The 144179-nt window shown below is 41.2% G+C and overlaps 5 protein-coding genes and 1 non-coding gene across 11 annotated transcripts; 4 read left to right on the top strand and 2 right to left on the bottom strand.

The window, feature by feature from the left end:
• Nucleotides 1-27142: 27142 nt before the first annotated feature.
• Nucleotides 27143-29375, bottom strand: LOC133463561 (serine/threonine-protein kinase pim-1-like). The gene is made up of 7 exons (XM_061745156.1): nt 29108-29375; nt 28380-28420; nt 28203-28250; nt 27870-28091; nt 27588-27765; nt 27335-27508; nt 27143-27243 (listed from the first exon to the last, which is right to left on the bottom strand). Exons 1-7 carry the CDS (start codon nt 29373-29375, stop codon nt 27143-27145), a joined length of 1032 nt encoding a protein of 343 aa, XP_061601140.1.
• Nucleotides 29376-34950: 5575 nt separating this feature from the next.
• Nucleotides 34951-39124, top strand: ciao2b (cytosolic iron-sulfur assembly component 2B). Its single transcript, XM_061745864.1, has 5 exons — nt 34951-35198; nt 36324-36403; nt 38252-38377; nt 38529-38574; nt 38705-39124. The coding sequence occupies exons 1-5, from the start codon at nt 35072-35074 to the stop codon at nt 38803-38805; spliced, it is 480 nt and encodes a 159-aa protein (XP_061601848.1). The 5' UTR covers nt 34951-35071; the 3' UTR covers nt 38806-39124.
• Nucleotides 39125-42313: 3189 nt separating this feature from the next.
• wipf1b (WAS/WASL interacting protein family, member 1b) lies at nt 42314-81722 on the top strand. 5 transcript variants are annotated; one of them, XM_061745209.1, is made up of 10 exons: nt 42320-42413; nt 50975-51087; nt 70414-70513; nt 70739-70868; nt 72054-72242; nt 72324-73038; nt 74799-74899; nt 75021-75245; nt 77222-77335; nt 80347-81722. In XM_061745209.1, exons 3-10 carry the CDS (start codon nt 70454-70456, stop codon nt 80397-80399), a joined length of 1587 nt encoding a protein of 528 aa, XP_061601193.1. In that variant the 5' UTR covers nt 42320-42413; nt 50975-51087; nt 70414-70453; the 3' UTR covers nt 80400-81722. The 5 variants fall into 5 exon arrangements, with proteins under 5 accessions (XP_061601197.1, XP_061601193.1, XP_061601194.1 ...); XM_061745210.1 differs by having other exon boundaries at nt 42360-42445; XM_061745211.1 differs by lacking the exon at nt 42320-42413 and adding an exon at nt 50766-50825.
• Nucleotides 81723-82903: 1181 nt separating this feature from the next.
• On the top strand, nt 82904-82985 carry trnas-cga (transfer RNA serine (anticodon CGA)). The gene has a single exon. It is a non-coding gene; the product is annotated as a tRNA-Ser (tRNA).
• Nucleotides 82986-83342: 357 nt separating this feature from the next.
• gpr155b (G protein-coupled receptor 155b) lies at nt 83343-96744 on the top strand. 2 transcript variants are annotated; one of them, XM_061744746.1, is made up of 20 exons: nt 83343-83479; nt 84032-84228; nt 84334-84481; nt 84630-84759; nt 84851-85029; nt 85763-85915; nt 86007-86074; nt 86169-86340; nt 88042-88197; nt 88388-88471; nt 88635-88758; nt 88849-88933; nt 89089-89176; nt 90207-90429; nt 90572-90649; nt 91282-91436; nt 91873-91968; nt 92816-92880; nt 92950-93087; nt 94108-94303. In XM_061744746.1, the coding sequence occupies exons 2-20, from the start codon at nt 84074-84076 to the stop codon at nt 94154-94156; spliced, it is 2346 nt and encodes a 781-aa protein (XP_061600730.1). In that variant the 5' UTR covers nt 83343-83479; nt 84032-84073; the 3' UTR covers nt 94157-94303. The 2 variants fall into 2 exon arrangements, with proteins under 2 accessions (XP_061600730.1, XP_061600729.1); XM_061744745.1 differs by having other exon boundaries at nt 83374-83479; nt 84030-84228; nt 94166-96744.
• LOC133463285 (transmembrane protein 41A-B-like) lies at nt 96482-107003 on the bottom strand. Its single transcript, XM_061744747.1, has 5 exons — nt 106487-107003; nt 102357-102507; nt 102114-102275; nt 100019-100157; nt 96482-99178 (listed from the first exon to the last, which is right to left on the bottom strand). The coding sequence occupies exons 1-5, from the start codon at nt 106669-106671 to the stop codon at nt 98943-98945; spliced, it is 873 nt and encodes a 290-aa protein (XP_061600731.1). The 5' UTR covers nt 106672-107003; the 3' UTR covers nt 96482-98942.
• Nucleotides 107004-144179: the final 37176 nt, after the last annotated feature.

Here is a 144179-nt window from a genome sequence, read left to right on the forward strand (position 1 = left end):
AAGCAGTAAACACGAGTCTGTACGCAGGACGCCGTCTACAGGTCTCTTTACCGTTATCATTAACGCGGCACACGGACTCTCAGATCATCAGGAGCTTTAATTAGGTATTTTTGGTCATTCAAAGTAAGCATCTGCGATTTTGTGAAATTTCTGCAGTCTTTGTATCCTGTAGTTTTACGTCTCCAGCCACATTTTTCATCCGTCCATTTTTCTCAGCAGTGGTACCTGTCATTAACGAGACAAGCTCAGCGAGTCAGGTATGATGATTATGGGTTGATGGTACATTCCTCATGCAGGGTCACACTGCACCAGTGACAGCATAAACACCAAATGACAACGTTCACGTCTCTCCGAGATGACGCCTGATATTACAAACCTATAGATAGCCTTAAAAAATGTTCCTACAGCCCCTGCCGGTGGATTTATTCAGCAAGAGGTGACAGTTTGTTGCAAAATATAAACCAGCCACAAGTTTATGTCTCTGAAAAGTTGCTGCTGTCACGGTTCAGGAACATCACCAGACACATACAATAACTAGGTTGTTTAAACGTAATTATGGTTTAAATTATCTTCATTGCTTTCTTCATTCAGGCATGTAGGGAGCAGCTGACGGACTGTGTGTGATGTCTGCAGCTTTAGCTCCTCGCTGGGCTGTTTGGATCTGGTGCCTTCTAATTAATGATCTGGTGACTGTCGAGTCGGGGGGGAGAGCAGGCACGAGCAGCGCAGGCATCGCCTCGCCAGATTGGCTTCCCCCCCGGTTTCCACATGCTTGTGTCAAAACCTGACCCAGTCCAGCTTTCTTTATTTACAGCGTTTGTCTTTGCATCTGTTTAGAAACAATGTCGACCTTTGCAAACATTTTCCCTCCAGACCTGATGCGAGGAAAAAGCACAGACTCATGTTTCTCATTGAAAAGCTGCAGTCGCTCCACTTTCTTTATCAGGAAAATGTCAACAGTGTGCAGCGATTGTATCAGAGTCAGCACGGTTGAATAAACGGCGCTGCAGGAGGAGGATTGCAGATGATCACTAGCTGTGCAGCCATGTTGGACCTTATCGCTACGTAGGTGTGGAGTTAAAGAGGATAAATGTGTCCTTTTCACTGCGGGAGGTGATAACAGACAGCCTGAGGCCTGAGAATGCAGCAGGTCTACAAAAGTTTTGTAGCCAAATACAAGACTGTCTCAGAAAATTGGAATATTGTGATAAAGTCCTTTATTTTCTGTAATGCAAAAATGTCATACATTCTGGATTCATTACAAATCAACTGAAATATTGCAAGCCTTTTATTATTTTAATATTGCTGATCATGGCTTACAGCTTAAGAAAACTCAAATATCCTATCTCAAAAAATTAGAATATTCCGGGAATCTTAATCTTAAACTGTAAACCATAATCAGCAATATTACAATAATAAAAGGCTTGCAATATTTCAGTTGATTTGTAATGAATCCAGAATGTATGACATTTTTGTTTTTTTAATTGCATTACAGAAAATAAAGAACTTTATCACAATATTCAAATTTTCTGAGACAGTCCTGTACACTCAGGCATTCACATGTATTAATTGTAGAAGAACCCTACCAAACACAACATTCAGGTAACCAGCTGGAGCTGTCTTTAAGAACTCTGATAAATAGTAAATGGACATTATTCATGTGATTTTACACTAAATGCTCTGATTTCTGCACAGATTTATTCTTCTATTGAGTCTACTCAGTACAGTTTTCAATCATACTAAGCCACATTGCTTTGTGGAGTTCAGTGTCTTGCCCAATGATTCATTGACATATGGACAGCAAGGCCAGGAATCAAACCACCAACTTTCTCCTCATCCAGAATAATTCTCAGCTCCAACCTCCTTGGATGATGAACAACACCAGTGAGGCTTATTAAATTGTCATTGTGATGTTTTTCTTCATCAAAAACTTGGGTTGAGGTAAATCAAATACTGTAATCTTGAAGAAATCTCAATTTGAATAATAAAAATTATGTAAATAATGGAAGCACTTGTTTGTAGATGCTCGCGTGTGAGACACATCTTTAAATAGCTCCAGCTGAAGCGTCTAACAACACAACTTGTTTTTTTTCTTCCTCCTTTCCAAGCGCTGTCAGTTTATTTCAGCTGAAATTCCCGCTACGGAGCTGAAAATCATCTCAGGTCACTATTCCAAGCAAACTAGTTACGCTCATGACAAGTCCAACTCCATCTTTCCTCCAGCCTGTAGTCCAGGGTGACGTGGAGCAATCCCTTCTGTAAAAACCAAGCACAGCTGCTAAAAGTCCAGTGTGTGTGGGAATGTCATGATTTCTCTTTAGGTCCAGGTTATGATGAAAAAAGTTATTAAATTCCTGAATTTGAATCATGTGTATCTGTATTTGTCAGCCCTGGGTTTGGTGCCGCCTCGGTTTCTTTGTTATGACAAAATGATCCATTCAGTTTGTGTGTGAGCCTGTCCATTTCTCTGCTGGGTGGTCTTTGCTTTGCAGTGGGGACTAAAGTCCACGTTATGAAAGAAAACGATGACACATCTGCTCCAAATCTCACACACACACAAACTTCAAACCACAAATTCCCAAATCCCTGGTGTTCACTTGTCTGCTGGATATAAGTCCTGCTTAGCCCCCTTCTTTGCTCTCTTCTGCCTCTTTGTCTTTTTTGGCAAAAAAGAAGAAATACAGCCATGTGTTTGAGGAGGGGAGCTCTTTCTTTGGCTCAATCTTTACTGTTTAAAAAGAAAACATCCCCTGCTTTTGTGCACGCTTCAGAGGTTGAATCTGACTTCAACCCAGATAACATTTATCCATCTGAGTGTTTGAATGCAGGAACTCTCAAAGTGGAGCAAAGAATATATTTACACTGTGTTCACATCAGTCCGGCTGTCTCCGGCTCGTCTCTTTCCCCTCTAGCTGTTGTTGTTTTTCATTTTCAAATAGTCAGTTAACAGGATTTAAATAAAACAGTAAGAACAGGAGAAGAAAAGAGTCATTTTTGGTCTCCACTTTCCAAGATTTAACTGTTACAGTTAAGTTTCACTTTTAGCTTCTTTAGCTAAATATTCTCTTTGTTTTAGTCTGAGTTGCTCATGCTCAAAAGCGCCACCCTGCAGTCAGAAGATGTTTAATAGGTTTTAAGAGATATTCATTACCCCTTTAATCAAACCGTGACTGAAATGAGTATATAATAAAAACTATCCTCACAAATGAAACCCCCCCCCCCAAAAAAAGTGTTACGTACACAGGAAAAGTGCTTTAGCACCAGTTCTCCTTCTGCAGCGATAAACGACAAACTGGCTGCATAAATAATGAACGCAGATAGGAAACATAATTTCATGGTGCTTGCTTATCAAGAAGGTCGGGGGGGGGGACACCTGACTCTCAAGCGTCTTTCCTTTATTTAAATCGGCTTTATTTAATCTGCTATTATTATTATTATTGGTTATGGTTACACATTAAAACCACGAGGGTTGGATGGACAGCATGGGAAGGTATGTCATGAAGGAGAAGTTGTCACGGTCTGAGGTTGAGTGGGTGTGTCTGGCTCCTTCCCCCCTACCTGACAACACCTGCAATCACTCTGCTGCAATCATGTCCACAGCATTTAAGCCTCAGTCACTCTTCAGTCCATGCCAGATTGTCTTGTGTTCTCCGAGCCTTCAGCCGTCTTTCAAGCCAAGTGAGTTTTCCAAGTTTTTGACCCATTGACCTTTTGATCTTTTTCTGCCCCCAGACCACGTTTTTGCCTAAGCCCTTGCCGGTACCTCTGCCTTCGCTGACTTTGACCTTTGCCTGCCCCTCGTCAGATTTTTGCCTGATCCTTGCCTGCTCTGATTACTCCAATAAATCTTTTGAACCGTTTTCCTTTTGTGTCTTTTGTGCATTTGTGTCTTTTTTGCCTTTTGTGCATTTGTGTCCATTCCTCGTGTTTCTGACAGAACTATAACATGCATATTCGTCTTAAAGAAAGTTGGGTCTACATTTTTCATGTTACCATGGTGATGCATCCTTCCACAGCTGTCCCTCCACATCCAAAAGGGATGCTTGGCAGATACCGTCAAAGTTCAAAATTGAAATAGCTGGAGGCCTCCAAGACCTGACAGTCACACATGTTACAAAAGCAACGCCAAGGCCAAGAGGGTCTGCAAAATGCAGATGAATGGAAATGCTCCTGGACGGGGATCGTGCTAGTGGCTCGCACCCAAATATTCAAAGGAGACTTTTAAAGAAAAAAAAACTGTCTTGCCACATTATGATGTTGTCCTGGCAACAGATTTTTCTGGTGGTAAAAACTAACTTTGTTTAGATTCTCATGAATTAATGACGATTTAATGAATAAAATAATGAGAAAAAAACTGAGCTGGAAGGAGCAGCTTGTTTGCAGATATACAAAAGCGTGGCGGTTTCCTCCTGCTGAGAACTGCACGAGCACATCCGGACATCGTCTGCTGTCAGCTGTTTCATGAATAAAAACCTGAAGCTGCAAAAGAACATCAACTTTGAACAAATTGCCAACTCAATGTGGCTAAACACTTTTCAGTGCATGATATCCAGATCTGTCAGGTTGACACATCTCTCTGATCAAAGTTGTCAGAATGCAAAGTTTTAGGAAAGCTTTGCAGAAAGTTTGACAAAATTGATATCTGAAAACCAATTAGTGCGAAAGAATACAGGTTAACGAAAAACAGACTTTTACTTTCCATTTAAACACTGGGAGGTTTTTTTTGTTATTATTCATTTTGTTTTATTCTGAATTGATCAAAAATAAACTTCAAGTTCATTTTTGTTACAAAGTTAGGTTACAAATTACTCTTGAAAGACAAAACCATGTAATTGTTGTCTTTTTTTGTTTGTTTTATTTAACAGCAGCTTTACAATAATCAACCTGTTTTATTAAAGTGATGGTGATGCATCATAACCTTCACATAATTAATGTCCTCCTGGACTTGAGAGAGATGTCTGTAAATATGCATCATTTATCTTTGTTGAAGGTTGAACTGTTTTTCTGCAGCTGCTGAAATTAAATCCAGGACCATCATGAATCCCACAAGTTCCAGTTTGCTGAACCCTTAAATCACAGCATCGTCGTGAGGGTTCAGTGCCACACTGGCTTTGCTTGCCACCATTAATTTACCTAATTAATAGTAGTTTGAGCACGCCCTCCATTACGCCACGCTGTATTTTGCAGGAGTGCCAGGTAATATTCAATCATCTAGCTCTTGGCCTGAACAGGGCTCTTAGAAGTAATTAGGAGTTTCTCATTTGGAGAAGGTAAAATTCACAAGTGCAGGAAGCTGCATTGTCCTCGAACCGCGAGCCTGAATACTCTGAATAAAAGCTTTTCAGAGCAGAAGACATCTCTATTTAAAACCTGCTGATGAAGGTGCACTTTATTTAAATGGTTTAAAGAGCCCAAGGACAGAGGAGGTGGTTGTAAGTAACCAAGATTTGTGAGAAAAAAAAATTAGTCAGAGTCAAATTTCCATAAAATGTCATTTTAATTATAAAAATCTGGGCATAGTGGTTAAAAATGCATGTCATAAAAGTCAGAAAATTTAAAACCAAAGATGAATGTTAAAGGTGTTGCTACAGTTTTAAATTTTTTTTGTCTCTTCTCTCCCTCTTGTGTCCTCCACTTGCATCTCTAGAGGAAGGAGCTAGGATGCTTGAAGAGGAGTGAAGATGTGAAAAATTAGGAAATGGGATGAGGGGATGTTTCACTTGTTTCATGAAAGGCTCACATCAAAGTTTGCAACAGTGCCATAACAGTCAAATGTATCAGTTTGACGGGAAAGGCTCAACAACTGTGTCATGTTAGTGTTTTTTCAGGGACACATCGCTATGGCAACCTAAAATAACATCAGCTCCTGTATATAACCGCATAAAGTCTCAGTGATGCTGGTATTACATTTGGGCTAATCACGTCACAGTTCGACTTTTGGAGGTGAAACTGGGCTGCATTCATCATGAAAAGACAAACTTTGTAAGAGTAGACCGCACTTCCTTTTTCAAGTTCAAGTTTGTACAAAAAAGCAAGAATCCTGAGGCTATGGTGGATACAAACCCGTTTTCATTAAGCTGATTAACCTAGGCAGCAGATATAGACACACTCACAATGAAAGACTGAGTTAATCATGCAGAGGATTATGGGAAAACAACATTTCGGCTCTTGTGTGTGAATTCTGGTGATGACTCAAGTCCTTGTTTTAACACCAGACGGAGAAAAGGATCTCAGCATAAACAAGCTGCTGTGAGCGCTTGAAAGTCACACACACAAAATGTGATTTATAGTATGATTGTGGCCTGCAGCATTGAACTAATGCAGGCGCTCCTTTTCTCATTTACAACCTTTCTGAAGTAAAAGAAGGAATTCATCATCACAACTTGGCGGAGACGGATTGTTTTTGTAAACAAATCTCTGAAAATCGTATTAGTTTCTGGAAAGTTAGCAGTTTGTTTTCTTTTCAAGATCATTTTTCCAACTCAGGCAAAGAAGATCAGTTCAAATTTAGTGATTTCACATTAAACAAACTTCAGTTCCACTTCAGTTTACCACATTTAAAGAGCACATGTACTATTCTTTGCATATTTCTGACATTTCTCTGCCCCCGCTTAAAGAGATATGGCCAAGGACAATCAGCATAACTGAGACGACGGTCCTATGATTTAACTTTTGTTATCTGAATAATTCCACGGCAAAGTTCTTGAGAGTTTTAGACCTACTTCCTAATTTCATGGCTGACTGTATAAACAATTCAGCTATCTATATATTAACAGCTGTATTACCATGTTGCCAACTTTCATATTGCAGCTCTAAGAGGAACCAGGAACCCCAGCTCTCCAGTGAAGGAGCCTCGTTGCAGGAATGGGTTTGATGATGTGGAGTTTGGATCTTGTCCTCTTGCTCAGCCTGTGGAGGAAACCTGTGGGTCTTCTGGCCACTAAAAGATCAGATGAATACAGGAAGAAATGCCATTTGTTCAACAGAGTGACGTTTCTGGACGAATCTCATTAAGTCAGGAACGTCTCCTTCCCCCCCGTCACTCATCAAGTCAACATTTGACAGAAAATTGGTACTTTTGCTTTGAGAATCCAAAAGAACATATGAATATTCCTCACAGCTTTTAGGGTTAGAGTTATCTTTTTATAAAATTAATCTTAGCTTCTGACAGACTTTCCCTTAAAAAACAAAGAAAGACCTGAAAGACCTTCATCCTAAATGCATCTATCAGAATGTTATTTTCTAACTCATTTTTTATGCATAATTTTCTGAGTATTTTTTTTAAAAAGGATCATATTAAATTTTCATTACTTAAAGGTCATTGTTTCATATTTTAAGATGCAAACCCTCAACAAACTTTCACAACAAACTTTCATCATTCCCTTAATTAACTACATTAAGAAACACCTCCTATAAGCATATTTTGAAGCTTTAAAGACTTTTTTTCCCCTTCATCCATCTGCTGGAGGGCTCTCTCAGCCCAAAACGGCTGGTTTTGCACTATTGGACCCACTAAGCTGCAACTGCAGGTGAGCAGTGAGCGCCAGGTCCAGCCGCTCTGGACTCGCTTACGATACAGGCAGAAATAGATCAATAATCCTCAGTTCTCTCAACATGTATCCTCACAATATCCTTGAAGGAGGCATTCATCTTTGGAGAAGAGATGTTTGGATTTACTGGGAGGCAGTGAAGGACATGGTGAAGGTGGATGGTCAACGTTTTACCACATTCGTTCAAAAGATTTTCAAACCCACTCTGATTGGTCAGCGTGTTAGATGTGTTTCTTACATCAGGCATTACTCTTGTGCTATTCAATCCTCAAAGAACCTGAAGTTGATTCGTGTTGCATCTATTTATGTTGATATATTCTCTGAGGGGAAAAATAAAAGGGTTATAGAGTAGATGGTAAGATTTTGAAACGCTTCAAAGTTGAAAGCAAAACTTGAATGCTTTTACCTTTAGGCAAGGAATGACTGCATCAAACATAAGAATGCAAAAACTTTGAAACATTTCAAAGCACGAGTGTTAAACAAGTGAACAAAGAGGTGTGTTGAGGAAAGAAAAAAAAAGACATTTTAGTGAAAAAGTATCGAACACTCAGCTACGTAGGAGATTATTTGGTCACACCTGGTTTTCTTGTTCATCTTCTTTTCTCTTTTGAACAAATCATAATCACAAGCTGACCCACGTGTTCACAAGATCTGTAATAAAGGCAGTTATTTAACTATTTAATTGGCTATCGCCGGCTTTGTGTTCTTGGGCGAACCTGGACCCCAAATCTCCCACCGCTCATTCACTGTTGCGTGATATTGTGTTTGAGCACTGCAGCGGCTCTGCAGAATGAGCAGGGACTTCCAGCGAGGGCAGAGAGCAGCTAATGAGGCTTTTTTCCTTAATAATGCCCTGCTGCTGAGCATGCAGAATACCACGCTGAAAGGCTTTTCGTTAGGGGTCTCTCAGCCATCAGAGCCGCGTGTAAGGACATCAGCAGCTTCTGTTCTCTGTATTCCCTGCTGAGCCCTCTTCACCATGGCTGTTGTGTTTGCAGAGTTAAAGAGTCTCTGGATGATGTGAATCCCCAGGACACCTTCTCCCCACGGTCCACATTCATGCAAATCCAGCCACTTTGCGTAGCTTTTTCTGGTTGTTCACAAAGCACCTTGAAGAGCATCTTCATATAACGTCCATGGTGATGGCGATAGCTTCAAAACAGGGAGGCAGGTTGGCTCTGATGTGTTGTAGCACCAGTTTCTCAAAGCACTTCATGACCACAGGAGTGTGTGCAGTGTTTTTGTTGACACCCCATCGAGCTGCCGATGTTTCGGAGTAGATTTCCTGGTTTTCCAGCAGGACAAGGAGCTGTCGTCAGGTTCTTTGTCTTTAGCACACACCTTAGCCTTAGCATGTGCTCCTGCAGAGTGAATGGAGGATGGTGGCAGCGGTGAATGTCCAAAAAGCCTTTGGCTTAAAAAACAGCAAAGAACATATTTAGATTAAAGCTGCAAGCAGCGATGAATGGGCCCTCGCACCCTTGTGCACGTTCAGACGTGCTGCAGTGGAAGCACTTGTATGACTTGCATGTAGATTCTTCAGGCCTGGACATTTAGCAGATGACACCAGCCACGACTCTCTATATCAAACCATTCAAAAGTTATGGCAGAAAGTAGGAACTATCAGATATCGACCAATCAGAAGAAGGGGCGGGGCTAATTTGCACCAATTTTGTTCAAGGACTAAAAACTGAGTCCGATGACGCCACACACGTCTTTATGTCAAAGCATTCAAAAGTTATGGCAGAAAGTAGGAACTATCAAATATGGACCAATGAAATGAAGGGTGGGCACGCTTTTTGGCGTCTATCGTTGCCAAGGTAACGCTTTTGACTGAGACAAGTAATGCGCATCGTCGCAGGATGGAGACGCACATTTTTATGTATAACACACCTGGGTGCACGTTACGGTTCGGACCGTATTAACTGCCGTAGAAATGGCATAAATTGCGTCAAAATTACACGATTAATTCAAAATGGCCGACTTCCTGTTCGGTTTCGGCCATGGCGCCAAGAGACTTTTCTTTAAGTTTCGACATGATACAGGTGTGTACCGATTTTCGTGCATGTACGTCAAACTGTATTGTGGAGCTTGAGGCACAACGTTTTCTAAGGGGTGCTGTTGAGCCATTAGGCCACGCCCATTAATGCAAACCATTAGATATTAATTTTTTCGCCAGGCCTGGCTTGCGTGCAAAATTTGGTGACTTTTGGGGCACGTTTAGGGGGGCAAAAAGGCCCTCATTTCGTCGGAAAAATAAAAAGACAGAAAGAAAAAGAAGGAAAATTCCTACAGATACAATAGGGCCTTCGCACTGCTCGGGCCCTAACTCGTGCTCTGATCTGAGGGCGTTGAAGTTCTTCAGACGTTTACAAACCTTGTGTGTCCTGCAGGGTTTCTGATTAGGAAATGTTTGGATGCATTTTTCCATGCTAACTTTGTCAGTACCATTTCTGAAGTCTAAACAGACAAATTAGGTTTAGGTGTTTTGAAATGTAGCATTAAGACAACATAGTTTTGACACAAATAAAAGCTAAAAGGTAAATCTGGTCTGGTCATGGTAAATTGGTAAAAAAATGCACAAACTGGAGAAAAAATAAATTAATGTCTCACTGAAAGAAAAGTATGAAGTTAAACAATTTTGTTCAGTGGTTTATAAGCTATAGTATAAAGTTTCACTTTATTTTTAAAGCCAGACATGTTTATGTTTTCACAACAAGACAAATGGAAAGAGGTAATGAAGTGAAACAAAATGAATTGTCTTTTTCTTGCATGTCAGCTGCTTTTGCACTGTTTCTATGTATTTATCATGAAACGTTGAATATCAAACTCTAAATTTCGAAGCATTTGGCCTTGTCACTTGTCCTACAACCAACATGCGAGGTACCAGTACCGGTTCGTCATCCACCAGATCAGCAGGATGCAGGGTCTCATCAACAGGAGATGAATGTTTTTGTAAACTCAAGCTGCTGTTCACAGTTTTAAACACCTGCTCAGCTCAACGGTGTTTATTGCTGTTGCTGTTATCTTAGAAAATCCTCCACACCACATCAAATCACTAACAATAGGATTATAACTGGAAGATTTACAGCATCATTTCCATGTTGTGGGATTTGCGACTGCTGAAAGCGATGTGAGGTTGTGTTAAAGTTATTATCCGTAAATCAACAAAAGACTGCACAAATACAGAACAGTTATTTGTGAAGCATAACACTCTCCCAGAGGTTTCATTCAGCCAGCGTTATCCTCCCCTTCCTCCTCCTCTTTCTCTCAGTCTTGTTTCAGCCTGAATTGAATTGCTTCCCATTACGGAGAAGAGATTCTTCTCAACTTTTACAGCCTGCAGTCACTCAGGCATATCTTAATAGAGATCTCCCTCTTAGACTGAACAATCTATCGAATCTCATCACTCTCCAAGTGAATGCCACCAGAAAACAAAGGATGCTTAAGATCTAACACGTGCAGCTTGTGAGGGGAAAAAACATGTTTTTGGACAGATCGTTTTTCCACATATTGAAGCCTTGCACATTATGTCTTAAGGTCATCTGGATGGTAAAAACACTGTGCAAACTTTTTAAAACTTAAAATTAAAAATATGTAAAACAAATTCAAACGAATGGAAAGTAAAACCAAACCATGGTTCTCATTGCTTTAAAAACCACAAACACATGAACTAGAAATGTTTACACAAACACTACTTCCTCTATGTTCACACTTCCAGCACAATATTTTGCATATCTGGATTGTATCTAGATTTATTGATTATTATTTTTCTGAACAGCCAAAATCACGCATGAAATATGACTTTTCCAAATCAGATTCAAACCACATGTGGGGGTGGTTTGACCCCTTACTCTAACTATTAACAACAGTAAAGACACAGATTGGGTTTATTACTTGCAATACATTAAAGGGGACCTATTATGGCATCTAATACCTATTTTAAACAGGCCTGGAATGTCTTAAAAACAAACTTTTGATTGTTTTTGCTAAATAAATTAGAAATTCAGCCTCTAAACCATGTCTTTATCTTCCCATTCTCTAACCTCATTATCTATGCAGGATTCTGAGTGGGCGGGGCTATGATAATGAGGCTCTGTGCTGATTGGCTGCCCCAATGACGCGATACACCGCTACGAAAAAATGACGGAAGCTCCGGCCGGCGGACTTAGTTGCGGGCGTGGTTTCACACATCGGAGGCCAACCTATGTAAATCGCTCCCGTTGTTACCTTTACGACAGGAGCAGAATCTGAACGGCTCGTAAAAGCCACATCACACTGGACGGCTCATCCGGGCGGCTGTACAGACACTGCAGAATTTGGTTGCTTTCCTCCTTCTCTGAGTTGGCAGGCTGAGGGGAGACCACTTTATGTTAAAGCAAGAGAAAACGTGTTTTTCATAATAGGTCCCCTTTAAGGTAAACTGTCAGGCATATCAGATTCTGATCATACACGCTGTCACTCCGATTTAGGTTGACAGTGTGACGTTAGTCTAAGAGATGCAAGGACCCACAGCTGGCTGACACTGAGGACACAGTTTAGCAACCAGGACCTCACCTGCAGCTGAATACAAGGCTGCAGTTTATAAATATATTGCTGCTGGATCATCACACTCATAGGCGGCCTTACCTATGTTTCAACCGTTTCAGTTGAAACGGGCCCCGGCCACCAGGGGGCCCCCAACTGACTGACAATAAAATAAATGCTGCAAGGAAGACACAATAATAAATCACTACCCGCCATTAAACTAACCAGCTAACATCCAAGAAAAATGAAACGAACATACCAGAGTGGTGCTGAAAAGCGAAAATTAGCAGATATAAAAAAGAAAGCTGTGAGTAGTCTTCCGAAAATGACTCTTTCTTTGGTCCAGCATCTGCACCAACTACAGCAGCGGCTGCCGCCCACTCTAATAACACCAGCCAAACAACAAATACAGGAGAAGGTGAAAATAAAGACCTTTCTACAGATACAGCTGGTGATAATGATGACCAAACATTATCGTTGGAAGCACGACATGATCATAATCCCACAACTGAGACAGGTGAGGGAGATGCCACACCTTTTTGCTGAATTTTGAAAACAGATCTGTAGAAGGTTGTTTCTCTTTTATTTCCGTTTCTCTGACAGAGAGAGTGCTCTGATCACAGCTGGACAAAAATAACGCGGAGCACTCATTATTTTTGTTGTTAATTTAATTTGAGGGGATTGTAAGGGAAAATAAAGTATCCATTCCTGGTTTCTTGTCCTGGTTATGATTTTAACACTTGGTCACAATGTATCGTTTTATATGGGAAAATATGTGCGTTCTTCGGACGCATGGATGCGTTTACTGCGTTCTTTCAGCTTATAATGCGTCACGGACGCAGGACACATAGCTGGCAAATATAGTAATAAATAGGGCCCCATATTAAATATTGAAACGGGCCCCCTGATGCCAAAGGCCGCCACTGATCACACTCATCATTTCCTTCTCTATCCACACAGCTGTATTGAAGTCTTGCAGAGATTTTTAGTCAAGAGCCCAATATGTTTTCCAAACTCTAAACAAGTGGCTGCCAATGCCTGGTTCAAATTAGCTGCATCTTGATACCTAAACCTTACCAAACCTCACCTTAAAACAAAAATAAAGACAGGAGCTAATGTCAGTTTGAAAGCGCAGGCGTGGATAGGAGAGAATTATTATTTCTTTCTTGACACTTGCACGTACATAGCTCCACCGCTAAACCCCTCTCATACCCAAAGTATAACTCGTTTTGCCTTTTTAAGCTGATTATTATTCATGTTCCAGAATTTAAAAAAAGCAAAGGCTCATGTCAGTTTCTCACATTTTTGTGAAACTGTGTTGGCTGACATTTTTGATTACACTTACCGAGATTAATATAATTGGGTACATGACGAAATTTGGAAAAGTGGAGCAGATAAGACTAATCACTGGTTTCTGAGAGAGATGTCAGCTCAGACCTTTGGTCAAATCATTTTAAAATCTAATTTCTTTTAATTTGTAATGTTTTGTGAACTTTAATCAGGATAGACAGTTTGGAGCTCTTCTTTTTAAGTTTAGTTTTTGTAGAATAAGTCAAACCCTGCTCTATAATTCAGTGTAAATCTGCAACGTGCAGCAGAGTAAATTCTCAGCTTTCACTAAAAAGCTCTTTTACATATGTGGAGTCAGACCCGCATCTAAACCTTGTGTCCAGAATGCAAATGAATTTAAAACACTCAATAAAATAATAATAAAAGACTAGCACTAATGACACATGTTGAAAATGTATAAAAGAAACAAAAAACATTGCCTCTTTAGTATTTATCGATGTTCATGCATTAATTAAGAATTATGTATAATGTAAAAACTAAAAAGAAAGATTTTAAAAAGAAAAACAGAAATGTTTCACTAATGTCTGATTCATAATGATCCTCAGCTGAAAATGGGCTCCTCTGCAGTCGGGTTGTCATGACGACCAATAGCAATTAACAAATTGCAAAAATGGAAAGCAGCTGAGTTTTGACCGCAAACAATTTCACCACAAACTCTCCAGATATCACTGATGATGGAATATAAATTATGCTTCTTTTAAGGGTTTTCTGGTTGTAGTGACCGTTACGGAAAGGAAGGCAGGAAGTGGGAACAGTGAGAAGAAGACGCAGAGCCTGGAGTTGTTTTTGGCCCAGCGGCATCAGGATAGTAGCATCATTTTACGGGGCACCAGCTCAACCAGCACCCCATAAATGATACTTTATTGATCATACAGTCCAGCTCTTTTCTTTGAGTTGTCAGCAATATCGAAGTCGACTGAAATAGATCAAAAGTTGGTCCATAATTGTAAGATTTCTATGTATTACTAGAATAAAGAAACTCAGGGGTTGGTTTTTTATTCCTCTTTCCTTCGAACTGCTACCATCTGAAGTTATGCAGTATTTGGATTTACTCCCGATATAATTTGGAGTTACAATCTTCAGATACCATTAAAGAAAAAAGCCTGTAATGCATCATCAGACGGATGTAATTTTCCTCCAAAATGAAATGTGCTGCACAGTTCCTTCTCAGGCTGTTCTTTACCAAACTGTCAGGCTATTAAAACTCTGAGAGCCCTGATAGATCAAACCACAGAAGTGTTGCCATCCTTGAAAATCAGATCTTTCCAAACAGAAACTCATAAACAGAATAGGTCTCTGCTCTGACAGAAGTTTCCATTACCAGGAAAAATAAAATAAAATACACAAAAAAAAACAAAAGAAAACAGCAAAGATGGACTGATTCCAAGCTGCACTTACTGTAGTTTTGAACCTGTTTTAGTTGTTTTCCATTTAGCAGTCAGACAGTTCCTTCTGTTGATCCAAATATGAATCAGACTGAAAGCAGCTGACGGGCTGCACTGACAGAAAGTAATTACAGTAAAAGGTCAACAGAGACCCAATCTGCTCTAATGACGGGATGGAAAATGTTGTCTGAACCAGAGAGTATTAGACACTGGCAGAGACAGACAAGCGGCTGCTGGCTGTTGCCAAGCTGCTGCAAGCAAGGCAATGGACTTCACATCCTGTTTATTAATGCCGTACACAACTGAGGCACTTGTGAATACAACATGTATTCAAAAAGGCACTTTAAGGTCCAAGTACCTCATAATGACATTAGACATCAATGACTTGGTGTTTAATGGTGGGGCTTTTTGTTTGGCTCCAAAGTACAAGTGTAAGGGTGTTACAGTAAAGTGTGGTGGAAAGCTGGCATGACTGTCAGATGAGAACTGGAGAATGAAACTTGTCCAGGAAAGTTGTCCGTAGTGAATTTATGAAACGCTTCAGGAGCGACAGAACAGAAGAGCTTTGACGGAGATGTCACCGGTTTCTGCAGGAGCTGTCTCAGCCTGACAAATTTACAAGGGTGTATTTGATAGTTTTCGGCGCCCCGTGCCCGAGGTGATGTGATGCAATTGAACCAATCAGAAAGTGTATTGTAGGTGTGCACATGGCAGCTTAAGAAAACTCAAATATCCTGTCTCAAAGAATTTGAATATTCTGTGAATCTTAATCTTAAACTGTAAGCCATGATCAGCAATATTAAAATAATAAAAGGCTTGCAATATTTCAGTTGATTTGTAATGAATCCAGAATGTATGACATTTTTGTTTTTTTAATTGCAATACAGAAAATAAAGGACTTCATCACGATATTCTAATTTTCTGAGACAGTCCTGTATATTGTTCTCCTGGTCAAGATGTGAGATGTCCACTTTCTTCAAGAGATCTTTTTAGCAGATGCATTGCAATTTTTGAGCTTTTATTTTGGTGACAAGAGTAAAAAGTTTTAGTGTCTTTTTAATATCATGTTGTGTCCTGAAGAGGTTTTTTTTTTTTTTTGTGAAAGTAAGTGTTTTACTTTGGCCAGGTCATCTAACTCAGCAATATGGTGCAGGTAATCAATAACCAGAAACTACTTTGCCACACATCTCCCCGATAAGATACAAATGCATGCATTTCAACTTATAATTATACTTTGAAAATAAATACTGCACTCGGGCTATTTTCTAAGGTGATGTAAATTCAGATTAATATTTACTTTTCAAAATAAAATATGTTTAAATCCCTTTTTGTTTTGTTTTTAAAATAATTTTAATTTCAATATTAATAATTTCTGTTTCAATATTTTTGGAGAACTGTTTGTTTCTGAATCTGCTTTAGTTCCACTTATGTTTGAAAAGTGCAACATAAATAAAACTGAAGTGGGGGAAAAAAACAGATGTAGATGTAAACAGTTTAAGGTTTGATCTTGTCAGTGAGAGATTTGCTGAACAGTTACCTGATTTTGCGCCCGTGTGTGAGCTGCAGTCAATATGAAATCCCTTCTCCCCCCGACACTTTCATATGTCACCGCCTGCACCTACTCCACCAAAATCCTATCATCCTTTTAATGATCAAGTCGGCCTCTGAGGCCCCGACTTCTCCCTCATCCCTCCAAAGATGGCAGCTGCATTCATCATATGCGCTCTTATATAGATTTGAGTGAAACAGAGAAAAACAATCTTTACTGGTTAGCTGCTGACTCAGCTAAAGTGTCGGTCTGGTCGTACGTCCACCTGTTTCTGTGATCCATCGCTGCAGTTTGTGCTTCTGGATAATAAACAGACGTCTAGCAGCTGACGTCTCATTCAGACCGTGCTGGGGTTTTTTTCTTTAATCAAATGAACATTTTTCTTCAGTTTACTTTACTTCAGTGGTTCTTGTTTATTCGTTTTGAGTGACCATAGCTGTGGATTCAATCATCCTTTCTTCTCATCGGTTATCCAGGATGAGGAGGCAGATATTTGGGGTGTTTTGAAGCTGAAATGGGAAAAGCGGTGCCTTGCGATGGACTGGTGCGTCGTCTGGGTCCACTCCTGCCTCTCACCCACAGAGGGCTGAGAGAGACGCCAGCACGTCCACATGACCCTGAGTAAGAGCAGGAGCAGACAATGGATGAATGGATAGAAAACTGATTTATTCAAAGTCTTTGTAATTGCAGCTGGGCTCATCTGTCTATCAGGATTATTCTTGCAGTGTTTCTGCACATTGACTCTGGTCTGTTTCGTGGACATGAAACAGTCGTCACACAACTGTTTGTATAAACAGAAAGAAAATCCAGCCATGAGGTGAAAAGAAGGGTCATAATGCATATTAGGTGACACATGAGTTTGATATTTGAAAAAGTATAATGAAAGAGAAATTAACTATTTTTTTCTGAAGGGAGCTGGACCAGGTTCTGCCACTGATGTCAGGTTATTCTGAGGTTTATTTTGTCACTTCCACGCGAATTAATCCACTTTTAACAGACAGGACACACTGCACAAAGCCATCTCTTTTTTCCAGGTGAATAATCCCAAACTGTGCACACACAGTTATTTTTTTTTTATAAATCTTTTTATTTGTATTTTTAGGCAATAACAGAATGGTAAAAAAAAAAAAAAATCAAAACCAACCCTATCAAATATGCCATATTTTAAACCCCAACCCACCCACAATTGCATGGCTGTACAAAATAATATATAAATGTGTAGAGAAAGAAAAACAAAAAACCTACAGTACAATAATACAAAAACAGATTGTACGCAGATTGTAGCCTGACATTGTAGCCTGACATGTGAACAGGGCTACACACAGTTATTTTATTTGGTTTGTGAAGCCCTTCATTGCTTTGTCAAGCTCCTATACTCTATTTTTATTTTATTAAAATACAAATAATACAAATAATCCTCTTGGCCAAATACGGTGACCGCTGAGAATTTAGCCAAATTCATTAAGGCCGCGTTCAGACTGCAGGCAAATCTGATATATATCTGATTCCTTCTCATATCCGATTTTCAGGGCTGACTGTCCACACTGTTTTTAGCAAGTGTCCATATCGGATATGGCTCTGTTCAGACTGCGCCACACATTGACTGATCTGACGGGTTGCCATAGCAACGACGTCGGAGCGGAGGCGTCACCCAGCGCGTGTATTGTGTGAAGTCATGTATTTCTTTTAGGCCTATATATATAAAAAATCCCAAAATATCTGTACCGTTTCTGATTGGGTCGGCACTGCGCATCATTTTTAGACATAACAATGAACGCATACCGCAAAAGTTGTGTCTCGGCGGAGGGACCCGGCGTCCCAGCAAAATGAGAAACAGAGAAAGGTGTTCAGAACAAAACCACCAGCAAACTAACAAATCAACCAACAAAGCTCAGAGTTAACAAAACGAACCAGCAATTAATAACTGGCAGCCCCACTCTTTAACCTGTCCTCCTAGGAGGAGAGGGGCTGACGAGCTGCAGGTTCAGGCTCACAGCGCGACTGAAGGCTGATTTATGGTTCCGCGTTACACCGACGCAGAGCCTACGGCGTAGGGTACGCGGCGACCCGCACCTACGTGGAAATGCGGTCTTTTTTTCTGCTATTAAAACATGATTTGTAATGTGAATTTGCAACACTCAAACTACAAATAATAGTTTTTGACGTGACATCAGAGATTGTACATGCTCTCTGTGAAAGGATGAGTAGCTCCACAACTGGAAATGGGCGGGTGGTTTGGAGCGTCTGGGACAGTCATATCCGATCTCTCTGAGTGTTTGGAGCTGTTCAGACTGAGACGCATCTGCCCAAATGCGATATGGATTGGATATGAAACTACCTCCTGGAGGTGGTTTCGATCTGGTTTGCAAAAATCGGATCTCATGCGGTTTGGGACTGTTCAGACTTCAAAAGAGTCATCCAGTTTCAATCTGGATGGGCTAAAAATCAGATATTTGCCTGCAGTCTGAACGCGGCCTTAATGACCCTTTGATGCAAATAACTTACGTTGACGTGGTTTTTTGTCGACATAAAGAATCATTTCTAGGACGTTTTTGCAGCAATTTAATATCCTACAGATTCTTCCATTTCTGAATGATGGGAAGAAATGAGCAACACCAACAGACCCCACTGACCTCTGCTCGAGCAGGGCGACTTACTTGGGTCCACCAACCAGTCTCTGGACGGGTTGTAAGTTTCAACATAAAACATGTTAATGGTTCTGAAAACTTTCAACGTGCAGAATAGCAGCTTTGAAGTCTTAATGCACGCTAGACTCTTTGAAAAATGTGCCTCTATCACGGTCTTGCTCTCTTTCACCCCCGAGGTGGCCTCCTTTTTTGATGCTTCCTTATTGGACCCAACCGTAAGTAACCGGTCAAAACCTCTATATTCATGGCTTTTAAAAGATAACAGAGCTGAGCCTGCTTTCAAGGTTTTTTTTGCGATGCTTTGCATCTCAAAGCTAACAATGCCCTACAGAGAGCAAGATAAAAGGTCTTGCCAAAGAAAAATGCTCAAAAATGCAACTACAGAAAGAATAAGAAACATTTAAAAAAAAATGCAATCTCTGAAAAGCAGACATTTTCTGTTTGGTGAATCACAGACTGTCTGTTTGATAAAACACAGACGGACAAAGCAGAGCCGATGCGCTGATCTGTATCCTTGACATCGGAAATATTTCCACAGAGAAATAAAACCAACTCATCGTCTTTCTTGCCCGAGCGCATTTAGGCATCAGCTGATATTGTTCTGACTGGATGTGTTTGATATCCAAGGATTCGGCCCAGAGCAGTCCTTAGCTCTGATCAAACTAAGCTTCACACTTCATGTGGGGATTTAATGAGCTGTTATGATCTCAGGGCTGGACTGAATTTATGGAGCGGTTAAAGGTTTTTATTTTAATCAGCTCGTGCAATCGTGTAGGATTGTGCTGAATTCCCTTAAAAAAAAAGAAAAGAAACAGTCCAACCAGCACTTTAGTTCTGTTTTATTTTTTGTAATTTCACCTGAGCGGTTCAGCTGGAAAATACTCAGCACCGGAATCTCAGTTAAGCTTCTCATCCAGTAGATTGGAGTGATAAATATTGCATTTTAATGACACATTAAGAGTGTAATTGTTAAGCAGTATTACACCACAGCTCATGAAAATGCAAATCTGTTTCAAAACAGATTTTTTTTATTAATTAGTGTTTTGTTTTTTGTTGGGTTTTTCTTGTCCTTGAAATCAGGAGTTTCTGCATCCTGTTTGTCTTTCTGAAAATATAATCGTATAGCTGTTTCCCCGTATTTGAGATATTCTGGAGTAAGTGACCTGAGGTCACGGCTGTCTCTGCAGTTAGCATTCATAGCTGCGCTTCACTGAGGGAGATTCCTGGCTGGAGATGCAACCTCGCAAGAACAAATACAGGAGTGGTTACGGCAGGACATGAACCATGAAGTCGTTGTGTGGAAATCAGTGTTTTGTTTTGAGCCGTCACAGTGGAAGAGGAGGCTCCACAGCTACACGTAAAGATGATGACCTTTTATAGCAGGGGTATTCAACTAGATTCGGCCGGGGGCCACATCTGCAAAAGGACTGTATGGAGAGGGCCGCACAATTTGAAAATGTGGGGGTTTTCAAAATGTATTTTGCACTCAAAGACGAAGACTTATGTAAATATAATACATTTGTATACATTTGAATATATCTAGTTTACATATGAATTATGTATTAATTGTCTCCAGATTTAGTAATTGTGAATGTTAAATATAATATTCAGATAAAGAAATATTATTTTGAATGCAAGTTCATTTTGAAACCATGCATTGTGCAAACTTAATGAAATTGATATTGACCTACTTTTAATAAAACACCCCATAATGACAAAGCACCACTTTCCACCAAGATTTCCTTATTTGAATATTATATTAAGCATTGAGCACAAGCATTTTAGTCCATAGTAGCCAGTTTGATGTTTTAAATAAGCAACCAAAATATTAACCATAAGCTCCTTTATTAATGACACATCTGTGCATTATATCAGCAAAACAAAACAATCACGAATTATAGGAGGCTTAGAAGTTCCATCTGAAATGCAAAGTCCTCACTTATTCAAACGAAAAAAATGTCAGGCCAATCCTAGAAGCCTAATGATGTCAATAAGTCCTCTATACAACGGAGGTTAATAATAATGTGACAAACATTAACACTGTGCAACACTGGCAAAAAATCTGAAGTAAAAAACATCTCCAACAGAGATTAACATGTACAAACACTATGCATCGTTAACCAACTAAAAAAAGGCTACCAAGCATCTTAAACTTAAATGCGATATGCATTCTCTGCACACATTACAAATAAAAATCGCACCTTGTGTGAACGCATTCCTGGCATGTCATGTTTTTCCCCACTTATTCCACCGAACACCGAAAGTGTCTTTTTTGCTATTTTCGGCCGAACATTCGGTGCATCACTATAATAAAAAAAAAAAAAAAAAAAAAATTTCAACAAACACCCCCTTTTTTGAAATATGACCAGGGGCCACATAAAAGCTCCTGGCGGGCCGCATGTGGAGAAGTCACTGGAACATCCCATAACAAGAAATGCCTGCAAAGACTAACACTGGCAATCATATGATGAGTCAAATAAGCAACTTTTTAGGGTTTACTACAGTTTGTATACGTCAAAGGCCTGGAGTTGATAAAGCCACCATCTACCTGCTTCTGACACTCTTCTTCTATATAAAGCAGGCAACACTATGATTATCATGTACTTCATGTGTTGATATTCTTTACTGTGTTTTTAACCTGATTTAGTCTATACTTATTGAGAACCTCCAGAAAACACAAGCAATCACCTGATGAGTGTTAAAAATCAGGCTTAATTTTAAATGTGAAAAGCTTCACTATTTACCACAATCTTCATAAATTCTAATGAGCACATAGACAACATTTCATGTTGTTTCTGTCTCTTTTTTTCAACAGTGTTGAAATAAAGATGAAAAAGGATTTACAGTTTAGTACATTTTGGTTTTATTCACATTTTACATAACATCCCCACTTTTTTTTCTTTTAAGTAAGCAAGTTGATAAACATGAACTTCATTTAAGAGGAAAAGTGTCACAGCTGTGCCATTTCCTGTTCCCCTGCAACCAATTAGTGAATTGATCAGTGTAATTGTGTGTTGCTGTGTTCCTTTGAAGCCCTCATCACATCTTTAATGAGATCCACCTCAAACATTCTCCCTGCATGCTTCTGAAATTTGTACCATTTCATTAACTCACTGTCATTCATCATTTAGCTCATTTTTGTTCAAACTTTTATTCCTCTGCTTCAGGAAGTTTTGAGGCTATGAAAAGTAATCCTCTCTACTATGAGATGTTTCGTGACCTGCTGTTGGATGGAGTCGGTGCGTGGGATCTTTTCAACAGTTCTCAGTTTCCTGACTTAAAGAAGGGGCGGTATGAGGGAGTTTCATGTGCTTTAGTAATTACATGTAAAAAATTGATTCTAACATAACTCTCTGTGTGACTTTGTTGTTGGATCTTTGTGAGTAAATGTGAAAATGTCAGAGGTGGGAAAATAATTTGTGCAAAACTCTGTATGTTGCTGATTATTGCTGCTTTTGAATTGAAGGTCATTTACGGCCGTCAACCAATTTCCAGCCTTATTAAAAGCACATTCAATGGCCAAAATGGCAATGACAAAGAAACATACATAAAGGTTTGAAAAAAACACACACACACTGTTTTATAGTTTAATAATTACATGTAAAAAGCTTATTATAACATAACTCTATACAGTAGATCTTTGTTGATGAAACTTCCTCACACTGCATCCTAGTGAAGTTAACAGCAAAAAACCCACAGTGGTCACTGAAATAACTAAAATCTGACAAAAGTAATAACAAATCATATTTTACCGAACATTGACTGAAGATCAGACATTACTTTTTAATTGTGGTTCAACAGAAATAAGAAAATAAATGAATGAGAAAACTGGCCAATACAAATCAGTTTTGGGTCCAATCATTTTTGCCTGGGCCAGTTTTGTCAGTTTGTTTTTAAGGATTCTGTTAAACCAAACTTCAGCAGCAATATCTGACTTTCTTGATTTTCAGAAAGTTGCCATTTATTACTTTTACAAGTTTCAAGTTATTTCAGCGACTATTGGGGGTATTTTTTGTCTTTAATGGAAGGATACTAACAAATGTGTCCACATGCATGTGCCTTTCCCAGCACACAAATCAGCCTTTATAGAGGAACATTCCGTACTGAAGAACGAATGCATGCATGAATACAAGTTTTCATCCATCAATTATCTATATTCCTTTCAGTCCTAATCAAGGTCATGTTTAGTTGGGATCCAAAGTACATTTTTATGTAATAAGTAATTAATTATTGGCACACTGACATCCTTTCTGGCTGCAGACAAGACTGTAAAACAGAATGATTGGGGTTTACAAGAGACACCCCATAAGCACCAGGAATGCTATGCAACATTCTGTCTTTGTGCTTAAACACAATTTTAGTCATGAAATTACACAATTTTACATATCTGGCGGTTCAGCAGCAGCTCTTAGGGGACAGATTCACTCTGTACTTTCTCAAACAATTTAGACAATGCTTGGAATAATGAGCCCTTAACAGACTCTGACCATACTTAATTAAAATCTTGTCTTTGAACTAAAGGGTAGAATTGTGAATCTTGGGGCCAGATATTCACATTGTCTCAATTATGAGGGTATTTTGCCCTTTTCCTCTGCCGCTGCCCTTATGCATGACATTTCTCTTGCAGAGTGTCAAGCAGGTATCTGAGACCACACGCAGCCTCATTATGCACTGTTTTTGCAAAAGGTGAACATATCAAGTTGAAGTGAATTTTCATATTGAAATATTCTTCATATTCTGGCACAGTGCTATTGACTTCTGCAGCTTATTAGGAATCTGTCTTGATGGAATCCAGAGCCTTTCCAGATAAAAATAAATATATTGTCAGACTTGCAGGATGTTATCCAGAAAATAACCTGTCCTTAAACATCAAAAAGACAAAGGAGCTCATCGTGGTCTTCAAGCAAAAACAGGACGTGAGCCTGCCACTCAGGAGACCAGGAGGACATGACCAGCTTCAGGTTTCCAGGAACCCACATCAGCAGAAACCTCAATTGGAGTATAAAGACCACTGCTGCAGCTAAGCAGGTCCAGCAAAGTGACACGTAATCATATCCACAGTTCATGCTGTCACAGTAAGGCCTGCAGAATCATCACTGGCAGTATTCACCCTTTTCATCACGTTTTTACATTGCTACTCTCAAAACTCTGGGCTACTCTACAGGGCCCTGAAAAGATGCAACACAAGATTGAAGAGCGTCTTTTTCCACGCTGTCAGAGGCCCTTTACCCTACTGCTTTGGCCTTTGGATTTGTTTTTTGATGTGAGATACTGTGTGCATTTACTATGTATGTGTTTGTGAGTGATGCAGCATCTCCAGGAGAGCTGTTTCAAATGTTTTTGTATTGTTTTTGATACAACAACAATGTATAACCAATCAATTCTATAATAACCCAATCCATTCCTAAGACTTGCCAAGTCTTGAGAATCTCATCTTGTTGTACAGAAACTGTCTTTGGGTGAACTGGTGCTTTACATAAACTGTTTTTGGGTGAACTGGGGCCTCATTTATAAAGAGTGTGTAGTATTCATACTAAAAGGACACGTGTGCTCAAAAGCCGAAAATGGCGTGCACACAAAAAAATCCTGATTTATAAAACCATGTGCACGCAAATCTGCATGCAATGTTCGCTTTATAAATCACAGTCCAGCTGGAAGGTTGCGCATGTGAATTCGCCTCATGTCCCGCCCTCTACACGCCCACTTCTTACCATAAATGGTCAATGCAAAGTAGTTCATGACTGTATTTGCATATAAATGAGCCTGCTGAGCATGCGCACATGCACAGCCTGTTTCTGCTGTGCGTCGGGATGAATGAGACATGTCGAGCCGGTGTTCTGCCGAGATGTCCTACCTCGGCAGAAAATACTACCGTACGATCCCTGTTTCTTTTATCTCAGTTTCTTTTTTTTCAAAGGCTTTTTCATGCAAATTAACAGCGGGAAGTCAGAATGTGCTTCCACATAGATCTATGTGTACGACGCTTCGGCGGAAGAAAAAAACCTGTCAGATCACGCTTTCACATAGATAAATGTTGATGTCTATGTGGAAACGTGGTCTATGTGGAAACGTGATCTGACGGTAGGATGATTTGACGGATGAAAATACCCCGTCAGATCACGCTTCCACATAGACATCAACATTTATCTATGTGGAAGCGTGATCTGACGGGGTATTTTCATCTGTCAAATCATCCTACCTGCATTTATCTATGTGGAAGCGTGATCTGACGGGTTTTTTTCTTCTGCCAAAGCGTCATAGGCTACACATAGATCTATATGGAAGCACATTCTGACTTCCTGCTGTTAAATCGTCTATTTGCATGAAAAAGCCTTAGAAAAAAAAGAAAACTGAGATAAAAGAAACGGGGATCGTACGGTAGTATTTTCTGCCGAGGTAGGACACCTCGGCAGAGAAGTATATAATTTCATCCTACGGGTAGGACGATTCGCGGAGGTAGGACAACTTGGCAGAACACCGGACTGGGTGTACATGGATCTATAAGTCTGATATGTGATGACATTAAAAGTATGACATGAATCTGACTTCATTTCACCACCTCACCACCTGCGTCGCCAGTTCCCCATATCTTCAAAATGTTCCTGCTGGAGAGTCAGGGTTGGCGTAGAGATATACACATTTTTCGGTTAGTTTTTTTTTTTTTTATCCCAACCTTTGCGTAGAACGTGGCGTGCGCATCTTTCAAGCCCTGTTTTGTGCGCATGCAAGCTTTATAAATGAGGCCCCAGGTCCTTTACATAAACTGATTTTGGCTGATGTGGTCTTTTAATGCTCACCATCAACATCTATGTTTCTCTGGTAGCCCTTAAGCTAATGTCAACATGGATCTAACCCGCGTGATAACCAAGACTTGGATTTTCTATGACAAACAGTCAAACGACTGACCGAGTCCAACTCGGATTTGCCAATTAAAACTTAAAAAAATGATGATATACCAAAAGTCAAACTTGTCTATGTAAAATTTGACGAACAATAAATGTCTCAAAATCTATTTTTAATCTTTATGAGCTTGAGAAAAATCCAATCAGACAACCAATATTAATTTGAAAATCCAATGTGCAGAATTTCTACTCATCAAGCAGTTTCTGCTTACCTTATTTTTGACTAGTCAGAATTGGTTGTCTGCATGAATTCTCCAGCACTCCTCTTCCACAGTCAAGCTATCTGGAGACAACCAGATCACGTCGGGGTCACCAAATTGTGAGATCCTCGTGTTCGTTTGTCTGCTGTATCACAAGAAAACCATGGAAAAGAATCAAAGTAAGCTTTTATTTAGATCATGCAAAATGTTGAAACACCATTCCTAGACTACTCCTAAAACAGAAGTAGCCTACAAATACCGAATATAGCTGACCCCCCAGCTGAGCTCTTAAACTATTTTCATAATATCCTAACACTTTGAATCATTTTGTTGTTGTATTGTGCTATACTATATATATATATATATATATATATATATATATATATATATATATATATATATATATATATATATATATATATATATATATATATATATATATATATATATATATATATAGCCTGCATTAGCATCACTGCTAACAGATGCTAATGCAGGCTAAAGTTTAGGAAGCGAAGTTAGCCAGGCGTTGACTTTTTTTTTGTTCAGTTTTTAGTTCCAGGAAGCTTGTATGACTTCTGTTCAGTGCTTTCTCATTATTTGACAGGTGCAGTGGTCCTCGTCCTCATTCATTGGTAGCTATATGGTATTTTTGCAGCGATGACAGCTGGGATGCCACCACCCATTGGAATGTTCATAATCAAGCAGTCAGTGACACAAATCACACAATAAAAATACTTAAATAGCCAGTTTCATAACTGGAGATGGAGTTCTAGTATCAAAACTAGTTTGGAAATATCAGAGACAGATTCAGATTCAGATTCAGACTTTTATTGTCATCATACAGGGCACAACGAAATTAAAGGCAGTACGGAGTGGTGTTTTCCTTCAAAAACAGATTAAGTAGAAATAAAGTAGAAAAGTAGAATAAGTATAAATACAATAGAATAGTACAAAATAAAATAGACTGTAAAAAGAACAGTATATGTACAGTAAAAAGTGTGTTGAGTCCCCAGCTCAGGGGAGGTGAATCAGGCTGAGTGTCTAATGCAGGGGTGCTGCTGCAGCTGCTCCAGGGTGGCCCGCTCCGAAGGGTCCACAGCCAAACACAAATTCAGTAGGTCCAGGCAGCCTGGAAGAGAGGCCACAAACATTATGGATCAGGAAATATTCTCACTTACTTCTAGGAGATTTGGATCGTCCCAAAAACAGCCTTCTCTCACCGCACGACAGCTCACTGCTGAATCTAATGCTGTCGCAGATGAACTCGGTGGTGGTAAACTGGGGAAGTCCATCCAGCATTTCGTAGAGCAGAACACCTAACTGCCAGACTGTGGTGGGGCCGGCCTCGTAGCTCCCACACACGTAAAACTCTGGAGGCGCGTAGTCAGGGGTTCCTACAAGCCAGGAGGAAGGAGAAGTTTAGGACCAGGCACGAAGATCAGCAGAGGAACGGAGAACGGGAGTCAGACGTACCGGAAAACTTGCGGTAAGCTCCGTCAGTCAAGATGCAGCCACATCCAAAGTCTATGATCCTCACTCGAAGACCGTCGGAGCCGGTCTGGATGAGGATGTTCTCTGACTTGATGTCACGATGGAAGACTCCGTTGGAGTGCATGTGCAGGACTGCACCCACCAGCTGCTTCATGATGCTCTGAAACACAGGGTGAATACACGTGGGTTAAAGAGCTGCAGGAGGAGCTGGTTCCTGTCTCCGTGGAAGATTCAACAAAGCAGGTTTCCATCCAGCTTCAGTACCAGAGCCGTGTCCTCCTCCAGGGGACCATCGTTGTTCAGGATGTAAGTGAACAGGTCCACGGAGGGAACTGGTCTCTCCATGACCAGGAGAACCTCCTGCTCCAGGTCATACCAGTCCAAGAACGACACGACTGCAGATTTCCCCGCTGAAGCCGGTCGGCCTGCCGCTTTCATCATGAGCAGCACCTCCAGCGGGACCTGGAGCACCTTCCCAAGGTGGAACTGAAATGTGAGGAACAAAACAGATGATGAAGTAGATGCAGTTTCATATGTGTGACTTCTTGATCGTCAACAACGTAACGGGAGAACAAAACTGAGGATCAGACTGCTCACCACTGGTTGAGTCTCCACCTTCCCTTTAGGGATGTGTTTGATGGCCACCTGCAGGTCAGAGTCAGCAGTGTGTCAGATAGAGTCGGTACTCATGAGGCTTGAGAAGAGAGGTGGGATACCTACTGGGAAATTATCAGCTCTTCTTCTACCAGAAAAAACTGATCCGAAGCCTCCTACCCCAAGCATCTGAAGCTGAAGGTACTTTCTTTCAAAACGTGCTGCAGACACAAACACAGACACATTTACTACAAGAGTGAAGAACCCCGCCATGTCTATAGATGGATACACTGTAAAAAAAAAAACTGTGACATTTACGGTAAAATACTGGCAGCTGTGGTTGCCAGAATTTCCCCGTGAAAAAATACGGTAACAATGTACCGGTATATGACATTACGGTATGCTTTTCAGGCAACCATAAATTTCATAGTTGAGAACATAGTTGTGTTTACGGTAAATTACTATGAAAAACAGACATATTGTAAACCTGTTTATGTAGAAATTACAGTATGTTTTTGCATAATGTTGAACAGTTTTATACTGTAAATTTAAATGTAAACAGCTAAATCTGTAATTTAGACGTAATAATACCGTTAATTTTAGGGTAATTATGCTTGTGATATTACGGTATTTTCACATTTTTTTACCAAAGAAATATATTTTTACAGTAAAATTGTGTGATTTCTACATATTATTACAGTAAAAAGTATAGTTATGTACTCTTTCTTGATTTAGGGTAATATAATGTATCTACTACAGTGATATACTATTTTGGATTTTACGGTCTTTTACTGTTGCTATTTTACAATTTTTCACTGTAATTTTTACGAACATTTCTTACAGTGTAGGTGGTGAGCTAAACATGACAGTAAAAGTTCCTTCATGTATCTTCAGACCACCATGAGTACCTCTGCTCTCTGAGGCTGACGTGTAGGTGTCCCCGTTGTCCTGTCGGGGGGTTGAGGGGTTGCTGGAGCTTGGCTGGACATCACAGCTACCAGGGGTCTCTGTGGTCGACAGCTGCTCGCTACAGCTCTCCCTCTTCCTCTCCCTGACGGTCTCTGCTGAGACAGCAGCAGGTTCACCTGCATCCCTGGACCTCTTTCCAGGGGCCTCTGGAGGCCTGCTGGCCTTCCTCTTAGTGGCAGGAACCCTGTTATCCTCCCGGAGGACCATGATGGGTTTGGTGGTGCTGCCACCGCCCTCTGAAACCAGGAAAAGAAGCTCATATTAACTTGGATGCATGTAGTAAAACCTGCAGTTCTGACATCAGAGTTAATATTCTATGTCTCTCTTTTTTACAGCAGCACTATGTAACTTTTCCACCTTAATATCATATTTCCAGAGTCATTGTGATGGAACATCAAGTTACAACAGGTTTAATGACACCTCTGTCATGGTCTGAGGGGTCTGTATCGCCTTCACTGGCACTATGTAACTTTGAAGAGCATGGTAGGACGCCTTCCACACTAAAAAACTACACATTTTTACGGCTTTGACTGCTTTGCGGCATACGTCACTTCCCCCTCCTTCCCGATTCGCAGTCGAGACGAATGCTGGGCGGGGCTTGGAGAGCAGAGCTCAGGAGAACTGGTGTTGAGCTAAACGCGGAGCTGGTATCATGGCCGAGGCAGCGAAAAAAACGAAGAAAATAAAAGTTTTAATGGAGAAGGCGAAAAAAAGAAAGCGGGAGAGTAACAAGCTAAATGCCCAGACAAGAATAAACAAGTAAAAAGTGATTGCGTGCCAGAATCTGATTTGTGGCCGCGGGAGCGCGCACAGCAGCCCGTTGAGCGATAGCATTTAAACGTCAGATTTTCAGATTATGAAGCTCAAGAATGAGATCAAGTCATATTTAGGCAGAAACAACTTTTCATTAACTGTATTTGGCCTTAAATCAATTTTTGGCAGGTGAAAATGCCTATTTTGTGTTGTAAAAGAGTTAACAGCAATCCTATGAGCTCTAGTGTTTATATTATGAAGCTCAAGAATGAGATCAAATCATATTTAGGTAGAAACAACCTTTCATTAACTGTATTTGGCCTTCAATCAATTTTTAGCAGGTAAAAAGACCCATTTTCAGGGGAGAAATCAGATTCTGGCAGGCAATCACTTTTTGGCACAACACCGGCGTTCACTCGTGGCGTGAACTGAAAGACGAGGAGGGATGTCCGACCGATGGGGATTTATGGGGATAAAACAAGACACAGAATTGTTATGATACAAATGGAAATGTAGAGTTCTATGTTCAATAAGAATCAAAATTAGAATGTTTTCACATTCATCTTGGGTTTTGGTAATTCTAAAATTACTGACAATATCAACAACAGACACAGAATGATAATAGTGATCATAAAATTGTGTAATTGGCAATGAGGAAGCTTTGTAAAATAATACAATTGAAAATAATTACAGCACTAGAGGAAAGAATGCAATGCAAAGAAAATGTATAGAACATTTCTACTATTTTTCCTGAGAACTGTAAAATTGTGCAGGGCTGATCTTCAAAAAATTCAGTTATTCACAGGTTATAAAGTATTTTTTTTATTTTGTCAGTAAGTATGTTGGACTACTAATTTATGATGAAGTCCCTCTAAAAAACGTGACAGGAAAAAGGTGCAGTAGAACAAAACCAGAGCGCATTATCAAATGCACGCGACGAGGACAGGAGTTTTCCGGCAGTACGTGCTGGTGTTCATGGGAAACGTAGTGTTCTTTCTGGTAAAGCACTACCGCTTTTGTCCAAAGGAGCCGCCAAACTCAACAAAAGCTGAAAGTTACATTGTGCTGCTTTAAGGTTGTGCATTATTACAGTTATATGCAATTATCATTAACTTTATGTGTTAAGTTCTTGGCTGAATATGAATAATGATGTTTATCAGAACTTCAAAATGGTTTGGCAGTGAAATGTTCATTTTAAATGTATTTAAATTAATTTTCCACCGAAAAAAATCAACAAAAACCCCCACAAAAACCTGTGAGTACATGTACAGTAAGTAAACATATTGGCAATGAGCTTTTTATATAAACAAAATGTGAATACTGTTTGTCAACCTTGTTTTTTGACTTTGGTTTCAACACTTTTCTCTAAGATTTGATTCACTACCTATTCTGATGCAGCACACATCAGCATCAACCTGCTAATACCACCCATAAATAAGTCATTTTTATCAGTCTTAAACTCTTGTTTTACAGCAAGTAATACAGTATAAACACAAATATATGTCATTTGTTTTCAGCAGCGTTCAGTGAGTTTTAACAAAGTGTGTTTCTGGACATAAAAGAGAAAAAACATGTTTCCCACAGAATAACAAAGACAATTTGATGATTAAAAAACTGAAAATCTTTAGTTTAAAGTAAAAAAATACTTTAAAAATATTTATATGTATAAATATTTGTTTTACTCATATTTTCTCGTTAAGTTGAGACATATACACCAATACAGACTAACACAGACTCAACAGGAAGGTTTTTGCATGAAAACCGGCAGATGTGTTACCTGAATCTCTCTCAGAGGTTGGAGGATGATGGACGTCGAATGACTCAAAAACCAAGTTATTCATGATCAAATTGAACAGGAATAATGCACATTCAAACGTTACTGCTGGTATCCAGAAGTTCAGGTCGAATGTAAATGTTGGTTCACAGAACAGTTGGTTTTGGAACTCAGCGATTCCACTGTGATGCAATTTAGTTCTATGACATCACAAGGAGACAACAACAACGAGGATAATTCATTCCAACATCGCCTGATGCATATTGGTGGTAGAAAAATTCTAGTTTTTGAAACAGTCACAAACTTCCCAGAAGGGGAAAAAATAATTATGATTTTGCTTCATTTTCTGTCAAACACTGAATCTTTCACAACAACGAAGCCTCATCACAACCCTTCAGATTTAAGACGTCTCTTGTCCCACTTGATGTGTTTTCACACAACCCAGAAAGTCTTTCAAAGTAAAGGACTTCATTGGGGGGTTCGTTGGGATTGGTTTGGTTATGATTTCCTTTCTTACAATATCACATTAAGACCATGACAACCTTTGATGCCGTAACCCGCCCCCCTCCAACCTGTAGCAGTATCATATCTGAAAATGGTTTTATTTGGAAAATTTGCATTTTAAAATGACACAGAGCAAAATTAACAGACAGCAAACCACTCACATGTCATGGAGATGAAATCTATCTGTGTAGTCCAAAACTATTTTTTGAACCAGACTGTAAATATGTTCATCTCTGTTGTAAAGTTGGACATTTTTAACATATGAATCAGTGAATATTGACACGTTATTGGAGTCAGCCTCCAGCCGTCAGCCAAAGAACTTCGATTACTATTTAGTTGCACATTCAATTCATTTCAAAGATGTTTATTTCGAACATGATGGCAGTATAAAGTAACAGACATGCTTAAACATACTTCAACAATTAATGCGAGAGACACTTTTCTTTGGTAGCAGCAGTCTTGGCCTTCGTTATTAGACATAAAAAAATCTTGACATATTTTGAAGTTACAAAAATTAAAAGTAATAATTTTACACAGTATAATATATATTGTGGTAAACTTGAGTATAAAGTAGCAGATCCCTGAGTTATTATTGCCATGTGCAGTTTTATGTCACTGTATATCAACACTATTTACCCTGAGTTCCTGTATTCATCTATATATAAATGTGTACATTATTTATGATGTGAATTTATATTCACCCGCATACAATCTTATTCATGTCAAACATTCTTACTCATAGATATTTCTACACGCATTAAAGCATAAATATATACACATATACTTATTACTTATTAAATAAGTCAAAATAAATGCAAAATCATGAAAATAAAACCACAGCACTACATACAAAAACATGTAATATATAAAACACATATCCAAAATGAAATGTAATAAAATAATCTATACACATACATACATACATACATACATACATACATACATACATACATACATACATACATACATACATACATACATACATACATACATACATACATACATACATACATACATACATACATACATACATACATACATACATACATACATACATACATACATACATACATACATACATACATACATACATACATACACATACATGGCTACACTATATCAAAATTTTCTCTTCAAAATAAGATAGAAATGGCTGCCAAACTTTATAATATCTGTGTATATCGCCCTGGGCAGAACAGAAGCGTATTGCATTCACTTGAGAAAAAAATCTGCTCTGTTTTTCTAAATTAACGAGATAAAATTTGAATAAAAAAAAAATCTGCTCTGTTTTTCTGAATTAACCAGATTCCTCACAACTTGCAAGAAGCTGTCATTCACTTGAGAGCTCGATTCCATGGAAGCAAAAATTTTCCTGTCCAGTTTAATCCAGTTTTATTTTGGGATTGTTATTAGTTTGTCCACTTTATGGTTGTTCAGACGGAAAGCCCATTCTGATCTTCTGAAATTCTGAGATAATTATCTCGTTAATTCAGAAAAACAGAGCAATTTTTTTTTCAGGTGAATGCAATACGCTTCCGTAGGGCAATGTACTTCAGTTGTTCCAGTTTGAGGTGAGACATCACGTCTTCCACCCAGCGCTTATGAGAGGGAGGTGTGGGCTTTTTCCAGCTTAGAAGTATCAGACGTCGTGCAAGTAGAGTTGAGAATGCTACAGCTTCCGCCTGGTGCCTAGATATTAGCGTCTCATGAGGGAAAACCCCAAGTCAATGGTGATTTTATTACACATATATGAAAATGTATCGAATATATTTTCCCAAAATAAATCTAGCTTTGGGCAAAACCAAAACATGTGACTAAGGGTGGGTCCTGCCTGCATCTGATGCAAGTTGGGTTGAAGCCAGAGTTTGGCTAACTTACTGGCAGATAGATGTAACCGGTACTGGAGTTGAGGGGGGATGAGGGGGGATGGCATCCTCCCCTGAAATAAAAACGGTCAAAATCATCCCCCCTGTAAAATTGCCATGCCCCTTTCCATCCCTTATGTCATTTCATTAATGAATGTGATATTACTGCTATTTCAACATTTAGAGTCATCACCAGAAAAATAACTTATATTTGACAATTTTCACCTGTTTCAAGTAAATTTTCACTTGAAATAAGTAGGAAAATCTGCCAGTGGGCCAAGATTTATCTTCTTATTACTAGCAAAGAAATCTTGTTCCACTGGCAGATTTTTCTACTTATTTCAAGTAAAGATCTACTTGAAACAGGTGAAAATTGTTGTTTTTTCCAGTGATGAATCTTGTTTTAAGTGTAATAAGATTTTTTTTACTAAAATGAAACATTTTTTACTAGAAATAGGACAAATATTCTTATTTTGAGTTTTTGCAGTGATCCATTTTACTTATCCTGTGAAGGACAGAGTCATGTTGATAAGTTCAGAAAACTGTTTTTAATTATTGTGTTTTGATGTATTTGATGTAAGCCCAGTGGATATTTAAAGCTTACAGAAGGCTGCATTTAACTGCTGCTATGTCATTCCTGCAGTGTTTCTGCAGGTGTTTTGGTCAGTGCTATTATTTGTAATATATTATATTATTTGTAATCAGCACAAATTATCTGTCCCCATATGATAAAATCCACCATCCCCCCTGATTTTTTTTTACAACTCGAGTACTGGATGTAACCTGTGCAAGTCAATAAATGAAGTATTGCTTATCATCATGTATGTCAGTTACAGAAACTGATTTTGGGTGCAATGTTCCTTTAAATCGGGTAATCTCGCGGGATTTGCTGCTCTTGTTTCCCGTTATTCCAGGAAGTGTTTAGCGGCGCTGTTGATCACAAGTGCGTATTTCCAGGTGGATACTGAAGCGTTTCCTGTTAAACTGTGAATCAAACAGCGGTGAACATGTCTGGGGGGTCTCAGCTGGAGAACGCCAACCCGGTGATCTTCCAGCGGTCCGGGGAGCGGCTGCTGACGGCCGAGGAGCAGGACGAGAACCTGCACGACCCCATCGACGACAGGGAGATCTTCGATATCCTTCATGTTTAACACGCTTATCTGTGTTAGGGAGGGTTTATACCTGAGACCAACGTCTGTTTATTTTACTGCATTATTCATAATCTCTGCATAACCAGGGGCTGGTTTATTTTTATCTGACGTGAAAAGAGTAAACATGAAATACTGATGTAATGACGTCATCACGTCTAATGTCTCATTAAAGATTAATTACCTTTTGAGGGATTTCTTTTGTTTTTGACAGAGGTGGGTAGAGTAGCCAAAAAATGTACTCAAGTAAAAGTACTGTTACTTCAGAATAATATGACTCGAGTAGAATTAAAAAGTAGTCATCCAAATAATTACTTGAGTAAAAGTAAAAAAGTACTTGGTGAAAAAAAACTACTCAAGTACTGAGTAACTTGAGTAACGTCTGATTTCTTTTTTAACACAACCGTTCAAACAGACAAAAGTACAAAATAATCATCTTCATGCAAATTTAATCAATAAAATAGATTTAAATTTATAAAAAATTTAAAATGGCTTAAAAAAATCATCTTAAAGTAAATTCAAGTACTTTAATACATAATAAAATAATAACAGAATAAAAAAAATAATAATTTAACCAGGCAGAACTAGAACAAGCCCATGAACTCATAGAAACTCTGTGTGTGTTTGAGTCTGTAAATGTGACAAAACATGCAAAAACAAGCGGAGTAAGAGTAACAGTTTCTTCTTCACAAATCTACTCAAGTAAAAGTAAAAAGTATAGTGATTCAAAACTACTCCTAAAAGTACAACATTTACCAAAACGTACTCGAGTAAATGTAACGAAGTAAATGTAACTCGTTACTACCACCTCTGGTTTTTAAAGGTTAATGGTATGTTATGTTGTGTTTATTTTCCAAGGTACATCATAGTCATTTATTTTGCTAAAGCAGCACAAAATGTTGTTTGGATTCAGAAAACACACACATTCAAATGAAGATCAGCTATTAAACAAATTAAGGTGGTTGGAAAACATTTCTAAATGTTTGGTTTTTACAGTTGAGTTTTAACTAATACGTGGCTATTCTAGATATTGTTATTTATTGATACTATTGGCACAATGACTGTGTGGTGTTTTTTTTTTTCTTGTCTTAAATCCTTTAACTGATGTCACATCTGATCAGATCCATCAACGACCCTGAGCATCCTCTGTCTCTGGAGGAGCTCAACGTGGTGGAGCAGATCCGCGTCAAGGTATGAAATCATTGTCACGGGAGGAATAATAAGGGATGAACTCACAAATTCTGGTTTGACAGAGTGATGTTTGAACAGTTTTGAACTTATTTTGTCCATGGTTTCAATACATTCTGGGTCAAGAGTCAATGCCATGGACTGAGTGAGTGGTGGAGATTGGTGTTTGACTTTCACCCTCTTGGGTCTTTTTTTGGACGCCACAAAAGACCAAGTGTGTATTTGTTTATTGGTGGAGAGTGCAGCTCTGGAGGAATATAAGAGGTTCGACTCTAGCGAGCTCACACATCTCAGGAAAGCTTCATCTGGGTTCTTTAAAACAGGTTTTTAAGTCCACCGGGCCTGTTTTTAGATGTTTTCATGCTCAAAGACACTTGAGTGATCACCTTTTACCTTCAGCCGGGTGTGTTTGAGCAGGAAACCCCTAAAACATGCTCAGTGTGTCCTCCTCAGGACCCGGACTGAAGTACAACGGCCTTGATAAATCAGCCCATCCAGTTCAATCGATGGGAGTCCAGATTTAAAATGAATATAAGCCGTGTAGCTCAGTGTTTCTCAGTCCCAGTCCTCAAGTACCACTGCTCTGCATGTTTTAGATGTTTCCCTGCAGCAGCACGCCTGGCTCACATTAACAGGTCACTAACAGAGTTATGCAGACCTTGATGCCAAGCAAATGAGGTGATCTATTCATTTGAGTCAGGTGTGTTGGCACAGGGAGCGTGGAGAGGAAGAACCCTAATGAACAAGGCTGCGTAAACCTCCACCGGAGCCAAACCCGGGGAGGCCGGCCATCTGCTTTGGCCAGTTGGGGGTCAGAGATGCCAAGAAATACACACATCCATGCAAGAGGAGTAAAGAAGACGGAGAGGGGAAGAGGTGGCCGATTGGCTGAAATGAATATTCTTTTTAAGATTATAGGATTACTTGACGGCTGACACCGGCACACTACTCAGAAGGGATTCTTCTAGCCAATGAACCACAGTGATTAGTGGTAAACAATGTTCTAACTAGCATTTTGGATAATTTGACACTTTCAGCACCAGGTGGTCACGAGTCATTTTCCAGTGTAAGGCTATAAAAAAACAGCGAATGAATGATCCAGTTTTAATGCATTCTGAGCATGTTTACACCTGCACTTTAAGCTGTTTATTTGTGATCAGATCACGCTGCAAGTTTGTAAATACAACACCAGGTATCCTGGCAGAATCTTGCTTTTTAATATGAAGTTCAGTGCTTCTCAGTTTACCTGTTAGTAGCTTTAATTCTCTTATCAGCGTACAGGACTGTCTCAGAAAATTAGAATATTGTGATAAAGTCCTTTATTTTCTGTAATGCAAAAATGTCATACATTCTGGATTCATTAAAAATCAACTGAAATATTGCAAGCCTTTTATTATTTTAATATTGCTGATCATGGCTTACAGCTTAAGACAACTCAAATATTCTATCACAAAAAATTAGAATATTCTGGGAATCTTAATCTTAAACTGTAAACCATAATCAGCAATATTAAAATAATAAAAGGCTTGCAATATTTCAGTTGATTTGTAATGAATCCAGAATGTATGACATTTTTGTTTTTGTAATTGCATTACAGAAAATAAAGAACTTTATCACAATATTCTAATTTTCTGAGACAGTCCTGTATAACTTAATATTCACTCCAACTATTGTACAAGTACAATTTACTTGGTTTCAGTGTTTTATACAAGGGGTGAGTTCTAGGATCCATTTGCTTCACCGTGTAAACATCCCTTTTTTTAATGTTCAAAAGGAATTGGAAATTAGAAAAAACAATACTCAAGAGTGTTATTTTAAAAGTCTATTTCTGTGTGTTTGACTTTTCCTCAGGTCAGCGATGCAGAGAGCACGGTGGGTGTTGAGTTCACACCCACAATTCCCCACTGCAGCATGGCAACGCTTATTGGCCTGTCAATCAAAGTCAAGCTGCTGCGCTCCCTGCCGAACAGGTTCAAAGTACGTTTCTGCTTCTTCTCACAGAGGAGCCGCATTTAATGAGGCCTCCTCGTGTGTGCAGTTCTGGTATTAAGAATGAGTTATCAGTGTTTTGCCTCAGTTCTTTCCTAAATGCTGTCTTTTTTTTTTCTTTTTTTTTCTGTTTATGTAGATTGATGTTCACATCACTCCTGGGACTCATGCCTCAGAGGAAGCAGGTAAAGAAATGTGTCAAACTTTATTTATTGTTCATTCTTGCCACTTTGAACGATTTGCTTTCAAATTGAAGTGACTGTGTGGAGTATAGTTTTATTTATGAATCTGATGTGGTTCATGTTTTATTTGTAGTGAACAAACAGCTGGCAGACAAAGAGAGAGTGGCAGCAGCTCTGGAGAACGCCTCTCTGCTGGAGGTGGTCAACCAGTGCCTGTCCAGCAGGAGCATGTGAACAGCCACGAGCACGTGCAGCTCTGTCTTCCACACCTGGAGTGTGTCTGCAAATGTCTGCAAATGACGAGCTGCAGAGACGCTGCGCAGCCAGGATCATACAAGTTCTGAAGAGGATTTCAACAACATTCAATAAGAAACCTGCAAATTGATCATGAACTCATCAGCAAAGTTGTGAAACTGCCTGTTAAATTCTACAATAATCCAAAATCTTTATTGTTTTTTATTGTACTTTTTACAGAAATATCTAACATTACTTGTCCCTTGTAAATAATATTATGGCTTTTGAGATTTTAATAAAGTACAAGTCATACATGAAAGTGAAACATTGATGGTTATTTTTTTTTATTTTAAGAAAGGTGTGGAACTACCACTTATAAAATATTAGCTGTCATGACTATATTAGTCCACCAGGTGGCGCCCTTTATCCACCAGAATTCATTGGCGTCGCAGCGCAGTGTCGATCAGATGTGTTGGGGAAATCTGCCAGACAAAACTGTAGGTTTGACATGTCAAACACTTTTATCTCTCACTCCCTAATCAGTTTTCCATTCATTTAAATTAATACGACTCATAAACATCACAGCAATAGCTCTAAAAACCTCTCTTGTTAATGTGACTAGTTGTATCAAAAAAGTTGCAGTTTTAGCTAATATATTAGACAGAAGTATCGTTTACTGAACAACTCTTCATCATTAAAAGTCAGTGCATTTATTTTAATTTGTTTTGCATTTAAAATACCAGCATGTTATGAAATGTATGTTATGAAATATTTGTTTGCAGGGTCTGAATAATTTATCACCGAGAAAACAACAAAAAACATTTTTTTTCATGGAAGACTATTGGATCGTTTTTTTCTTCTCTTGTCCACATCTGGAAACATTGCATCACTGCTAAAATCCCGGATGAGAGAGCAGGCCGCACAGCTGTAGGCTCTGCAGCCAGAGCCCTGCATACAGTGAGTCACACACGAGGTCACGAGGCTGCAAACTAGTTCAAAACCGGCAGAGCCAGACGTTGGGAGGAAATGTACAGCTCATGAAAAATGTACTAATAAGATCATTGACAACAATAATATTTTACGAATAGAAGTCAGGCTGGTTGCAAAGGTCTGCACAGACTGACGTACAATAAAATACATAGTTTTAAATACATATGAGGTTTGCAACTTGTCAGTTTGAAAAATGTCCACACCTCAAATCACCTCAGAAGAATCAGAATCAGCAAGAAGTTTATTGCCAAGTAGTTTAACACACACAAGGAATTGGTTATAGTGATTGGTGCAATACAAAAGAACAAATTATATTAAAAGAAAAAGTGTACAACATGTTGGTTTTAAAGTGCCCGAGTAATGAGTCTGTATAAAGGTGACCTAGGATGTGCGTTAATGTATATTATACTTAATATACAATATTATACATAATAAGGTCAGAAGTGGAGTCTTTACGTTAGTTGAAGTGAACATCAGCATGGTGGCGTTACATACTTCTACCATAAATTACATAATTACTGGACAATCCCGCCTGAGGTCACTCACAGGGTATCTAAAAAGCAGGTTTGAAGCTTCTTTTCTTCCTACTGCCTGGATTGTTGGAGCTTGTTACTGCTCTCAAACATAATTAATCAGTAGTTTAATTGACAGGTGGAAATGATCTGTGCCTCCCTGCACTGGCTTCCTGTTCACTACAGAATTGATTTTAAGATTTTGCTGTTTGTTCTTAAATCACTGAATGGCTTGGCACCCCAATACCTTACTGAACTTCTCCACACTCACACACCAGCCAGAGCACTGAGGTCGTTTTCTTCTTCGAAAACCTATTTCTTTTCATTGGCTTTTGGTGTACGGTAAATAGTGGCCTACATCTGGTTACTGTGAGGAGTGATTGTGCACTTTCTGTTTGCTGTCTATTTTTTATGACTATTTTATTGATCACCCTATAGTACATTAGTGATTTCATTGTTTCTGCACTTTGTACTGTATTTTCTTTCGGTTTTGTTTCATTTTAATGTATACTGTACAGCACTTTGGTCGACCTCGGTTGTTTTTAAATGTGCTATATAAATAAAATTTACATTGTTAGAGGGGAATATCAATAACTTCTCTAATTTGAAATGGGGGGACAAATAAAACCTATAATAATTTTAAAATAATATTATTAGAAAAAAATAAAATAAAATAAAAATATTATTTAAAAAATGTTATTATTATTAAAATTAAGCTACTAAGGAACATCACATCTCTTCATTCATTCTCTAAAAACATAAAACAGTGGTTACTGGATAATCAAGCATGCTGTCATAATCTGGTATAGGGGTCAGGTTATTGTTTTTTATACCTGTTTGTGTTTATGTGCTTTTGTGAGAGCTAATGTGTTTGTGCTATAGTTCTTCATTTATGTCGTTTGTCATTATTCGGAGTGTCATGGTTTTACTAATTGTTTGTGATCTGTGTTTTAGTGTTTTAGTGTGTTCTTTTTCAATGTTTTTTATATATACCATCAACCTGCCAGGGACTGCAGATGTAAATTAGCCTGTATGGCTAAATCTGGCACATTTACATGATGGACTCAAATGCTCATGTCAATTAATGTGCGTTGTCCCTTTTAAATACATAAATAAAAAAAAAAATAAATAAAATTTAAAAAATCACATTCCTTAAACCACCTATTCAGTGTGTATTTCCAGTTTTCCACTTTTTTTTAGTTTAGTTTAGTTTAGTTTATTTCGGTCTTGACATCACAAAAAAAACAATAAAAATGACAACAAGAAAACGAATACACTGTTCAAAGAAAACATTACAAAAAGTTTCCAATATACAAATACCATCTAGACCGAAAAAGGTGTAGGCTGAAGCAAAGCTTATTATTTGCCTACCGTCAAAAATATTAATTAAAGTAATGAGATGAAAGCAAGAAGTAAGAGAAAAGACTGACAGTAAAACAAATTGCCTCCATGGGGATAACAAAATTTTCTCAAGAAATAAAAAAATAAATAAAAATAAAGGTGCAGTCCACATGTTTCCTTCATCCTTAAAAAATCAAATCACTAATTAAATAAATACCCAACTCAACATAGCAAGCATCACCACTCATTAATTTGATATAAAGAAATCATCCTTCTTTTCAATGTTTTTTTTTAAATAAGGTGAAGGTTCTACATAATTTCAAATCCCTATCTAATTTGTGTCATGCCAATTAATGTGCGTTGTCCCTTTTAAATACATAAAATAAAATGTAAAAAATAAAATTCCTTAAACCACCTATTCAGTGTGTATTTCCAGTTTTCCACTTCCCTCAACTGAACTTCCCACGGAGCTCTGTGCGTAAGGTTGATTTATGGTTCTGCGTTACACCAACGCAGAGCATACGCCGTACACTACGGCGTAGGCTCTGCGTCGGTGTAACGCAGAAGCATAAACCAGCCTCAACCCCGGCTGTGTGCGTAACCGCGGCCCTGCAGGTCTCTGGCCGCCGCCAGCTCGCCGGCCTGCCCGCTCGCCAGTCCTCCTCTGCAGACTCCAGGATTGGCTGCGAGCTCAACACCAACGCAGGATATTCGCCGTCGGTGGACGATTATTAAGCCGTGCAGGGCTTTGTCGTCCCTCCAGAGGTAGGCTTTACAAACATCACCTTGACTTTGGTGTAAGTTTAGTTTTTCTTGTGTTTGTGTGTGTGCGGATGTGGAAAATAGTCCCAGTGAAGCGGAAACCGTGAGACCCGACTTCGGTTTACAAGCGGAAAAAAACGAAGAAGGGAAAAAAAAAGTTGTCAACTTCTAGAAAGCAGCTGGAAAACATTCCATTAGTGAAACAAATCGTTCATCTCAGCGTCTTAAATAGCTGCATTTCAGCCTTTCTCACGGGGATCTTGCATGCATGCACTGGCCAAGGGCCAGTTTGTTCTCTCTCCCATCCACAAATAATGATGTCCAATGAAAGGATTTTCTGTTAAAACTCTGGGGTTAGAAGGCTGCTCTGTGTTTGGGGATCCAGCTCGTTATTTACAGTCGAGGCTGGACCTGAAACATGTGGTTTGCGTTGCCAGAGGGAGCTGCAGGGAGAGCTGCACAACTGGACTGGGATGTTTGCACATTTCTCAGTTTGGTTTTCAGGCAGGGGTGCAGATGTCAGGATTGGGGGGACACAAACGTGATTTTAATTTTAAATTTTTTTTTGCCAATATGCAACTCATACCATGCCATAAATTGGTAAAGGCTCACCAAAAAATACTGCACAGGGAATCATTTATTGTGCTTACCTTTCTTGTTTATCTGTCCTAAACAGCCAACAGTGTGTGTCACTGCTTACTTAACTGTTATATTCCTAAATCATAATTTTAAGGGTTTTGGGCATCAAGTGTCTACTCATCTCAAATTCTTCTCACCATCTTCCTTTTATCCTATTATCCTTTTATCGTACTTTATGCACGATCAATTGATATATGGATGAAATATGGAGCCCTAAACAAGTTGTTTAAACTAACTGATCATGTTTTAACACAGTTATGGTGGATGTTTTATTTTTTTAGAAATATATTTTTAATAAATATTCTACATATTCAACCTTTTAAATCTGAAAATACATTTGTTAAATTTTGAATAATTTAGGGTATTTTTATTGGGGGGGACAATTCATGTTTTTCAGAAATTGGGGGGGACATGTCCCCCCCGGGATCTGCACCCATGTTTTCAGGAGGTTTTGTTGGGAGCAGGGACCACTGCTGGGAGCACGCACACATGCACGCACACATGCACGCACACATGCACGCACACATGCACGGACACATGCACGCACACATGCACGGACAACGACGTGCCCTTGAATTCAGCTGCTGAGAGATACTCTGGAAATGTGATGTATGTGGGTTTGCTGACTGGATGAGCTGATTCACACCCTGTCTAACAGAAACCCACCAGGCTGTGAGCTGCTCCTGGACACTAGGTTAGAAAGGATGTTGAATTAGGACTGATTATGAGTTTATGTGACATTAGATGAACAGGATGATGAATGGGTTTCACTCTTCCCTCGTCACAAAGCAGTGTAACAGTCTTTTTTGACTGTTATGGTTGATTTAAGTAGTGTTGAAATGTATTTCTGAGTATGTTAGATGACACTCCCCTCATGCTTCTTTTAAGTACTTCCTTTTTTTGTCTATTGGACGACTTGTCAGTTAAACATCAAATCGTGGACATAGAATAAATACAAAGGGCTTGATTAAAAAAACAACAACAACATTTTGGCAGTTTTTTGGCCGGCAGCATTCAGGTATTTATTAACACAATGCCAAGGAGGAAAGACAAAGACAAGACAAAATAGCAACAGTTGGTGCCCTTCAATCTGGGAAAGGGTTGTCATGTCAGTTAAGAGTGAATCTTTCTAAAATAACAAAGATTATTCAGTTTTTACTTTCCATGAGTGGATGTCCAAGAAAGTTTACCCCAATTCAGGCAATGCAATGCTTTCTATGCGCCACGGTTCATGACAATACAAATCGAACAAGGCTTTATAAGTAACTTTTTGTGGGAGAGTTTGCAAAATGACATCTGGGGGGGGGGGCTCCAGAACAATGTTCTTTGAATAGATGGCTGTAACGCACAGTTCCTTGGTAGGCAAAAAAACATTTGTAGCATGTTGTCTAAAGAGCTGACACCAAAAGCCAAGCACGGTGGTTCATGAGTTGGTTAATTAAGGACAGTAACAGGAATATAAACGTACCTGGGATTCTAGAGGATCGGGGCTCGGTGCATCATGAGAGGACCACTGTAGTCTTGGCCTCCAGCAGCAGAACTAAAGGGATGGATCAGGGTCTCCTAGGCTGACCTTTAGCTTAAAAAGTGTTGCATTTACATCATGTTAATTGCATTAAATGCATAAAATCGTATTATTTTACATGCTTGTATATAACAGATGTGAAGAGTGTAACTCAAAGTGATTGAGTACCATGGTCTGAAATTGGGCTTGTGACGCTGGCGTTCCTCTACTGTTGTGGATTTGGGTTTTATCATAGGCTGAGACTTGGGTCTCCAAGTGACCTCTAGCAAACGTGACTAAAGGAGAGACCTAATCTAACGATGTCGTAGGGATTTTTGAAGATGAAAAACGTACTGGCTTTTTATTTTGTGGGAGAACGCAGCGCTCTTGCTCATTGCTTTAGCACAGACCAACACCAGCGCATGTGAACTGTAGTGTCAAACGGGCGACGGAAGCTGGTTACTGGTTCACACTTCTTATGGGTTTCCCTAATTTAACAACACCCTGTTTAAAACGTGAGAACTGCTGTCGAAGTAAGATGCTGGTGTCATCTCAGCTTCAGTCATTTCTATAAAACATATTTTATTCTCTTAGTATGTCGGATGGATGGATGGATGGATGGATGGATAGATGTACTTTCTCGACACCCAACCTGGCTGCTATTAATATTTTTATCTTGTAAGCTAATTCCCATGGTAAATCTTATCATAAAATGAATAAGAAAACTTAATTTGCTTTCTTAGTAATTCGCTACATTTTTAGAAAATGGCTGATAATTAAGATAAATGGAAACGATTAGTGAGAACGGCACCAACGGTGGGCTTTTATGGTCAAGATTTCCCCCATGTCATACCTCCATTAACCTCCCAGAATACTTCTATGTACTTATAATAATGACGTTTATCATGGTGACTCTTATTTTCACACGTTTTTTCAAGGTTAAGAGCAGCAGTGCTGTTTCATTATGTTTTTAGAAGGTTTTCTGACATACGCTGCAGCTTGACCTCTTCAGGCCTCCATGCAGAAGATGCAGTAATAAAGAAATGATGTGCATATGCACATTGCACACAAGTTTCTTCATTTTGGACAAAAGTACTTCCCGATTTGGTTTCAACACAGAAGGAACTTCGTATGTCTGCGGAGGCTTTTCAAAATTTCTCACACAGTTTTTACGTCAGGGTTTCATCAACCTTTGCACAATAGAGAGTAGCCTTGCTGCTTTTTTTGTTCTTTCTTTGCCCCTGGTTGCATTCCAATTTGCATGCTTTTGTCACCAAACTAGTTTTAGCTCATTGTTACTCCAAGTTCTTGGAATTCCTCAGGAGCGCAGTGGGATGATGATGATTTCAGCGCTGGTCCTGACGTGAGGGGCTGGCTGGATTTGGTCGTGTCTCCCCTGCTCTTCAATTATTCAGATTTATCTTAAAGAGCCTCTTCCTGCTGCCGATCCAGAGATGAGCGGATCTGACTCTGGATCACAACACTCCTCTGTTACCGTCTCAGCTCCGTGGTCGGGGAAGAGCCTTGCGTTTGTCTGTTGCATGTGGGTTACAGTGGAAGGGAATTGCAGCACTATGCTCTTTTTGTGCTCGGCTCAGTTTCCTGTGTCAAACATGTGATCTCGGCCTCTCTCTCTCTCTCTCTCTCTCTCCCCGTCTGTCGGCCCGACGCCGCGACTCATGTGTCCCATGTGGGGAGAGAGCGTAACCAGCCCAATGCTGGTCGTAAATTAGACACTGATTCATACGGTCAGGAAATGCCAAGTCTAAAAACTGCTGAAGTTGATTAGTATTTATAGAAAATAAAGTGGGTTTTTTTTTTTAGCCTTCTCACAGAAACGCCACCGGCCTCGTAGTAGGTGAGTCATGCGGTCTGATTTCTGATCACAGAGCATCTAAAGTGACTCAGCTGCCTGCAAACAAGCCGCACTAATGTCCATGTGACTGTGACGCGAGCTGCAACCTGGAGGCCGAAAACGGAAGCGGAAAAAGCAGCAGTTGCAGTTCCTCAAACGGCCACTTGAGGCTCACTCCAATAGTGATTCCTTCTCTGCACAACGCTGCGTTAGGATGAAAACAGAACAGATTTGTTCTCAGTAGCTTATTAACTTCATGACAGCTGTTGGGTGGATTTGATTTTTATATGACTCATCTGTGTGAATTGTACAAAGGCCTAAACTTGGGTGTAATTTATGACTTGGACAGTGTGAGTCAGTGAACTCAGCTGCTGTGGACTTTGAACAGCCTCTTCTGTGTCTGTCCTGTCACCTCCGGCTCCAAGAACACACGATTGTGACAAATAAGAGCTGCAAACCAGTTGGTGACATCACTGCATCAGTTTATTTATATAGTTCATGCAGTGACATTGAGGAATCAGGATAGAAGGTGTCTCCCTCTCCACTCTCCGTCTTTGTACGAGTAGACTGAAGAATCAATGATATCAGAAATCTGGTGATGTTTGACTCTGATAATGGAGATGTCATCAGTCACTGCAGGGACGCTCATGTCTGCAGCTCCCAGAGATGAACCGGAGCCCCCAGACGACACTTTCTCCACCAACGTGGCATCTTTTGGCCTCGCTCCAACTCTCCATCGGGGGTCATGAGTTTTAGTTTCAGAAAAAAAGGGAAATTCAACAAGCCAGTTTGATTTACTTAAAGGAGCTTGAGGCTCCTTTTAAGAAACGCCACGACGGCCGTTGGGGGTACTGCAGCCAACAGTGAAGCCGGCACGGGAGAACGGGGAGAACGCACATGCAGCGTCATGTGACGTCACATCTGCAGCCCAGCGCGGGAAATTCGGGACCGAATTGCAGCACATTTTGCAGCACACAGCCTGTTCAAGGCAACGGAGAGATACACTAGAGGATCATTCTTTTTGGTTTGGAACGCTTCATCTAACATTATTACTAGAAAACTTAAAACGTTTACGAATTTTTTTCATAAATCCTGCGTCAATGCTGCCTCATGCTCCTTTAAGAACATTTCCAATATGGAGGTTTTGTTTTGCAGATTTCCTCTCTTCAAAAATGTCTGTAGTCCTGCGACTGCATTTCCAAGTTGCTTTTGATTGACATGGAGACTCAAATTATCTTAAAGCAGTAGTTTCTGGAAAGTTGAGGATTAGATAAGGACAGTGTTTGCTTTCCCATGTGGCATAGGAAGTTGAAGTCAGCTGTCAAATATCTGAGACACAGTGGCTGCAAACGTGGAATCTGTTAACTTTGCATTGTCCAAAAGAAATAGAAGTTTACCTACCAGCAGCAGGTTTAAGGTCAGCTTTAGTTAAAGCAATTCTTCCCTCAAGCAGACATGAATGGCTGGATGGATCCGTTTTTTCAGTGTTTTCACACATTTTGTGTTTTTACATCTGGATTCTAAGTTTGTGCTCATTATGAAGTGTTTTATAAATTAGGAGCTTGTTGCCGTTGCATCCTAAATTGTTTTATGGTCGAGTTTGAAAATGCTGCCGCATGATGTCACGGGAAAAGCTTCAGACGTGAAGATGCCTCAGAGCAAAAACCAAAACAAAGAATTTCTTCTGAAAGGAAAAAAATTCCCAAGAATTGGAGGACACTTTTTTTTATGTGACATCTATATCCACACAAGCACAGGAATGGTTGCTTTTGACAAAAAGTATGACTTTGTTTCATTATGTTGACGTGTGTTCAAATTTTTCTTCTTCTTCTTATTTGTCCAGCCTTTATAAAGCATTAAACGTACCCAGGTTTAAAAACATTTGCTCACCCTTCTTCCTTCTCATAATTAAATACAGAAACAATCCAGATTTCCGAGGGGTTAAATTTGCGATCGAACCGTTTTGGGAGGATGTGAAGGAATTTTGGCTTTTACATGCTTGTTTTCATTTCATGCCATGTGGGTTTCAGTACCTGCAGTGGCTGAGGAAAAGAAAAAAGATCTTTTCGGTTTACATGCTGCTTTTTTGCTGCTTGTGTCTTTTGTTTGAAGGGCGAGGTGCTGGCACATTGTGGTACATGCACGTTGGTTTTCCAGAGCGAGGAGCTCTGCTCTTTTAATGTGGTTAACTGAAGTACCAGCTCGGACACATTTTTCCTCTCGATGCAGACTGGAATCTTCTAAGGAAAAGCAGCTGAGTATACTGGGGAACGCCAGCTCTGCTGAACTTGGTGGTAGAGGAGAGACGGGAGTTAGACGGCAGGGGCGACCAGCGCCGGGTTGGCCGGCGGCCTCTCTGCTGCGAGGCAGGAAGTGTGACACTGTGGGTTCAGGAAGTGACTGCTGTGGAGCTCCTACAACCTTTCTGTCCCGCAGCAACACCAGCTTGGATCAATTCACTTTCTAAATGGTATTCAGGGACGGCGTTTAGAGTCTCTTAACAAACCCGACGTGCATTTTTTTTCTGGGGAACAGATTCAGTCCTGCTCAAACTACAAACTACATTCAGAAACAAAACTGGGCTCCAGTTTCTGAATAGTTAATTCAGAACTAAAAAAGAAAAAAAGCAGCAGTACATTTCCACAATTCCTTTAATTAATTGCAAGTTTGACTTACTTGCACTTCAGTCTGATGTGCGCTACTTTCTTTTACTCCACTTATTAATGCAATAACTGTTCTTAACTGTATTATTCTCAGAGCGTCAATACTTTTTTCTTTCCAACCCAGTGAGTCATTTGGTCTTATTACTGTCAGTGTGGCTCAGTCTATTTCCTGTGAACGCGTGTAGCTGACGGCTGTTTCAAAAGTGAAATTCCAGTCAGTAATTTGCTGCAGAACATCCCTGCTACAGTTATGTTATTGTTCTTAAATCAGCACCATGCAAACAAGCTGTGCATGTACTTTTCTTCAAATACAAATTAAATCAAATACCACAAAATGTCAATTATACTAAATAATCCACCACCCGTCAACAATGTTCAAGCGGCTCCAACGATTCTCCAGTTTCTACAAACTGAGTTATTATCCAGTCTAGATCAGGGGTCGGCAACCCGCGGCTCTAGAGCCGCATGCGGCTCTTTAGCGCCGCCCTAGTGGCTCCTGGAGCTTTTTCAGAAATGTTTGATCTTTTTTTTTCTTTTTTCTCTTTCCTTCTCTTTTTTTCTTCTTTTTTCTTTTTTTCCACTTTTTTTCTTTTTTCCTTTTTAATCTCAACATTTCAACTTTTTTCTTGAAATTGTACTTCAACATTAATCTCGACATTTCAACTTTTTTCTTGAAATTTTGACTTTTTTTCGACATTTTGACTTTTTTCTCGACATTTGGCCTTTCACCATTTGCCTTCATTCTAAGGCTTATACAAGACTTTTCGTTTTTTGCGGCTCCAGACATGTTTGTTTTTTGTGTTTTTGGTCTAATATGGCTCTTTCAACATTTTGGGTTGCCGACCCCTGGTCTAGGGGGAAGATGGCCATCACATTGACCTAAATGTGCAGAATCTGCAGCGGAGGGACGAGGTTTGTGCACAGAAACCTCATGCAGTTCTGATTGCAGACCTTCACCGATGGCTGATCGGGTTTGAGCGGGTGGATGCATTCAAGTGGGGATCTTACAATGGCTGGAAACCTGGAGCTATTGTCCAACGGTGACGTAGCTTTTATTACATTTAATTGCGTCCACATGCCGTCTTGGTTCTGATATGTTATCTGGAGATCTGCTTGTTGCACCAGGACAGTTTCTGATATTTGGGTGGATATTAAATGCGCAGTTTCTCTTCTGGTCTCATGCATCTTCTTTTTTTTTGTCTGTAGAACTTTATTAACTCTTCCAGAGTCGGGTCACAGAGAGGAAGCACGCTGCGTCGCCGTCATATCGCGACGTATCAAACATGTTCTGGCACTTACTGTAACTGACATTGGAGTAGATTTTTTAGTTCCTGTTTTACTTTGTAAAATCACAATGATGGCATGTAGATGATTGTCAATAGTAGTTATACATACAGTACTTTGGTGTATTTCTGCATGTAAGAGCGACGCTGAAGTTTGAATACTGCTGATGACTTTTATTGTACTTATTTGCTACAAGACTTCCTGGGGTGTAAAAGAACTTAAAAACAGATGCAATGTCATTTTTTATTTGATATATTGATCAAATTTGGAGGATTGCATCTTAGATGAATGGATTAGGGTTGTGTCGTTGGACTGCAGCCCCGATGACTGATGTAACCTTCTCAGATAGAGATCAGATTGACGTTCTTAGTGCTTTTGTAGCTGTTTTGCAGACTTGTTTTTGCCTCCTGCTGCGAGGTGCTGCTCTCCCTCGCGCCTCTACCAGGTGGGGAAGTGAGAAAGCGGAAGTGGTGTGTACTGTGTATATAAGCTTTATGTGTGTTGAAGTGTGACTTTTCTGTTTGTGTGCGATGAGTTTAGAGGAAGAGGAATAAAGAAATTCTTCTCAACACATCATATTTTTAGATGCCGTTAACCTTCAGTTTTGTTCTGTTTACAGCTGTATGTGGCTGCTGTTTGCGTTTTGCACTTTCATGAGGAATGATCTAAGGTCCTGCTCCTACGGCCTTCTGAACGTGCTGCTACAGTAATTCTTCTATGGACACAGACTGAGTAAGTAGACGCACCTGCATTTATTTCCGCTATCGTGAAGACTTTAGTGGAATAAAACGTGGTTTTGGAGGGATGCATTGTGACGAGGGGACTTTAAAATACACCTGAATCTCCTCTCCTGAATGCTTTTGTAGTTATCTGCTGGTAGTTGTGAGCAACTTGTCTGCTATTCGTCAGATATTTAACGATGTAGTGTGAAAAATGTAGTCCAGTTTTAAAGGTTAGTGATTTATTTGATGTTTTGCAGTAATGTACCAGTAGAGTGTGTGAAAAACTGGATAAAAACTTTGATGATAGAGAGAGAAACTTCCCCCTGATAGAGAGAGGACATTCGCCCTGACTTTAACTCCTGCAGCATTTACAATCCAAGCCTGTACTTGGGAACTTAATTGTGCATGTTATGTTCAGCAAGCACACGGGTTTGTGAGCTATCGAGAGAGCTGTATCTGATTTGCAGCCTTTTTTAAACTGCAACCAAAAGCGTAGGGAAGTTAGGGCTGGGGATCGATTCAAATGTCAAGAATCGATTCGATTCCGATTCTTAAAATTCAGAATCGATTGTCAAGATTTGATTCGATTCGATTCCGATATTGATTTGGGTTAGTGTTATTAAAACTGTTTTTTGAGCTGTTGCATGAATTATATGACTGTAGTTATGCAACATATTACTACTAGTATTATATTGAGATGCAACAGCAAGTATTGCAGCTAATGCTGCTGTAAGGACCAATCAGCTCCCAGAATGCTGATAGAACTGCTTTCAGAAACAACATGTGGGTCAGAATTATCAAACAGATCCAGGGAGGAAACAGAGACGGATGAAATCTGTTTTATTTTTTCCCACTTTCCGTTTTTATTTGTTCCATTTTCGGTCTATTTTGGTTTTTAATTTTTGAGCATTTGGTTTTTAGCATTTTTTGCAAATGTAACCCCAAGACCGTATATAAAGTAATGAAATATAGACAATTTATGCAATCATAACCTAACACTTTAATGTTTTCATACCTTTAAACATATTTAAAGGCAAAAACATGGCACCAGTTATTCTCGTGTCCAACAAAACATTCCTTTTTTGGGGATAAACAAAAAAATAACCAAAAGTTGTAATGTAATGATGAAAAAAAATAATACATAAATAAATAAAAGAAAAAAAAAGAAAAAAAATCGATCTTTAGACTTATGAATCGATTTTTAGGAACTAATATGAGAATCGATTTAGAATTGGGAAATCGATTTTTTCAACACAGGCCTAGGGGAAGTGACTAAACGGCCACTTGTGAAGTGGAAAAAATCATCAGTATGAATGTTTTTTGGGGAAACGCTGCTCTGTGGAGTCTTTACTGATGACAGCTTCAGCTCCGTCTCATTGTGAGGTCTCGCAGGCAGAAGTGCAGCTCAGTGGAGTTTTATCCTGTGAGCTTTTGTGCATCTCTGTGTCCACAACGCTGCTGCTGCTCTCCGTGGGCACTGACTGACGTACCAGCATGTTACCAGTTGTAATTAGGTGCTATTGGGCTACAGGAAACCACAGGAAACATCTCACCACCTCCCCACTTTCTTTGAGCATGCCTCTCAAAAATTGCAGGTGATTGGAGTTCATACAAGATGTATTAGTTATTGATTTACCTCTTTTCAACATGAAGGGAACCAAATGTGATGTGAGCGTGTGGTGAATGCCCAGATGACGTAAGTGGGTGATTATTGGGCAACACTTGGACTCAACATTACAAAGAAAAAAACCTTGTTGCCTAGCAAAAGCTAAATACTGTAATGCAATTAGCATATTAGCTGTTTTCACCCCGACTACGGTCTGAAACCTACAAAAACAACCTCACCAACCCCAAGCCTCAACCAAGAACGGATTCTGCAACTCTGAGAGGTCAGCTGGCAAATCTGTGGTAGTTTCTCTAGCGAAGGAAGGATATTATTACCCTCGTCAGTTACCGAGGGTTTCACAAGCTTTGGAAGACCTTGAAACTGAATCACAGTCATTTCCCAGGACCGGCTGCATCTGCTCTGTTTAACCAAACTGGAATCATTGTTTAGATTGTTTTTTGTTGTTGTTGTAATTTAAATTGCAACAATGTTACAATATGATTTCCCTTTTGTGGATTAAGGAAGTATTTTTTTTAGTTCATTTTAGGGTTATTATGTCCTCGTGATCCCTAAATCTGTTACGTCCCAGTTGGATTTTTCGTGGCCCAAACAGAAGCATCTCACCTCATCAGCACCACTGATGAAGAGAAATGCTTTTTCTCATCTTCTTATGTATTTCACTTTTTGTCACAAGTTCCTGGACTCTTCTTCAGCTTCAACGTTCAGGCTGTGTTGAGCTTTACACGAGTATTCAGAAAGCTTCCGTAGTGCAGGAGAGTGATTATCTCTGAACTGGGATGTTGGTGTTTCAGGTCCCAGTTATCTCGCGTGTTGAAGTGTCCCAAAAAGATTACGTTCTGAATCCCGTATCTCCACCAAATGTCTTCCTCTGGCTTTATTTTTTCTTTCCATTTTAAACTGTTCTGTCAGTATTTACTCAATTCTTTTGAAGTTAAAGCTGAAACTGTATTTTCGCTGCAGATTTTAAACGTGTGCTGTAGGGCTGCACGATTCTGGACAAAATGAGAATCACGATTTTTTTGCTTAGAATTGAGATCACGATTCTCTCACGATTTTTTTTCCAATATAAAATTTATTGCACTTATTACTTTAACTTTGCAACAGCTGAACAAAAATATAATAACAATAAACATCTCTTGTCTTCTTTACACAAACCTTTGAATAATTTAAACAATAATAACAATTTTGAACAATATTTGTTCCTCCCTGAGTTGAACACCCTTTCAGAAAGGGGACTTGTAACAGATCCTGTAGTTCTGAGGCAACAAATTATTCCTCTGGCTGCTTTTTGCTGTAACAGCTGACATTGAACATAAAAACAATAAACATCTCTCTTGTCTTTAAATAATTTTAACAATAACAATTTTAACAATATTTATGTGCAATATGTGTCAGGTGATGAGAAAGGTAGATGTTTCTCCAAATGTAATCCACAATCATTAACAAAATATAACAAACATGACAACATGATAGTTGACCATGACAGGACTACAACAACCTAGAACATAGGCCTAGTCATTTTTTTATGCAGCCATCTTTAAAAGAAAAAAAAAAAAAAAAAAAAAAAAATTTAAAATCGTCGTCATTTGGAAATGAGATCGCGTTCAAGCATGAATCGAGATCGCGATTTTTTTTTTTTTTTTTAATTGTTTCTTTATTTGGAAAGGACAATAAATAAAACGATACAGCAACACTCAATCATATGAAAATGAATGTCCTTCCGGTTTTGCTAGTTTAAGTCACAAAAATTAACGTTTACATGAACTATGAACAGAAAGGAGGTCACCTGCCGCTGCTGTGTTGAACCAAACATAAAACCCAGTCGAGGTCAAAACAATGAATTACATATTACCAGTGAAATCAAACAAAATCTGCTCTCATGGGGGTGACAAATACAATCCAGTTATTCCAAATCTTATAGAACATGTCCCGTTGTGCTTTTAGTTGGAAGGTCAGCTTTTCCATCCTGAAAATCTCTAAGGTGATACCGATCCAGTCTTCTAGAGTAGGTGGGGTCGGAGTTAACCATCTCCTGGTTATTGCTTTCTTACTCGCCACCAAGAGCAATTGCAGCAATTTTATCTCTCGCCTACATTCCAGAACAGTAACATGACCTAGATATAACACGTCAAAACTCAGAGGAAACTGAATGTTAAAAACTGTGCTTACTGAAGCCTGAATACCCCTCCAGAACACCTTCAGCTTGGGGCAGTCCCAAAAAATGTGATAGTGGTTAGCCATAGTCGAGCCACATTGTCTCCAACATGGCAAATTTGCCCCTTTGTATTTCTCCTGATACGGTGTCTTGAAATATCTAATGATATTCTTCCAACAGTGCTCTCTCCAGTCCATGGAGCTAGATGTTGTCCATTGGAAGGACCAGATATTGCTCCAAGTCTCCTCAGAAATGTCAATCCTTGCTTCCCTTTCCCATTTAGCTTTGATGTAAAGAGTGTCGCTATTATTGGCATGGGATATAGCTGTGTACAGCTTGGAGATGGAGTTGGCTGGAGTCATTGTCATGGCATTTTTCAAAATGTGGTAAAATTCTAATTCGACATCTGAGAGACCTGTCATTTTACATTCACGATCAATATAAGATCGTAGTTGCAGATATCTATGGAAATCATTTCGTTGTAAGCCATGTTTATCCTGTAAAACCTCAAAGCTGAATACAGTGTTCTTATGAGTGAGTGAAAGAAATGTTGTAAAACCATACATTGTCCACGATTTGAAGCTAGAATCATGCCTGTTGGGGGAAAAATCAGAATCAAACGCAAACCATCTGAACATTCTCAACATTCTATGTATATTGCTCATATTAATCACCTTCTGCCAGACTTGAAACGTGTGGTTCAGCCATGGGTTCCCCAGCTTTTGTAACTGACACATTATACCCTCATCCGCCAACACAGCTTGAATGGGGAATGGATCTACTAGATTGGACTCCAGCTCCTTCCACTTAGCCGCATATGTTCCATTACTCCAATAAAGTAGAGGAGCTATTTGAGCAGCATAATAATAATTCTTTAGACAAGGGAGACCCATCCCCCCAGAATCCTTGTGAAGTTGAAGGGTGGCATATTTAATTCTCGGTTTCCGGCCCTGCCAAACAAATCTGGAGATCCATTTATCCCATTCCCTAAACTGAGTTTCACTCACCTCTACAGGCAAGTTCCTAAACAAGTAAAGTAGTCGGGGGAGTACACTCATTTTTACTGCGCTTATTCTTGAGCTAAGGCTCAGAAAGGGCACCAGATTCCATCTATGCAGATCTGCTTTTATTTTCGAGGATATTGGTACATAGTTTGCCCGGAAGAGTCCTGAAAGATCCTTAGTTAAGTGTACACCTAGATATTTAATGATCTCATTTTTCCAATTTACCTTAAATTTCCTACGTAAAGTCGCAGGGACTATATAGTTTAATGTCATCACCTGAGTTTTTGAAATATTAACTTTGTAGCCAGATAATTTACCAAAATCAGACAACGTGGACATTAATTCATTAAATGAACCTTCTGGCTCCCCCAGGCAGACCAGCACGTCATCTGCAAACATTGCCACCTTGTGTTCAACTCCTGACATTACAATACCCTTGATATTTACATTTTGTCTTATTGATTGGCCTAATACTTCTATGAACAGATCAAAAAGGAGCGGCGAAATTGCACAACCCTGTCTACACCCCCGATACAAGTTGAAAGACCCAGATAGATCTCCATTGACTTTGATACGGGCTGAGGGTTTATCATATAGCGCCTGAATCACTCTGATAAACTTATCATGGAAACCAAACTTTCTCATGGTTTTGTACAAGAAAGCCCAAATTACGGAGTCAAAAGCTTTCTGCGCATCCAAACTCCCTATAATAGCTTGAATTTTGTCCTCTTGTATTTTTCCTAGGATATGTAATATTCTTCTGATGTTGTCTGATGTTTGTCTATGATGAATAAAGCCAGTCTGATCTAGATTGACTAGTTCAGGCAGCAGCGTCTCCAATCTACGAGCCAAAATAGAGGTGAATAATTTATAATCCAGATTGAGGACACTAATTGGGCGATAATTTCCGCATTCCTGTCTATCCTTCCCCTCTTTCGGGATAACAGAAATAGTTGCCTCCCTCCAGGAGGGCGGGATTATTCCCTCCTGCAGGACAAAATTAAATGTCTTTTGAAGCAATGGGACTAATTCTGTCCTTAGGTTACGATACCAATGAGAATTGTACCCATCTGGCCCGACTGCTTTTCCTGATTTTAGCCTGTTGATGGCTGTATTAATTTCCTCTGCTGAGATTGGTTTTATTAAATCCTCATTTTGGGGGTCCAGGAGTGAGGGTAAATCTAAAGAGTTAAGAAAAACATCGATGGTGTTCTCCTCAGACACGTTAGGTTGTGAGTATAAATCCCTGTAAAAAGCCTCAAAACATTCCTGAATCTTCTCAATTTTTGTTTCCAACATCATAGTTTTAGGGTTCTTAATCTTATATATTGCGCTTTCCTCCTGTTGTTTGCGCAATTTATAGGCCAGGTATTTCGCCGATTTTCCTCCTATCTCATAATATCTCTGTCTTAAAAAGATTAAATTCTTTTGGGCCTCTTGCGTGTAAATGTCGTCGATTTCACCCTGTAATTTCCTAATTTCCTGTTTTATAGTGGGGTTCGGATTGTTGATATCTTCCTGCTGTTTCAGCTTCAGATTTACCTGTAGGTCTTTTAGTTTTTGTCCTTTAATTCTCTTCAGGTAAGAGGAAGTAGAGATCAGTTTACCTCTCATTACCGCTTTGAGCGTGTCCCATAGGATGGCTGGTGACACGTCCCCTGTGTCGTTAATTTCTAGAAATTCTTTAATGTTTTCCTTAATTTTGGATACTATGGTCGGGTCATTAAGTATGTGCGAATTAAGTTTCCACAATGTGTTGCGTGATTTCCTAGCCACATGTATTGATATCGAGACGGGACTGTGATCAGATAAATCCCTCGTTAGTACCTCACATCCTTTTATCTTAAATCTGTCCACATTAAACATAAAAAAATAGTCCAGCCTTGCATAGACTTTAAATGAGCCTGAGTAGTGTGTATAATCTCTGACAGAAGAGTGTAGCTCTCGCCACACATCAATTATTCCCATTTCTTCCATATAAGAGTTAACTTTTCTTATGAGTGGGCGAACCTGTTTGGTCGGGTTAGAGGAGTCTAATTCGGGGTTAAGTCTAAAGTTAAAGTCCCCCCCACAGATAACTGTGCCCCGAGAGTCCACCATTAAATCAAACATATTCCTGTAAAATACCCAGTCGCTCCCAGGGGGGGCATATACATTTAGTATAGTAATTTCCGACCCTTCGATCCTTCCCGTAATCTTAACAAATCTGCCGTCATCATCGCTGGTTTCCAAGATGTGTTCATAGTTAAGTGAATTAGATATAAGTATAGCCACACCCCTTTTATGTTTATGTTTGGCGGCTGAGGAGAACACGTGTTTAAAACCCTTTCTTTTCAACCTTAAGTGATCCGTTTGGTTCATATGCGTCTCCTGAAGTAAGGCAATCTGGGCTTTTTCCTTCTTTAATTTGGACAACATCTTGCTCAGCTTAATCACGTTAAGAACCCCATTAACATTAAAAGAAATAATTTTCACTGGCTCATTTAACATAAAGATGTATTAACTGACCACATCACATTTCCCTGGCAGCAGCAGGTAACCCTCCCGTGAGAACACAACAAAAAGAATAATGAGTAAAGAAAAAAAAGACAGAAAGATATGGTATCTAACTGAAGCATGAATGCTCCTGACCACACTTCCAGCAGTGAAACACTTCCACTGCTTCCCTCGGACTCTGAAGGAGTACCCCTAACTCCCTGAGGTAGGGGGCCTTCCACCATGCTGGCATCCTCAAGAAAGAGAACCCCCATCCTTTTCCGCTCGACAATAATTATATTTCACCAATTAGTCCACCTCATAAACATATCACCTCCAGTCACATTAGTTATTTTCCCGTCTGAATACTTGCAGCTTCTCCTTGTAACCTGCAGCTCCTCCGGGCTGCCGCGCACGCCGCCCCCCCGCGCGCCGCCACTGCGGCCACCTCTCAAGTTTCTCTCTGAGAGTTGCCGGTGGCTCGATGACCCTCACCGGGAGCCCCCGGCTTGCCATATCCGCCGTTGCATCCTCCACCGTGTTATAAGTTAACGCTCCTTCTTCATAAAAAACCTTCAGGCGTGCAGGGTAGATGGTCCGGAACCTCAAGTTCTTTTCCTTCAGGATCCTCCTCACGTCAGCATACTCCTTCCGCATGGCCATGATCTCCTGAGGATAATCGTGATCGACGTTTATCTTGTTGTTGTTCCACGTAAAACCTTTCTTCTGCCAAGCCAGCCTGAGCACTTCTTCTTTGACGGTAAAGCACAGGAATTTTACCAGGATCGACCTGGGCTGGGAGCCTTTTGGTGGAGGAGATGAAAGCGCTCTGTGCGTCCTCTGGATCTGCAGCGCCGTTGACTCTGGGATGGGGAGATTCTCCCTGAGCAGCTTCTCCACAAAATGGGCCATAGATTGTGCGCCAGACTCAGCTCCCTCCGGGACCCCGTACAGTCTGAGTGTTTCCCTCCTTGAATACGCTTCAAGAGATGTCAGTTTGAATTGAAGCGTTTCCTGCATTGTTATCATCTCTGCTAGTAACTCATCTGAGTTTTGTAGCTTTTCTTCATGCTCAGCCACCCTGGTTTCCAGAACTTCTAATCTCGCATTAGTTTTGTCCAGTTCTCCTCTAATGTCCTGAAGCTGTATTTTAGTGTCCTTCCTAAATTCTTTTACCTCCTTCCCGACGGCTCTCAACTCTTTTAGTATCATGGATAAGTTTGCCTGGTCCTCATCGTTCTCCGGTCCGGCGTCATCACAACTGGGCGAGGGAGAGGAGCCGCGGCTAGCCGCGGGGGAGCTAGCGCTAGCCTCATCTGCTAGCTGCAACTCGTCGTCTTCGGGTTGTTCAACATGTGACTTTTTACCTCTGCGGGGCTTTTTGGACATCATTCGCGCCCTCTTACACTCTTTTTCGTATAGTTCTTATGTTAATTATTTCACTTTGGGGCGATTTAATCACTCTTGTCGGGAGCTCTCGTTCTAAGGTGCCATCCCCTCAAAACCCGAATCAAGAATCGAGATCGCGATTTTTTAACGATTAATCGTGCAGCCCTAGTGTGCTGAATCAAGTTTTCAGCTAAAAGATCATCAGAAACGCATCTAAAGAAAATTAGTCTAAAGAAAAGTATAATCTTTGTGTGGGAGAACCTGCAGGTAATGACATGTTAGTGTTTTGGAAGTGGTTTATGCTATTGAGGAAACCTCCTCAAAAACAGGTAAATGTGGTCACGCGTGCCAGCGTCTCTCTCGTCTGCCCAAACCTGGTCAGGGTTTATACTTGAGTGCTTGAAGGTTAAATATGCTCATATGAAAATGACACAAGCAATGTTTTCCCCCTTTTTTTTAAATCATGTATTCAGCATTTAATTCTACATAGGAAGGGTGTAGTTGACAAGTTAAAAGCTGTTACAGCAGCAGTTGAAGCACATCTGTTGCTAGATACAGCTGTGCGTGCGTGTGTGTGTGTGCATGTGTGTGTGCGTGCATGTGTGGGGTTGGAGGATGTTAGCTTAGCCACTCAGCACTGTTTCTGCAGACTCTGACACGTGTCTTCCTGCACCGCTTTTAAAAACGTTGATCTCTACCCAGCATGCACTTCCACATCCAGCAGATATAATACATGTGTGTGTGGCCTGTCAGGGGTTTGCCCATCAGTCCAGGATGAAACATGAAGGGAGGTTTTCTTTAATGATATACAAGTCCTGACCCAAGACCGCTTTTCAAAAATAACACATTACTGTAATTCACTGCAGCTTTTTTAAGCTAAACTGTATAATTTGTTCTATTAAATTAGGTTAATTCATCTTTATCTCCAGATGAAAACTGCCTTTTTGGTTCTTATGCCAAACTTTTTCCTTTTATTTTCTCTTGCCTACTGATGCAATACCACTTTCCCAAACTAGGTTTAAAGATTTTCTTGAGGAAAAACAAACCTTTGGTAGCTTCACTCTTTGTTGACTGTCCACCAGGCTTTATTATTACTTTTTCTTAAGAACCTGTTGGAACGGGAGCGTTTAAGCGGTGAAAGCTCTTTGATGTGCCAGAGTTTGCCTGGAGACACATGAGTGGTTTTATCACCTCGTCTGCGTTCCTGTTAGCGGGGGACCGAGCCGCTCCCCGGTCCCTTCACCCGTCTCGTCTCCGTTTAACGTGATGGAGACGCACTGAGTTAACAAACTCCTGCTCCATCCCACCCCATGGTAGCTGTGCACCGTTGTTGCTGAGAGCGGACCGTGTTTCTGCTCCACGGACTTCACAAAACTCTTGTTAAGGCCGTTTCTGTTCATGGAGACATGCGTGGATGACCTGAGCCCTGTGCAGCTCCCCCAGTGCTAACGGACACACGCCTTCATTACCCGGATAAAGGAGGAAAGAAAAGGTGCTAGTTAATGAAGCTGGGATTTTGGCGGTTTGTCCTTCACGGTAGGGCTGGGGATCGATTCAAATGTCAAGAATCGATTCAATTCCGAATCTTAAGATTCAGAATCGATTATCAAGATTTGATTCCATTCCATTCCGATATTGATTTGGGTTAGTGTTATTAAAACTGTTTTTTGAGCTGTTGCATGAATTATATGACTGTAGTTATGCAAAATATTACTACTAGTATTGTATTGAGATTCAACAGCAAGTATTGCAGCTAATGATGCTGTAAGGACCAATCAGCTCCCAGAATGCTGATAGAACTGCTTTCAGAATCATCGTGTGGGTCAGAATTACCAAACAGATCCAGGGAGGAAACAGAGTCGTATGAAATCTGTTTTATTTTTTCCCACATTCCGTTTTTATTTGTTCCATTTTCGGTCTATTTTGGTTTTTAATTGTTGAGCATTTGGTTTTTAGCATTTTTTGCAAATGTAACCCCAAGACAGAATATAAAGTAATGAAATATATACAATTTATGCAATTATAACCTAACACTTTAATGTTTTCATACCTTTAAACATATTTAAAGGTAAAAACATGGCACCAGTTATTCTTGTGTCCAACAAAACATTCCTTTTTTGGGGATAAACAAAAAAATAACCAAAAGTTGTAATGTAATGATGAAAAAAAAAAACAAATGAAAAATAAAAAAATAAAAAAAATTAAAAAAAATAATCGATATTAAGACATATGAATCGATTTTTAGGAATTAATATGAGAATCGATTTAGAATTGGGAAATCGATTTTTTTCAACACAGGCCTACTTCACGGCCACTTTTACTGTTGGCTAATCTGTACGTGCATGACGGATGTCATTTTGGGGAACATCTTTGGAGGCAGAGCTAAAGGACCTACAAATATTCAAATCCGCTTTCATGTCGAGTCCAAGATCTGCTTGAACAAGCCTCCAAAATGTGATACTCTATTATAAACAAGTGGCCTCTAAGTATTATTTAATGCTGGACTTCAAGCAGCAAAAGATCTTAAACTCCTGAATGTATTTATTTGCTGCACAAATGAAAAACTGTCATCAGAGTGAAAAAGTCTGCGGCATAGTTCTAAGTATAATTGTAGAGATTGGAAGAAGTACTCATTACTCTAAAAATGTAGTAAAGGTGCAGGAAGTTCAGCGGCAGAATGAAGAAGCCCTTTTTTTATGGTCATTTGTAAACTGAAACACATGTGAGCCATTTTCACTGTGTGTGTCTTAAAAGTGTGCAGAGCCTCTAATTCCCTGTGATCTCCTCTGCTGCTGGCTTTTTCCGTTCAGAGGAGCGTTGGTGAATGCTTTACTTATATCAGGCTGTGTGAGTGCAAGAAATGGAGAAGTCGTGTTGTGCATTTTAAATTTCACCACACGCCGTTTCCTGCAGGGGAAGTTTCTGCGTTCGCTCAGAATGTGTTTATTACGAACTGCAAATGCAGCCGTCACACGACTTGCTTGGTTCGGTTTTTCTTCTTTCTAACGATTATGTTTGTCGTAATTCTCAGGGTGCGCGACACAAATGCAAAGCGTCACCCAGATTAAACCAGGGAGGGGCTTTTCTACCTCGGTGCCCCCCACTTATCACACCGGAGAAGCTTGAGTCTCTTCGCCTGCAGTTGTTTCAGTGTCATTTCATCAGGGCTGCAGGAAATGAGTCGACATGTTAGGCCTTAGTATTTGGAACAAAAAAGCTGTGAAAGTAACTGAGTCATATTAAAACAAACGGTAACCACAGGAAGGCTGCGCCTAGAGCCCACTACCTCCTTCAGGTTCAGTTTGATCTGCCAGCATTTAATGAGTTCAGCATCTCTTTAGCTGGAAGTGGCTGCCACATAGAGTTGGAGGTAAATGCTATTCACTCACAGCACCTTTTTAACTGTATTCATGCATTTCTCCTGGAGAACATGTGCACAGATGCACGTGTTAGTTTCCAGTTTATATTTATTGCAAAGTAACTGTAGTTCTAGCATAATTTGATCATCACTTGGCCCTGAACGTTGTTTTTCACTCAGGAGTATTCAGTTGATCATCCACCACATTGTAGTTGTTTGTTTTTCCAGGAGGGTTACACTTTAATCAACTTGCATGTGATTGTACAGTACATAATGATGTTTAGTGTTTGAGGTGTTAGTACTTATCTACTTACTGGTACACACAGTCTCTGAGACTGCAGGTTTAAAAAAGAAAAAAGTGCCAAAAAATGGACTATTTTATGGAGCACTTTCTAGTCCTGCTGGTTATTAAAAGTGCTTTTACACACCAACCCACATTCTCCCAGGATGCACGTAAACATTGATAGGGAACCCTGGGGTGCACCTTTGACAGGTCATCAGTCCATCTCCGGGATAATCCCAAACTGAGATTCAAATCAGGAACGTCCTTCCTTTTAACACAAAGATCAATTTTCATATCAACATCACTGAGTCGACAATTTAACCAGTTTCCAAACAGTCTGACATTTGGTGTTATTTATTTCCATTAAAGGAGCATGAGGCAGGATTGAGGCAGGATTTATGAAAAAAATCTGTATACATTTTAAGTTTTCTAGTAATAATGTCAGATGAAGCGTTCCAAACCAAAACGAATGAGCCCTCTAGTGTATCTCTCCGTTGCCTTGAACAGGCTGTGTGCTGCAAAATGTGCTGCAATTCTGGGCCCGAATTTCCCGCGCTGGGCTGCAGATGTGACGTCACATGACGCTGCATGCGCGTTCTCCCGTGCCGGCTTTGCTGTTGGCTGCCGTCGTGGCGAAGGGTGGCGCTAGAGAGTCTCATTTCTTAAAAGGAGCCTCATGCTCCTTTAAAGCAACATACTGGAACTCTTTTAACTCAGAGACTCCCCCTACAGGAGTGGAGGTGAAGGTGCTTTTACAACTCTTCCAAATCTGTCATCTTTGGGCCAATCCCAATGTTCCCCCTACTCACTACCACTAGCCCTCAAAATGAAGCCACTTGGGTAGGACTTTGTAATCTTCCCTAGGGATTGGGACACCACTTGCTACATCACTGTGTGGTTTACGTTCGGGTACGTAAGCGACTGTGTAGTTACGTTTGCACATACGTCACACCATATCAGGAAGCCGACAGCTAAAAGCTGTTTTAATTTCCGCTGTAGCGCTGTTAATATGACACTTTATTAAGTTTTAATATTTTTTCAGGCGTAAGAGTTAAGATCCCCAACCTGGGCTCAGTTTATCCAAATAACGCCTGTTAAGAAATTTGCTCCGATGTTTTCGGGGATGAGAAGAGCCGCCGGCTCAGGTGCAGCAGCTGGTTCCACGTTAAATCAACGCAGAGCGTTGCAGAGGGTACGGCGTTACGGCTCTGCGCTGGTGTAACGCGGAACCATAAATAAGCCTTTATTCTGGCGAGATCTGAAAAAACTTTGCAAACAATGGGCAAACGAGTGATTATGTACATTCACTGAGTGAATATTATGAAAGTAAAATATATATTTCTCGCTAGAAATGTAATCAAAACGCATTTTTATTCAGAAACTAACTCAAAATATTGATTTTATTCGCTAAAAATTAGAAATGTCCGCCATGTTTTTTTGTTTGATTCAGTCTGCAAATGATGACGTAAAGCATTCTGGGAAATTTTCAGCGAGTCAGCATCTGAAATCCCTCGCTCTGAAGGGCTAGATTCATACACCCTACCCCTCGTTATGCCCACTAGCCCTACATGCAAAGAGGAATTGGGACACCACTACCCTCACGGGAACTCGCAAAATTTAGGGGTAGGACTGAAAAGTAGGACTAGGGGGGGGATTGGGACTGGCCCTTAATCAGTCTCTTTCTTGAGACGATACTTCTGAGAGAAGTTTTCCTTCATGAAAACTTGAGACTGATACAAGGGGGACAGAAATCTCTGGTCTTACTTGTAAATAAATGTAAAGCAGGAGTCTGGCGGGGGGTTTTCCTGGCCCGGTGGCCTGCCATGCTCCTGCAGTCATACGGGAAACCATGAAATTATTTTGAGCTGAAATACTAAGTATTCGCCGTGCAGTTGCTTCCTTTCAAATTTCCTGTTTTCTTTTGGACCCGTGTGCCGTTACTGCTCACTCACAACCAACCTTTACCTCCATTTTGACATTTACCCTGACGAGACTGAAGGAGAAGGTTTTACCTCTTTAATGTCCAGCAAACGTGAGCTCTGGAGCCCCAGCAGAGCAGACTGTCCTCCGGCTCACTGCTACTGCCAAAACATGGGCAGATAGCAACAATGAGCAGATAGTGTGTAACTGTGCAAGTAAATATAACTCTGCTCTTAAATGTTATTATTTTGTAGATTACGTGTTTAAATAAAATAATAACAATTATTTTTATCATCAACTTGTTTCAAACCTGCTTTTTCTTTGTAGTTTTAAGTCTGTTACTGACTAGAATTTCATCACAGAATTGGTGAAGTAGAATCATGTTCTCAAGTTTCCATGTACTCCAACTTCCTCTTAGTAAATTTAGGCTTCCTGAATAATTACATTTGAAGGTTTTCAGAGATTCACATGAAGTTGGGTTCCTGCTTTGATATTGTAGCATCTATAAAACTTATTTTCAGTGGAATTTATTATTTATTTACTTATTTTCCATCATCATCTATATTGGGGGGAGTTGGTGGTAAACATAGAAAAGAAAAAGTGAAGTAATTTATCCTAAATGAGACATTTACTGCCCTGAATTATCATGAACTACTTGTGTTTGTGCGTCTGTTAATGATTGACAACACAAATAATAAATGCATTTATATTTGTGTGTTGCACTCTAGGGTCAGTTTATGAAATATAACGCCAGTCCAGTGTCGTTTATATTGATCTGACCAGAAATTGACAATGTTCGGTGTCATCTCTGGGGTTTAGAGGCTGCTGCCAAAAAGTAGAACTGTTAGCTGTGTTTTAAGCAATTTTTTGACGTTGAGAAACCACACAGGAACGGAGGAGATTTGATGATTAGAAAAGGGAGAGAGAAGCAGACGTGCAGAAGATGAAAGGGTGAATGTGAAGACGGTGGAAAAATGTGTGGGGGGGTGGGCAAAGTATAGAAGAGAGAAGGGGCTGATAAGCAAATGTAGAGGGGGAAGGCGCAGATGAACGAGTGAGAAAACAAAAATACAAATTTGATGCAGCGTTGAGGTATCATCTTTATCATCATCATCATCATCATCATCGTCCTGTCAGCCGGATGCTGAGGTGCTGGAGGTGTGCGGTGATTTCCTGTTTGTTGCAGCATACAGGAAGTAAGAGGCCACTTGAGGATGATCTGAACGTGTAGCGAGAGAAAGAGCTGTGTTAACAGTTTTTAGGTGGAATTCAGCTCAAATTTGTTTTATGTATTTGTGCGAGACTCTAATGTGCTGTTGGAAAAACAAGGAATATTGATTTCAGTCATTTCAGCATATTCATCATCTTTACTGAACCAAACGGATATCACAACCCTGCCCCTGCAGTTTTACCCCTGAACGATGGGTGCATCATCCTCCGCTCCCCTTAACCCTGATGAGTCCAGATTCACCCCGGTGGTAATCTTTAATCCTCATACTGAAGCACTAGAGGCCAGTCTTTATGCTCCGTTGTAAATTCAAAGTCATTCCCAATCAGCTTCATTGATAATTACATTTTGGAAGTGTACCCAGTTGTTTACTTTCAATACCTCGACTTCCTTCCACATTTTGTGTGGAAATTGTCTTTATTTCGCAATTAAATGTTGCTGTAAGCTCTTCCTGTTGTGGTTGTTTTTAAATTGAATCGAATTTAAAGGGGACCTATTATGGCATCTAATACCTATTTTAAACAGGCCTTGAATGTCTTAAAGACAAGCTTTTGATTGTTTTTGCTAAATAAATTAGAAATTCAGCCTCTGAGCCATGTCTTTATCTTCCCATTCTCTAACCTCATTATCTATGCGGGATTCTGAGTGGGCGGGGCTATGATAATGAGGCACCGTGCTGATTGGCTGCCTGAATGACGCGATACACCGCTACGCAAAAATGGCGGAAGCTCCGGCCGGCGGAGTTAGTTGTGGGCGTGGTTTCACACATCGGAGGCCAAACTATGTAAATCGCATTTTCGTTACGACGGGAGCAGAATCTGAACGGCTCGTAGATCCACATCACACTAGATGGATCATCCGGGCGGCTGTACAGACACTGCAGAATTTGGTTGCTTTCCTCCTTCTCTGAGTTGGCAGGCTGAGGGGAGACCACTTTATATATGTTAAAGCAAGAAAAAACGTGTTTTTCATAATAGGTCCCCTTTAATTAGTTGGAAAGTTGTTAAAGCCACTCTGTGTAATAACAACACCACTTCTGACAACAACATGAGAGCCTCGTATCACTGGGTGGTTCATGCATCAGCCCCTGGCACGGGACTCGTTGAAGGACAACCGCTAGTACGTACGACACAGTCGTGCCGGACCGTCCCGCTCATTAACACAGCACTGTCAGCAGCTGTTTCTTCACCACAGCAGAGCGTCATGCCCCCATGAGGCTGGAAGTGGTATTGCTACGTAGAGTTTCTGTTGCATCAGGAGTTCGGTTGCTTTATGCAGAAGGTAATGACAACAAATTGACCTTTCTGAGACGGAGTAAACCTCTCAAACCTCTCTGCATCTTCTGATGTGGTTGTTTAGGGCAGTGGTTCCCAACCTTTTTTCCTTGTTCCCCCCCTACTTGTGTCTAAGACCAGCCGGCCCCCCGACCCGTACGTACTAGCATGTTTTTTTGATACATTTCTCTTTGGTTTACTCTGTAGACTTTGTTTTTCTCCAATGTCACTAATTTATAAAATACGCACAAGAGGACATAAAAGGACATAACAATATTTCTGAAAAATGTCTCTTTTAATATGAGACCAACATTTTTTAACATTCTTCCTTTAACAGCCTGTCGGAGTAGATTAAATGTTGAGTAATGATATAATAATAAGGAATGAAATCATTTCCTGTGTTTGTCACCAGTTTAAAAAAAACACAAAAGATATTCAAGACATTCATAAATGATTCCTAACAATGTCTTATGAATGACTTATGAATATAATTTTTACAACTGCATAATTTCAAAGCAGACAAAGTTTTGCGCCCCCCCAGGTGGGGCCCGGACCCCAGGTTGGGAGACACTGGATTAGGGAACGAGAAGCTTCTCGCTGCTTTGTACCGTATTAAAAAAAACTAGTTTCCAACTGAAACACATTAATAACCAGAGTATCTTTCCAGTGTGAGGCTCTCACCTCCTTTTCTTCATTAAATCCAGGTGGTGACTTTAACCTTGACCTTTGTTCATCTGTCACAAACATTTGGAAGTGGTCCAGCTGTTTTATAGACCCCAGAGACGGACGTTGTCAGAGAGCATGGATCTATTTTTATAAAAATGTGCTGAAGTTAGATTTTAGGGAACTTACCTCTGGAGTTCCTCCTAAATGACACGTTTATTATAAATAAGTCTGTGGTGTTCGTGAGCCGTCAGCTGGTCATTACCTGTAATTAATCACATATTTCGAACATTTCACTTCCCATCAGCGTTGCTTACATTCACTTGGTCTGTGGCTTCACTACCTGGAAATCAAATCTAAGCAAACGCAGCCCAAAAGAGGGTGCAGTTCGTTTCCTGTGTTGTTGGTTTTTTTTTGTTTTACCTTAAAGATTATTCACAAAACACGACAAAATCTAGATCTCTCATTGGATGCTGTGCATTTTCACTTATTAAGCACTTTTCAAAGCAAGAGGCAGATTGAAGTGAAGAGCAGGGGCGTTATTGAAACTGACCCTCTTGTACATAAACGGCTGGACTCGCAGCCATCCGTGCATTTATGGGTCTAATTACATTGAGCTTGATAAAAGCTGCTGGACTTCACGCCTCTGCAGACGGGTGTGATGAGCTATGACAGCGGCCACTCAAACAAACAAATCAACCTCCAACGGATCAGTGTTTTTCTAAACTCTTGCCATGAAAACACTTTTTAGGGAAATGAAAGTAACTGCGTCTTGTGTACCAAATGCAAAAACGTATTTTTAGTTCTCGATAAAAGACCAGGTGCAAATATTTAGATGCAAAACAACTTGATGCTTTTGCCCTTCAGCTTCAGTATTCAGGGATTTTATTTTTCTTAATTCAAACAATTAATAGTGTTCATATTTATCATTTGACCTAACAATATGTGGCACTCTTATGTGCATGTTTAAGTTTATCTCTGAGCACTTCAGTAGTCCCACCAACGGGCAATTCATGGATTGCAGAGTTGCAAGTCATGGAATTAAGAAGAAATGTGTGAGAAGACAAGTGATGAATAAAAAGTGATATGTCCAAATAAGCAGTATAAGCAAGATATGCAAAGCATTTACAGTTAGATGCACAACACATGTCATTGTTGTGCTGCACCGACCTGAGAACGTTTGAGTTGATCTGATTAGGGAAGATGACAGGTTGAATGAAAGAGTTAGGGCTGGGCGATATATCGACATTTTAATATATATCAATATATTTTCAAACGCGATATGGTACGAGACAATATCGTTTATATCGATTATTAAAAAAAAAAAATTATATATATTTTTTTTTTATGATTTTGATATAGCTTATTTTGTGACACATTGACTTGAATGTTTTATTTGAGATTTGCACAAATGTTTTGTTATTTGCACAACTGTCAACCTCAGTGGAAAACTCTGCCTGTTACTGTCTACATTGTATTAATTGCACAGTGTATTTTAATTTAATTGTTGTGCAGGAAAGGGATATTTGCTTTATTTTATTCAAGAAGCATTTTAACTCTATATATGCAGGCAGTTTATTTTTGTTTCATTTGTTTTATACATTTTGATATTGTGCAGACCTCTGTTAATAAAGGAACCTGTGTGACATTTGGCACGAGGCTTTGTATTAAAACTGACTGTTTTTTTTAAGCGTTTGCCTCAGAAAAAAATGAAGCTAACAGAGATGCTATGCTATAATGCTTTAGGGGAAACCCCAATTATGGCACAGAAAAAATATCGATATATATCGAGTATCGCCATTCAGCTAGAAAATATTGAGAAATGACTTTTGATCCATATCGCCCAGCCCTGTGCACAACACATGTCATTGTTGTGCTGCACCGATCTGAGAACATTTGAGTTGATCTGATTAGGGAAGATGACAGGTTGAATGTAAGAGTGTCCATGTGATCTGTCCAGGGCGCATCAAGAGCAGGTCGAGTAAAGCTGAGAACGGAAGATGCCGCCGCCGCCTCCCCCGCCTCCCCCCGGACCCCCCCCTCCTCCAACCTTTTCCCAAGTAAGTCATTCTGTCTCCATCCAGAGACCTGTTGCTCCGTCTTCCTTGTCCTGCTCAGCAGGGACATCTTCTGGAGGAACTACGTCATAGCATGTCTTCACCTGCTCAACCTGTTACATTTTAAACATTTTTTTATACATAAATTACCAAGTAGATTTTTGTTTTTGAATGATATTTGAATATATAATCTCAGATATATATGTATAATTACCTTTTGTGTTTCAGGCCAACACAGAAAAACCCTCTCTAAACCGGTCAGAGCAGCAAGGAAGAAGCGCTCTTCTGTCTGATATCAGTAAAGGGGCCAGGCTAAAGAAAGCGGTTACAAATGACCGCAGTGGACCCCAATTGGACAGTAAGTAGACGCCTCTTTAGTGGCATCAACAGACGTGTCTGTTTATGGATCATTTTTATCTTTAATTTATCTGTGATTTGGTTTAAATTGCTAATGTGCATGAAAAACATTGTCGTGGTAACTGCTTTTAGGGATTGTGTCAATAGCTGCAGCTGAAACTGCTACAATGCAAAAAATGAGACCAATCACAAGCAGCAAAGTCAGAGTGTGCAGATTTTCCCCTTCTTCCTGTTATTTTATAAGATGATTGCAAAATAGGCCGTGTCAGATCTGTGTATGTAATATTACCAATCAAAGCCTCAAACACAGAGGAACTGCTCTCATTTGTGCTGAATGTTCAGCTCATTTTGACTGTTTCAATTTTCCTCCCAATTTATTTGTTTATATAAGAGGAGTTCTTTGAAATTGAAGTGAGAACAATTAGAGATTGGAGCAACAAATGGAGAGGTTTAACTTCCTGGTGGGTTCCTCTTTGAGCTTCTTTATTAGAGGACAAGTAACTTTGATGTTTCTACTCCTACTCGACTGGGATTAGTTCACTGTAAACACACAGTACAGGACTGTCTCAGAAAAGTCAGAAAAGTTCTTTATTTTCTGTAATGCAATTAAAAAAACAAAAATGTCATACATTCTGGATTCATTACAAATCAACTGAAATATTGCAAGCCTTTTATTATTTTAATATTGATGATTATGGTTTACAGTTTAAGATTCCCAGAATATTCACATTTTTTGAGATAGGATATTTGAGTTTTCTTAATAATAAAAGGCTTGCAATATTTCAGTTGATTTGTAATGAATCCAGAATCTATGACATTTTTGTTTTTGTAATTGCATTACAGTAAATCACAATATTCTAATTTTCTGAGACAGTCCTGTATATTGTTTCGTAGCACAAGTTAAGTGTGTCCCAGGTTTCTGAAGATCGTCTGTGAACACTTTGTGAGGTTTGGTCCGATATTTTGTGTGTAAAAAAAATTTGGGAATTTCCCTTTTTTAATTTCAGCAAATTAAAAAGTTACTTGTTTGTTACAGTCACAACTCACTCAGCGTGTCCAAACTGAGCTCAGATGAGGAGAATAAAACCAGAAGCTGCATTTTAGTGCAGCTTCCGACAACACTGATAAAAAAAAAAAAGTAATGAAGAATTAGAGGATTTATGTGCTATTCTTTTTTTCCTCTTAGAACCCAAAGGAGGAGGTGGAGGTGGAGGTGGAGGTGGAGGAGGAGGCGGTGGTGGTGGTGGTGGTGGAGGAGGAGGAGGAGGTGGTGGAGGTGGAGGAGGTTTTGGTGGAAGCTCTCCGTCTGGTTTAGGAGGCCTGTTTGCGGGGGGGATGCCCAAACTGAGGTCTGCAGGAAGCAGAGACACCAACGGTAAAGATGAAGCCGATCTCCATCTAGGAACCGACGTGTCGTTGAGCTTGCACTCAGCTTCTGCTCTTTTCTCTCTCCTAGACTCGGGGCCCAGTCGAGGACCGGTCCTGCCCCCGGGGGGCCGTTCGGGGGGCCACAGCCCCTTCGGAGGCGGCAGCCCGTCGGGTCCACCTAAGCTCCCAGGAGCCCCTGCTGCGTCCCGCAACGCCGTCCCCGACCTCCCCAAGGCCCGCCCCAGTTTTCTATCCAGACAAGACACTCCGGGGGGTCCGCCCCCCCCTGTCCCCAACACACCCCGCCCATCGCAGGGCTTCCCGTCCCGCGGGGGGCCGGCTCTGCCGGGGGCCCCCAAGCCCGGCCCGGCCGGCGCACCGCCGCCGCCCGGCGTCCCCCCGGGGCGGCACGGGGCGCTCCCTCCCCCGCCAGGGGGCTCCTCCCCGGGGCCCCGGCCGGGCTCCTTCGCCCCCCCTCCTCCCCCACCCAACAGCAGCAGACCTCCCTTACCTCCAGCTCCGGGGGGGAGGCCCCCCCTCCCTGACGACCGCCTGCCCCCGCCCCCTGCCCCCGTGGGGGGGCACCGCCCATCCATGCCCCGCGACATGCCTCCCCCCCCTCCCCCGTCCATCACCTCCAAACCGCCTCCCCCTGCTTCCCCATCCGGCCGCTCCCCGGCGGGCGGGGGGGCTCCCCCTCTCCCCCCGGGCCGGCCAGGGCCCCCTCCCATCCCACCGGCCCCCGCTGGAGGGGACGACAGCAGCACCCCTCGCCTGCCTCAGCGGAACACCTCCCTCAACAGGTAGTGGTGCTGATAAAGACCATCAGATACCCAGGGTGGCGCTGGTATCTGCTCCCCATCTCATGTCCAAGTTTGCATAGATTCAAATTGTAGGTGTGGTTTCACACAGCATGCAAACGTCTTGCATTTTGCTTCCAAGTAAAAGGACCAGCCCAGTTTGATACATTTATGGCACTTTTCCACTAGTACCTACTCAGCTCTAATCATCTCATCTCAGCTCGGCTCGACTCAACTAAGCCTGGTTTCTTTTCCATAACAATTCAGCACCTGGAGCAGAAGTAGGAAGTTGGAGCAAAGCTGCTGTGACGTATTTGATTGTGTGATCTAAACAAAGAAGACAACACTAAATATGTAGAACCTGGAGGAGATAGTATATGTGCTGCTGGCAGAGCCGTCTGGGAGATTTGCAAGGCCCTGTGCGAAATGGCCCTGGGGGGGGGGGTCCTCGCGAAATTTTCAGGTTTTTCGGGTCGGATTGGGTGTCTATATGCGGAATTTTAACTCTCCAATTAGCAAAATACTGGATACCTTCCCCTGCCTCATCATCATTTGGCTTGCCTCGACGCGGGGCCCCGCGGCTGCTTGAGACCCGGTCGGATCGGTGATTTTTGTAACAAATTTATCAAACAAGCCTTTCAGAGAGGCATTAAACTCTTCCATTTTCTTTAGTTTTTTCTCTTTTTTCATCCCCTGATGGAAATTTCCTGATTCTGTCTCGTTCTCTCGACATTGTGTGACAGTTTGTTCCAACTCCGCCCGTCAGATCAGAGCAGCTTGTGTCTGCGCTTGGTCTGACGCAGTTGTATTGAACAACGCATCATTGCACATATATTTATTGATATGCACAGACTAGTACATATTTAGGTCTGTAATGGAATGTGACGGTTAATATTTATAGTCAAAGTCAGATTTATTTGTATAGCACAATTCGTGCACACAGCAGCTCAAAGTGCTCATAAGGGAAAGAAGGAAAAAAAACGGAAGAAAAAAAACAGAAAAAAAAAAAACGGGCCATAGCGTGAGGCCCTTGGGGCACGAGGCCCCGTGCGGTTGCACGGTTCGCACACGGCCCTGGCTGCTGGGTCTGTGGCTTTGCGTTTGATATCAAGTAAAAAAATGAGAGTGAGAGAAGCTTCAAGCTGCAACGCTTTTTAATTTTTTTAGTTTGTCTCTGCGCTGCTGAAAATCCGTTGGAGTGGCGAGCAGCTATGAAGTGACAGAGCTCCTGGTAGATCTGGTCGTTCCTTATCGCCCGTCTAGATCCCTTATTAATTCTCTCCTCAGCCACCAGGTTTATGAACATCTGCACCTCAGAGTCGGATCATGAAACAGACTTTTGCGCTGCCATTGTCTGTTGAGTAAAATAAACAAGAAGCCGTCAGAGTTGCTCTTTCACTGATTTCCTCCTCCTGTCTCAGACGTCTGACTCCAACCCCCCGACCAATCGATGGCCTGTAGTGTGATGATGTCAGATACAGCCGACTCAGCTGCTTAGAACCTCGGCAGAGTAGTGACAGAAAAGTATCTACTCGGCACGTTAGACCCCTAGTGGGAAATAACCAAACCCAGTGGAGGCGAGCTGAGCCGGTCTGAGTAGGTACTAGAGGAAAAGTGACAATAGGTTGTTTCAACAAACGGAAAATGAAGCTCTGATGTTTTGACTTCTCTCCTTTACGTGCTTCTAACTTCTAACGGTTGAAATCTGACATCACTGAGTTCTCTGTGTGAAATTCTTGAAGTGAAACGTCTCTCTCCACCAGCCACTCTCCATCATCGCTACACGGTCGGACCGGACCGCTCCCTCCCCCGCCAAATGACAGACCACCATCCATTGGAAGGAACCAGTCGTCTCCACGCACTGGTGAGCACTCTGAATACAAGCAATAGATGAGAAACGTTAACCATACCCACCACAACACTCCTGATTCAAATCCTCTCACTTCTTCATCGGCTGACATCTCTGTTCGTTTCTCCCCTGGAAGGCCCTCTCCCCCCTCCTCCTCCCTCGGGTCGTAGCATGGGCGGCGGCAGCGTGAGGTCATCGCCGGCTCCTCCTCCCAGCGGGCGGCCGGGTCCAGAGCCCCCCCGCGGGGGCCCGGGGGGGCGGCCCCCCCTGCCTCCGGACAGGCCGGGCACAGGAGGGCCCCCCCCTCCTCCAGCACCCATGGGGAACGGGTTCCAACACTCTCACCACAACCAGATACAAGGCGAGTTGATCCTTCAGAGTACCGGTGGAGTTAAGAGTTACTTCTATGTAGGGATGCCCCAATACCATTCTTTTCACCCCAAGTACGAGTACGAGTATTTTAATTTGTGTACCGAGTACCGATCCGGACTGAGTAGGTACTAGAAAAGTGCCTATAGGTTGTTTCAAGTACCGATCCGATACTTCTACCACAAAAATAACTAGGCTGAAAATGCAATGAATTGGAAGACAGGTTTTATTTGCAACAGAAATTAAATTTTAAACAAAACTCATCGCAGGTTCATCAACTGAGCATGTGCGGTGCTTCACCTGAAGCCGTCCGTGTGAAACAACATAAACAATCAAATAGAATTTAAAAAACAGTCTAAATTAAATGATGTTACACACTCTTACACACTGTTACACAATCCCATTCTTACAGAGTCCGGTTATATAGAGTGCCGTTTCAGGCAAGATAGTGACAATTAATGTAAGCGGGATGTCAGCAGGGTGGACATATTTCAAAATAAGAGACGACGACAAAAGCAAGACAGACTGCGGGCTGTCGGCACGGCTAACGTGGCTAACCGGCTAACGCGTTAACGGCTAACCGGAATGTAACAATGGGATTGTTTATGTTGTACTGTGAGTTACGGGGAGTGTTTAATAAAGTTCCGTGTGAGTAAGGGTAATACCCAACCGTCCAGTTTGTATAATTAAGGAAAATAGAATTGAAATGAAACATGGAACAGTTGGCTGAGCAGCGGCGGCTCGGCGGCTGCTCAGCCAATGAGCCGGCGCTAACCAGTAACTACAACAACAATGAAGTATCGGTGCGTGGTATCGGAGGATTTTTGCGAGTACGAGTACGAGTATATGAGGGCAGTATCGGCCCCGATACCGATACCAGTATCGGTATCGAGGCATCCCTACTTCTATGTGATGGTATTCAACAAAACACCACAAACACACACCGAGCTCCATTTTTCTTGTTATTTATCTTTTGAAGTGAAGAGTTTTGTTTTGGAAAGCAGGGGACACGCAGGGGTCCTACTAAAGTTGCTTTCGTCAACGAAAATTATGACTAAATATTGTCGTCAACGAACCTTTATCACCTGAGGAAAACGAGACGAGACGAAAATGCTGGTCATGTGACAATAACGATAATTAGATATATAATGCAATATTGTAGATTAATAAAAACGAGACTAAAAGGTAGATTACTAAATAAAAAACTCTAACGTGTCTTCATTTTCATTGACCAAAACGAGACGAAATGTTAGAGGCTGATGCCGTTAACGCAGAGCTCCAGGTTCACGTCCATTAAAAACAAAGTTACATAGAGAAACGCGGGGATCTGCTCTGGGGCTGGAAGAAGAAGAAGAACCATCTTTGGATACAGTTTCACTACATAGACGTAGAAAAGAAAACCCAATGTGTCGTCGGAAAAAGAAAAAGACGGGGAGAAATGTGGAAAAATAAATATGTTGTAAACTCATATTAGAATCTTCTGTATCTGGAATAAACGTATTCTTGAGTCTATAAGGTAACAATAATATAATAATAAGATAACCTTGTTTGAATTGTAAAATGGTTTTGGCTAAATACAATCTTTGACTAAAACTAGACTAAAATGTCATCACTTTTTTTCGACGAAACCAGACTAAAATGGTCCTGGACAATTGTGACAAAAATAAGATTAAAATGCTCAGACTTTTAGTCGACTGAAACTTGACACGACTAAGAGGAGTATGAACGTGACTAAAACTAATAAAAACTAAAACAATAGCTTGACCCAAAGACTAGACTAAAACTAAAATTGAAGCAGGCTGACAGAAACAACACTAGGTTCTACAAGTGCTGCCTCAGAGAAGCACTTTTAGATGATTTTCTGCACAAATCCCTGTGTCTCTGCTCATATTCTGTCACACATGGTGTTTTATTACTCAGTCTAACGGGGATGAAATCACCTAAACCTCACTCTGTTTCCTCAAACAGACGAGTGGGAGTGTCGGTTCAATTTCCACCCGGTGTCAGACTTTCCTCCACCTGAGCCCTACATGCCCTTCCAGAAGACCTACCCCAGCAAGCTCGGCAGTACGGACGGCAAAGGTGAGTCATGCACAGAACTAAAGCAAAATCTCCAAAATAGCCTTTCAGAAAATACAGAGGACGAGCAGAAGTTTCAGTTCCCAGTTTTTCCCAGCTGTGCAGAAGTCCCGAGCATGCAAATGTCCTCTGCAGCCACATTCTGCCGGACACTATTCACAGCTTTTGATCATCAGATCTATATTAGCATTTTGCTTAATATTGATATGATAATCTAGGGTTGCCTAAAAAGTCTTAAATTCCATTTTTGCTAAAATAAGGCCTTTTAAATGTCTTAATTTGTCTTAAATCTCAATCCAAGGGTCTTAATTTTAGAGGGAATGTATCGAGTCTTCATTAAAACGTTTATTTCATCGTTTTGAGGAGAATCTCCTGCGGGGGTACTAAATCTGTGTTGCCAGGTTGGGCAAGTTTCAGCCCAATTGGGCTGAATAATATATATTTGGGCTGCTTTTCCTGGTTTTTACTAAATATTTAGGAGAAACTATCAACATAAAAGTTGCAATAATGGCAGAGAAAAGTAGAAACGTACCTAATAAACTCATTGATAGTTTATTTGCTTTAATCTACTCAATTTAATTGTAGTTTTTGTTTGGAGCTTGAACTTTTTGGGCTATTTAGTGGTTTTGTGAAGCTTGAAATGTATTACGCACGTAATAATTGATGGTTTTAACATAGAGAATGTATGATTTGGGCTTGTTTGTCATTATTGGGGCGGGTTTTACATCGTGTTTGGGCTGGAAACGCTTTTAGCCAGATCTGGCAACTTTGACCTCAATGCTAGTTTTCTTAGTGACTTGTCTTTTTGGTCTTAAATTTAGTTTGAAAATTGTATTAAAAAGTCTTAAATTTACCTTGGTCAAACCTGTAAACACCCTGTAATCTGCAGGTTTTTGTTCAGAGTCTTTAAAACTTTAAAGTGAATTAACATTTGAATTAATGAACACTTTTCATATTGACCAAAGGTGGTTTTAACCATCATCTTGGTTTCAATTGGATTTAACATCCTGGCAAGCAGCGGGTTGCATCACAATATCAGCTTCGTCTGAGGGTTATTACTTTTTATAACTGGTTAAAACTGTCATTGTGCGTTTCCAAACGAGGTCAGGAACGTTTTAGACTTTACCATCGTGCGTAACTTGGTGTATTCAGGCTACGCACTGCACCACCGTGCAGGCACAAGACGTGAGCGTCTATCCTCACCGCACATGAACCCTCTGCTGCAGTTGGACGTGGTTCCAGACTCATCTTGTAAAGGCTTTCTTCCTGCCCATGAGGACCGTTGCAGTTAATAAATGCAGATAGGATCTGCATAACAGTTGATACCAATTACAGCAAAGTCTGCAGGGCTTGATGTTCTGCTTCCATGTCGTTGTTGTTTTCACTCTCATTGGTGCTCATGTGTTTTTATCATCTACTGATGATCGTCACATGATGTGGGCTTGGTTAATAAGGGAAGGACATGTGACCCAGACATGAAAATCTGGCATTTATTGCATGCAGCCACATAATTGTTTCTAAAGGCTGTTGAGTTTAGTCCATCTACAGTAGACCTCAGTGTTTAGAAAGTTCTGCAGAAGATCAAACCGTTTCTGAGACCTGAACTAACCAAAAGAGTGAGAAACCCAGACGCAAGTGTAACAAAAGTATAAAGTTTTAAAATGAAACCACATATGGATGGAGGATTAATCGTTCACATTTAAAGGGGACCTATTATGAAAAACATGTTTTTTCTTGCTTTAACATGTATAAAGTGGTCTCCCCTCAGCCTGCCAACTCAGAGAAGGAGGAAAGTAACCAAATTCTGCAGTGTCTGTACAGCCGCCCGGATGAGCCGTCCAGTGTGATGTGGCTTCTACGATCCGTTCAGATTCTGCTGGAGCGATTTACATAGGTTGGCCTCCGATGCGTGAAACCACGCCCACAACTAACTCTGGGCGGAACAACAACAACTCCGCCGGCTGGAGTTTCCGCCATTTTTCCGTAGCGGTGTATCGTGATGGCGTCTATTCGGGCTAGACATGCAAATTGCTCTGTTGTTGGTTGTAAAAACCAACACAAGCGATGCTTTGTGCCCTCCCCTGCTACGCGTCATTCAGGCAGCCAATCAGCACAGAGCCTCATTATCATAGCCCCGCCCACTCAGAATCCTGCATAGATAATGAGGTTAGAGAATGGGATGATAAAGACATGGCTCAGAGGCTGAATTTCTAATTTATTTAACAAAAAATAAATAAAAGCTGGTTTTTAAGACATTCAAGGCCTGTTTAAAATAGGTATTAGATGCCATAATAGGTCCCCTTTAAGACAACAAATTGTCCCCAGCCTGGAGTAGACAAACAAGTGGAAAAACTACTCTCATCCCAGGTGCCTCACCATCACTTGCAAGCCCTCCCAGCTCAAGATGTGAAACTGCTTTGAACAGATTTTTTTTTTTACATATATATATACATTTTTTTTTTTTTTTTTTACTTTTTTGCATGATACTACCCGATATCCCTGCTGGCTCTTTAAAGAAATCACCATATCTTCCTGACTGGTTAGGTTCATAAAGATAAGCCTTCACTGCTTCTTCCAAACCATTTCTTATCAATTTTAATTTCAATTTCAATATCTATTTCTCAACCTACTGGAAGTATTCAGTTTCTAACAATCTGTCAAAAGCCCAGCTCATCTAAAAGTCACCTTTGATTCACCTCTGTCTTTTAAACTGTCTTTAAACGCTATCCCCCAACTAAAGATCTCTTTTTGTATTTTAGTTGATAAAATAGCTGTCACTTTTGATTTTACTGCAGAACCATTTCAGTGTATTCACCCACTGCTACTGTATTAATAAACATTTTAATCAGCAAAATGAATCGGACCTGAGCTTGTTGTGAATAGACTCTTTAATCATGCAGGAAAATGGTCCATCTGCATCATGTCACAGTGCCACCTGGTGGAAGAAATATGTAGTGCAAGAATAATGACAACACTAACGCCTCTGTTTCTGTACGTTTTTCTTTTTTTCTTAGGTCCTGGTAAAAAGGAGAGAGGAGCCCCCCCTCTTCCTCCCATACCCAGGTGAAGAAGAGGTGTAATCCATCACAACACTTGGAACTATCTCCCCTGTTTCCTCCCCCGCCTCTTTCCTCTTCTCCGTCTCGCTCTCTTGTGTGGTTGTTCACGTGAGGACTGCAGAGAGAAATGGACCTGAACTGAAGCCGACCAAATAGCAGAACAGTCACACAATGTGGAGTTAGTATCATGTGCCTCTTTAGCGGAACTAAAGTGTTAAAAGACCAAAGCCTGTTTGTATCCTGGTGCATTGTGTTCAGAAGATGGGTGTTTCACAACAATGCTGTTTCTGGAGGATGTATCTTTGCTGATCCTGTTGCTCAAAATCATATCTTTCTTTAACCTTGTTTTCCTAAGCTATGATGCACATTATTTTTTTTATTACATTAATATTTACATTCTTTTCTAGATTAATTCAGTGATGTTACATTATGTAAACTGGCTACACCTTAAGGAGTTATATAAATGGATGAATGCAGCAAGTAGCATTTGCGACCCATCTGAATGTTTACACAGCTCACACAACATGAGGTAAAAGTCATATTGTTATTCAAGAGTTTAATGGAGCAACAGGGTTTACCGTGAAGACAGATCCCTTCCTGCAGAAGCTGTTAGCTGCCTGGTTTTCTTTTCATTTTTTGAGCATCTTTTTCCATTCTGATTTTAATCAAAGTTGCCTCAGAGTGGATAAGAGGCGTGCCTTTTTTGTGCATGAAACTGCATTTTTGTGCTCCTTGCTGGTTTGGATCACATTAATGTAAAAACCAAGACACTGATTGCAAAAACAGTGATGCAACAACGCTTCTTCAATACAGCATCAACAAACTGCTGCAGCATCCAGCTTTCAGCGACTAAAACGTCAGGGGATTGTGGGCGTTTTATTGACCAAAGTTACATGTGCCTTCCCGCTGTGAATGTATTTGCCACCTGCATTTCTGTTGGATCCACTCAAAGGTACGTTTTATATGATAGTTACTTATGTGAGCATGTGATGTTTATGATTCAGATGTTTTAAAGGACAGTATTGGGGATTACGACTAAACAGTGTAAAGTGAGCTGAGTCTTCCATTGCTGTTTGGTAAAAGTTTCTTGAATTACAATGAAGGACCTGTGGGAGATATCTATATGATTGAATCAAGTGACCTTGAAGGATTGTATTGTTTTAAGTTATGTTTCAAAACTGTGCAGTATTTTGTTTCTGCTTCAAACTGCACTGCTTTGAATGGATTTTTGTATCCATGATGTGTTATCATGTACAAATGTCGTAGAAATATTTTCTGTAAGACAATCATACAGTGGTAAAACTATGCAAATAAAGAATAAAATGCTTTAAGATGTTTTTACTTTGGAGTACGCGGAGTCAAAATGGTGTGGTTTTATTGGATGAGAGGATTATTCCTGTTCAGTGGACACTTGTCACAGACGAGTACACACAATGTATTGTAGCGTCAACAGTCAAATAAAGTGTCTTGTTTTGTATTAACAAATAAACCATATGAATCATTAACATATTTGTGCAATAAATTGAAATTAGCCTGTTCAATGCCTCTGATTTTTGTCTGTTTTAAACATCTTTGACTGGATGTTTTTGAGTGGTGTAAAGTAATGATTTCACAGTGCAGTCAGCTTTAATAATAATAATAATAATAATAATAATACCTTTATTTATCAAGCGCTTTTCAAAAACAAGTCACAAAGTGCTTTACATGCAATTAAAAACAGGAAACAAACAATTAGTACAATATTAAGACACAATTGAGAGATAATAAAAACAGACTAATAATACAATCAGTTAAACGCAAGTCTAAAATAGTGAGTTTTTAAAAGTGACTTAAAAGAAGACAGTGTGTTATCTCCCCTTATCTCCTCCGGCAGGTCGTTCCATCAGCGAGGGGCTAAAACAGAAAAGGCCCGGTCACCCTTGGTCTTTAAATTAGACCAAGGAATGGCCAGGAATGAGCCACCAGAGGATCTCAGGGTGCGTTCAGGCTCGTATGGGGTCAGGAAGTGAGCTATGTAATCAGGAGCTAGCCCCTTTACGAGCCTTAAAAGTAATATTTAAAATTTTAAAATCCACTCTAAAACGGACTGGGAGCCAGTGAAGGGACTTTAAAATCGGTGTGATATGTTCTCTCCTGTTGGACCGGGTAATGAGTCTGGCTGCTGCATTTTGAATTAACTGTAATTGTAGCTTTGTCTGGTGCAATATTATAACTATATGAAAAAATGAAGAGTGTTGGACAGTACGGTGGTTTACTACGAAGCACCGTTCACTCTACAAGAGGGTTTCTGGATGAGTCTGCATGCTCTCCCCATGCCACGTGGGTTTTCTCCAGGTACTTTGTAGGTTGGGTTATATTGCCGTAGTTATGAGTGTGTGTGTATGCCATGGTGACCTATCCAGGGTGGCCCCCTGCCTCCTGCTGTGAGCTGGGATGATGGGCACTACCAAACTGGATAGGTGTGGGTATAGAAGATGGATTGATAAGGTGGTCAGAGGAAGACAGCACCACAGCTGTGATGGCCGAGTGGTTAAGGCGTTGGACTCGAAATCCAATGGGGGTTCCCTGCGCAGGTTCAAATCCTGCTCACAGCGATGGGCTCTTCCAATAATGCTGGAAAACAAGAAGTAATACTTATATACTGACCGGCATGTGTTGAGTGCTGTATTAAGATGATGGAGATCTTATTATAATAATGTTTCCATGAAAAGCTATCAATAACACGCCTATGAATAACAATAGTACATAAATTAAGAATTTAGTGGCTCTATTATAATATTGAAGTTTCCTTGAAAAGCAACCATCAATAACAAGCCTATGGATAACGATAGTACATGAATTAAAAATGTATTGTCTTGTCCGTCTTATTCATCATTTAGTCATAGTTTTCTCTTATCCAATCACAGTTGAGCTCAGAGGTGTATCTGAGGTCTGATTGGCTGGGCCAGCCGTCAGTCTTGTGGGGCGCGTGTCCAGTCCGTGCAGCTGTTAGAGCAGCACCTGTCTGTCCTCAGCCCGAACACACAAACACAAGCTGCTTCTGTTAACTACGCTTCGCAGTGCAATGATGGTCGGCTAACACACAGAGGTAAGAAATAGGACTGATAAACCCGGTGCAATGAATGTAAGGATGATAGCAGTTGTGGAGGGTACCGCGCCCTCCGGTTTGTTTTTAGCATGCGGATGTGTTAGCGCTAAAGGCTGATTTATGGTTCTGCGTTACATCGACGTAGAGTCGGTGCGCGTCCCCGCTTACCTTACGCCGTGGGGTCTGCGTCGATTTAACGCAGAACCATAATTCAGGCTTCACAGTGCAAGGGAGCCGTGACAGATGCCCGGCTGCTCTTTCTGTCTTTTTACCTGGCATTGCAGTTATTTTTATATTATAAATGTACATATGTATTTATATTATGCAAAGGACTTGCAATTGGACAGCAAACACTGCTAATACAGATGCGGAGCTGCAGATTCTGGGCATCATTCACCAACAGCTCCCATTTTAAACTGTTAGAGAAAAATACATACATTAAAAAAATAAATAAATATGGAATTCCAATCAAAAACTCTAAATTTGATTAACAGATTAAACTTATGCCCATCTTTTGACTGAGTTTTGCCTGATTGTTTCTTGACTGCATAGTGGATGCTCATCACGTGACCGTCTCATCCGCCCATCATCACCATGGAGACCAACAGCTATGTATTGATCCATGGGAAGAACATCTCCCACAACACCCCTGTGGGATCTGCTGCTGGGCCCCACATGTCCATTGATAAGCTGTTTCCGGCCCTCCTGGAGTGCTTTGGCATCATACTGTGCGGGTATATAGCAGGCAGGTAGGGGTTTGCAATTACACCGGTGTCTGTGAGACTCGTGTTTGTGACTGAATTGAAAGGTTAAACCTTAAAGAGATTACGTTTCTTCCCCATTTCTCCCCACAGAGCTGATATCATCACACAGAGTCAGGCGAAGGGTTTGGGGAATTTTGTTTCTAAATTTGCACTTCCAGCTCTGCTCTTTAAAAACATGGTGCTGTTGGACTTTGGAGATGTAATATGGGCTTTCTTCTGGAGCGTCCTGGTTGCAAAGGTTTGTGCCAGAACTGTCAAGCCTTTACAAACTGTCGGTGTGTTTACTAAAAGGTTGACCGACGTGTTAAAAAGTCCTGGTGAATTCACGTGAGACTTTGCTGTGGCGCAAACATGACCTGACCAACATAATCTCATCTTGTGTGAAGGTTGCAGTGTTTACGCTGGTCTGTGCACTAACACTCATGGTGGCCAGTCCAGACAGCAGATACAGCAAGGCCGGTCTTTACGCCATCTTTGCTACCCAGAGTAATGACTTTGCCTTGGGATACCCGATAGGTAAGACGGATGCCGTCATTAGAGCCAACAGATTTGCCAAAAGAGAAATTTCCTAACATTTCTTCATGTCTCTCTGTGTCCGCTCTTCTAGTTGACGCTTTGTATCGAAGCACATATCCAGAATATCTCCAGTATATATACCTAGTTGCCCCAGTCTCCCTCATGCTTCTCAATCCAATCGGCTTTGCCCTTTGTGAGGTGCAGCGTTGGAAGCAAACCAGCCACTCACAGCGCAGCAGCCTCGGCATTCTGGGAGTTGTAGTTTTACAGGTATCCATAATAGGGCTGGGCGATATGGACCAAAAGTCATATCTCGATATTTTCTAGCTAAATGGCGATACTCAATATATATCGATATTTTTTCTGTGCCATAATTGGGGTTTCCCCCAAAGCATTATAGCATAGCATCTCTGTTAGCTTCATTTTTTTCTGAGGCAAACCCTTAAAAAAAAATCAGTTTTAATACAAAGCCTCGTGCCAAATGTCACACAGGTTCCTTTATTAACAGAGGTCTGCACAATATCAAAATGTATAAAACAAATGAAATAAAAATAAACTGCCTGCATATATAGAATAAAAATGCTTCTTGAATAAAATAAAACAAATATCCCTTTCCTGCATAACAATTAAATTAAAATACACTGGGCAATTAATACAATGTAGACAGTAACAGGCAGACTTTTACACTTAGGTTGACAGTTGTGCAAATAACAAAACATTTGTGCAAATCTCAAATAAAACATTCAAGTCAATTTGTCACAAAATACCGGTAAGCTATATCAAAATCATAAAAAAAAATAATTTAAAAATCGATATAAACGATATTGTCTCGTACCATATCGCGTTTGAAAATATATCGATATATATTAAAATCTCGATATATCGCCCAGCCCTAATCCATAAGTGTTTAGACATCTGTCTGTTGATCCAACATTATTCATACTACTTTCAGGAATTCATTTTTTTATTAATTTTTGTATAACTCTTGCTGTCACCCCTCAAGGTGATGAAGAACCCAATAGTGTTCATGGTGATAGTGGGACTCATCTCCCACTTCGTCCTGGGCCAGCAGATTCCTGCCGTGCTGTTAGAGTTCATAGATGGTTTAGCCAACTCTTTTGGAGGCGCAGCATTGTTTTACCTCGGCCTCACTATGGTGAGTTGGAACCATTTTTTTTTTTGTTTTTATTTTTGCATGAACGTTGAACCAACTGTTACGTGAGCTGTCTGTTTTTTTTGTGTCGCAGGTCGGCCAGCTTAGAAAACTAACCAGAGATGATGGAGTGGCCTTGATACTCCTCATAACAGCCAAACTGTAAGTAAGACTTGCATGGAGTTCAGTACAGGCATCAAAGCATTTCCGCTTCATTTGCTTTTTTTTTTTTTCTGTCTCAATGTCATGTTTCCAGCCTTGTTATGCCGCTGGTTTGCAAAGACATGGTGGATATTCTGGACGTTGGGGTCAACAGCACCAGTGCCAACCACACAAGTTTGTCCAACTTTGCTTTCTTGTACGGAGTCTTCCCAACTGCACCCAGTGTGGCCATCTATGCCGGACACTACAACCTGGAGTTAGAGGTGGTAAGTCCTGCAGATGTACTTAAACTGCATGATATACGTGACATAATTGGTTGAATTTAATTTTTCTTCCACCACAGTTCCATGGAAGTAAAAAAATATATTTATATATTTTGGGGTTTGCAATCTGTGAGAACATACGTCGGAATCGGAGACAAAAATGGTGTCCGTGGTGTATTATTGTACTGGAAGCAGGTTGTTGAGAAAGAAGCTCAATGTTTGAATGAAATTCAACACAGTATACAGTATATTAAAGAAGTAGATGTTTTTTTACTGTGTTATTTCATAAACAAAATTAGATTTTTCATTTGAACATGAAAGCCCTTCAACCTAGACCGATATTCTAACCTTTATCCATAGTTGACTCCATCGACTGGCCTGACTGTCGGAGCAGAAAATAACAACATCTGAAGTGAGAGAAGGCCCCAGAAACTAGACAACGGTTGAAGTACATCATAGTACAACTAAGACCCTACCAGTTTTAAAGTTTTAAATGCAATGAAGTGTAACCAGTCATAATTAAGATTTTTACCATCCCAATTACACAATATTTTAAACATCTGGAATGGTAAATGCATTAATTAGTACTAAAAAGGGAATAATACACCATTGGGCTTAAAACATTACTTTTCTCGTTAAGCTTTCTATTTCCCTATTGTGTGTGTATGTGCTGTGCCTATTTCTTGACTTGGTCACATGAAAGAATACAGCAATAATGTGATTATTGCTGTGTATATAAATGCAAAGCACAAGATTAATATGTTTTGGTAGTTATGTGCCGTTCTGCTGCATCCACAGTATTTACTATTCATTGCCGTCTGAGGGTCCTCACATGTTTGTCCTGCTCGGTCACATTATTCTATTACAGTGATAACGTGCCTCTTTTTTAAGAAATAAACACTCAACATCACATGTTTCTGTATTTATGGTAATTTAAACCCATATGCGCAAGTTACTTTGAAGTCCTGTGAAATTATGATTGTCTGAAAGTATGATTGAATTATGGTAAATGGTAAATGGCTTACACTTATATAGCGCTTTCCAGCTGTATTCCTACAGCCCCAAAGCACTTTACACTGCAAACATTCACCCACACACGCACACATTCACACACCGGTCGTCGGCGGAGCTGCCATAGACAACGGCGCTGGCCTGACAACCGGGAGCAACCGGGGGATTCAGTGTGTGGGGATTCACTTTGGTGGACACAGGCGGAACTAGGGTTCGAACCACTGACCTTCAGGTTCATGGGCGAACGCTCTACCAACTGAGCCACCTTCCCCTTATTGAAATTGAAATTTTTACCCCCTTCCCTGTGTGTGTGTGTGTGTGTGTGTGTGTGTGTGTGTGTGTGTGTGTGTGTGTGTGTGTGTGTGTGTGTGTGTGTGTGTGTGTGTGTGTGTGTGTGTGTGTGTGTGTGTGTGTGTGTGTGTGTGTGTGTGTGTGTGTGTGTGTGTGTGTGTGTGTGTGTGTGTGTGTGTGTGTGTGTGTGTGTGTGTGTGTGTGTGTGTGTGTGTGTGTGTGTGTGTGTGTGTGTGTGTGTGTGTGTGTGTGTGTGTGTGTGGTGTACTGTACTGCTGCTAACATGTGAGTTTCCCCATTGAGGGAGTAATAAAGGACTATCTTATCTTAAAATACGATTGATTTTTGTCATGAAATGCTGCAGCAATGTTTCTAACTCAGTCTTTGTCTTTCTTTGATCAGGTAACATCAGGGATGGTGATCAGTACATTTCTGTCCGCACCAATCATATACGTGTCAGCCTGGTTGTTGACCATCCCTTTAATGGACCCGACCCCCCTGGTGACGGAGCTGGAAAACGTTAGTTTCAACATCAGCATCATCTGCCTCGTAGCGCTGGTAAGCCTGTTTGTTGACATGTCATGAATTAAGCCCATTGTTTGTGTTTTCCACTAGATGTGGGGGGGAAAAAAAAGAATATTACAGGCTTCAAGCACTAATTGGTGCATATAGAGTAAAAACAAGCCAAATGTCTCAACGTGAAGAAGAAAGAAGTTGAAACATGAACACCTGTGATGTCTTTTCTCAGGTGTGGACCATCGTGGTCATGTTGCTCAGCAGGAAGTTTAACAGACTTCCTCACCTCTTTGTGCTGAATCTTTTCCTGGCTCAGGTCCGTATTTGTTTTGTCACCACTTTTTAACATTATGTAGGTGACAAATGATTTTTATTTTAGAAATATTTGGATTTTTTATTATTGTTTTGTCGGAGCTACTAATGAATGACGTGTTAACTGATCTGCCCTTCTGTTCCTAACTCTGTAATTCACTCTGTAGTTTTTAGTTTGCATCAGTATGATCTTGTGGAACTTCCTGGTCAAACAAGAGGACAACCTCCTCGGTAAAATCCTCACCTTCACGTTGTTGTACGGGTCTCTGTACAGCACATACGTCTGGACAGGTACGCGTATATATCTGTAAGGATGAAGCACCAGAAGTACAAATTGTGTTTTAGTTTGTTAACACAAATGTCCGTGTTGTTTTTCTTCAGGTTTAATCCCTCTGTGTTTGGCTCTGATCAACAGAGATGATCTGCTGAGGCTCCGGCCAGGAGTTTTCATGGTTCTGGGTTGGGGGTATGTCGTCACACGGAGAACAAGAAACAAATGATCACACTGTTTCAATGATAACACAATTCTTGTATTGACAAAAGGAAAGATGATCTTCTATGAAGTGGAAGTAACAGCAGGTTTGCTGACTTGTGTGATGTTAAAAGTGTTTGTTTTTGCAGTGTTCCCTTCCTGATGGTCGGGGGTCTGCTGATATTAGGAGAGAGAACAGACACCATCGACTCAGCCTTCTTCTACGGCAGAGCTCAGGTTGGAGCAGCTTCTGCAACTTCATATCAGATTCAGCTTCTTAGTCCTAACTGGTTTTGGGTTTTTCCTGTCTTCTGTTTATCTTAAAGGGGACCTATTATGGCATCTAATACCTATTTTAAACAGGCCTTGAATGTCTTAAAAACAAGCTTTTGATTGTTTTTGCTAAATAAATTAGAAATTCAGCCTCTAAACCATGTCTTTATCTTCCCATTCTCTAACCTCATTACTATTCGGGATTCTGAGTGGGCGTGGCTATGATAATGAGGCTCTGTGCTGATTGGCTGCCTGAATGACAAGATACACCGCTACGCTACAAAATCAATTCCATTGCTTTATTTTCTATTGGACTGTCCTAACTGGCCGCTGCGCCGTTTTGAGCTGAACATTTGTCGGACACCCTGCTTCTATTTTCTTCCTGCCGCTCGCGTTGAAAGCCGGTTGAAAGCCCTGTAGGAAACGGTCACGGATGAGGAACGGCTGATCCAGTTAGTTGAAATGAGAAGTTATCTCTATGATTCCTCCTCATTTCACTACAAAAACCTCAATAAAGTGGCAGCTGCTCGAGGGAGATGGACAGAGAGCGTCCGATGTCACGCAGTGCGATGCGATAGTCGGACGCTCGCATGCAGTTACACGATTTTATAGTTGTGGCCGTGGTTTGCATTTTGATTACGTAACGAAAATGCACCGCATCTGAACGGCTCGTAGAAGTCACATCATCTGGATGGATCATCTGGGCGGCTGTACAGACACTGCAGAATTTGGTTGCTTTCCTCCTTCTCTGAGTTGGCAGGCTGAGGGGAGACCACTTTATATATGTTAAAGCAAGAAAAAACCTGTTTTTCATAATAGGTCCCCTTTAAATATCAAGTTTATTGTTATGCCATTAGGAATCATAGTGACACTTGTGCACCAGAAAAACCCTTCAAATACATGTCATTTCATTTAACCGTAGAGGTTTCCTGATCTTCAGTGACAATATTCTGTCCAGGAGTTTGAATTCTTGTTCTCCTGTCGTCCCTCTCAGATCATCACCTCTGCAGTGGTTCTGGCTGTGAGCCTGGTCCTTGGTGCCATCTCCCTGATGGGTCTCAGCCAGGGTGACAGGCAGCAGCCCGGCTACCAGGCCCTGAACAGAGCGGCCGTAACGGCCGTCACTGACGAGCAGAGAGCCCCCGGAGGCCTGGAGGATCCACAGCAGCAGACCAATGGACAGACGGCTAACTCACCTGCCTGCAGCATTAACTCAGGTACGACTGCTCTGCATGTCTGTCTCAGTCTGGACGCGTTGAAGAGACGATCAAGCCCTGCTTGGGATGAATGAGTGTATATCTGTAACCTGTCGATAGCTGTCAGGTAATCAGTTGGTGTTTCTGTTGTTTTGTTGCACAGAGCTCCACGGTTTCTCTCCTCTTCAGAACATTCCTGACATGATAGCCAGCACGCAGAGGGAGCACTCAAACAGCACAGGTAACAAATACTTTTTATTCAAATGTTTACTGCTATCTATTCAAAGGTACATTTGAATGTATCCATGCATGAACAGGGAGAAGAAACACATTAATTTCTTCATTTTATAGTCATTCTCACACGGAGTAACTTGTGTAGTTTAGTTTATTTAAAGATCCCCATTAGAAGCACAAATGTGCCTCTAGTGTCCCTGGGGTCCTGAACATAGAAATAAAGTACAGTGAAAAAACAACAACAAAAAAACATTTAAAAAAAAAATCAGATGGGCTGCACAGACCTAAAATGATAAAAACATACATTTGAGAGTAATACAGATAAACAGTGAAAATGTACGAATAAATAAAGAGACTAGTCATATCCGTGTTTTGTGACTTTTTTTTTCTGCAGATTTATTCTGACTACTATTAATGTATCTAAATAACCTCAACAAAGACCCAACTATAGTCAGAGTAGGGGAGTTTAATTTTGGATTTATTTTGCCTGTTGAGTATTTAAAATTGGTAAAATAGTCTTTGCAAAGAGTACAAAGTTCAGGAGCTCAAAGAAGGTCAGTTCAGTAGAAGATGACGTAAGAAGCTTTTTTTTTTTTAGTCACGCTGGAATTTCAATTAAAATCTGCGTTTGCTCACCAGGCCACGGTGGGGCGGCGTGTGACGCGCAGCCGCAGAGTTCGTCGGCCTCCGAGCAGCCGCTGAACCTGCCCCCGCCTGGACCTCCGACCACGGACGACAGACAGATCGTGAGACACGTCCTGCTCAGTCTGCTGCTCATCGTCAGCCTGCTGGCGGTACGGAGGAGACCATTCACGTCTCTGCTGTTTTCTCCCACCAGGGGAGGTTTTACCTGCCATTGTTTGTTCTGGTCTCTGGAAAATGCCTAGAGACAACTTGTATTATAATAGCAACCATGTGAATAAAACTGAATATATGTGAGACTTTAATGAGGTGATGAAAGGTTATTTATTATCAAGACATATTAAAACATTCTTCCATCAAGATGATGTTAAAAACTGAGGAGTGTGACACAGATTTATTTATGCTGAGCGGCAAAACTTGTCTGCAGCTTCTGCCAAGATTGATTTATTATTTTGTTTGTTTTTTTGCACCACACTTGACTATTCAGTTTGATAATATTTTCTTTAAAAAGGTCAGCCAAGAAAGCCACCTTTTGGTGGCTTTCTTGGCTGACCGGTGATTTGTGACTTTTGTGATTTCTGTGTGCAGAACTTGTCCAGTTGTCTGTGGTGGTTGTTCAACAAAGACCCAGGAAGACTTTACCTGGAACTGCAGTTCTTTTGCGCTGTAGCGAACTATGGACAGGTACTGTACCACTGAGTGTTGTCTCTTTGTACTTCCGTAAGCGCGGGAGAACACGTGAGCGTTACGTGTGCAGAGAAGACGATTAGGCTGCGTCTCCTACAGTTACACAGAGGTGTCAAAAGTATTCACATTCATTACTCAGGTAGAAGTATAGATACTAGAGTTTAAAAATACTCCTGTAGAAGTTGAAGTATCAACTCAAGATTTTTACTCAAGTAAAAGTATAAAAGTACTGGTTTCACAACTACTTAAAGTATAAAAGTAAAAGTAATGTAAGGGGGAAAAAAGCCATTAAGGACAAAAGCCATTGAAAATGAAGCATCTTAGTATAATGCAAATATATTAAAGAAGCATATATGTGTACTATTGAGCATTAACATGTGTTTCAGAGAGCAGGAGATATGATGACTAGTTGCCTATAAGTATTGTAATAGTGCAAAAAGTCAAACTACAGAGGAATGTTCATTTATCCTAACCTTTATTGGAATGTACATCCAAGTTTAGTTGCAGGAATCTGAGGGAACGGATGTAAGAACAAAACTGGACAAGAACATCTGAAACAACCACAACCAAATTCACTCTATCCGGATGGAGCAATTTAACTGGATAGTTTTTTTTAAAGGCCGAAATGAAATAGAGTAACAAGGCTGTTTTTAAAATGTAAGGAGTAAAAAGTACAGATAATTGTGTGAAAATGTAAGGAGTAAAAGTAAAAAGTCGTCTGAAAAATAATTACTCCAGTGAAGTATAGATAACCAAAATTTCTACTTAAGTAAGGTAACAAAGTATTTGTACTTAGTTACCTGACACTTCTGCTGTTACAGCATGATTTCTGTTGTTGCCGCAGGGTTTCCTGTCGTTTGGGATCTTTGGCCTGGACAGACATCTTATCATCTTGCCGTTCAAGAAGAGGTGAGTGTTGGGCTGGTCCGTTGAGAGTGCGGGTCAGACGAGCGCTGGGTAAAGCTTGGTGTGTTTCAGGCTGCTCAGCCTGTGGCAGGGCAGAGACGGCGAGGAGCCCAGTCCGTCCGCCGTGCCGGAGGAGGTCAGACTCACCTGTACACAGTTTGTCCGATACCACAAGGATCAGTGTGTGCAAGACATCGTACACACACGCAGGTAAGTGCACGTGGCATTTGCACGTTACACAGGAGGTTTGGTTCTCTGTTTGAAAAGAAGGAGATTTTATTAAAATTCTCACGTGACATTCGCATGTTATGCAGTGAATATTCATGAGTTTTTTTTTATTTTTGTACATGTAAAAAACGACACTTCAAGAGAAGTTTAAACAAAACAACAAAACAAAGAATTTCATCCTTACTAACACTTGATATCTTAATTTTACAGAAGAGTATTAGGGCCATGCAGGAGAAAAAAATATTTAAGGGAAGATTTTTTTTTTATTGTGCACTTCGAGAAAAAAGTCGAAATGTCGAGATTAATGTTGAAATACAATTTCAAGAATAAAGTCCAAATTTTGTGAATAAAGTTGAAATTTAGCCTTTTTTCTCAACATTTTAACTTTATTCACAACATTTCTACTTTTTTCTCAACATTTTGACTTTTTTTCGAAATTGTACTTCAACTTTATTCTCCACATTTCGACTTTTTTCACCACATTTCGACTTTTTCTCAAAATTGTACATCAACATTAATCTCTACTTTTTTTCGACATTTCAACTTTTTTCTCGACATTTCGACTTTTTTCTCGAAGTGCACAATAAAAAAAATCTTCCCCTCTCCAATATTTCTTCTCCTGCATGGCCCTAATACTCTTCCATATAATTTACATGTGCAAAAAAGGAGTTATTTACGCATGATGCTACGCACAATGCTTTCAGGTCACCCTGGACTCTATTTTTAGTCTTGACTTTTTATCTTTGTTCTTGCATGACACATTCTGTCCTATTTTCGTCTTAAATGCTATGAAGTCAAGCCATGAAGTTTAGATCTTTTTTTGTTTTGCCTACATGCCAGTTTAAAAAAAGTCTTGAATGCTATTCTTTGCTGTTCTAACAACATTTCAGCAATTCTTTTCTATTTTCTCTAATTAATTTTCCTTGCTTTCTTTTTCATTTACCTCTCGGTGCTTCCCCTTGCTTGGGCATTTCCCTTCCTCTCCTCCACGTCGGCCTGTAGTGGCTCAGGGGAGGGTGCGAACCCTTCGACTGGTGAATCCTTCCTCTGATTGTCGCAGGTTTGGAGGAGGGCTGGAGGAAGATTCAACGTCCCATCATATCCAGTACCTAAACACAAACCAGGATCTTGAGGAGCGACCTCACCACCAGCCACAAAATCTGCACCAAAATCCCACTTCAGCCGACTCCGGTGACCGGGCTGCACTCGTGTCCGAGTCCAGCCCGGCGGCCGGGGACCAGGCAGGCGTCTCCACTCTTAATGCACATGAGGAGCCACAGTCTAATCAAGCTCACGATCCTGCCCGTCCTCATCTTCTACACCAGCATGATTTAGATTCGAGCCCGATGCTGTTTCGAGGCAGCGACCTGGTGGACTGGCTCGTGGAGCGAGGACTGTGTGCTGCCCGAGCCGAGGCCCGGCTCTACGGCGCTCGCCTGCAGCAGGGAGGAGTGATCCGAGACTTGACGGGCGAGCGCGGCTTCGAGGACCAGCCCGCCCTGCTGTACCACTTTCCAGAAGGGAGAGAAGATCCCAGAACATGTGACGATGGCTGAGGTTGAGAGAATGGAAAGGATGAGAAGTAACGAGCTTCACAAGCAGCAGCCGCCGCTGCTGCGAGCCATAGCGGAAGTGCCTTACGGTGCCGTTTTTCCACTGCTCGCTGAACACTGACTGAATTGTATGAGAGTTGCGCAAATCTCCTGCAGAATCCCGTTTTCTCACATAGATCTGTATTTTTGAGGAGCAAATGTTTCATATTTGTCCAAGGCCACTCCTGGTAGTCAAGTCCAAAAATGAGCCCAACCACCATGAGACAGTATTGCAGGTAAGAGAGGTGATTTATTAAGGAAAACCAATAAAGGCAGTCATCAATCACTGTTTTTAAAAGAAAAGGAAGCTTCCTGCTTACTGGTAGTTTGACCCCTTACAGCCATTTTTGATTTATATTTCTTTTTCTGATTGAACTGATGGATTTATTTCTGGGGGAGCCAACTTCAACCTGCTTCCAAGTTTTTCGTTTTTTTGACAGAGTGCTGTATACCAGCAGATTCCTTAAGAATGAATATAAATATTTTTAAGTAAACCCTGGCCCTCGTGACGTTTGTGGGCCGGGAGTGAAAACACTAAACGACCTGGTGGTGCCGCTGACTAAAACTGGCTCCATTCTTGCCCTAGATTTAGTTTTCCTTCAAGTGTCATAAACCCCCCCTGGATTTTCCCGTTACTGTTTTGCATGCTGCTGCTGGTTCACGCTGACGACTTGCATGACTCAGCAGTGCGGCCGTCTGCTCAGTGCGGAAACCTTTGCACCGAACAACCATGTTCCTCACGTCTTTAATTATGCAAGTCACTAGATATTTCTATTGTGGTAAAGCAGCAGAAGATCTTCATCTTCGCATCTGTCAGTCTTTTTCTCACTTGTTTATTTAGGCATTGTGTAAAAGGAGCTGAGTTGCCTTTTTAACCAGATCTGGCTTCAGCTTGGTGAGAAAATCCATCCCTGGCCAGACTTTAACTCAATGATTATTCTGCTGCTGTGTTGAACCTGAAGTTCAGAAGACAAAAGCATGCAGTTGCCATAACAACACGCATATCGGTTCATTTTAAAGGCCAATAGTGCAGTTGATAATAGTATTATTCTCTTTTGTCAAGAAACACTACTTGTTTACAGATGTGGTTTGCCTGTCTGGCTGCTGCTGATTTGCTAAATCCTACAATGTTTACAGGATGATGTCACGGTTGTACGCATATAGAAAATACCAGACCAGGGAGAAGCAAACGCTGGCTGTGAAGGAGAAAATGTGTTGCATTTTCCTTCTTTTTTTTCTTTGTCGAGGCTCGTCCACAGTAAACGATCAGTACACAACAGCCAGATTTTTATTATTTCTATGAAACGTAAGCAGATATTCACGTCTGAGAAAAACTGTGGTATAAGGTGTAAGACGGTAAATGTTTCCTTCATCAAAGGTCTCCCACAAACATGCAGGTGTAGTTTCAGTGACTGTGAATCTTTAGTTTTGTTAACATCAGATTTTCGTTTACATTTGTTTTAAAAATGTGACTTTTTTGTTTTGTTTTTTCTTGACTACGTGAGTCGATGTGAAGGTGTGCGTTTGCTAAAACTGAGTGTGTGCACGGGGGAGAGATGTTAGGGTGAGGTGCGTGTCGTCACACGAGTGTTACACTGGACCTTTTTGTTTACAAAGTGTTTGTATGAGTCAACAACAGCAAAAGCACGATTTAAAATATTGTTTGCATCCGAAAGTTCTGCACTTCACCGTCACCAGACAAACAGATGTTGATTCAGTTGTAAAATCATATTTAAATGTGTCCCAATAAAAGCAAAAACAGACAATAAAGATTTTATTGTGCATCTCACACACACACACACACACACACACACAAAACTGATGATATGCAACATGATGGATTGAGGAAATGATTTGAAAAGACTGTTTTCCCAGCGATTTGGTCAAAGAGAACACAAATCTGCTCCTCCACTGCACATGAAGCCCTTAAAAACTGACACGCACAAGATAAAAATACTTCAGACTGATTCTGTAGTGCGATGTTAAAGAAAACCCCTGATTTATTTATTTAATGTTACTTAGTTAAAACTGACCTAACTGCAGATAAAAGCCAAAATTTGAGTCTATAGATGAAAAAAAAAATCTGAATAAATGAAAATAACTTGTGCCGTTACACCAACATTACTAAAATCTTCACTTGTATGTGTAATTAAAATGTTACATTAAGTTTAAAAAAAAAAAAAAAAAATTAGGGCTCCACTCCTGGTTTAATGCAGGTTTTCTCGTTTTTTTTCTTCCCACCATCAGAACAGTTTTTTGTTTTTGATTACATCTCATTCATACTTTTGATAAAAAGCTGTTTTTTAAGACTATGCTCTACAATCTTCCATAAAAGCGTTTTATTATGCTTTCATTTCAAACATTAAAAAGTACTTTCAAAGAATGACAGAAAACATTTTCATGTTCTTTAAGATCAAAAGTGAGGTCAACTTATGCAACTTTTCCTCATCTTTTTCAGTCACATGTTTTATTCTTTATACTGCGTAGATGTTTAAAATGAAAAAGAAAAGTGATGCAAAACAATTATTTGATGTTACTTGTGTTGGATGTTTTGGTGAAAACATGAAGATTAAAAAAAAAACAAAAAAAACATGAAGATGACAACCTCTTCACTCATCCATTAATACAACCGCAGGACACATTAAGACATTCTGTATGCAAGTGCTTTAGTAAAACACAATCTTAAGACACGTTTAAAGTTACATTATCTCATATTATTATAATTCAAGCAGACAGCAGAGTGTAAGACATGAAGCAGCAATAGTTTGCATGGATGTCCTGCTGGATGAACGGGGAAAAAAGGTCTCATTTGTGATGTTTGAATGCAGACTCAGAAACCCTGAGCAGCAGTCTGTCAATTACAACATTTGAGAATAACAGAAATATTTCACAATGAAAACATCATCACTGCCACCTTTTTAAAGCTGCTTTATGTTGCAATATACGTTCTGGCTGCATGGTGGGTAAATATATCTGCTATGGTGACAAGCGAGCCAATGATAACACTGCTAAGGACTATAAATGGGTCTGCATGTCTTGTAATACCGCTTTGCTCCACTAGAGGTGCACGTCATTGTCTGACACATCAGTGCCTTTAAAGCACCACAACCAAAAATGTTATTAGATAAATAACTAATATTCATTATTCATTACCACGATTATGTAAATAAAACTAACTGAAGATATTGAAAAGGAACTTTTTTTTCTGGGGGTGGGGGGTCTAGTTCAAAGAAACTGAGAAATAAATTCATATTTTCATGGTCAGTTAAATTACAATGTTAAACACTAGAGCTGCAAACCAAGTCAGCACGGTCAATAATAAACCAGGTTTAGGTTTTTATGAGAGAAAAACTATTTTTCATTTAACCAAGCAGAATATATGCAGAATAATTTATGATTAAAATAATCAACTTCAGCCACAGTAAAACCTACATTAAAATCCTTTTTAAAAAAGGTAAAACAATACATTAATTATTCTCAAGGCTGCTTTACTGCGTTATTACAATTTTTCAGCAGGCTGTGAACTATTCTGCACTTTTAGGAACAAACTTTAAACCTGTGTGACTTTTAAACAGGCCATATTGGGAAAAACTAAATTTATGTTAAAGAGCTTATATTGGGTTTGTTTTAACTCAACATATCACAGCTTAGTTGTGTGTGTAGCTGCCTAAAAAAGTATAATTCAGATTTGAAGGGTACTGACATCACAGACCCAGATTAGGATAGACTCAAGCAGCTTGTCCATCTCATCTCCACTTGGCCTCAGATTTTGCAACATTTACGTCACCTGTGAAGACGTGCAAAGCTGCAACACTGATTTCAAAACAGGAACATCTCAGAAGAAAAGGTAGTGGAGACTCCACCACCTAAAACCTACCTCTGTAAGCAGAAGTATTAAAAATATATTATATTTACCTCTATATAACAGGCATTTCATTAAGACGTCAGAAAATGTTGCATATGTTTAAAAACAAGAAGAGAAAGATTTTTCCTCCACAGAAGTCCAAGAAATGTGATTGTTCAAATCAGAAAACTCCCTTCAAGTCTTTGCTCAGTGCATTAGTGTTGAGAGATCTTAGGTTTTAATGTTGCAGTTCCCCAGTTGTAACACGATCAGAGGAACGGTTCTGGACAGACCGCACCCCGAGCATGATCAGCCTCTCACGCGGCTGGCTGTGATAAAAGGCCACATGCCTACAAGTGGAGAGGCTGAAAGTCCCATGAAAGTCCCTTCTCACCCCACAATCATCGCCTCTTGCGCTCCCGCCTGATTTCCGCCTCACTGGTACCGTTGCTGTCCATGCCGTCCACCTTGAGGTGAGCTTGGCCGTAGCGCTTGATCAGCGCTCCGGGTACGAGAGCCATGACGGCGATGGCCAGGAGCTGAGCCAGCGTCCCCCAGGAGAAGATGTCGTCCAGAGAGGAGATCTGGGAGAGGATGGAGCCGGTCCGAACGCAGATGAAGTTGTAGGGGATCAGACCTGGGAGGAGAGAGCAGCCTCTGGTTGGTGGATGTGTGCAGGGTGCGATTTGTGAAAAAACCAGAGGGGGGGGATAATTTTGAGAAATATTTGTATTTAGAAAAATGACCACACAACAGCGGTCCAACAGTATAGGCTATATGAAAACTTGTTTCTTGTGTAAACCTTACACTTAAGCTACATAACGTAGGCCGTAGGCCTATTTTGAACATGAACTAAACCACTGCATTTGCAGAAATATTTTCTCCTAATATTGTTTTTAAATGTGCCAAATAAAAATAAATAAACAAAATAATATTTTTTTAATTCTTTCTTGATATCAGTTTAACAGAAAACTGCTGATGCTGCAATCAGCAATGTCACATCTTGTTTCATCTTCTGTCGCATTTTTTCCTCTGGATTTTTGGTTGTGATCCTGTAAAATATAAGGATATGCTGCTCTGGATTCTTTTCATTTTTTCATTCATTTGACTGACTATCTTTTATTTTGGCGGACCGGAAGTCGGACTTTTGGAATACAAGGAAATCCGGTTGGTTTTCAAAATAAAACTGCTTTCTGTGGGCGCGATGCCTCTGACCCGCTCCCGGTATCAAAATCACAGCACAAGCAGAATGAACACGGACTCTGTGTATTTTGGTTGTTATTACTTTTTAATAATTACGATGTAATGGTGAAAATACTTTGGGTGGGGGCGATACATTTTGTCCCCACCGAGGATAAAAATAATTTAGCAGAGGGTAGGACGTGTAAACCAAAGGGGGGGGAAATTCCCACCACCCCCATTACTTGTGTGCTCCGTGTGTGTGTGTGTGTGTGTGTGTGTGTGTGTGTGAGCTCACCTATCAACGCAGAGAAGAAGAAAATGGATAAAGGGATGTTGAGCACAGGAGAGGTGATGTTAAGGAACCAGTTAGGAGTCATAGGGAAGAAGCGTAGGAAAAGGAGGAAGAAGAAGAGGCTGCTACGATTGTCCTCCACCTGACACAGGCAGGAAAAAGAAATAATACAGGAGGAAGAGACAGAGGAATGAGGAGTGGGGAATGGAAAAACAGAATAAGCTGGAAATCTGAAAAATCAAGAGGTAAATCAGCATTTTTCTGCAGAACAGAAACTCTCAGGGTTAAGAGGATGAAAGATGTGCAGTTAAAATCCATGAGTGAGAGTGACACTTATGTCCTAATGTTGGTAAACGACTTCTATCACATTGTTTGTCTCACATTATACATTCCCATGGTAACGCTTCAGTTTAACCTCTCCGCCCACCAAAGACGAGGCTTGGCTCCGTTGTGAGCAACTAACTCAGATAATTAGTCTGTAGCAGTTTATTTTATACTTCTGACTATGAAATGGATAAAGAAACTTTAAAAACACCAAAGCTGGAAAAGATTACAGTATATGAAAAGATGTCTCCTGTTTCATATTTTCTTATTCCACATCAATGCTGCGTTTCTGGCCTGGAACCAAGTGGAGAAAAAGCTGGGAAAAGGTCACTTCAGGCTAGAAAATTAGTTAGAAGAGACCATAAAGATGATTTAATAAAGTTCTTTTTTTTTATGGATTACAATTTAATTAGCTAATTCTTTTTGTCAGACAAGATCTTTTGTCAGACTCTGCCGCTGTGACTCTGATGAAGGCGAAAGGATCGCCGAAACATGTCAGGTAATGAAAAAACCTAAAGATTTGTCTGACAAAGGGAATTAGGCAAGGAAAGGCAAGTTTATTTATATAGCACAATTCAACACAAGGTAATTCAAAGTGCTTTACATTGACATTAAAAGCGGCAAGACACAATTAGACAGTAAATAACAAATAAGATTGAAAAAATTAAGAATAAGATGATAAAAAAAGAAGTAAAATAATAAAAAGCACAAGCTGTTAAAAATAAGGGCAGTAGAGTCCAGCAGGTAAGTATTTAATTTAAAGGAGCATGAGGCTCCTTTTAAGAAATGAGACTCTCTAGCGCCACCCTTCACCACCACGGCCGCCAGGGGTACTGCAGCCAACAGTGAAGCCGGCACGGGAGAACGGGGAGAACGCGCATGCAGCGTCATGTGACGTCACATCCGCAGGGCAGCGCGGGAAATTCGGCCCCACAATTGCAGCACATTTTGCAGCACACAGCCTGTTCAAGGCAACGGAGAGATACACTAGAGGGCTCATTCTTTTTGGTTTGGAACGCTTCATCTGACATTTATACTAGAAAACTTAAAACGTATACGAATTATTTTCATAAATCCTGCCTCAATCCTGCCTCATGCTCCTTTAAGAGTACGCTTCAGTAAACAGTAATGTTTTTAGGCCTGATTTAAAGGATCTACAGTTGGAGCAGACCTCAGGTCTACAGGAAGTTTGTTCCACCGGTGAGGAGCAGAATAACTGAACGCTGCCTCACCTTGCTTGGTTCTGGTTCTGGAACCACAACAAACCAGATCCAGATGAAGCTCAGGGGTCTGGGAGCTTCATAGGAACTAACAGATCCAGCATTTATTTTGGTCCAAGATCATTCAGGTCTTTGTAGACCAGCAGTAAGATTTTAAACTCTATCCTTTCACTCACTGGAAGCCAGTGTAATGATTTCATGACCGGTGTAATATGGTGTAATATGGAATTAGCAAATTAAATTGAACAGAAAGATATTATTTCAAATGATTTTCATCATATTTTGGCCCAAGAATAGCGTGCACACATAGATCGAATATTTTGGGAGCAAAAAACGACATGAGAAAAACAATGGGCCTAAGAAAAATAGCTAAAGATTTTCACCTTTGCAGGGAACAATATTGATTAACTGATTCAAGGAATCTGGAGGAGTCTCAGTGAAGAAAGGGCACAAACATTTCCCGTACCGTCCCCACTTGTTTTGGCTAGAAATTGTACCATGAATGGAACTGACATCCCAGTCTTGTAAAGGGGAGCGGTGCACAGAGATCCTACCTTCCTCTGTAGCAGGGCCACCTTCCCAGGGAAGAAGTGAACCACGTGCTGCTTCCCAAACGTGGAGGACAGAAGGAAGCAGAACGTGGAGCCCGAGGTGGTGAGCAGGCAGGCCAACACCAGCCCTTCCCACGGCCCGAAGATGGCTCCCGCCAGCATGTTCTGAGGACAGGAGGGAGAGTTGCTTGGTGTTCAGAGATAACAAAGCAAGATGACTTGTTACCGAGTGTCCGTCTGTCTCACCAGGAAGGAGGAGCCAGGTATGGCGAAGGACTGCTTATACAGGTAGGCGCTGCAGAACAGCAGCAGGACGTAGCCGTGGTTCTCTCGTTTATAATATTTGAGCGTCTCAGCGAGCTCCCGCAGAGACTCCAGGTCCGACGGGAACTTCAGCCTGAACAGAAACGCACACAACACCACACCAAACATCAGCTACAGCTCCATGACTGAGTATTTCTACGTTGGAGCTGCAACGGCAACTATTCAAGCTGCCAGAGTTTCACACACAGACCACTTGCAGGGTGACGCTGACTTATCAGAGCTGGCATTTCAACATTTATCTAAGTTTTGCATTTGGCATCCTTTTACTGATGTTTTGCAAACTTAGTCTCGTAAAACTGCACTTATGTATTTGGTTTATTTCAGCTCAGCTCAGCACGTGAGATTTTATCAATGTTTTTGTGTAACTCTCCTGTGCGTCTCGGAAAAAAATGATGCACATAAAGCTGAGGAGATGAAGGACATGTAGAGATAAAATCTAGTTTCACGCAGTCATCGTGACACTGTTACTGCAATAAAAGCTTCCCAACACGTTGGAATCTATCTCTCATTTATGACGACAATTTTATTTGTTTTTCTAACATTTAGCACATAGATGCTGTAAGATCTGATCTAATGTTTTTGCATATTTCATGACAGTCTTGACACAGAACCCTCTTTGTGCAACTCCACCTCCTAATTTATTTATTCATTTATTTAAATTCAGCAGTGAAATCCTTTTAAATGCATCACAAAAGATAAACTTGTGGCCATGTATCCCCATAAACCAGGAGTGTGAGCCAGCGGTGGATGGGTAAGGATAAGACTCATTCATATTTTCATAGATCTAGGCATAGACAATTAGTCCAAGGAGAGTTAGATTTTAGAGCATGACGGGAGTGTTTTTATGATAAACCTTCTAAATAATTAACTGTAATCAATATCTGAAAAAAGGACATTAATTCAGAATTTAAAAAACAACTTCTGCAGTGTTTTATGACGGTGACCGTTTTCTTAACCAAACAGAACATGAGCTTCATGCAACAAAATATGATGGGGTTACTTCATGTTCCTGTGTGTGCAAAGCTGAGTGGAAGAGTAACTGGATACATTTGATTCAAGGACAGAAATAGCGCCGCTGCCTGCAGACGTTAGCAGAGGGCAGAACAACAACACCCCGCCATGCCCTGAGACTCAAGTTGCCGGCTTCCTCGACCAGCTGCGTTGACATCCAGCACTCTTCATTCCTACTGGCCAGCGGACTAATATTCTGTCCTGTCACTGGTCCGCGGGTTAGACGGCGCTAAAGCACAGAGACACGTGTAGCTGCGCGGACGTATGTACAGTATTCAGGAGGGAAATGTATCACTGTGGACACTTTTCATTTTGCTTATGTGTGACCTCAAAATAAACATCCCCTCTCTGCAGATATCACTCACACGTTGGCATGAGTATTTTATTTCTTCATCGGAGCGAGTTTCAAGCCTGAAGTCATTGACCAGCAACTGATATCAAGCGTAAAGTCGTTCACAACAGTTATCAGTATTATAAAGTTACCTCAAAACTGTTTTCCATCATTCTATACTGTTTTCATAATTGTTCTTTGCTTTTAAAGAAATCTGATTGATATCTGTCTTTAACAGCCCATCCAAACAAGCACACAATAACAATGGGCACACAAAATCAACTAACTCCCTGTATTAACTTGTGTCGTGTTTAGATTAAGGTACTTTAACAGGGTTTATACAGCAATCCTTATGTTAAATTTAATACCAATTTAATACCTTTTTCCACTACCTTCAGATTTTTTTAAAAAACTGTCACAACATTAAGTGTTAATCACGGACCTTTTAACATTAATACAGATTTTGACCTATAGAACACTATACAGAACAGATTTATAGACTCATTGATGTTGACCAGATTTTTCATATTTATTTCACTTTGTGAATGACAATAAAATAGACTGCTTAAAACGTAAAAGGTAAAAAAAATTACCAATTTAAAAAAAAATAATACCTCTGACAGTGAATTTAACACTTTTAATGGCCTTAAATTTGGCAATTTTCATTTATCACTTTTTAATACTTTTTAAAACCCCGCGGAAACCCTGTTTAAACATGCAGTGGATGCACAAGTGAAATAATTAAGGAGCAGTATAGCGCGAGTAATATTAATTTACTGTGCACAAACACATGCTTGGCTGCAGAGTGTCTAGGTTGGTGTTATTCTATCATCCCTCTGCAACCTCACATTTGACTGACTGTCAGCCTCGAGACTCGCACACACCGATACACGAGGACTTTTAAACCCCACGAGAGTCACAGACATTCTGAGGAGTAACGCGATCAGTTCCATCTGTACTTAACTCGAGGAGGGACAGAGAGGGAGAGGTTATTACTGAACATGTCAGATTTTGATGCAACAATACCTGACATTAATATTATTATTATTATTATTAGAAGCAGTATCCCAGTTATGATGATTTGAAAACTAATATTATGCAGAAAAATAAGTTGGAGGTTTTTTTATTTGATTCAAATCTGTGATATTTAAGTGGAAAAACTTAATATAAAACTTAAAGGACCGTTCCAGAGCTGAAACAACTCTCTTTTAATAGATGGCAAGGAGTCTAAACAACACAACATGAACTAATTGTGTTTGTTTTATTAATGTTAACACAGGGCAATTGAACCTAAATCAAAACAAATACAGATTTTAAGCCTCTTGCAAGATTCAAAAATATCATTCCACTTAAGGATAGATGGATCCATGCAGACAAACTAAGTGCACAGAAAGTGAACTGATAGTTCGGACAACTGATAGTTCGGATGGATCGCCACCACCTTGTAAGTCCATACAAGGCGATCACCATGTCATGCAAACTACTATCAGTCGATGTAAAATAAAATTAAAAAAAGGCCTCTGATATTAGTACTCTTTTAGCCTTTATTGATAGTACGTGTGCAGACTTATACCAAGGTGGTGGTGAATGCACTGCCTGTACAAACAGTCCCTTTTTACACACTTTATGTACCAACAGCAAGTTAAGATGACTTTGGTTTGTCTTTAGGGATTCTATCCAGACTATCAGACTATCACTTAAGTGGAATGACATTTCTGAGTCTTGTCAGACGCCTAAAATATTTATTTATCTATTTATTCTGACAGTGCAATTGCTCAAAGGCTGAAGTTCTAGGAACATTATTATATATATATATATATATATATATATATACACACAGTATATATACATACATATATATATATATATATATGTATATACATATATATATATATATATATATATATATATATATACATATATATATATATATATATATACACACACACACACACACACACACCGGTATATATATATATATATATATATATATATATATATATATACATATATATATATACATACATACACATACACACATTATATAATTATTTTGCTGCAAACATGCATTTTCTTTTAGTCCATTGACTTTACACGCCTCACCATGTAATAATACACCTACCTACGGTTGCTTTACCTCCAGAACGTTATCTTTAAAGCATGAAATGCTAAACACAATTTAAAATGCCCTTTAACAGACAAAACAACGAGCAATATAACATGACTGAAGTTATTCCTTAATTTCCATCCACACTATCCTGTTCAACTTGCAGAAAGGGAACGTAAACACAGCTGAAGGGTCTCTGGACATCTGGCTCAGGAAATCCCCCTTGGCCTTTCAAAATAGACATGACTGAGTATAAATAATAAATAAATTGCTTCATAAAAGTAATCTTTACTTATATTATTACAGTTGTCTCCACAGCTGTGTGCTGCAGATGTGTAAGTAGAAATAAGCCTGGTGGAAAAGGTGTCAACATTAATGTGTGACGTCACATCATAACAAGAGCATTTCAGTTTAAAGTGAAAAGGTGATAAACAGGCCAAAGTAAAGGCTGATTCATGGTTCCGCGTTAAATCGACGCTTACGTCCTACGGCGTAGGGTACGCGGCGACGCGCGCAGTACGCCGTAGGCTCTGCGTCGATTTAACGCGGAACCATAAATCAGGCTTAAGCAAGACCTCTTCACAGGGGAGTTTGTGTCTTTACCTGTGCTCCCGGGCCGCCTGGTCCTCCCCCGCGGGGCCGGCCTGGTCCTCCCCGGCGGGGACAGCCTGGTCCCCCCCTGCAGGGGCCTGGTCCCCCCCCGGCCCCGGGGGAAGGTGCGTGGACAGCAGGTACAGGTACACGCTCGCCGCGGCCACGATGGCCGCCAGTCCCGCTAACGAGCGCATGCTGCTCCCCGGAGAGACACTTCCTCCGCACCGGGTGCTTTCGCTGAAAAACTTAGGGCTAAATGTGAGTCGAAGCAAACACTGCGGGGGAGATAAAGTTGACGTGTTGTGGTCCAGTTGGACGGACCGAGGAGGGGGGTGTCATGTCGGTGTCATGTGGCACTGAGGTGACTAACTTTCTTAAGACTGGAGGAAAAGTCCCTCAGAACATTTACCTGACTCTAGCAAAATCCCCCCCTGGACTAATGGTGTTTTATTCGGCCTCCTGTCCACGATTTTCCACAAACAGACATTTATTTCGCATCTAAGTCAATAACTTTCCCTAGAAAGATACGCGATGAGTTTGTTAGTGCGTGCGCGTTTGTATGTGCACTGACACACTCTGGCCACAAGAGGGAGACATAGTAAAATTATACAGTGAAAGTAATTCTCAGTTGTGTCTTTTCTTTTCTTAACTGTCATCGTATTTCTACACTGAAATTTTGTTGGCACTTTACAAACTACATAAAAAATGCTTTATGAAAGCAAGTGATACAATAAATAAATAAATATACAAAGATATTAACAAGTTCATCAATGAGTCTGTTTAATAACACAAAAATAAGACAACACAGAGACATATTTTTGAGTTGTGTCACAATTTTTTCTTTTTTCTTTAATCTTTTTTTTAAAAGTGCAAATACAACAGTCGCGCACAAATCAATTTGAGCGACACCGGCGGCAGCTCGGCAGCATGCGCCCTGTTGCGCGCCGCCGGGCTCGGCGGCAAAGCCTTGCGCCCTTGCGCGACGGCAGCACATACACACCGCTGTGCGCCCTCTATGTGAAAGCCCTTTTACAGTTGCAGCTGACCCCTTGAGGGCAAACACAATGCTTATATGACCCTCACTAAAAATGAGTTTGACAATCTTGTGTTTGTCATTCAAGATGGCAAATTTATTGGAAGAACACTTATTTTCTATCTTTAAATAATTCAATGTCATAGCCTTTTTTCATGTCACTACACGCATTTTCTGATGGAAGTCAATTCAGCTCATTTGAAATTTGCGACAATACTGTTTTTGTCTTTCTGACTCAGTAAAGTGAATAAAGTGCAGGCTTCTGCAGAACTATCCACGTTTTAGGAGCGGCTGATTTGACCATGTAAGTACGAATGACGGCTGGCTTGACCGCAGTGGAAGTCCAGGGGGGAAATCGGGAAAATCGCCTCTCTGGATGGCTGCAATCGTTACACGGTACAAATAGAAAACTTAACAGGTGAACAAGCAAATTAAACTGTTTTATTATTATTTTAATTTATATATTCCAAATATGTCTGCTGTTGAAAAGGTGTGATTGCGCCTGACTCCAGCAGAGAAACAGGGGATAAAAGTCCCTCATCCAGGGTTTTATGGTGGTTTGAGGAAAAAGATAATAATAATAATGAATTTAACTTGTAATGCACTTTACATTCAATGAATCTCAAAGTGCTACATTTGGACCATTATTCATTCATTCACATTCTCACCGGTGGTGGTAGCTACATTTGTAGCCACAGCTGCCCTGCAGACTGACAGAAGCGTGGCTGCTATTCCGCGCCAAACGGCCCCTCCGACCACCAACAAACATTTACACACATTCAGACACATTCACACGGGGCAAGGTGGGTAAGGTGTCTTGCCCAAGGACACTACAACAGCAACTGGGCCAGAGCGGGATTCGAACCACCAACCATCCAATCATTTATTCACCGCACTACCCGCCCGTGCGCTCCTGAAAGAAACTCCTAAAATAACTCCTAAAACAGTAAAGAGACAAGTAAAAGATGGGTGAGTACTGGTAATCTTCCTATGTTTGTAGTTTCTAAACAGAAAACAAGCTTGATATTGTGATATTTAAATGTTCTTCTATTTTTTTCCTGTCGCTCGCATTGAAAGCCGGTTGAAAGCGCTGTAGGAAACAGCCATGGATGAGGAACGGCTGATCCAGTTAGTTGAAATGAGAAGTTATCTCTATGATACCTCCTTATTTCACTACAAAAACCTCAATAAAGTGGCAGAAAGAAATATTATCCTATTATTATATTATTATTATATATTATCTTATTATTATTATATCTTATTATCTTATCAGAACCTTCCAGCTCCCTGGCGATCTCCCTCCAGCCAGCTGCCACTTTATTGAGGTTCTTGTATTGAAATGATTGAAAGGGGACGGCTATTATGAAAAACAGTTTTTTTCTTGCTTTAACATATATAAAGTGGTCTCCCCTCAGCCTGCCAACTCAGAGAGGTTTTTGTAGTGAAATGAGGAGGTATCGTAGAGATAACTTCTCATTTCAACTAACTGGATCAGCCGTTCCTCATCCATGACTGTTTCCTACAGCGCTTTCAACCGGCTTTCAACGCGAGCGACAGGAAGAAAATAAAAGCAGGGCGTCCGACAAATGTTCAGCTCAAAACGGCGCGCCGCATCGCGTTGCGTCGCTCGCAGCCAGTTTGGACAGTCCAATAGAAAATAAAGCAATGGAATTGTTTTTGTCGCTGACGCTCGCTCGCGTCGCATGCATGACACGGTGTAAAGGCTGATTTATGGTTCTGCAGAGCCTACGGCGTAGGTTACATGGTCTGGGGTTTTAGTCACTTTACAGTTATTCAAGTCACTGAAGGGAGAAACCCATTTATACCGGAACCATAATATTGTTCCTGGAAATCTGGGGCTTAGTTTTCCTCCTAAATGCAAACACAAGTGATTAACTTTTTTCTCCCTTCATTTTTAATTAAATTCAGCTGGAAAACATTTTAAGGATAAATATAGATTATGATGGCAAACTAGGTGCACCTTTTATTTTTTTAAAGTCAGGTTGTTATGAGTAATTGACGCTCAACTGAACAGGGAAAACGGTTATTAATTCAGAATAAAAATCTACAGAACTACATGCAACAAGAAGATGGAAGGCTGAATATGCAGGTGTTTTAGTATTGTTTTGCTTATCCTACTACAGGCTGAGCATCAGTCATTTGTTTAAGCGACAGATATAGATATTTGAAGCAGTTCTGTGTTCATACCTCCTGCTTTGATGAGCGCCATGAAGTGAGTCAGCATGTCTCTGGTGGCAAAGAAGTTTGTCTTGAGGGTGACCTCGGCCTGGACGGAGAACAGAGCCGTGTCTGCCACTGTTTCAACATAATATCCATGTCAGCTCTTTGAATTCATAGATGCATCAACAAATCCTAGTAAGAAATACCCTCTGGAAGGAAAAATACACTACAGAAACAAAACCAGATGTTTTGGAGGTTTTGATTGAATGATTGATCGATTTATTAGACAATCTTTTTAAAAAAAACATACACGAATAACTGCATTGCAGTCTCACATACATTATTGATAAAAATTGTCGAGGATTAAAACACAATAAAGCCAACAGGCTTATTTCCATTGCGGTCCTCGATGTTTATAAAAGCTGAAGAAAAATGGCTCCTCATAAGAAAACAAAACAAGACAAAACACAACTAAAAACACAGAAACATTCAACACAGAGCAAACCACAGAAAGATAAAACACAAATGTCAAGTGGACAGGTGTAATTTCAGGTGAAATTTAAAGCTCCTCTCATTTGAGATCAGTTTGAGGGAGATGGGCAGCTCATTCCAGAGACATGTTGCCGTATATGAAAAAGTGTTTTTACCAAAATAATTTTTAACGCTCAAAAGGAACGAACTTGAACAGGCTGCCTCTAGTGTTGTGTGTGTGCACGGCTCTCACGGGGTTAAAAAGGTCAGCAAGATAGGGAGGCGCAGTTCTGTTTACTATTTTATGTGCAATGACCATTTTGGTCTGCACCACCCTCTGTTTAACATTTAAGAAATGTACTAATTTAAAATGAGCGTTTTCCAAATGAGTACGAGGATGTAGTTTTAAAATGACTCTGACTAACTTATTTTGAGCGGTCTGCAACTTGTTTTTAAGACTCTACTGTACCAGAAGGTGGCAGTATAGTCAAAGTGACATAAAACCAATGCTCCAGCCAGTGTTTTTAAAGTAAAGGTGTCTAATAAATGGGCTTTCCTGGACAGGAACTTTACTCTGTTATTAATCTTGGTGAGTGCTTTGCTGTTAATAATAACTGTGGTAGACTTTAACATAGTATTATTTCAGCGCTCTCGCTGGTTCTAGCCAGGAAAGCAGATTTTTCTCAAATATGCTAAAGAAACTGTCATAAATAGTTAATTCTCTCATATAACACCAGTATGCATGCATGGCTTCAGTGCAGTGTTACATGCATCACGCACGATGAGAAAATATGTTTCTCTATTTTTCTTATTTTTGTGAGGGGGGATATATATTGTTTTTAGGCACTACCTTGGTCTCTATAACTGATATAACATGAATTACTCCTATGTGGGATCAATAAAGTCCTTTTTTTGCCATCTGAGAAAATTAAATATATTGTATTTGGTGCCTAACTGTTTCCAAGTATATTAGTGCGTGTGTGAATGAATAAATGAGACGTAAAACGTATATTTCTTTGTAGAAAGGCGCTTTATGAAAATAAGTCCATTTACTTGTATTAGTTTACAGAACAGTCTTGCCACATCCAATATGGCGGCGACGTTGACGCATCGCAGCAGCGGCAAAACCAATCGATGCGGCGTCTACTTATATATGTCTATGGGCAGAACACCTTGGACCTCTAACTGACTGAGCCTCGCCTCCAATCCTGCAAATAAATTACATTTCAAGCACTTACCGTCTTCGCTGATATGATATGGTATTATTTTACCAGAAAACATTAAGTCTAGACAAAAAAAGTCTGCAGAGATCAGACCGTAGAACGGCGAGACGCGACGCGTGACGCGATAGTGACGCAATCAGACTGACACCTTTTGTGGGCGGGGCTTGATTTTATCCTCTTGCGTCACATTCCAGAACCTATAGTCCTCCATTCAGTCACATTCTGCCCATATCGACTCAGACGTGCAGCAGAGCACATCACTCTGCTGTCAAGATAAGGCGAAAACATTAAGTCACAATTAGTCACAATTATAACAATAACTAAGTACCGGACTTTGCATTGCTGCAATCTCAAACTTCATCTACACACCCCGTACAGACCCCTACAAACATTATTCTTTGTTTATTTATTTATTTTTTTTTTTCACTTATTTTGTTTTGCATGTACCATAATCATGTACTGGCAGCACTTTAATATTTACCTATTTATTATTATTTATCATGTACCACAGCAGGTACAAAATCAGAGGAAGAGAGACCAATCAGAGGAACACAGGAACTCTGATTAACAGCAGGTGTGACGCAGGGTGTCACTCTCTCTGTCCTTTGTGTGAGTTGGCTGTGTTCTTGACTCTCTGTCCCGTGGTAAGGAACATTTAGGGGTTTTTAGCATTGTTTTATTTCACGTCTATTTCATATCTCTTAATTGAAGCCCCTGTGTATCGGCACATCCTCAAGGTTACATAAATTTTACTTTCCACTGTTTCCTGCTAAAATGTTCGCAAACGATCGTAACTCCGTAATTTATGTCCATAATCTGGAGCATCAGCGTTCAATTCTTCAGCAAGAAGTCACGAATCTCAAACTGGCCAACCAACACAGAGTCTCAAACAGCCCCAACACAGCGACAATTAACGATGTGATGAAGAGACTTAAACAGCTGGAGGACGAGAAGAAAACTCTTGAACAGAAGGATATTGAACTGGTGGAGGAAGTGTGTGATTTGAGAGAAAAAGTGAAGAAAATTGAAAAGACGAAGAGATACCTCTGGAGAGAGAATGATGAACTAGTAAAAGAGAAAAATCATATAGTAGAGGAGTCAACAAGAAAGATTGAAGACATGAAACAATCACATGAAAAGGAAATAACTAATTTGATGGAGTGGATTAAAAAATTGGAATGTGATGTCAAAACACAGAGCTCCATCAGAGAATTACAAAACAATCTGCAACCGGAAAGAAACAATTTAGATATGAAAAAACAACTTGAAAGTTCAAAAATTTTGGAAATGGAGGAGGAGAAGAAAAGTGGGCAAAAGATCAAGGAAATTAAAGAAAGCAATGAAAAACTGGAAGGGGATAAAAGAAAATTGGAGAATCAGCTGAAGATTTTAAGGTATAGTATAAAACAACTTGAAGAAGGTTGGAAAGGTTTTCAAAATGAGAAAAAAGGCATATATGAGACCAAAATAAACGTTGAGAAAGCCCATAAAGAACTACAAGTAGATAAGAAAATTCTGCAGGATGAGTTCAGAACCCTACAGGAGGAGAAGAAAAGTGGGCAAAAGATCATCAAGGAAATTGAAGAAAGCTATGAAAAACTGGAAGTGTATAAAAGAAAACTGGAGGATGAGCTGAAGAATTTAGAGGATAGTAAAATACAACTTAAAGAAGGTTGGGAAGAGTTGCAGAAGGAGAAAAAAGGCATAAATAAGACCAAAATAAACTTTGAGAAAGCCCATAAAGAACTACAAGTAGATAAGAAAATGCTGCAGGATGAGTTCAGAACCCTACAGGAGGAGAAGAAAAGTGGGCAAAAGATCATCAAGGAAATTGAAGAAAGCTATGAAAAACTGGAAGTGTATAAAAGAAAACTGGAGGATGAGCTGAAGAATTTAGAGGATAGTAAAATACAACTTAAAGAAGGTTGGGAAGAGTTGCAGAAGGAGAAAAAAGGCATAAATAAGACCAAAATAAACTTTGAGAAAGCCCATAAAGAACTACAAGTAGATAAGAAAATGCTGCAGGATGAGTTCAGAACCCTACAGGAGGAGAAGAAAAGTGGGCAAAAGATCATCAAGGAAATTGAAGAAAGCTATGAAAAACTGGAAGTGTATAAAAGAAAACTGGAGGATGAGCTGAAGAATTTAGAGGATAGTAAAATACAACTTAAAGAAGGTTGGGAAGAGTTGCAGAAGGAGAAAAAAGGCATAAATGAGACCAAAATAAACTTTGAGAAAGCCCATAAAGAACTACAAGTAGATAAGAAAATGCTGCAGGATGAGTTCAGAACCCTACAGGAGGAGAAGAAAAGTGGGCAAAAGATCAACAAGGAAATTGAAGAAAGCTATGAAAAACTGCGAGTGGATAAAAGAACATTGGAGGATGAGCTGAAGAATTTAGAGGATAGTAAAATACAACTTGAAGAAGGTTGGAAAGAGTTGCAGAAGGAGAAAAAAGGCATAAATGAGACCAAAATAAACTTTGAGAAAGCCCATAAAGAACTACAATTAGATAACAAAATTCTGCAGGAGGAGATGGAAAGTGGGGAAAAGATCATCAAGGAAATTGAAGAAAGCTATGAAAAACTGCAAGTGGATAAAAGAACACTGGAGGATGAGCTGAAGAATTTAGAGGATAGTAAGAAACAACTTGAAGAAGGTTGGGAAGAGTTGCAGAACGAGAAAAAAGGCATAAATGAGACCAAAATACAATTTGAGAAAGCCCATAAAGAACTACAAGTAGATAAGAAAATGCTGCAGGATGAGTTCAGAACCCTACAGGAGGAGAAGAAAAGTGGGCAAAAGATCAACAAGGAAAATGAAGAAAGCTATGAAAAACTGCAAGTGTATAAAAGAAAACTGGAGGATGAGCTGAAGATTTTAGAGGATAGTAAGAAACAACTTGAAGAAGGTTGGAAAGAGTTGCAGAAGGAGAATGAAGGCATAAATGAGACCAAAATAATTGTTGAGAATACCCATAAAGAACTACAAGTAGATAAGAAAATTCTGCAGGAGGAGATGAAAAGTGGGGAAAAGATCATCAAGGAAATTGAAGAAAGCTATGAAAAACTGCGAGTGGATAAAAGAAAACTGGAGGATGAGCTGAATAATTTAGAGGATAGTAAGAAACAACTTGAAGAACGTTGGGAAGAGTTGCAGAATGAGAAAAAAGGCATAAATGAGACCAAAATAAACTTTGAGAAAGCCCATAAAGAACTACAAGTAGATAAGAAAATGCTGCAGGATGAGTTCAGAATGATCATCAAGGCAATTGAAGAAAGCTATGAAAACCTGCAAGTGGATAAAAGAAAACTGGAGCATGAGCTGAAGATTTTAGAGGATATTAAGAAACAACTTGAAGAAGGTTGGAAAGGGTTAGAGATGGAAAAAAAGGCCATAGAGGAGACCAAAACAAACATGGAACAAGCCCATAAAGATCTGGAGATGGAAAGGACAAAGCTGCAGCAGTCATTCATACATTTAGTGGAGGAGGAGAAAAACCTTGAACAGTGTGCCCAAAACGTGCAGCTGAAGGAAAAACTGGCCACAGACGCTGTGATGAACTGTAAGGATTTTATGGAAAACGTACTGAAATGTCACTTGATTTTGAGTGGCAAAATCAGCGAGCATTTGAAATCTGGCCCAGTTAAGGACCCGTAGGCCACTTCGCAGTGGGAGGTCACCTCCCACCTTGTTAGGGTTTGGCACACCCTTCCTCCACCAGATGGCGCCAAAGTCTGGTCAGGCTTGGCCAGAGCACCACAGCTGATCCCTATCTTCGTCCCCACACCTGACACCACTCAGCCTCGTCACCCAGTCTGCTCTTAAGCTTGCCTCCCACAAGCTGTGGTGTCGGATTATTCTCTCCAGCTCAGAGCCCCGTATGCTGCCTGTTTTCCTGGTCTTCCATGGTCTCCTGTTCGTGGGCCTTCCCTTCCTGGGTCCTTTATTATTACTTTTACTTTTTTTTACTACTTTTTACTATTACTTTTTCCAGCCGTGAGTTTCCCTCCGGTCTGCGCCTTTTGTTTGGATTTTCCAGCCGTGAGTTTCCCTCCGGTCTGCGCCTTTTGTTTGGATCCTCCAGCCGTGAGTTTCCCTCCGGTCTGCGCCTTTTGTTTGGATCCTCCAGCCGTGAGTTTCCCTCCGGTCTGCGCCTTTTGTTTGGATCCTCCAGCCGTGAGCTTTCCTCCGGTCTGCGCTTTTAGTTGGCCTTGGGCTTGGACAGCCGCGTTTTTTCGGTCTGTGATTTTGTGTTTGCATTCCTTCCCTCCTGTGGAGCGCCTTTTGTTAAATAAACTTTATTACACCTGAACCTTGCTCGTGTTGTCCTGCTTTTGGGTCCGCCCTCCTTCCCTCGAGCCTAACACACCTGCTGCTAGTCAAACAAACAAAGTAGGGTGACAGACATGGACGCGACTCAGGGGAGCGAGACGAGCAAATCTTTGCTAGGGCCTTTGAAAGGCAAGTTTATGTATAAAAAGAAAGAAGACGGGACTATCAACAAGAACGCGGTGATTTGTACATTTTGTAAAAAAGAATTTTCCTATCACCGGAGCTGCTCCAGCTTGAATTATCATTTAAACGCTAAACATGTCCGGACAAGTTCCACTGTAAGGGCCGGAATATGCTTCATAAACACTAAATCAGGTAAATTAAAAAAAATACTTTGAAGATAAAGAAACCTTAAAGCAGCACAACGTAACTTTCAGCTTTTCTGAGTTTGGCGGCATCTTTTGGACAAAAGCGGTATTGTTTTACCAGAAAGAACACTACGTTTCCCATGAGCACCAGCGCGTACTGCCGGAAAACTCCTGTCCCGTCGCTGCATTTGTTTTGATGAGAGGAGACGGGACGCTTTTGTTTCACCAAGTGAACAGACGGAACGCAAACAAAAAGATGTTAAACTGCTGGAAAGCAACTGGAATTTACAGGGATACCTTAAACAAGGAAGCCAGGGAGCGGTATATGGAGAAAATAATGATTATTAACGTTTTGGGTTCATATGAAATCCCTACTGAAGAGCCATGTGTTTCAATAAATTTGTATAATAGTACAACATACAGTACATGTTTTGTATCCCTCTTACTTCTCTTTTCTTTTTTTTGACTGCTATATTATGTTGAAGAGGCTCCGTGGCGTGAGCAATATTTTTGTTTTCCTCGTGAGATTATTTTTTTCCTCTGCAGCTACAAATAAGAGTTAATATTTTTTCCTCAACAAACTAGTTTTATCAGAAGATTGGTTAATTGCACCGCAGAGAGCTGGCCAGCAACTGCGTTTAGCTGGCGAAGTGGGGAATAAAACCCGTGTTTTGATCCGACCCGTTCTGTGTGAGTGTTTGTGGTTTAAGGCTGATTTATGGTTCTGCGTTAAATCGACGCAGAGCCTACGGCGTAGAGTACGCGTCGACACGCACCGTACGTTGCGCGTCGCCACGTACCTGCGCCGTAGGTCTGCGTCGATTTAACGCAGAACCATAATTCAGGCTTTACTGTGTGGAAGCCGGTGTTTGGTCGTTACAGCCGCGATCCAAAGCGAGCCGACGACTCTTTTACTTTGTTATATCAGATACTTGGCCTCCGTGGTTCTGCCTCCAAGCACGAAAGCGGTGAAAAGTTAAACCATTAGGATCTTTTCCCCACGTCTGTTATGTGGAGCTGCTGCAGCTACAACACAGCAACAGGTTCTGCGGAGCTCTGAGCTCCCCGCCCATTTTCGTCTCGACTGCGAATCGGGAAGGAGGGGGAAGTGACGTATGCCGTAAAGCAGTCAAAATCGTAACGATTTGTAGTTTTTTAGTGTGGCAGGGTTCCTACCATGCTCCTCAAAGTTACATAGTGCCAGTGAAGGTGATACAGACTCCCTCAGACCATGACAAAGGGGTCATTAAACCTGTTGGAAGTTGATGTACCATCACAATGACTCTGGAAATATGATATTAAGGTGGAAAAGTTACGTAGTGTCGCTTTAAGATGATCTTCAGGCTGCTACCGTAAATTGCACACCATTAACTTAGGCAACGCACACGTTGATAAACTGATAAAATTGTTTTACTACAAAAACGAGCAATACGCATCATAAATGAAGCGGGATATTATGATCATACTAATCCATTATTTTTAAATTCTCGTATTCATAAGTTTACAGACTTGGTTTATTATAAAACAATGCATATCATGTTTAAAGCAAAAAATAAGACACTACCAGACAGTGTGCAGAAGTTATTCATAGTGTCTGAGAGTAATGAGTTAAGAGATGGATGCAGATTTTTGTTACCAAAAGCGATAAAAGAAGTTTAAAAAAAGATGTACGGTATTTCTTTTAAAGGGGTCCAGCTGTGGAATAGTGTTGATCTCAAACTTACAACAACACTGTACTTCCTTTGCAATGTTCAAAAAAATCATTATGTGTATAGGGCAGTGGTTGCCAAACTGTGTGCCGCGGCACACTGGTGTGCCTTGAGGCAAGTCCAAGTGTGCCGTGGGATTTTGTGACAACCATAGCCTACTGCAATATAGTATACAACTAGACAAAAATAATTATTTTAATTTACTATATACTACTTTGAATGCACTCATTCCATAATACAGAGGCAAACTCTTTATCTAAAAACTATTTTAAAAAATCCTCAGAGGATCCCACATTTCGCTGTTCGCACAGTTGCGCAGGTGGGAATTTTAGACTGTGACACATCAAAGGCAGTAGGTCAACACAACATTAAAACATAAACAAGAGGGAAAATGGAGCGCTTTCTCGTGCAGAGCAAACCACCAACCACCAGTGCAGAGACTGCCGAGTCCGACAACCCACCGAAAGAAAAGAGGAAAAAAACTGTCAGCCGACAGTATCATGAAAGTTACCTGTCTTATGGCTTCAGTTGGACCGGGGATGTCAACATTCCTCAGCCGGAGTGCGTCCTCTGTCGGGAGAAGTTAGCTAATGCTAATATGGTTCCAAGCAAGCTGAAGCGGCACTTGGAAACCAAACATCCATTCCACGCTGAGAGAAACCTGGCCTATTTCAAAAGAGCGCGGGATCTGAACCAGAGGCAGCAAGACCGTTTGTTGGATTGTGTGAAAGTGTCAGAAAAAGGCAATGGAGGCTAGTTACATGCTAGCGGAGCTTATTGGAAAGCAAAAGAAGCCTCACACAATAGCGGAGACACTCATCCTCCCGGCTTGCAAAAAAATTGCAGGTGTCATGCTGGGTCCAGATGCCGCAAATGAGCTATCCAAGGTGCCGGCATCTGATAACATAATCAAAAGAAGAATCGATGTCAGAAGACATTGAACAACATTTAACAGAGAAACTGCAGGTGAGCGGCAGATTTTCTCTTCAAATAGATGAATCGACCGACATAAGTGGAGCTGCCCAGCTCCTGGCAAACGTCAGGTATGTTGACGGCGACTCTATTAAAGAGACTTTTTTCTTCTGTAAAGAGATGGCAAGCCACACAACGGGAGAAGAAATATTCAAGGTAACTGATAACTACTTAAAAGAAAACAATCTGTGCTGGAGTATGTGCGTCAGTCTGTGCACGGATGGTGCGGCATGCATGACGGGGAGAGTGAGAGGCTTTATTGCAAAGGTAAAAGCACAAAATCCACAGATAGTGACCAACCACTGCATTTTGCACCGAGAGGCATTAGTTGCCAAAACCATGCCCCCGGAGTTGACTGAGGTGCTGAATCAGGCTGTGCAGATGGTGAATTACATCAAATCAAGGCCCCTGAAATCTCGCCTTTTCTCCCAGCTGTGCGCTGAGATGGGAGCCGACCACCAAAGCCTGATCCTCCACACAGAGGTACGGTGGTTGTCTCGGGGGAATGTCCTATCCCCTTTTTACGAGCTTCGGGAAGAGCTTTTGGAATTTTCACGTGAACACGCTGTCCCACATAAGGACAGGCTCGCGGATGAGAGGTGGTGCGCCAGGCTGGCTTACCTTGCAGACATATTTGGGCATCTCAACGAGTTAAACGCCAAGCTTCAGGGCAGGAATGAAAACATTTTATCATCCACAGACAAGATTCGGGGGTTTATGGGCAAACTGATCCTGTGGCGTGAGGCTTTGGAGCAGGGCTCCATGAACATGTTCCCGCTGGCATCAGCTGCGCCACAGGCAGCCAGTGAGCGCGCTATATATGCCGAACACCTTCAGACCTTAAAAGAGAGGTTTGAGCACTATTTTCCACGTGTGGCCGACATCGAGGACAATGACTGGATCCAAGACCCATTCAACCAGGAGTCCGAGTCCTCAACCGAGAAGCTCACTATGAAGGAGAGAGAGGAGAGCGCAGAGCTCAGTGCGGACCGCACGCTGAAACTGAAATTTAGTGAGCTCACACTCGATCAGTTTTGGTTGGTTTGTGCATCAGAATACCCAACCATCTCCCACCACGCTATCGACCAACTTCTTCATTTCCCCACCACCTACCTGTGTGAGTTGGCGTTCTCCACTCTTGTTTACATGAAGAACAAGACCAGGTCACGGCTCTCTGTTGAGCAGGACTTGCGAGTGGCCCTCTCCTCAGTGCCACCAAGGATTTAAAAAATCTGTGCGCCCCGACAGGCACATGTGTCCCACTGATTTGTTAGTAGGCAGAATATTTACAAAAGTCTGATTCTAAATGTTACAGTTATAATTTGTGGGTCAGATTCAGGACCATGGACAGTGCAGCTTTCTCATGGACAGTTCTCTGCTGAATTTCTGTTTCCTTTGCCTCACCTGTCTGGTTGAAATGGGTGTGTTTGATGAAGCCCAATTTGATAAAGTTTAAATATTTTTGTGAAGTATTTTGTTAATAAATATTTCATGAGTAGAATAGTTGTCTTTGTCATATCTTATTTGCCATTAGTAAATAATAAACTTAACAGATAAACAGATGATATTAGTGATAACACGTGTTATAAGGCTATTTTGCACAATAGGTGTGCCTTGAAATTTTTATTTGTCCTTGGGCACAGAAAGTTTGGGAACCACTGGTATAGGGAGTTATGGCTGTAATTGAAAAAAAGGGAAAAGAGATATGTATGTGTATGTATATGCATCTATGTGTGTACATGTACGTATGCAAGTGTATGTACAAGTATATGTATATATTATATGTTTGTTTTTTTATTTTTTTTCTTCACACTTGACACCATGTATTGTGTAGCTTAAGTTGTATAGTAGGCGGGCATTAATAAGCTGTGCTTCTGCCTGACAGCATGCGAGCGTCCGCCTGTCGCATCGCACTGCGTGGCATCGGACGTGCTCTGTCCACACTGAGCGCGTTATCGGCCCCCACGTTCTACCACGTTCTTTTGATTGACAGCTGAGACTCGCCTTTTAAAAGGCTGATTTATGGTTCCGCGTTACACCAACACAGACCTTACGGCGTAGGGTACGCGGCCCGCGCACCGTACAGTGCGCATCGCCGCGTACCCTACGCCGTAAGGTCTGCGTTGGTGTAACGCGGAACCATAAATCAGCCTTTATTCACCCGCCCGTGCGCTACTGAAAGAAAGAAACTCCTAAAATTACTCTTAAAGAGTAAAGGGACAAGTAAAAGATGGGTGATTACTTGTAATCTTCCTACGTTTGTACTTTATAAACAGAAAACAAGCTTATTATTCGGTGGAATAAGTGGGGAAAAAACCGAACGGTGACGCAATCAAACAGCGAACAGCGTGGAGTGACCGGCGCGTGGTGTTAAATGCAGCAAACATGTCAGCATGTCAGATCATTACTGGGATGTGGGGAAAAAGCAGAGGACACGAGAAAGCCTTTTTCAGTCAAATTGTAAAAAAATCTCTTCCTTGTTGCCTTGAAAGGTAATATGACTGAAATAAACTTAAACTAAGCTAAACATGTGTACAAGACTGATTAGAATACAATGAGTGAGAAAGAGATTTGTTTTGTGATCATGACCATTAAACTTAACAATATATAATCAGTATGTGAAAATCTTTCAGTGGGAGCTTTGCCATGGCGTACTGCACAGCTCCGACCAAAAAGGCCAGTGCTGCCTGCTGAAATTGTTGTGCCTGTTTTGAAGGAACATCTCCAGCCTCAAGGAACCTGTTTAGTGTCTCTTTGGTGGTGAAACCCACATTGAGTTTTTCTCCTAATCAGTGAGACATAAAGTAAGCTAGTCAAATACAGGCATCTATATTTTACCAGCCCCCGAATCTCGCGCTCAGAAGCCACGCCGATTTTTCCCAGTGGCCAGCCGCGGTACTGCAACAAAAAATCCCATGGGGCCCAGAAAGCTTTTTTCCCATAGACCGCAATAGTAAAAGAGAAGCCTCTAAAACTGTTCACAGGACACCTCCAGCTGTAATCACCGGCAATTACTAATCTTTGTATTCTATATTTTTAAGTCATGGACTTTATATCCGTCAAAAATGTTTAATAACGGCCAGAAAAGTCAAAGAAAAGTCTCTTTCTTTCAGCCGTGTCCGTGCATTCCACGGATGTATTATATTAATATATATTATGTAATTATATTATATTAATACATTAATAATATATGTAATACTATACATGTAATACATTAATTAATATATTATATGAATACATATTATATTAATATTCGCGTCATTGCCCCGGGGCATGATGGGAGGCCCCAGAGCATCATGGGAGGTGACTCAACTGCGCATGCTCTATGGGCCCGTTAACGCGGAAGTAAACCCGGAAGTCAGAAATGTTTTCGGCATATGCGCTGGCTGAGCAAAATGCATTGAAATGAATGGGCGGCCATTTTTGGTCTTCCATCCAGTTCTATAATACATCCATGTGTTTTACCCACTGCTCTGATTCGGGGGAGACGTGCTTGATTGCTCCATGGCCTATGGCAAGCCATAAGGGCCATAACTGGGCTTGATTTAGGCCCTGTCCCAATACTCCCACTACCCCAGGTTTTCATCCCTACCCCTAAATTTTGCGCGTTCCCGTGTGGGTAGCGGTGTCCCAATTCCTCTTTCCACCAAGGGCTAGTGAAGAAAAGTAGTGTAGTGGCTATGAATCTGTCCCTACGGATGTAGGGATTTCCGATCCTTACTAGCTGATCTAGTGGCAGCTGATCTAGTGACAGAAAAATCAATATTTTGAATTAGTTTCTGCATAAAAATGCGTTTTGATTACATTTCTAGCGAGAAATATATATTTTACTTTCATAATATTCACTCAGTGAATATATATAATCACTCGCTTGCCCGTTGTTGCGAAGTCTTTTTCAAACCTCGCCAGAATAAAGGCTAATTTATGGTTCCGCGTTACACCAATGCAGAGTCAATTTATCGCGGACCCATAAATCAGCTCCGGAGCCGGCAGACAGGCAGAAATCTCGAAATTTTCGGAGCAAATTTCTTAACAGGCGTAGCTACAACTGTTAGATTTCATCTATTAAACCAACATTTATCTTCCTAAATGATTTATTTCAGCCAGGGGTAATTCTCCACAGAGCTGCAGGTTTCTCCCCCGGGACGACGGCGCAGCGCGATCATGTCTGTACTCCGGCTGCTGCTGTTCCGAGCCGGCGGCTCTTCTCATCTCCGAAAACATCGGATCAAATTTTTTTAATGTATTGCATTTTTTTAACGGCGTTATTTGGATAAACTGAGCCCAGGTTGGGGATCTTAACGGTTACTTTTACGCCTGAGAAAATATTAAAACTTAATAAAGTGGCATATTAACAGCGCTATAGCTGAAATTAAAACAGCTTTTCGCTCTCAGCTTCCTGATTTTAGTTTTGGTGCTGAAAGTAGGGGTAGTGGGTGTATTGGGACAGGCCCCTGGGAAGATTTCAAGTGCCCTAAAATCTGTCCCTTCTTTTTTAGGTGTAGTGATAGAAAGTAGGGCTAGTGAAAGAAAGTAGGGGGAGTATTGGGATTGGGCATTTATGCGTTGCCGAAAAAAAGGGCGTAAAAAACACTGTTTTGAGCACGAAAAAATCAGAATGCATCTGATGCTCCAAATCGGGACTGAATGTGTTGAAAACTATGTATCCAGTATTGCAGTCATCTAACTGGAACATAATCGCACCAAAATCTTGAAAAGGTTTAATGAGGAAAATTATACCAGTGTTGACATGTTTGTATGACTGAATGCATCCTGTACGGTGTATCTGTTCCACTCCACCAGGGGGTGTTATTGATCTTGTAGGGGGGGGGGGAAATATGATTGCTGACGTCTCAGCCCATATAAAAATGAATGTCACCTCTTTCAATTTCTCTTGGCCCTCTCATAACCTGATGGCTCATCAAGAGCACTTTTTTTTTACCACAATGTCGAAAAGGCTGAAGAGACATTTCTTTTCGTCTACTATTAAAGCAGCACAATGTAACTTTCAGCTTTTGTTGAGTTTGGCGGCTCCTTTGGACAAAAGCGGTAGTGCTTTACCAGAAAGAACACTACATTTCCCATGAGCACCAGCACGTACTGCTGGAAAACTCCTGTGCCCGTCGCTGCATTTGTTTTGATAGCGAATGAAGACGGGACGGACTTTCAAAACTACTTTTCTGTTTCACCAACAGAACAAACGGAACGCAAAAAAAAAGATGTTAAACTGCTGGAAACGAACTGGAATTTACCGGGATACCTTAAACAAGGAAGCCAGGGAGTGGTATATGGAGAAAATAATGATTATTAATGGTTTGGATCCATATGAAATCCCTATCAAAGAGTGGAGCTCCTCGTCGGAGCTCCACTCTTTATTAGGGACTTACTGCTGCAGTTCTGCAGAACCGACATCTTCGGCTACCTTGTTTAGGAGTGTTTGGCAGCTGCTTTGGTAAATGTTTGACTCGCCATGTGTTTCAATAAATTTGTACAATAGTACAACATACAGTACATGTTTTGTATCACTCTTACGTCTCTTTTATTTTTTTTGACTGCTATATTATGCTGAAGAGGCTCCGAGCCGTGAGCAATATTTTTGTTTTCCTCGTGAGATTATTTTTTCCCTCTGCAGCTACAAATAGAGTTAATATCTTTTCCTCAACAAACTAGTTTTATCTGAAGATTGGGGGTTAATTGCACCGCAGAGAGCTGGCCAGCAACTGCGTTTAGCTGGAGAAGTGGGGAATAAAACCCGTGTTTTGATCCGACCCGGTCGTTATGAGTGTTTGTTTGTGGTTTACTGTGGAAGGTTATGTTTGGTCGTTACAGCCGCGATCAAACCGAGCCAACGACTCTTTGTTATCTTAGATGCTCGGCCTCCGTGGTTCTGCCTCCGAGCAGGAAACCGTTAAAAAGTTAAACCATTAGCGATCTTTTCCCCACGTCTGTTGTCTGTGGAGCTGCTGCAGCTACAACACAGCAACGGGTTACCAGCTCCTGCTGAGCCCTGCGCTCCACGCCCCGCCCATTTTCGTCTTGAATACGAATCGGGAAGGAGGGGGAAGTGACGTATGCCGTAAAGCAGTAAAAGCCGTAAAAATGTGTAGTTTTTCAGTGTGGCAGGGTTCCTACCATGCTCCTCAAAGTTACATAGTGCCAGTGAAGGTGATACAGACCCCTCAGACCATGACAGAGGTGTCATTAAACCTGTTGGAAGTTGATGTACCATCACAATGACTCTGGAAATATGATATTAAAGTGGAAATGAAACGTGCATGTTTTGGCACTGGTAGTGGTCAAATATATTTAAAAAACGACTTTGTCTAAAATCTGATTTTTTTAAATTGTGAAACCCATAGAAATAACACATTTATTTTCGTAGTTTCTACCTAGTTCTCTGGCTAGCGAGCCGCCATCTTGAAGTGACGTCGGTGCTTACGTCACGGGGTTGGTTGGTGCTTTGAACGCTCTATTGGCAAGACAGGACAGCAAGTGGTTTTTGCGAAAGATCATGGATGAGGACGAGATTGAGAGGACTGTGGAGGTCAGCAACCCTATGGCTTATGCTTTTGAGCCTATTAGACGAGGGAACCGAGCAGTGGTGATGGTTAGGGAGGAAGAAGTCGTGGAGGAGCCGGGTGTTTTGGGTGAGGAGCGGGTCGGCAACACTACCTGGTATAGGTGTGGTTTATGCACGGTGATACCCACCGTGCCGGAGTGTATCTGCTGTCAATGATGTCAACGCATCAGAAACAGATGAAAACACAACTAAATATTAAAGCTGACGGCGCACCCAGAAACAGATGAAAACACAGCTAAACAGGTGGCGGCGCAACAGAAACCCAGATGAAAATGCAGCTAAAAACATTAAGGTGACGGCGCACCTACAAAAAAGTAAAAAAAAAAAAAAAGTACAGCACCATAAAGCATGAACTATAAAACACCATAAAACTCAGATAGACTAACCAACCACACGTTTCAACTAGCAGATATAGCCGATGCTACAATAAAAACCCCAGCCAGATCTGGCGTCATTAAATTAAATAAAGATGTTCTTGCCTATTTGAGTCTGCGCCTCCCGTTTCGCCAGTCCCCTCAGCCTCTGGTCTGTCATCAAACGGTGGACCCAGCACGTACCAAAAATAAATCCTTCAAAAAAAGGGAATGCACAGTGCGTACGGGATTCCGGCTGGCTGCGCCGCTGCATTATATACAGTTTAATGCACTGGTAATATGTGCACGACTTTGATCTTTTTTTTTTTTTTTTTTTTAAACTTTTTTGTAGGTACCTTAATGTTTTTAGCTGCATTTTCATCTGGGTTTCTGTTGCGCCGCCACCTGTTTAGCTGTGTTTTCATCTGTTTCTGATGCGTTGACACCTTAATGTTTATGTTTGCATCTGTGTGGAGGTGCGCATAATAATGTCACCATATCTGGAGTGCGCCGTGCGCACGTTATCCAATTTGTCACTGCAAAGTTTTGTTTGAGGAAAAAAGATTTTTGAAATACTTATTGGTAGTGGCAGTTTATGGAAATGGACTGCTTTGTCCCTGCCTTTAACCCGGTAAAATTCATTATTACACCCAGGAGCAATGCAATAATGACCTCCGACTTGTCTTCTTCTGTCCTGTCGTGGCTCTTCCTCAGTCTCCATCTTGTCTGTCTGTGAAAACTGTCTCCGTCTTTGACTGTCTGTCAAATTATCTAGGCTACCTCTTTTACTCTATTGATCACTAATATAGATCACTGTCTTTATATATAACCGTCTTTATATGTCACTATCTCTATCTATAAATGTCTATCTTTCTCTATCTGGATCTTTTTCTGTCTCTATCTTCCTCTGTCTCTGTCTCTATCTCTCACTACCTCTACCTCTACCTCTGTCTGTGGACTCCCGTGAAGCTAACCAACCCCGTGATGTCACGGCCAAGATGGCGGCGTCCGTGCTATGAAAGCTATAACGGGAGTTCTTTTTATTTTTTATTGTATTACGTTTTTCACGTTTATTACATAATTGGTGAATAGAGTGGATATCCATTTAGCAAATAATGTATACTTGACTGACTGCTTCATTTCCACTTTAAAGGTATTGTGACATCATTTTTAACATGCTTTTAACACTATTAAAAGTCTTGGCCAACATCCCTCAAATGTGTCTAAAAGAGTGTAACAAGAAAAACTTCACTCTAGTACTCTTTTCCTGGCTTTTTATTACAGTGTTTTTTTGCGCCGTGAAAAATGCTTCCTTTCCCCCCTTTCCTGTCAATCATTTCTCCGCTCCTCCTCCAAACCTCCTCCTCCAGCCATACGCTCACAGCGGCGTCGGAGAGTTTTAAGCCGGGAGCGACAGGCGAAGCATGCACGGAAAAGCAGGAGGGCGAACCACAGCAAACAATCATAAAAATAAAGGCATGCAAGCAGCACTGTCCCCTTATCTTAAGTCCAGTCAGTGGCCGCGGGTCATCTTAGCAGTTTTCCTCCGGTGATTAGAACAGAAGAGGCTGTAAACAGCTCCGTGTTAAGCCTCATTTATGGTTCCGCGTTAAATCGACGCAGAGCCTACGCCGTAGGGTTTCAGCGTATGGTGCGCGTCGCCGCGTAACCCTACGCCGTAGGCTCTGCGTCGGTGTAACGCTGAACCATAAATCAGCCTTTATGGTGCGCTGGAGAGGAGAGGAGACAGGGAGCTGGGTGGAGGGGGCGGTGATTTAGCGGGCCGTTACGTAACGGCCCGCCACCAAACCAGATGCGCCGTTTTTGCACAGTTATGCGGAAAATCCCAGAAAGCACACAATACACTGAATGTTAAAAGTTCGTTGTTTTTTGGGTGTAATTGATGTCAAGACACCCAACAAAACACAAAAAATCAAGAAAAATGTGTTTTTCATGTCACAATCCCTTTAAGGTAGAAAAGTTACATAGTGCTGCTTTAAGTCGAACTATTATTCTGCTGCGTGTTAGTAGTGCACCTGCTAACACAGAGACGTTCTTCATTGTTTATGAAACTCTGTAGGCATTTGAGTTTGAGTTTTCAAATGAAGTCTAACTTTTCTTATCCATTTTATCAGATATATGCAATGAAAAAGCTGGATAAACGTCAGCGTCAACCACAGTATTTAGGATATTATTGATTTGATTAAACAAGCTGAGATAAACTCCATTTTAGTGAGAATACATCCAAATATAGATACATCTCTGAAGCCAGCTATTGAAAACTTTACTTTTCGGGATTTTAGTTTATGTACATATATAAAACACACACATGCATATGTTTTCTCTGTACACTGAGCAACTCATTTGATGTTTTTATAGTAGTATGGATTTTTCAAATAAAACAATGATATAATCAGTATGTTTGTCACCTATGACCTTATTGATGTCTAACTCTTAAAATTGTTGAACTTAAACCTACTTTAATTTTTTTTTCATCCATCCATTATCTATAGGCCTACCTGCTTTATCCTTTGCAGGATCACGGGGGTCTGGTGGAGCCTATCCCAGCTATTTTCAGGTGAGAGGCAGGAGTTACACCCTGGACAGGTCGCCAGTCCATCGCAGGGCCACATATAAACACACAAACCATGCACACTCACATTCACGGGCAATTTAGAATCACCAATTAACCTAATATGCATGTTTTTGGACTGTGGGAGGAAACCGGAGTACCCGGAGAGAACCCACGCAAGCACGGGGAGAGCATGCAAACTCCACACAGAAAGGCCCTGCTGAGCCTGGGAGTCGAACCGGGGACCTTCTTGCTGTGAGGCAACAGTGCTGCCCAATTTTTTTTTCAAATTATTCATATTGTAAATGTATTTGCCAAATATTCAGCAGTGGCTGCTGTCTTGTTTAACAAGTTGTGATCATAGACCCAAGCAAGCAATGAGAAATATAATACACCAGTTGTGATGTCCTGTGTATTCTCATCACATACAAAGCCCCCAAACATCACTCAGAAACACCATCCACCATCAGAAACTTTGACTCTCTAGAGTCTAGACCTTCAACTCACATCTCTTCAGGCTGCATTTTTGCACTTTCATCATCAAATTACAATCACTACCTTATTCTTAAATCCAATGAGGCAGTTCATAAAGTGGATTTAGCTTCAGTCTGTCATGCTGGTATTTATCAGGGACATCAATGAGCTGCCTTGTTTAAATTTAATACACTTGTAATAGAAAAATAAATAATGACAAAGGATGAAACAGAAAAACAAAATTTAATCCACAACATATGTGGGTTCAGCCTAGGCCAGGGGTTTCCAAACTTTTTGCAAAGGGGGCCAGATTTGGTGTGTTAAAAATGTAGGGGGCCAACCTTGGCGGACGTTCTTTACATATAACAGCAATTCATTTAAATAAATTTCAGCGAGCCATTCTGTGTTTCACATTTGTGGCGTACGCACGTTTTTAGTGCGCCGCACTCTTTGTACATGAGGCCCCAGCTTACTAAAAGAAAACTATAAAATCAAAGAACTCACTTACAAAGTCATGTCATACTTTTTTGGTAGTAGGACTAATCCTCCGTTTGTGATTATTTCATTTTTGTCTTCTTTTTTCTTGTTTCTTGAGGTCTCTGTGATGTTCTTACGTGCACTTTTCATAAAAGTAGACAAGACCATTTTGGTGGATGTCTTGTAGGCTCCTGCAACTATCAGAAACTGATAAAGTCATACCGTCAGCTTTCATGATCGTGTTTTCATGCAGCTGGTCGTGACAGATACAAAGTGATCAGATCAGGGAAGATTGAAGACATTTTCTACTGTTCTACTGTTGCCATGGTAACTCACCAGCCAGTTAAACACATGAGTCCTAAATATATATATATATATATATACACACACACACACACACACACACACACACACACACACACACACACACACAATATACAACATGCAAAAGAGAGCAATAAGAATAGTAAATAATGTAAGATATCATGAACACACAAATGCTCTGTTTTTAAAATCACAGGCACTGAAATTCTGGGATTTGGTTGAGTACAAAACCACTCAAATTTTGTATAAAGCACGAAATAATTTCCTTCCTGGTAATATACAAAAAATGTTTAGTAATATGCAATATGCAATGCAAAGCTGCCCGTCGAGTCGACGATGGCTGCCTGCGAAACGTCCATGTTCCAATGTCTTTTTTTTTTTTCTCCTTTTTTATTTCTTACAAGCACGTTCAGGACTTAGCATGCCAATGCGGCTTGTACATCTTCGGTCACAGTGACGACACTTGAATGCTCCTAGGCTCCCGTCAGGAGTGGCCTCCCTTTGCGCATGACGACGTGCACGTTTAAGTGCGTTGTTTTGCTGCCTCAGATCGTCCAACTCTTTAAGGGCAGCATTTGTGGTGTTGTTCCATCTGGAACGCTCCAAAGCCTCGAGTTGCCATGTAGTCTAGACGGGATGTCCCAAAAAGTGAATGTAAGGAGCATTTATGGGTACAAGTCGGGAACCGGCCTACTTTACATATTTCAAGGGTGCTGAATCCAAAAAAACCGGTACCCGAGCAAAATTTTGAGTTTTTGACCTTCTAATTTGCATATCAAAATGGCCGCCAAACTGCCTGTCTTGTTCAGTCGTTGGACCATTTTCCCCAAGTTTTTTTGTAAGTAGGCATTCAAAGATGATGAATTAAGTGTCTAGATCTATAGTCTAGGGTCAGAGCAAGGATATAGTGGAGGCTCAGAGCCTTTTTTATGTATATATATGCAAAATACCAACTTTTAAGGTGAAATTAAGCACTATTTTTATCATTTTTTAAGGCCGACATAAATATTCAGTCAATATCAATCTTAAATGTTCCCAGTGTATATATGATATGTGATGTATTCCATATTACATAATAACTAAGAAAAACACCATTGCAAGTTATCTGAGAATTCATTTTTTTTATGCAAACAAAGCATAATGCTCTTAATTCAAACATCGAAAAACCCAAGTGAATAGGGAAAAAAAAAACATGAAACTTCCCTTGAACAGTTCTACAGATCACATCTTGTTTCTGTATATTTCTTTCATGTTTCTAGCTGAATTGCTTTGCTTTCATCTGTCTTCTTCTGTAAGTTCCATAGGTCACTTCCATCCATCCATCCATTGTCCACCGCATTATCCGAGTCCGGGTCGCGGGGGCAGCAGTCGAAGCAGGGATCCCCAGACTTCCCTCTCCCCGGACACTTCCTCCAGCTCTTCCGGGGGGACTCCAAGGCGTTCCCAGGCCAGCCGAGTGACGTAGTCACTCCAGCGTGTCCTGGGTCTTCCTCGGGGCCTCCTCCCGGTGGGACATGCCCGGAACACCTCACGAGGGAGGCGTCCAGGGGGCATCCTATACAGGTGCCCGAGCCACCTCAGCTGGCTCCTCTCGATGTGGAGGAGCAGCGGCTCTGCTCCGAGCTCCTCCCGGGTGACAGAGCTCCTCACCCTAACTCTAAGGGAGCGCCCCGCCACCCTGCGGAGGAAACTCATTTCGGCCGCTTGTATCCGGGATCCCGTTCTTTCGGTCATGACCCAGAGTTCATGACCATAGGTGAGGGTGGGAACGTAGATCGACCGGTAAACCGAGAGCTTTGCCTTTCGGCTCAGCTCCCTCTTCACCACGACGGACCGATACAATGACCGCACCGATCCGCCTGTCGATCTCGCGCTCCGTTCTCCCCTCACTCGTGAACAAGACCCCAAGATACTTAAACTCCTCCACCTGAGGCAGGAACTCTCCCCCGACCTGGAGGGTGCAAGCCACCTTTTTCCGGTCGAGAACCATGGCCTCAGACTTAGAGGTGCTGATTCTCATCCCAGCTGCTTCACACTCGGCTGCAAACCGCCCCAGTGCATGCTGAAGGTCCTGGCTCGAGGGAGCCAACAAGACCACATCATCTGCAAAAAGCAGAGATGAAATCAAGTGGCTCCCGAACCGTACCCCCTCCGGCACTTGGCTGCGCCTAGAAATTCTGTCCATAAAAATAATGAACAGAACCGGTGACAAAGGGCAGCCCTGCCGGAGTCCAACACGCACCGGGAACAGGTTTGACTTACTGCCGGCAATGCGAACCAAGCTCCTGCTCCGGTCATACAGGGACCGTACAGCCCTCAGCAGAGGGCCTCCGACCCCATACTCTCGGAGCACCCCCCACAGGATGCCACGTGGGACACGGTCGAAAGCCTTCTCCAAGTCCACAAAACACATGTGGACTGGTTGGGCAAACTCCCATGCGCCCTCGAGCACCCTGCGGAGGGTGTAGAGCTGGTCCAGCGTCCACGGCCAGGGCGAAAACCGCATTGTTCCTCTTGAATCCGAGGTTCAACTATCGGCCGAATTCTCCTCTCCAGCACCCTGGAATAGACTTTCCCCGGGAGGCTGAGGAGTGTGATTCCCCGGTAGTTGGAACACACCCTCCGGTCCCCCTTTTTGAAGAGAGGGACCACCACCCCGGTCTGCCAGTCCAGAGGCACTGTCCCCGACTGCCACGCGATGCTGCAGAGGCGTGTCAGCCACGACAGCCCCGCAACATCCAGAGACTTGAGGTACTCAGGGCGGATCTCATCCACCCCCGGTGCCTTGCCACTGAGGAGCTTCGAACTACCTCAGTGACTTCTGCTTGGGTAATGAATGAATCAACCTCTGAATCCTCAGCCTCTGCTTCCTCGACGGAAGGCGTGTCAGCGGGATTGAGGAGATCCTCGAAGTATTCCTTCCACCGCCCGACGATGTCCCCAGTCGAGGTCAACAGCTCCCCTCCTCCACTGTAAACAGTGTTGGCGGAGCACTGCTTCCCCCTCCTGAGGCGCCGGATGGTTTGCCAGAATTTCCTCGAGGCCGACCTGTAGTCCTCCTCCATGGCCTCCCCGAACTTTTCCCAGACCCAAGTTTTTGCTTCCGCGACCGCCCGGGCTGCAGTCCGCTTGGCCTGCCGGTACCCGTCAGCTGCCTCGGGAGTCCGCCGAGCTAGCCAGGCTCGGTAGGACTCCTTCTTCAGCTTGACGGCGTCCTTTACTTCCGGTGTCCACCACCGGGTTCGGGGATTGCCGCCGCGACAGGCGCCAGAGACCTTACGGCCGCAGCTCCGGACGGCCGCGTCAACAATGGAAGTGGAGAACATGGTCCATTCGGACTCAATGTCTCCGGCCTCCCTCGGAATCCGGTCAAAGCTCTCCCGGAGGTGGGAGTTGAAGACCCCCCTGACAGGGGAATCTGCCAGACGTTCCCAGCAGACCCTCACGATACGCTTGGGTCTTCCAGGACTGACCAGCTTCCTCCTCCGCCAGCACATCCAACTCACCACCAGGTGGTGATCAGTTGACAGCTCAGCCCCTCTCTTCACCCGAGTGTCCAAGACATACGGCCGGAGGTCAGATGAAACGACAACAAAGTCGATCATTGACCTCCGGCCTAGGGTGTCCTGGTGCCACGTGCACTGATGGACACCCTTATGCTCGAACATGGTGTTCGTTATGGACAGACTGTGACTAGCACAGAAGTCTAATAACAGAACACCGCTCGGGTTCAGATCGGGGAGGCCGTTCCTCCCAATCACACCTCTCCAGGTAACACTGTCGCTGCCCACGTGAGCGTTGAAGTCCCCCAACAGAACGATGGAGTCCCCAGTTGGGGCACTTTCCAGCACCCCTCCCAGGGCCTCCAGGAAGGCCAGGTACTCTGCACTGCCGCTCGGCCCGTAGGCCGAAACGACAGTGAGAGACCTATCCCCGACCCGAAGGCGCAGGGAAGCGACCCTCTCGTTAAGCGGGGAGAACTCCAACACATGGCGGCTGAGCTGGGGGGCTATGAGCAAGCCCACACCAGCTCGCCGCCTCTCACCATGGGCAACTCCAGAGTGGAAGAGAGTCCAACCTCTCTCAAGGAGTTGGGTTCCAGAGCCCAGGCTATGTGTGGAGGTGAGCCCGACTATCTCTAGTCGATACCTCTCAGCCTCCCGCACAAGCTCAGGCTCCTTCCCCCCCAGCGAGGTGACATTCCATGTCCCTAAAGCCAGAGTCGTCGTCCGGGGATTGGGTCGCCGGGGCCCCCGCCCACGGCTGCCACCCAAATCACACGGCACCTTCCCCTTATGAACCCTCCCGCGGGTGGTGGGCCTACGGGAGGGCGGGCCCACGTCGCTCGTTCGGGCTGCCAAGACCCGGCCACCAGACGCTCGCCTGCGAGCCCCAACCCCAGGCCTGGCTCCAGGGTGGGGCCCCGGTAACGCCAGTCCGGGCGACGTAAACTTCCTTGCTCTCTTCTTCTTCATAAGGGGCTTTGAACCGCTCTTTGTCTGACCCGTCACCTAGGACCTGTTTGCCTTGGGAGACCCTACCAGGGGCATTAAGCCCCGGACAACATAGCTCCTAGGATCATTCGGGTGCTCAAACCCCTCCACCACGGTAAGGTGGCGGTTCAAGGAGGAGCCATAGGTCACTTGTTTTGGTAAATTGTTTTTATACCTTTCTAGTTTGCTTGTGTGCCATTTGTCCTTGGAATTTAATTTTGATTAGTATTTCTTTCTGCAGACCTTTTCCAAGTTCTTTGCTTACCCATTGCCTTGGTATGCTTGAGGACTACAACTCCACATTTAAACAAGGACATTGGTCATCACTCTGACATGTACACATTGCAGTGCATAACAGCCCCGATTTTTGGCATTTGCACTGGCGTGTTGTGCATTGTTTTTTACAGGCACACCTGATCATTTCCAGGCAACTTTCAGGTATTGGGTTCTGTGACATAAGAATGGGCTGTAGTCCTGAATCACCATCTTTCCATCCCATGTCCAAGGGTGAAGGAAGCTCAGGTGTGGCATAGTGAGCATTTCTCCAAACCATTGCCTGGTAGTGTACTCTCAGCAGATGGAAGTGGAGCGCATCGCTTGTAGGCGGCATTGCTTCTGGTTTACCTGTCCTGGAGAAAAGTATATGCCTTGCTGCATCAACAGAGTCTGTTTTATGCACATCATATATTCTGCAGACGAAAGCCTCTGAAGATCTTTGACATTTTTTGTCTAAAAAAATCAGAAAACAGGAAACTTACCAAAGCGTGTGAAACTGTTACGATCCTCTTTGCTGTCACCTCAGGCAAAAGGTCCTCAGCGATGGGACTGACCATGCTATGTACTGATCTAAATATTCAACTTGGTACGTTTCATGGCGGTCTCTTTTTGAATATTTTTCCCTATTCACCTGGGTTTTTCCCGTCTTAGAATTTAGAGAACAAATGCTTAATTTGCAAAAAAAAAAAACATGAAATCCCAGACAACTTGCAATGGATTTTTTTTCTTTGTTATCATATAATACGGTGTACATCATATGTCATATCAACAGGGAAAATTTCAGAGTAACTTTTATTTAATATTTATGTCGGCCTTAAAAAATTACACAAATAATGCTTAATTTCACCTTAAAAGTTGGTATTTTGCATATATATATACATAAAAAAGCACTGAGCCTCCACTATATCCTTGTTTGACCCTTGACTATAGATCTAGAAACTTAATTTCCTCATCTTGATTGCCTACTTACAAAAAAAAATAGGAGGAAATGGTCCAATAACTGTGCAAGATGGGCAATTTGGCGGCCATTTTAATATGCAAATTAGAAGGTCAAAAACTCAAAATTTCACTCGGGTACCGGTTTTTTTGGACTCAGCACCCTTGAAATATGTAAGGTAGGTCGGTTCCCGACTTGTACCCATAAATGCTCCTTACTTCTTATAAAAGGCCTTTTTTCTGAAATCCGTCTAGACTAATGTGTCTGGTGAGATGTCACATTGCTTAAGAGTGCTCTTTAGCGTATCTTTCCATCGTAGGAGTGGTAGTAATAGAGTACTAGAGAAGTAATAGAGAAGGAATATATTTAGTAATAGAGAAGGAAGATATGAGCTAAGAGGGAGATGGAAAATATTGCGCAATTCAAAAAAGAATTTAAAAACAATAGGCTACTCTGGATATTTATAGACATGGTGGTATATAATTACGATTTTGGGGGAAATTGAACTGAATCTCTGGTATTATGTTTGGTATTGGCTGTGTATGTGTATATTTATATGTATAGGTGGTAGGTATGTGTGTACGTGTGAAAATCTATGTTTATATGAGTATGTGCACTGTTCATGGGTGTAGATGCAACTATGAATGTATCAATGTGTATGTGTGCATACTGTATATACGTATGCTATATATGATTTGATGGTATAAAGCAGGGGTAGGCAATTCCGGTCCTCGAGGGCCGGTGTCCTGCGTGTCTTAGATGTTAACCCGTGATAAAAGTACCTGTGTCATTAACAGAATTGTGCAGCCCTGGATGACAAGCTGATGACGATGATTAATTAGAATCAGGTGTGTTAAAGCAGGGAAACATCTAAAACATGCAGGACACCGGCCCTCGAGGACCGGAATTGCCTACCCCTGGTATAAAGGTTAGGGCATCTATAAGCTTGTTAGCTTCAGCCCTAACCCTTTCGGTCAGACCTATGTACCCTTTTTTGTTTTGTTGTAAGGACTTTTTTTATTTTTTTGCTGATCGAAATAAACAAACTCAAACTCAAACTAATTGATATGTAAAATTCCCAAATACGAAGATTGGAATATTTTGTATTTGAAGAACAGCGTCAAAAAACGATTCAGGAGAACTTAGGCTCTTGCTACTCACCTTGGATAGCCATCAGCCACCATTCCCACTGAAATACTGTATAGTTTCCTCCTCCAGGTCCCTTCTGTTGCTTCCGGCAGAACTCCAAATAATGGTAATGAGATTCTCTATGCAGTTACTCGTCAGTTTTTCTCCAGTGTTTGTGAACACTGGAAGGAACTGTCTCCAGAATCTGTTCACCATTTGCCAGAACTGTCCGCAGGAATCCAGTCCATTTTGGAATTGCTGGATCATGCTGGCAACTCTGCAGACAGATTGTTCTGCAATTATTTTAGCTCTATATCTACATTGCACATGTTACCAAGTGTATTTATATAAGATAAAAACTCATACATGTTTTTAGTTCAAGATGACTATACAAACATAAACATGTCACTACAGTATTACTAAGTACAGTATTTAAGTTTTCAGTATCAAATGTACAACTTATCCCAAAAAAAACATAAAAAACTTTCAGGTTTTAGGATTTGAAGGAAATCTGCCTTATTGCTTACCGATGGTACAGAAAGTGAGCCACAATCTGCTGCCTTATGTGTGGCAAGTCCAGCAGTGCTGCTGTATATATGGCTGGGACACCACAGCCAGCTATCCAGTCCCCACACTGAACCTTACAGAGCATTCCTGTCGTCCTGCAGATCTCCAGCTTTTAAATTCAGTAAATGTAATGCAATGTTAATAACTAAAAAGAGAAAATTAAAATCAAATATATGTAGGACAGTTACATAAAGTTACTAAATGGTTTTTAAACATATTAATTAAGAATCAAATTTCTTCCACCCCACCCATTTTAAAAAAAAAAAGCAAGCTTTACTGTCAAACTATGGAAAATATTGTCAAGGCCCCATAATATGGAGTTACCTTTTCCCTGTTGGTGCAGAGGTCTGGATCCATAAAAGCTTCAACATCAAATCCTTTCAGGTCAGGCCTCTCACCGCACATCAGCCAGAAAAGGTCTTTGTTGAGGCACCTGGGCATTGTGCATTACGGACCACGCTATCAACCTTCCAGCCATGTGGTACTTATTTTGCTCCAGGGCCTGCTGATCGTAGGTGAACAGCAGGTCCCCGTGCTTTCCCTCGAAAACTCCCATGGAGCTTTGGACCTCCAACATGAGCAAACTGCAAGACAGTGAAAGAGACAACCCTGAAGGTACTTTCCTCACTCATTTCAGGTCAGTAGTGAGTTGAAAATGATGCACTAATTACACCTCTGTATCCATCCATTTTCCCCCGCTTATCTGTCCCCGAGTCGTGGGGGCAGCAGTCTCAGCAGAGATGCCCAGACTTCCTTCACCCCAGACACTTCCTCCAGCTCTTCCGGGGGGAGTCCGAGGCGTTCCCAGGCCAGCCGAGACATACCCCCAATCCCAATCTCCACCCTAAACCCAGAATCCGGCAACACGCCAGACCAAAATGTCACGTGCCGGTTTGACGGATTTGGGAATGTCGATCCTACATATGTTACTCCGATGACGGAAAAAACACAGAGGGGAGCGACTGCCTGATATTAATGTTCTGGCTGTTGCCTTACAGGGTGGACAAGAGGTACGTTTACAATAATAGCTACTACTTCTAATGATAACTTTTTTTCGAACCTTTTTATTTCTACTCTGCTGTACTTCATGTGTTGTTTTTTTTTTTAAACTTTGTTTTTTATTGATTTTTCACATTTTGCACAATACAAAAACCAAACAGCCACACAAGAAAACGAAAAAAAAAACAAAACAAACAAATTAAAGTCCTGTTGGGAGTAGCATTCCTACGTGGTCATTTGTTCCCTGTTTCGTCCTCTGTATCTGGTGATCTTTCAACAGTCTTTGTCGCTGTACCAGGTCTTGAAAGATGTCCACTTCAGCCATTTGTCCTCCAGCTGCGTTTCTTGCAGTCTTAAACGATGTGTCAGTTTTTCCATTACATAGATTTCCTCTATTATCTCCATCCATTGTTCCTGATTCGGAGAGTCCACTCTACCCCATTTCCTTGTGATAGCTTTTTTACCCGCTATTAACAATATCTTTACCAGGTATCTATCCCCTGCATGCACACTTTCGTCTGTAAAATTACACAAATAGAGTACCTTACTGCACATAGGGATCTCATACCTTAACACCTCTTGCAGAGTTTTATGTACCATCTTCCAAAACAGTTGTACCTTATCACATTTCCAAAACACATGAGCATGATCTGGGCTTACTGCTCCACATTCTCTCCAGCAGGGAAGGTTCACATTCAAATATTTACCCTTGACCTTGGGTGTTATGAAGTATCTGATCAAGTTTTTCCAAAAAAACTCCCTCCATATACGCGAATTGGTGGATGTTTGATGCATTTTCCACATATTTAGCCAATCTTGGTCGGAAATGTTTATATTAAGCTCTGACTCCCACTTTTCTTTTACATAGTCAGTCGTATTCTTGTTCATTGTCAGTTTTTGGTACATTGTCGATATTATTCTACATTTGGTGTCCTTGTAAATATTAATCACTGCTTGTATCACACCATTCACTTCCATAGAGGGATCCACCTTGATTTCCTTCCTGTAATAATCTCTTAGCTGTAAGTATCTGTAGAATTCGTGTACATCTAAATCATATTTGTTTCTCATGTCCTGAAAACTCTCCAGCTCCCCATCTTTCTCTAGAGTGCACCAAGCTGTAATTCCCTTAATTTCCCACTGTTTGAATCCCTTGTCATACCTGGCAGGCTTGAAATTACATTCAGATGCAACCCACTTTAACAGACTTCATGTGTTGTTTACATTGTGATATGGATCCCCCTGGGTCCGAAATCAAGAATAAAGTAAAGTACTAATAATAATATCAATAACTATTATTCATTTAAGTCATAGTTCATTTAAAAGCTGAAAACGAAGTGGTAGCCTATATAAAGGAGCATACAGTGAACACACTTTAAATATGCGCACAGTACAAATGCATTTCCTTGTTAATATTGTCTTTCTTTCAATCTACCCATACCAGCGCATCTAGTATTCCAGGCTCAATCACAGAGTGCCAATCCTCCGGATGTACCTGGATGTGGAGCAGGACATGAAGCCTGCATTCCGCCTCACGAGGCAGGCTTTCCACGGTCTCGTGGAGCTGTTGGCCCAGGAGAGGGACCACGGATGGGGGGTTCACTTGGAGCTCCTCATTTTTGTTTATTGGCTTGCGCATGCCACTTCTTATGGAGTGACTGCGCAGGCCTTTGACGTCCCAAAGAGCACGGTGTCCACAGGACCGCAAAAGCGATCCGCAGAAAAAAATCCAGGGCCATCTTCTTCCCCAGTGCGGACGCACTACAAGAAGTTGGCCAAGGATTTGGTTATCTAGCCCAACATGAGGCTTTCGATAAGGCTGTGGGGGCTATGGATGGGTGCCAAGTCCGGATCAAACCACCCAGAATCAATAAACTGGATTATTTTAATTACAAACAGTTTTATTCCATTCAGCTCCAAGCCATCTGTGACTCCAATGGGGGCTTCCTGGACATTTTTGTAGGGTATGGAGGTTCTGTCCATGACACCCGCATTTTCAAGAACAGCCCGGTTTATGTTAATGCCCTGTACCCCACACCAGGTTATTTTCTTTTAGCAGATGGCGGTAACCCCTGCCTGGAGCTGCCGACCACCGTCATCACTCCGTACAGGCACCCATTACAGGGGAGAACTCAGGAGCGGTTCAACACCAGGCACAGCAGAGCCCGTTCCATAATCGAGAGGTTGTTCGGGATGATGAAGGCAAGGTGGCGTACCACCTCCTTCAAGGCCCTGGAAGTGAGGCCCCACTTCTGCTCCGAGGTAGTGTTGGCGTGTGCGTTCCTCCACAACATCTGCCTCAGACATGGAGAAATCATGGACGAGCCGGAGGAACAGCCTGAGGAACCTGGTCCCCCTGCAGAGCTGGATGAAAGCGTCCAGGAGCAGAGTGGCGTGCACATCTGGGACAGGCTCTGCGCTCATGTGTCTGCACCCCTCGAGATACAGGCCCCATTACAAGATCATAGTTACAGTAGATGTCACTAAAGCGCTCATGACATTGTATTTAAGTTATTTTATGACCATCTGATTATTATTTACCATGACGAGCATGTTGTAGCCTAATTTTAGTTTAGTAAGAGCCTGTAAACGGATGGTATCCTTAGTTAAATATTCCAGCTGTGTTATGACCATCTAATATTACTTTCCATTCTGAGCATGATGTCATTTCATTGTTGTAAGAGAGCGTATAAATTGATGGTAACCTGAGCTAAATATTTCAGTTATATCGTTACTATTTACTGCAACGTTTTTTGTTCAACTTGCTGAAATTGTTTGAATTTGTGGTCATAAATAAATGAATCGCCACATTACTGCCTGGAGGTCTATAATATATCGGGCTCTGTGTGTGTGGAATAAGTTGCCAATTTAAATTATTGAAGCACCGACTAAGACAGGTTTTGAAGAACTTTCTGAGAAACACATTGAATGAATGAAAAACTATTTCAAACATGCTCAATAATGAAAAATATATATATTCAAACCAAATAACAATAGTTAGAAAATAATCATAAATACAATATAATACAAATCATAACAATCATGAACAAAAACATGCCTCACTGGCTTTATTTTTTATTCCCTTTTTTTTGCCTGCTCGAAATGGAGCAGGGAGAAGTGAAAACTTATGTAGCCCTGCCCCGGTTATCCACAACACAAAACACAATTCGCCACCCTAAATTAAGCCATATACATCAATTTGTATCCAAATGTTATCTAAATCTGAGGGCATTAGGTGGGATACAGTTTATGTATTGTGATGGTTGGTTTTAGTGTACTTTAGTTTGTTTTAATTTGAAGCCTATGCCGTTTTGTCAGACATGATATCTATTGTGTCTCATGTGATGTTTTGATGTCTTATTGTGTTTACGTTTTGTTGATTTATTGTGTCTTATGTTTTGTTGTGTGTGGACCCCAGGAAGAGTGGCTGCTACTCTGGTGGCAGCTAATGGAGATCCAATTAAATGAACAAATCAAATAAACAAATAAACTGCCTGACTTGTTTGTGTTGGATTTAAAACTATCTTGCTAGTATTTACATGTATGCATTTCTGTTAACACAGGAAATCTTAATTCAAACACTGTACTCAGGTAAGGGAAAAGAAAGTCTGTTTATTACACAGGTCAACACTGAGGATATGTCCAATATGAATGAAACAAAAGAAATTGAACCTCAAATTATGAATGAAAAAATGATGAGGAAAACTAACTCTTGTCGACCATCTTGCCAAAAATGTCAATTAACTGGGATAAGTGCTCATCCCTCCTCTTTTCCCTCTCCTCCTCCTCCTTTTCGTCCAGCTCCTTCAGCCTTTTGTCCTGTTTTTCCGTGTAGTCCTTTAGTAAGGCCAACACTTCATTTTTCCTCTTCCTTGATTTCTTCCCTGTAGCTGTCATGGATGAACCTGGAGCAGGAGCAGAAGTACCAGGGCCCTCATCAGGTCCTGGAGCAGAGGAACTGGGCCCCTCATCAGGCCCCTCTTCACTTGAGTCCACTGCACTGGCAATCAGATTGAGAGGCCTGATGGAGTCCCTCTGCCCCAGGGCTCTGTGCATGGCCTCATAATAAGGCCAGGTTGCGGCTGTGACCCCTCCAGCCTCTGTTCCAGAGCCAGTCTTCGGCAAGATCAGATCCTGTGTGAAGGAGACAAGGTCAAATTATATTTTGTTATGAACCCCATTTATACTGCAGGACCGGAGACAGATGATTTCCGAAGATCCACCATGGTGTGAAGCATACCTGTATCCACATGCAGAAGAATCCCATATGTGATCCAGTGACCCATTCACTGGATCACCAAACTTTCATCAAACTTTATTCACCCTGTACTTCTTCTTCAAGTTTTCCCACTTTTTTTGCAGCCTGGCTCGCTGTTATGACCCCTACTAGGTCCAATCTCTTTAATGATGACACTGTTGAGTGTAGAAAATGTATGTTGTGAAGGGATTCTGATTATCTGTGCATGACATGAACCACAGCAGGAGTGTGTAATAATATATCTCAAGTTATGGTTTAGTCATGACCCGCTAAATAAATAATCATGAACTGACATTTCTGCAGATTACTATCTTAATACATACTCAAACGCGTGGGAAGAGGCATTTCTGTGACCCGTAAATAGGGTCTCATTCTCCAAACGGAGTTCGATTAAGCTGAGCGTTTGTTGGTCGCTCTTTGTGAAGGAAATAATAGGACTGTTGTAAAATCATCACGGGACAACAGTTTCTGAATTTAAATCATCAGTGGGATATGTATTTATACTTAAAAGGTGAATTTCCTACTGTACGTCCCGCAGTCGCACGTGGCTCCTTTTCCTCCGCCATCCTGTTTTGTTTACATTCTCCCTGGTAACCTCCTTTTATGTCACAACGCAATGAACTGTGGGTAATTCCCTTTCCCAAAGTGTGCGGGGATGCTGACTTACGGGAAGGGAGCAGTAAGGGCTCAAAATGGCTGCCGGGAGCCCTCGCGCACTTAACCACTTGAGGAATGGGACAGCCCTAAGCCCTTACGCAAGGTGCGGGAGTGTGCACGTAAGTCTGCGAGTCTGTGAGGGTGCGGATTGGGATTGGGGGATAGTCTCTCCAGCGTGTCCTGGGTCTTCCCCGGGGTCTCCTCCCGGAGGGACATGCCTGGAACACCTCCCTAGGGAGGAGGGACATGCCTGGAACACCTCCCTAGGGAAGAGGGACATGCCTGGAACACCTCCCTAGGGAGGAGGGACATGCCTGGAACACCTCCCTAGGGAGGAGGGACCTGCCTGGAACACCTCCCTAGGGAGGAGGGACATGCCTGGAACACCTCCCTAGGGAGGAGGGACATGCCTGGAACACCTCCCTAGGGAGGAGGGACCTGCCTGGAACACCTCCCTAGGGAGGAGGGACATGCCTGGAACACCTCCCTAGGGAGGAGGGACATGCCTGGAACACCTCCCTAGGGAGGGGTCCAGGAGGATCCAGTACAGATGCCCAAGCCACCTCAGCTGACTCCTCTCAATGTGAAGGAGCAGCGGCTCGAATCCGGCTCCTCCTGGACTTTTCCCCCCACCTGGAAAAGTGTATATACGTTAAACTTACCGAAAAAAATTCCCTTCTCGGACCCCGGTAATCATCCACCAGGGGAATTTTGTTCCAGGCAAAATAGGATTTAGAAATGCCAAAACAGGAACTTTTCAGTATATGGCGGCGTCTGGCGATTATCGACGTTGTCGTGGCCACCTCAATATTGTCGACCTGGAATTCTTTCATGACATGAGAGAGAGTTCCTTGTCATCCTGCAATTAAAAACAACAGAATATGAGTACATTAAGTAACCAACAGTAGGATTAAACAACTAGATACTTAAAACACCCGTAACTATGATTTCATTTACACACATCAGGACTGATCCTTGGTGGAGATGCAGGGACCATTTCCTCACTGTCTCTTCTGAGCCCTCGGAATCAATGTAGAAATCCTCCCTTTGATCCATGGATGAACAAATACATAGATTAGTTGAAATTAGTGCTGGGCGGTATGACCAAAAATTTATATCACGGTATTTTTCAAAATTATATCGGTTTCACGGTATATCACAGTATTTTTTTTTTCATGCACAACTGGGTGTTAACCACATTTTCTAATGATTTGGAAAGGAATTGCTGCAGTAAATTGGCTTAGAATGGGCTATTTTACTGTCATGAGGAGGAAATATTGTAGAAAAACATTAATGTCCACACTAGTATAAATACAGGTTTGCATGGCCTCACAAAATGTTGCCGTTTACAATGAGGTGGCGGCACTTATGATTC

The sequence above is a fragment of the Cololabis saira genome, chromosome 17, assembly GCF_033807715.1.
Source record: "Cololabis saira isolate AMF1-May2022 chromosome 17, fColSai1.1, whole genome shotgun sequence".
Lineage (NCBI taxonomy): Eukaryota > Metazoa > Chordata > Actinopteri > Beloniformes > Belonidae > Cololabis > Cololabis saira.

Bases quoted from the DNA above. Each gene is read 5' to 3' on its own strand.
- LOC133463561 (XM_061745156.1), bottom strand. From the start codon at position 29,375: ATGGTCCTCCGGGAGGATAACAGGGTTCCTGCCACTAAGAGGAAGGCC. The intron at 28,421-29,107 runs GTACTCATGGTG...TTGTGTCTGCAG, and splicing joins GTCAGCCTCAGAGAGCAGAG to CACGTTTTGAAAGAAAGTAC. The intron at 27,244-27,334 runs GTGAGAGAAGGC...CCTCTCTTCCAG, and splicing joins CAGCAGTGAGCTGTCGTGCG to GCTGCCTGGACCTACTGAAT.
- ciao2b (XM_061745864.1), top strand. From the start codon at position 35,072: ATGTCTGGGGGGTCTCAGCTGGAGAACGCCAACCCGGTGATCTTCCAG. The intron at 35,199-36,323 runs ATATCCTTCATG...AACTGATGTCAC, and splicing joins CGACGACAGGGAGATCTTCG to ATCTGATCAGATCCATCAAC. The intron at 38,378-38,528 runs GTACGTTTCTGC...CTGTTTATGTAG, and splicing joins CCCTGCCGAACAGGTTCAAA to ATTGATGTTCACATCACTCC.
- wipf1b (XM_061745213.1), top strand. From the start codon at position 70,454: ATGCCGCCGCCGCCTCCCCCGCCTCCCCCCGGACCCCCCCCTCCTCCA. The intron at 70,514-70,738 runs GTAAGTCATTCT...TTTGTGTTTCAG, and splicing joins CTCCTCCAACCTTTTCCCAA to GCCAACACAGAAAAACCCTC. The intron at 72,243-72,323 runs GTAAAGATGAAG...TCTCTCTCCTAG, and splicing joins AGGAAGCAGAGACACCAACG to ACTCGGGGCCCAGTCGAGGA.
- gpr155b (XM_061744745.1), top strand. From the start codon at position 84,074: ATGGAGACCAACAGCTATGTATTGATCCATGGGAAGAACATCTCCCAC. The intron at 86,341-88,041 runs GTAAGTCCTGCA...TTCTTTGATCAG, and splicing joins ACAACCTGGAGTTAGAGGTG to GTAACATCAGGGATGGTGAT. The intron at 91,969-92,815 runs GTACTGTACCAC...TTGTTGCCGCAG, and splicing joins CTGTAGCGAACTATGGACAG to GGTTTCCTGTCGTTTGGGAT.
- LOC133463285 (XM_061744747.1), bottom strand. From the start codon at position 106,671: ATGCGCTCGTTAGCGGGACTGGCGGCCATCGTGGCCGCGGCGAGCGTG. The intron at 102,508-106,486 runs GTAAAGACACAA...GTTTCTGTTCAG, and splicing joins CAGGCGGCCCGGGAGCACAG to GCTGAAGTTCCCGTCGGACC. The intron at 102,276-102,356 runs GTGAGACAGACG...TCCTGTCCTCAG, and splicing joins TACCTGGCTCCTCCTTCCTG to AACATGCTGGCGGGAGCCAT.